This window comes from Oncorhynchus keta, chromosome 32, assembly GCF_023373465.1.
Source record: "Oncorhynchus keta strain PuntledgeMale-10-30-2019 chromosome 32, Oket_V2, whole genome shotgun sequence".
Classification (NCBI taxonomy): Eukaryota; Metazoa; Chordata; class Actinopteri; order Salmoniformes; family Salmonidae; genus Oncorhynchus; species Oncorhynchus keta.
In genome coordinates, this window is record NC_068452.1 from 5,153,233 (window position 1) to 5,275,128 (window position 121,896).

At 42.2% G+C, this 121,896-nt stretch overlaps 9 protein-coding genes and 1 long non-coding RNA gene across 13 annotated transcripts in view; 3 read left to right on the forward strand and 7 right to left on the reverse strand.

Moving 5' to 3' along the window:
* LOC118364881 (protein FAM83B-like) overlaps positions 1 to 456 on the forward strand; it is a 6,873-nt gene extending 6,417 nt beyond the window's left edge. For both annotated transcript variants that reach the window (XM_035746667.2, XM_052490440.1), the window contains exon 5: positions 1 to 456. This exon is cut by the window's left edge and continues 2,476 nt beyond it. The gene's annotated coding sequence lies outside the window, so the exon portion shown is untranslated.
* On the reverse strand, positions 386 to 3,521 carry LOC118364882 (lengsin-like). The gene is made up of 4 exons (XM_035746672.2): positions 3,323 to 3,521; positions 2,207 to 2,954; positions 1,901 to 2,064; positions 386 to 1,736 (listed from the first exon to the last, which is right to left on the reverse strand). Exons 1-4 carry the CDS (start codon positions 3,365 to 3,367, stop codon positions 522 to 524), a joined length of 2,172 nt encoding a protein of 723 aa, XP_035602565.1. The 5' UTR covers positions 3,368 to 3,521; the 3' UTR covers positions 386 to 521.
* Positions 3,522 to 9,902: 6,381 nt separating this feature from the next.
* Positions 9,903 to 14,109, forward strand: LOC118364884 (protein tyrosine phosphatase type IVA 1). 2 transcript variants are annotated; one of them, XM_035746675.2, is made up of 7 exons: positions 9,903 to 10,067; positions 11,190 to 11,399; positions 11,649 to 11,791; positions 12,004 to 12,096; positions 12,223 to 12,353; positions 12,609 to 12,683; positions 12,981 to 14,109. In XM_035746675.2, exons 3-7 carry the CDS (start codon positions 11,687 to 11,689, stop codon positions 13,096 to 13,098), a joined length of 522 nt encoding a protein of 173 aa, XP_035602568.1. In that variant the 5' UTR covers positions 9,903 to 10,067; positions 11,190 to 11,399; positions 11,649 to 11,686; the 3' UTR covers positions 13,099 to 14,109. The 2 variants fall into 2 exon arrangements, with proteins under 2 accessions (XP_035602568.1, XP_052346401.1); XM_052490441.1 differs by having other exon boundaries at positions 11,190 to 11,791.
* An 844-nt stretch (positions 14,110 to 14,953) lies between these two features.
* LOC118364883 (collagen alpha-1(IX) chain-like) lies at positions 14,954 to 29,854 on the reverse strand. Its single transcript, XM_035746674.2, has 32 exons — positions 29,583 to 29,854; positions 28,916 to 28,990; positions 28,693 to 28,731; positions 28,540 to 28,602; positions 27,030 to 27,083; positions 26,769 to 26,804; positions 24,393 to 24,416; positions 24,230 to 24,283; positions 24,018 to 24,071; positions 23,713 to 23,745; positions 23,514 to 23,570; positions 23,339 to 23,392; positions 23,190 to 23,243; positions 22,958 to 23,011; positions 22,671 to 22,724; positions 22,475 to 22,528; positions 22,208 to 22,261; positions 21,960 to 22,013; positions 21,803 to 21,856; positions 21,646 to 21,690; positions 21,490 to 21,543; positions 21,288 to 21,341; positions 20,843 to 20,896; positions 18,873 to 18,944; positions 18,750 to 18,785; positions 18,453 to 18,497; positions 18,340 to 18,372; positions 17,616 to 17,762; positions 16,890 to 16,944; positions 16,563 to 16,751; positions 16,264 to 16,341; positions 14,954 to 16,079 (listed from the first exon to the last, which is right to left on the reverse strand). Exons 1-32 carry the CDS (start codon positions 29,655 to 29,657, stop codon positions 15,874 to 15,876), a joined length of 2,064 nt encoding a protein of 687 aa, XP_035602567.1. The 5' UTR covers positions 29,658 to 29,854; the 3' UTR covers positions 14,954 to 15,873.
* A 995-nt stretch (positions 29,855 to 30,849) lies between these two features.
* Positions 30,850 to 37,580, forward strand: LOC118364885 (centriolar and ciliogenesis-associated protein HYLS1-like). The gene is made up of 12 exons (XM_035746676.2): positions 30,850 to 31,027; positions 31,477 to 31,579; positions 31,733 to 31,849; positions 32,111 to 32,181; positions 32,315 to 32,556; positions 32,720 to 32,775; positions 35,843 to 36,000; positions 36,400 to 36,445; positions 36,547 to 36,610; positions 36,717 to 36,798; positions 36,941 to 36,967; positions 37,328 to 37,580. The coding sequence occupies exons 2-12, from the start codon at positions 31,480 to 31,482 to the stop codon at positions 37,457 to 37,459; spliced, it is 1,095 nt and encodes a 364-aa protein (XP_035602569.2). The 5' UTR covers positions 30,850 to 31,027; positions 31,477 to 31,479; the 3' UTR covers positions 37,460 to 37,580.
* On the reverse strand, positions 37,534 to 40,632 carry LOC118364886 (39S ribosomal protein L4, mitochondrial). The gene is made up of 9 exons (XM_035746677.2): positions 40,420 to 40,632; positions 40,212 to 40,293; positions 39,790 to 39,961; positions 39,606 to 39,657; positions 38,704 to 38,821; positions 38,378 to 38,484; positions 38,136 to 38,245; positions 37,981 to 38,054; positions 37,534 to 37,775 (listed from the first exon to the last, which is right to left on the reverse strand). The coding sequence occupies exons 1-9, from the start codon at positions 40,465 to 40,467 to the stop codon at positions 37,630 to 37,632; spliced, it is 909 nt and encodes a 302-aa protein (XP_035602570.1). The 5' UTR covers positions 40,468 to 40,632; the 3' UTR covers positions 37,534 to 37,629.
* Positions 40,633 to 45,156: 4,524 nt separating this feature from the next.
* On the reverse strand, positions 45,157 to 84,355 carry LOC118365709 (neuroblast differentiation-associated protein AHNAK-like). Its single transcript, XM_052490158.1, has 11 exons — positions 84,206 to 84,355; positions 82,435 to 82,468; positions 81,989 to 82,109; positions 81,597 to 81,769; positions 76,309 to 81,480; positions 68,270 to 68,486; positions 67,971 to 68,139; positions 53,155 to 53,185; positions 52,756 to 52,876; positions 52,374 to 52,546; positions 45,157 to 51,962 (listed from the first exon to the last, which is right to left on the reverse strand). The coding sequence occupies exons 2-11, from the start codon at positions 82,435 to 82,437 to the stop codon at positions 45,474 to 45,476; spliced, it is 12,669 nt and encodes a 4,222-aa protein (XP_052346118.1). The 5' UTR covers positions 82,438 to 82,468; positions 84,206 to 84,355; the 3' UTR covers positions 45,157 to 45,473.
* Positions 60,868 to 62,275, reverse strand: LOC127914448 (uncharacterized). The gene is made up of 2 exons (XR_008088383.1): positions 62,105 to 62,275; positions 60,868 to 61,948 (listed from the first exon to the last, which is right to left on the reverse strand). It is a non-coding gene; the product is annotated as an uncharacterized LOC127914448 (long non-coding RNA).
* Positions 84,356 to 85,008: 653 nt separating the features above from the next.
* Positions 85,009 to 100,316, reverse strand: LOC118364887 (ATP-binding cassette sub-family C member 10-like). The gene is given in 23 exon segments (XM_035746680.2): positions 85,009 to 86,189; positions 86,354 to 86,466; positions 86,622 to 86,719; positions 90,567 to 90,712; positions 90,922 to 91,175; positions 91,468 to 91,628; positions 92,351 to 92,520; positions 92,761 to 93,104; positions 93,774 to 93,966; positions 94,696 to 94,828; positions 94,924 to 95,109; positions 95,302 to 95,379; positions 95,493 to 95,682; positions 95,869 to 95,967; positions 96,212 to 96,383; positions 96,497 to 96,576; positions 96,683 to 96,834; positions 96,991 to 97,147; positions 97,446 to 97,673; positions 97,919 to 98,915; positions 98,917 to 99,285; positions 99,528 to 99,729; positions 100,242 to 100,316. Coding segments are annotated over 22 exon segments (4,647 nt in total). The 5' UTR covers positions 99,719 to 99,729; positions 100,242 to 100,316; the 3' UTR covers positions 85,009 to 86,053.
* A 6,645-nt stretch (positions 100,317 to 106,961) lies between these two features.
* LOC118364889 (transcription factor Sp2-like) lies at positions 106,962 to 121,318 on the reverse strand. Of its 2 annotated transcripts, none has more exons than XM_035746682.2 (8): positions 121,207 to 121,318; positions 119,989 to 120,065; positions 113,390 to 114,091; positions 112,894 to 113,091; positions 111,879 to 112,164; positions 111,435 to 111,615; positions 109,853 to 110,046; positions 106,962 to 109,357 (listed from the first exon to the last, which is right to left on the reverse strand). In XM_035746682.2, exons 1-8 carry the CDS (start codon positions 121,274 to 121,276, stop codon positions 109,257 to 109,259), a joined length of 1,809 nt encoding a protein of 602 aa, XP_035602575.2. In that variant the 5' UTR covers positions 121,277 to 121,318; the 3' UTR covers positions 106,962 to 109,256. The 2 variants fall into 2 exon arrangements, with proteins under 2 accessions (XP_035602575.2, XP_035602576.2); XM_035746683.2 differs by having other exon boundaries at positions 121,185 to 121,244.
* Positions 121,319 to 121,896: the final 578 nt, after the last annotated feature.

Sequence of the window (121,896 nt, forward strand, 5' to 3'; positions counted from 1 at the left end):
TTAGTTGTCAATTGAATACCCCAAATATTACTGTCCTTTGTTTTGAGTTCATAGTAGACATTTCATTTTAAAAAGTGCATACATGCATATGAAAATAATTGCTTCAATATAAGGTACCCTCTGTTGTGTGTTCGGCTATACATGTAAAATAAGTTTCAATGTCAGTATTCAGCGTGAAGTGGGCAGTTTCCTTTCATACGTTTTCCCATGGCACTGTAATAGGTTGAGAATATTATTTATGTTTGCGTACCATACTGACAGCTATCTACTGTAAGGCATAATAATTCAAGACCCAAAACTCCATATGTTTCCTACTCTCTTTTTAAAGAAATCTGATTAAATGTGATAATTCATTTTCAATTCATTTGGGCCCTGCACACAGATGTTGATATTTCAATCATGTTTTTATTGTTTTCTGTCAAATATGGAATAAAAAAAGATATATGTTGAAAGAAAGCATTGTGTGAATTCGATCAATCCATTTGTTTAACAGGAAACCGACTGTACAACATTGAGTACTTCTATATGAAATATTCCAGACATTTGTTCCTCTCTGCATCCAGTTCTTCAGTCTCAATCTCAAATTGCTTCAGAGCAATAAAATACTGCACAAATGGTTCTCCCAGCGCTCCGCGAATCACATGGTCTTCGCTCAAAGCCACCAGAGCGTCTTCCAGCTTCACAGGGATGGAAAACTGCTGTTTCCCCAGCTGGGTGTGGGTGGAGGCCCTGGTCAGACCCGTCTCAGCCGCCAGGTTGCGTTTGATACCATCCAGTCCTGCCGCCACGGTGGCCGCCAGCACCACGTATGGGTTAGCCATGGCCGAGCCCAGCTTGTTGTCGATATGCATCTCCCGCCCGCCATGGCATTTTACATTGAAGGCGCTGCTGTTGTCGTTGTAGCCGTAGGTGGCGTAGAGCACGTTGTGCTTGGGGTCTTTAACCTTCTTGGCGATGTGGCTGCGGCAGCTCAACCCAGGAGAGAGCAGGCAGCTCAGGGCGGCCGAGTGGCTCAGGAGCCCCGCAAGCCACTTCCTGCCAATCTCCGACAGCTCCCCTCCGCCATGGTCCCCGGTGTGGAAGAGACTACGGCGGCCGTTGGCGTCCCAGAGAGAGTGGGAAAGCACCCCGGCATTGTACAGGCTGTCGTCGGTGAAGAAGCTGGCGATGTAGCTGTGTTTCCTCGCCATCTCTTTGATGCCGGTACGGAACGTGAAGGCGGTGTCGGCGGCCGCGATGCCAAACTCCGGCCTCAGGTTGATCTCCATCTGGCCGGGCACCATGGCTGAGGCCAAACTGTCCACGTCGGCTCCCATGCAGTACATCCCATTCACCAGCTGCTGGAAGAAGGGCAGGTCGTGGTTGCTGGCCAGGGTGGTGGCGGGGAACAGAATGGTCTTGGGGCCCACCCTGTCGGGCGCTCCCAGGACACAGCACTCGTAGGTGAAGGAGGAGTACAGGGAGAAACCCATGCTCTGGAGCTGCCCCATCAGCTGCTTGGCAATGAGGCGGGGTGCGGTGCGCAGGGGGCTGCCGGTTATCATGCAGGGGTCACAGATGACCCGGGCCGTCTGCTCAGCCCAGGGCAGCACCCTGAAGGTCGACAGGTCTGGGATAAGCAGCACGTCGCTGCTGAAGTTGGCAGGGTTTTTGGCGTGGTCCACCTCACAGCTCTTAGGGCTCAGGGTCAGCTCTAGGTAGCTTCTTGGCATCGGCACCCCGTACATTGCTTTCTCCTGTAAAGATTTAAGATAAATTTACATCATGGGATTTTTCCTATAGCCAAGCATAACCAATGAGCAACCATTTAAACAAATAGCATTATAACATTGTGAGTTGTCTCAATACACTATAGCTAGTATGTTTCAGGATGTTTGTGTACTGTGTGTGAGATGATTACATGAAAGAAGCGGACTGGCACTGTCTTAGACCTGGACACCCCATGGAGATCCGTGGCCTCGAAGCGGACAAAGTTGATATTCTCCCGGACAATCTGCTGCTTGATGTGCTCCATGGCTGAGAAGCTCTGAGTCCCAGACTTATCCATGTTGTCTTTACTGTTATCTATGAGAACAAGAGCCAAAAGCAACTATCATGTCTGTAAAAAAAGATGTTTGCCCGAGATGGAACTACTGTATTAGCTACAAGTTTATAAAAAAAATGTAATAAAAGCTTTTTGATAAAACTAATCCCAAACCAGACTGACCTGTTTGTGAGTTCCAGGTCTCTCCACAGTTGGCACTACTGTTCTCGAACGTGGACGACCAAACTCCGGATTGCCTGTTTGCTCCAGTCACATCTGACGAGTCCATCCCGGAGCCAAGCTGGAGGGAGCTGCTGTCCCTGGACCTGGCGGACACCCTCTTGGAAGCATCAGAGTGGGGCTTGAAAGTGGTGAAGGAGGACTGGGACTCCGGACGTCCATCTCCTCTGTTGGACCCATGCAGGTTGGTCCCATGCAGGTTGGTCCCATGCAGGTTGGTCCCATGCAGGTTGGTCCCATGCAGGTAGGTGTAAGGGGCTGGGCTTCCAGGACGCCTCCCCTCCTCCTTCCCCCGGGCACCAAGCATGGAACTATCCTTCAGGATACTCTTCAACTCATCCATGGTCTGTCGGGAGACCCCCACCTCGCTGTTGGACGCCCTTTGGCTGTAGGTGCAACCCTCTCTGGACCACTCCACCCTGGAGGGAGGGCCCTCATCCTGCCTGGGCCGGTCCCTCTCTTGAGAACCAGAGGGCCTGTGGGAGTGGGTAGAGGGGCTGATAGAGATGATGGTGGGGTTGTTTTCTGAGGGTCTGGGGCTGCTCACGTAGTCGGAGTGGTGGACTATGGACGGCCCCCCTCTGTCCCAGTCCACTGGGGCCACGTGTTTCCCACTCACCTTCACTCCCTTCTTCTTGCCCAGGCTCATTCCACTGCCATCTACCTGGTCTCTGAGCTTACTTGAGCCCTCCTGGAAACACCACCCAACCACCAAAAATATACAGTATTTTAAGTACTTTTTAAAATATAGTTATTATATAGTTATTAATAAACATATAATGTATTAATATATATATAAATATATATACACATTTTAATACTTACAACAAATAGATTACAATGAAATGAACCATGCATTTGTTACACCATATTAAAACAAAAGGAATGGAAAGGAACACTTTTTTTTACCATTTTCTTTTTCAATAGTGATGTTCTTTAAGATTATTCAATTCAGTTACCATTCATGAGCAAAAAAAACAGAACAACGTCGTGTCCAAATTCAAAACACCATACTGGGATTTACAGGTCTAAAAAATATAAAAGAGCTAGAGATGTTACCTCGAGAACGAGATCCTCTGAGTCATGTATTCCTTTCATACTCATTTGTGAGTTTTGACCTGAGATTTGAGTGCCTTCATTTGAAACCAGAGCTATGCTCGCACATTTCCTTTATGGACAATTGGCACAATGGTGATGGATTGGAAAATTCTCTCACCACACCCATGAGCACTCCTGTTGGACACTGGTATCCACTGACAACTGGTAGAGACTGAAACACGTCTGCTTTCACCCCAGTGGCTATTAACATCGACAATTCAATATCCCTCTTTGTGTCAATGCAAAGGGAGGTGGAGACAAAAACACACAGCTCAGCTATTTTGTTTGTGCCTCCAATCATGACACTCAGGCAGTTTCTAGAAAGATGCATTTTGTTCAAAAGTACTTTTTCTAGAATAATGAGAAACATTAACATATTTATCAGGCATCTATAATTGATGTTGTAACTCTAACTTTTTGCTGATATTAACTCTTTGATGGTAAAGAATTAGGCTACTGGCTGTATTAAATAAAACTAGATTTGATATGGCTTCACAAAACCTTTATATCAAGACTGGGACCAAATATGTTCTCTTTTCTATAATAATTTCTATAGTGAGATTCATTTATATTTAGATTAACTTGCGCAACATTGGCATAGGACCTAGATTGAATTTAGTGCTCATCCAGGACACTGTATCAACTTGATAACATCTTAATTACAATATTATTAAGAACAACTATACTACTATATTATATCCAAAAATACTTTTCACTGAAATACCTAATAAGATAAATGTTTTAGTAATATAGACCGCAGTACAGCATAGCCTAGCTATAGCCTACTTATAAATATCTACAAAATAGTGCATTTTACCTGCTAAGATGTGTACATCATGATGTTTACAATTCCGGTTACTCAACTTTTGAAAGAATAGCCTATTTGTTGCCACATAGGCCTAACAGAGCCTAAATTAAGGTTGTCACTAGCTTCTATGAGAAGGACGCTATTCCAGCCCGCAAATTGGATGTGAGCATTCCTGCATCTGCAGGAAGCTCTCTTTATACTTCTATTCGTCAATTTTTAAACTATAGTCTCAGTCGGTATTCAAGTAATAATAAGGAATTCCCCTCGACCACGCTCACAAATTGAGATAAACCAACATTATGTCCTATTGACACCCATTGTAAAAGAACCAACATCCCCCCACAAAAAATGCACTGTCATGTTAACAAGCAACATGTCCCAAAAACAGGACATGTCAAAGTAAAATGGACAATATGGAATGGACAATGTGTTGTCCTGGAGTTCCACCCCATTGTCATGATCAGAGGTTTCAAGTTTGTATCCGTAAACTGTCCGGACCAGACGTCTTTTTTGGTGTTTTACAAATGGTAGGCTTGCCACATATTTTATTTTATTATTATTATTTATTTCACCTTTATTTAACCAGGTAGGCAAGTTGAGAACAAGTTCTCATTTACAATTGCGACCTGGCCAAGATAAAGCAAAGCAGGTCGACACATACAACAACACAGTTACACATGGAGTAAAACAAACATACAGTCAATAATACAGTAGAAACAAGTCTATATACGATGTGAGCAAGTGAGGTGAGATAAGGGAGGTAAAGGCAAAAAAAAGGGCAATGGTGGCAAAGTAAATACAATATAGCAAGTAAAACACTGGAATGGTAGATTTGCAGTGGAAGAATGTGCAAAGTAGAAATAAAAATAATGGGGTGCAAAGGAGCAAAATAAATAAATATATAAAATAAATACAGTAGAAAGAAAGAGGTAGTTGTTTGGGCTAAATTATAGATGGGCTATGTACAGGTGCAGTAATCTGTGAGCTGCTCTGTCAGTTGGTGCTTAAAGCTAGTGAGGGAGATTAGTGTTTCCAGTTTCAGAGATTTTTGTAGTTTGTTCCAGTCATTGGCAGCAGAGAACTGGAAGGAGAGGCGGCCAAAGAAAGAATTGGTTTTGGGGGTGAGGGCGTGCTACAGGTGGGTGATGCTATGTTGACCAGCGAGCTGAGATAAGGGGGGACTTTATCTAGCAGGGTCTTGTAGATGACCTGGAGCCAGTGGGTTTGGCAATAAGTATGAAGCGAGGGCCAGCCAACGAGAGCATACAGGTCGCAATGGTGGGTAGTATATGGGGCTTTGGTGACCAAACAGATGGCACTGTGATAGACTGCATCCAATTTGTTGAGTAGGGTATTGGAGGCTATTTTGTAAATGACATCGCCGAAGTCGAGGATTGGTAGGATGGTCAGTTTTACAAGGGTATGTTTGGCAGCATGAGTGAAGGATGCTTTGTTGCAAAATAGGAAGCCAATTCTAGATTTCATTTTGGATTGGAGATGTTTGATGTGGGTCTGGAAGGAGAGTTTACAGTCTAACCAGACACCTAGGTATTTGTAGTTGTCCACGTATTCTAAGTTAGAGCCGTCCAGAGTAGTGATCTTAGACAGGCGGGCAGGTGCAGGCAGCGATCGGTTGAAGAGCATGCATTTAGTTTTACTTGTATTTAAGAGCAATTGGAGGCCACGGAAGGAGAGTTGTATGGCATTGAAGCTTGCCTGGAGGGTTGTTTACACAGAGTCCAAAGAAGGGCCAGAAGTATACAGAATGGTGTCGTCTGCGTAGAGGTGGATCAAAGACTCACCAGCAGCAAGAGCGACATCATTGATGTATACAGAGAAGAGAGTTGGTCCAAGAATTGAACCCTGTGACACCCCCATAGAGACTGCTAGAGGTCCGGACAACAGACCCTCCGATTTGACACACTGAACTCTATCAGAGAAGTAGTTGGTGAACCAGGCGAGGCATTTGAGAAACCAAGGCTGTCGAGTCTGCCGATGAGGATGTGGTGATTGACAGAGTCGAAAGCCTTGGCCAGCTCAATGAATACGGCTGCACAGTAATATTTCTTATCGATGGCGGTTAAGATATCTTTTAGGACCTTGAGCGTGGCTGAGTTGCCCCCATGACCAGCTCTGAAACCAGATTGCATAGCAGAGAGGGTATGGTGAGATTCGAAATGGTCGGTAATCTGTTTGTTGACTTGGCTTTCGCAGACCTTAAAAAGGCAGGGTAGGATAGATATAGGTCTGTAGCAGTTTGGGTCAAGAGTGTCCCGGCCTTTGAAGAGGGGGATGACCGCAGCTGCTTTCCAATCTTTGGGAATCTCAGATGACACGAAAGAGAGGTTGAATAGGGGTGGCAACAATTTCGGCAGATAATTTTAGAAAGAAAGATTGTCTAGCCCGGCTGATTTGTAGGGGTCCAGATTTTGCCGCTCTTTCAGAACATCAGCTGACTGGATTTGTGAGAAGGAGAAATGGGGAAGGCTTGGGCGAGATGCTGTGGGGGGTGCAGTGCTGTTGACCGGGGTAGGGGTAGCCAGGTGGAAAGCATGGCCAGCCGTAGAAAAATGCTTATTGAAATTCCCAATTATAGTGGATTTATCGGTGGTGACAGTGTTTCCTATCTTCAGTGCAGTGGGCAGCTGGGAGGAGGTGTTCTTATTCTCCATGGACTTTACAGTATCCAAACTTTTTTGAGTTAGTGTTGCAGGAAGCACATTTCTGCTTGAAAAAGCTAGCCTTGGCTTTTCTAACTGCCTGTGTATATTGGTTTCTAGCTTCCCTGAAAAGCTGCATATCACGGGGGCTGTTCGATGCTAATGCAGAACACCATAGGATGTTTTTGTGTTGGTTGAGGGCATTCAGGTCTGGGGAGAACCAAGGGCTATATCTGTTCCTGGTTCTAATTTTCTTGAATGGGGCATGCTTATTTAAGATGGTTAGGAAGGCATTTTAAAATAAAAACAGGCATCCTCTACTGACGGGATGAGATCAATATCCTTCCAGGATACCCCGGCCAGGTCGATTAGAAAGGCCTGCTCGCTGAAGTGTTTCAGGGAGCGTTTGACAGTAATGAGTGGAGGTTGTTTGACCGCTGACCCATTACGGATGCAAGCAATGAGGCAGTGATCGCTGAGATCTTGGTTGAAGACAGCAGAGGTGTATTTAGAGGGCAAGTTGGTTAGGATGATATCTATGAGGGTGCCCGTGTTTACGGCTTTGGGGAGGTACCTGGTAGGTTCATTGATAATTTGTGTGAGATTGAGGGCATCAAGCTTAGATTGTAGGCATGTTCCAGTTTATGTCGCCTAGCAGCACGAGCTCTGAAGATAGATGGGGGGCAATCAGTTCACATATGGTGTCCAGAGCACAGCTGGGGGCAGAGAGTGGTCTATAGCAGGCGGCAACGGTGAGAGACTTGTTTTTAGAGAGGTGGATTTTTTAAAGTAGAAGTTCAAATTGTTTGGGTACAGACCTGGATATTAGGACAGAACTCTGCAGGCTATCTATGCAGTAGATTGCAACACCGCCCCCTTTAGCAGTTCTATCTTGTCTGAAAATGTTGTAGTTAGGGATGAAAATTTCTGAATTTTTGGTGGTCTTCCTAAACCAGGATTCAGACACAGCTAGAACATCCGGGTTGGCAGAGTGTGCTAAAGCAGTGAATTAAACAAACTTAGGGAGGAGGCTTCTAAATGTTAACATGCATGAAACCAAGGCTATTACGGCTACAGAAGTCATCAAAAGAGAGCGCCTGGGGAATAGGAGTGGAGCTAGGCACTGCAGGGCCTGGATTAACCTCTACATCACCAGAGGAAAAGAGGAGGAGTAGGATAAGGGTACGGCTAAAAGCAATGAGAATTGGTCGTCTAGAACGTCTGGAACAGCGAGTAAAAGGAGGTTTCTGGAGGCGATGAAATAGCTTCAAGGTATAATGTACAGACAAAGGTATGGTAGGATGTGAATACAGTGGAGGTAAACCTAGGTATTGAGTGATGATGAGAGAGATATTGTCTCTAGAAACATCATTGAAACCAGGGGATGTCACCGCATGTGAGGGTGGTGGAACTAATAGGTTGGATAAGGTATAATGAGCAGGACTAGAGGCTCTACAGTGAAATAAGCCAATAAACACTAACCAGAACAGCAATGGACAAGGCATATTGACATTAAGGAGACGCATGCTTCGTCGAGTGATCAAAAGGGTCCAGTGAGTAGTGAGGTTGGTTGGGGTCACGGCGATTCAGACAGCTAGCCGGGCCATCGGTAGCAAGCTAGCATAGGATGGAGGTACACTATTCATTACTAAGAAGAAAAGGTGACATCACCTTAACTCTCATTTTAGTACATCAACGGTAACATGATATTCTCTTACCTAATTTAAACAAGTACCGCTTGTAACCAACGATGGAGAAGGCGTGTTTGCAGAGGAGCATGGTTTATATAGCTAGATAGCTACTCTACTCGTGCCAAAGTATGACTGTAGGGTATCAGCAAATATAATTAAAAGTTTACCCTATTCATCTATGGCACAGATACTTATGCACTGAACAGAAATATAAACGCAACAATTTCAACGATTTTACTGAACAACAGTTCATATGATTAAATCAGTCAATTGAGATAAATTCATTACGCCTTAATCTATGGATTTCACATGACTGGGCAGGGGTGCAGTCATCGGTGGGCCTGGGAGGGCAAAGGCCCACCCACATGGGAGCCAGGCCAAGTCAATTAGAATGAGTTTTTCCCCACAAAAGGGCTTTATTACAGACAGAAATACTCCTCAGTTTCATCAGGTGTCACCCGTCCAATGATCATGCTGTTTAATCAGCTTGTCGATATGCCATACCTGTCAGGTGGATGGATTATTCTTGGCAAAGAGAAATGCTCACTAACAGGGATACAGACAAATATGTGCACAAATTTGGAGAGAAATAAGATTTTTGTGCGTATGGAACATTTCTGGGATCTTTTATTTCAGCTCCCCTTTCATCTGTGCCAGGTGTTAGCTAGTTCCTGGCTAGCTAGGTCTTCAGCCAGCATGGAACAAAAGGGGTGAGGGTTGTTTAAAACTCTGACGCAGTTGTCAAGTCAAGACATCTGTCAGTGCTGCTGTGAACCGCATCACAAGAGACATGCCAAATGGGATAATAAAAATAGATATCTTTGATACAATTTCAATGTTGTTGCAATTTCAATGTTGTTGCTTTGTGTATCACCAAATTTGCTTGAGATGATTTTACTGCAACTCCTGCTCAATGCATCCAAGTTGCTTGACATAGGCGTTTCAAAGAGCTGTCAGTCAAGGCGAGCTCATGAATATAAATCCACCCCACAGCCTGTCTTTTCAAACTTCATGGTAGTTAGTCTTGAGATAAAAAAAATACTTTTCCTAGGCTGTCATTGAAAAATAAGAATTTGTACTTAACTGACTTTCCTAGTTAAATAAAGGTAAAATAAAAAATAAATCCCTTAAATCCTTAAATTAAGACCAAAAAGCAACAAACAAAATAGCTTATTTTGACTTTGTGGCTGTGAAAGCTATTGGAAACCCTAAATGATAAGCACTTTATAGTCAATAATCAGTAATCCTTATTAAGTATTCCAACAGAGGTGAATAAAACTGAATAGTTGTCTTCTTTTGCGCAGGACTACAACTTGATCCCAGAGAACATGCACAGTTTGTAGGCTTTCTAGGGTGGGGTTTCAAGAGAGCTAGAGCTCTGAATAGTGATTGTCCATTTTCCTTGCGTCGTACTAGTCGAGTAGACGCCGGCTCCGCACGGAGGAATTGCCTTGACTGTATGGTGCAAAACCATTTAATATATTTACTTATTTTTAGGGACCGGCTGTATGATTAAGCTACAATCTTCAATGAGTAAGCATATCCCAGTAAGTGGCAATTTTTATTTAGCAATATTTTGTTACATTTTAGCTACTCGTGTTGTAATTCTGTATTAACTGCTCTTCAATTTGTCAAATGTTAAATCTCGGGCCTCTTCGACACATGCTTTGTTGTCTTTGTGAAATTGATACATCTGAGTTTTTCCTATGATTAACGGTATGTCAAAGGTGTATACGAAATTAAATAGGCTTTGCCGTTAGATTGCCATTTTATTCGAGTAAAACGAGGTGGTGGGTTGTCTTTGAGATCCATTTTCGACGTAGCTATTACCGTCGTATAAAATTTACGCATTTTTCTTATGAACTTGTCAGCAATATCATTGACAGTTTCTATAATCATTCTTACCATAATTAACTCTAGTTTACTTAAACGAGGCGCTAAATACCTCCACTATTGAGGCGCAAAATACCTCACTATTCAACATTTCGTTTCTCTTATCTCAATGGACATTTACAAGCGCTCGGCTATGAGGCCTCTATACCGGTGATGGCGCCGTCTGCCCTCACAAAGGACAGTTTATCGAAATCCTCTTTCGTCATACTTATGTCAATTTCGGTTTGTTTGGGGTTTTGTCGTTGGACTGACGTCTAGGTTTGACGTCATTGTATTGTCTCTTAATTAAAGGTCCCATTTCGCTCTAATGTTCAGAACAAAACATTATTTTACAGCCGGAGAATATCGGATTAACTATCCATACTCCAAACTTCAGCACCAGCCAGAGAAAAACATATATGCAATGCTTAGGACTTGTGGCAATTTTTTTTAGCTTTGCTGAAATTCTAACAAATCTTTCCTTCTGTCAAGGAGGCATATAGTAGGCTTAATATGTAGATATATCTACTTTTTGTATGCAATTATAAAGATAAATAATATGTAGAGAGTTGAACTGTGACCTACGTAGGCTTTAGTAAGCTACATCCATCCTTCACACATTGGCAGTCATGTTAGACCCATAAATTTAGACCTATGGTTAGACCAGATCTGGGCTGAACAAGAGCAGCAATTATGTGTTTCCATAACCTTTGCTTTTTCAATTGTTTTAGCCATTTCCCCCTTGAGTTTAGAGGCCTTGTATCTTACTCCCTCCTCCTCCCCCTCATCTCTTGCAGCAGTTCTGTGGTGTTCTGGGTCACACATTTATGGAGTTTCTGAAGGGCAGTGGGGACTACTGCCAGGCACAGCACGCAGCTGCCTATGCAGACGAGTGAACAGCAGAACTCACCTCCTCTCCGAACACATTGGACCCACAGGAGGAGGATCTGAAACGTTGGCAGGATCAGGACACCTCCTAACCTACCAGCAGAACGAGCCTGGATGGGGTAACTCTACCTGCTGCACACTGCCCTCGTTGGCTTCTGCCTGGTCAGAATCAAGGGGGAACCTGTCTTGTTTTCCCAAAGGAGAAGGGTTTGATTTTGGTTGTCCACACCCTTTTTTCTGTCAAATCTGACCTCCTTTCGCCCCATATTCTTCTTCAGCCCCACTGGTCACGGTGTATTTTTATTGCGGGAATATAGTTTGACATTTTGTTGATATTACCTCTCCCTCTAAATAAGTGTTTTTGTTAGATTGTTTTGTGGAAGATCTCGTTTTTCCGTCTGTCACCATGGCGCGTATGAACCGACCTGCCCCTGTGGAGATCACCTACAAAAACATGAGGTTCCTCATTACCCACAATCCAACCAATGCCACTTTGAATAAATTCATTGAGGTGAGCCCTCACATCATTAACACAGTGACGATATCAGAAATGAATTTTGTTATAAAACGTAATGAATGTTCTGGATTCTCATAGTTAGTCCCTCTCTTCCATAGTATAAAGGGTCTGTTTAGAAAATATTAATGTTTTCCCTGTGTAGTGTGTCAAATGTACAATGGCATACGTTGCAGGTCATATGAATATAAACGTACGTTCTTCTACAGGAACTGAAGAAATATGGAGTGACCACCGTTGTGAGAGTATGTGAGGCCACCTATGATTCCACCTTAGTGGGGAAAGAGGGAATACAGGTTCTGGTAAGCTTCAACATCACTGTTTACATCTCCAATGCAGTACTCATTTACTACTATATTACTACCGTCTTTGTTTTGGTTTCTGAGAAAGAGGGCAGATGAACTGATTTCCCTCTCCTCCACCAATAGGATTGGGCATTTGATGATGGAGCTCCTCCCTCTAACCAGATTGTTGATGATTGGTTGAACCTCCTAAAGACGAAGTTTAGGGAGGAGCCGGGTTGCTGCATTGCTGTCCACTGTGTAGCTGGCCTTGGGAGGTAAACTAGTCTTTTTTTATTTCCCCTCTTAGTATAGAAACATATATAATCATGTAACAAGGATTTTAAAACGTGTAATAAGTATTTATTTTCAGAATTGTGTTAGATTGATCATGCTAGTTCTTTGGTAAGAATGCCAAAACAACGATTAGCCATAATACACCGTATTAAAAAGTCCCATAGTACCCTAACTGCCTTTGTCAACTTTTCTTCTGAGTATTTACCCATGTGTTTTGTGTGTGTTGTACTTACTAGAGCCCCTGTCATGGTTGCCCTGGCTTTGATTGAATGTGGGATGAAATATGAAGACGCTGTCCAGTTCATCCGGCAGTAAGTCTGACGCAAATACACTTTCATGTAGATCTCTATATACTGGTAGCTGCAGCATCTTAAAATGGAGGCTAAAACACATTGTTTTGAAATAATCGGACTAAGCTACAATTGAGAAGTTGACAGTTGAAATTGCGCTACATGTGCCTCAACCCTTTGTACAGTGTAAGTACATTGTAACAGTCATCTTTCATTCAAAAGGGGAGGCTAGTCTATAAAAGCCACTGTTTTGAATGAATATCACTGGCCTGTAAATGTAGATGACGTGAGACGGCGATGTATTTTCTCTCGTAACAGGAAGCGTCGCGGAGCGTTCAACAGCAAGCAGCTTTTCTACCTGGAGAAGTATCGTCCAAAGATGCGCCTGCGCTTCAAAGACTCCAACGGCCACCGCAACAACTGCTGCATCCAGTAGTAAAGCCAACTAACTCATAGTCCATGCCAACAATGCCCCTATAAAAATACATTCATTTCTTTATCTTAGCTACCTGGCAGGCTTGTTTTTTTTTGTTTGTAAATCCATTGTGTTAAAGTATTTCCACCGGAAATTCATTCGTAAATAATTCAAGTTTTCCCTTCGAAATTAAAAAAATGTCAAGTGTCAAAAAAAAAGAAGAAGAGGTTAGTTAGTGAACAAGTGACAGTGAGTGAGTGTTCTCTATGTGTGCCCTTGGAATTGGAAAGGAGCACAGCCAGTGAAGTAATTTTGTGAACATCCAGATGTTGATTTATACATGTTGAACACAACCCAAGGTTTTAATTGGCAAGGGTGCTTATTACTTAAAAAAATAACATTAAAAAAAAAAGTACTGTAACAATGATTTAACATGAGTAGTTAGGTATCCCTTTAAATTTTATGATTCAGTTCGATACTGAAAAGAAAGATGTATGCCTTCCTCCACATGGTTAAAACTTGAAATGCCTTACAATTAAAATGGAACAAAAAAGGCAATCGAGTGGGTTTGTCATCCACTACATTAGAAAAGGTGTTTCTTTTTTTACTTGGAACAAAAGAATGTTGCCTTTGTCTTGTGCAGGACGTCTACACACTTAAGTCCTTTCAGTAACTATTTTTAATATGAAATGCTTAATTGTTGCAATATTTGTTTATTGAAAGTCTGGGACCTTTTATTTTTTTATTTTCTCTTATCAAATCTCGTTGATTAATTACTGCCATGTCCAAAATGTGATTTGTGTTTTTTCGCTTTGAAACTGGACTTCAACGTCTGCGATATTTTGTATGCCTTTTTATTTTGATGTGCATAACTTAATACTTGGATACTTGATGATTTATGTATTTGAAAACGTGTATTATTAGGTTGGCTATTTATACTATCAATGGATGTGTGTTTTAGTACTGTGAGCAACAAATTGTAACTGTTCACCAACTTGTAAGAGTACATTAAAATGATACACTGAAAACAAAGTTTTGAATGGCATTTAATGCACTTTAATATAAAATTGTACTCCCATTAGTGAAGGCCTTTAATGCCTTACTTGTTTTACATTGGCCTTGTTTGGTTTAATGGATTGTCTCCCAGTGGGCTTGTTCTGCCTGTAGTACCAGCATTGGCACTAACACAGATTTAGATCTGTCTATGGGACTGCTGACTGGAACTGTGGCAGAGAAGGAAGCAGATTACATACTGTTTCATAGAAGATCATGAGAAACCAATTCAGCTAATGAAAGAATTATACTAGAATATTTCCAAAAAACATGACTTAACTGTACAAAAATAAGCTGTGAGCAGTCACAGTAGAGGTTTTCCCATGGTAAACGGCTTTAAACTGATAATGTACATTTAATTCATTTAGTGACACATAACTTGCCATAATTAAGGTATACTTAAGTGCTTTTGGTTTTAATGAGAAGCGTGGGCTCAATTACAGGAGAGTCATTTATTGATTCAACCCTCCCCTACCTCGTTACATGTCCCTCAAGGCATACTTAATAACAATCATCTTCTTCTGCATAGGAAAACTACAGTCTAATGCACAAAGACACACGGCATTTTCAGCAAATGAATCAAATACTTTTATGGAGATATTTCTTAAATGGCTGTTGGTAACACCCTAGATATGGGGACAGTCAAGCTTTCTAGTGTCCCCTTGTGGCTATCTTTGTACCACAGGCCATCCAATGATTTGAGTCTGTAGAACTCTGCATGCCTCAGAAAATGTCTCAATAAGGCCCACTGGAGATGTGTGAAATTAGCTGAAAAACATGTTGCGGGATTTTCGTTGGAGTCTTTCATACAAAACATGCAGGACTTTATCAAAATGTTTTTATTTTCTCATTTGTACAACCTTTGATGTCACCTCCTCTGACTTTTATAATAAATAAGAATGGCATATACAATTTCTACATATGTCTTCGAACAACACTGCCCTCCTAGTTCTCCCATCACAAAAACAGTCATCATGACAAAGCAAATCCTACATCAGGAAGACGATAAAGCATAGGGGTTGGTGAGTGTATATGCAACAAAGATACTCGCAAACAAATACCAAACAGTATACCGGTAATTTGTATGAAAGCTCGGTGTTGACACTAATACATAAACATACAGAATTCAGTGAATTAAAAATGTTTGGCACATTGTCGCTTAAAGCACAGTTAGTCTGGTCTGTTGGGTTTTTAACTTGGTTCATATTTAACAAAAAAACAAAGCCTACAGTCCCCAATAATATCACAATTAGTTTGCCCCAAAGAAATGCCATGCTCTTTTTATGTTACAGTACAAAGATAGCAAAAGCTAGATCTGAGGTAAAAGGAAAAAAACTTGCTAAACTTTGTCAGAGGGATAGGGGTGTTCCAACAGCTAAAGAATATTGAAATGCATTTTAGAGGGGTGTAACAAAACAATAAAACAATACACAAACAAACAGTCAAAACACATCAAACAAAGTAATGTTTTTTCCACAGGGTTGGGGGTACATTTTCATCTCATTTCAATTTGAATTAATTCAAATCAGGAAGTTAACTGAAATTCCAATTCTATTCCATTTCCTGCTTTTCAATGAGAAACATTTGAATTTCATTTTACTTCCTGAATTGACTGAATTTAAATGGAATTGACCCCAACCCTGATCTTCCGTGGCACATTAGTTAGTTCCTCCATTAGTCTCTTAATAGTTTGGCTCCTGTGGCACCTCAGTTCAGGGACCCGTTGGGTCTCCAACTCACATCTTATTCCTCATTTGGCCCTTTCATGCTGGAATCTTTCGCAGATATCGGTGATGCCACCATAGGAAGGATGCACTGTGACGACTCGCAGTAGCCGTTGAGGCCAGGACGACCAGGAGACCCTGGAACGCCGGGAATACCGGGAACGCCGTGTGGCCCTCTCTCGCCGTCGCGGCCGTCTGTGCCATAGGCGGCTCTACCGTGATCACCTGTAGATAGAGTGGTCGGTTGAGACTTGTAAATTAATGTGGAACTTCGAAAAAGCTAGCGAGACATGTCTGTATGCTGAGCATATAGAGAGACTTGGCGCATATTGAGTTAGCACAGTAGTTATGGCTATAGCCTTCATTATTATGGTGTGGGTGTGAAGCCTCTTGTGACTGGTATCTTTACCTGGTAGACCGGGTGCTCCAGGTGCTCCTTTCACCCCTCTCGCTGTGGGTCCTCTGTCTCCTCTGTCGCCCGTGTCACCTACGCAGAACGTATACATGATCATCAATTCAAGTGACGTTTAGGGATGAAGGATGGCTGTAGTGAACTTCACTTGTGATGGCACAAACAATCCTAATTATTCAAATGGAGATCATGACACTACTGCTACCAGCCTGCTTCAGCCAACTTGTCATTGTCTTAACAAACTAGGCCATAATATTACATTTCGGATATATTTCCACCCTCTTTTAGAGACCAACCTTTGGGTCCTTTGCGACCTAGTAGTCCTGGAGGTCCTTTGAGACCTGGTAGTCCTCTGGCCCCGTCCAGTCCTGGGTAGCCGTTCTCTCCGGAGGGGCCTGTAGGACCAGGGGGGCCAGGGGGACCTGGCAGTCCAGAGATGCCTGTCTCAGGCCTCCTCAGGCTGGCTGCTAGCTGGGCTAGCTGCTCTATGGCACAGGAAGGGAAAAGGATGGGGGGGGGTCAGTTCAATGAAACATATGGACCCGCCTTATCAGATGTGATGGGTTCAGTAATGGCCAATATCAAATGGATAAGAGTTTGATATGAAAATGATCTTGACTTACCTTGCATTACCCTCATGCAAACTTGTGTGATGTGTGTATCGCTTGGTTTTTTCCCCTGGGAAAACAGGTGGTTGTTGAGAGAATTGTGGTGTTAACCGGTAACTAACGCTATTCATAGCTAGCCACACAGGCTTTTTTCGTGAAATGTCTTAGCCCAGGGACATACTTAAAGAGATTCTCTGGTACTTTTGCAAACTCTTTAGCCAGTAGTTCTGAATGTAGCGCTCATGAGCCAAAAGTGGTCCACGAAAATTGCCTACTATGTCACGTGTGCAGATAGGTGCAACACGTCATTGATCTCTCTCGCTCTGCTTTGTGTGCCTCTTGCTAGCTGTCACTCAAATGGCGAGGGGCTGAAGCTCATTGGCTAGAACTCAAATTGCTAGCCGTCCCACATGGGGGAATGTGTAGGGAAAATGGAGCAGCACAGCTTCCAGAAAAACAGTCGCTTTCAAAACGAGGTAAGATTGAGGTAAGACAGTCATTTTCATAGATTATGCATGTATGAACTACACATTGACACATACAGCCCAAAACGGGAGGTTCAAAAAAGACTTAGTAGACGCCAAAGTTCGGGAGCATGTCTTTAACACAGGGCAAAGTCATCATGTGAATTCTGCTGTCTCCTCCAGTCTAGTCCATATGAGTGCAGTACTAAGAAACAGCTCTCTTTGACTCCTGCTCTGTTTCAGGCCCCCAGATCTGGTTAATTGTTAAAGGGCCTACCGCTGGCCCCTGTGTCCCTGGCAGTCCTGGCACCCCTCTGTCTCCCTGCATGCCACGTGGTCCAGGTTGGCCCGGCTTGCCCTCTGCGCCTGGTATGCCCCGGCCGCCCTCCGGCCCTTTGTTTCCAGTCTCTCCTGGTCTGCCCGTCTGAAAACAGCGACAGAGCGCGACACAATGGCATTCAGCATTCATTCAAAACAAAAGGTACAATTGGATTACACAGACTGGACCATTGGGAGGATAGACAATGCTGTCTGTCTAGGTCTAGGATCATGTGTTTCAGGCATGTAATCCTACAGTGTGCAAGGCTTTCTTTTGGCATGGCGCAAACACTGTGCAGTGATTCAGTAATGAGAAATGATAATTTTTTTTATTTTTAAATTTTACCTTTATTTAACCAGGCAAGTCAGTTAAGAACATATTCTTATTTTCAATGACGGCCTGGGAACAGTGGGTTAACTGCCTGTTCAGCTCGGGGGTTTGAACTCGCAACCTTCCGGTTACTAGTCCAACGCTCTAACCACTAGGCTACGCTGCCGCATGATGCTCACGTATACGTGACTTCTAGCATTAGACAGCTCTATGAAGCTGTGGCATCTAATCATGATGGGTCCCCTATGATTTTGGGACAAACAGGTATCACATTATGTGTACTGGACATAATTGGCCGAGTCCATGCCAACAGAGAGCTGTAGCAGTAAGCGATGCTATAAACTGGACTCACCGATCCTTTCTCTCCTGGCTCCCCTTCGTCACCCTATAGTGAAACAGAATCAGTACTCTTTCACTTTCAAACAAATGTTGGGCACAGCAACGTTTTTTTCTTTATTTACTCACAAAGTCCCCTCTGTCTCCCGCGGTGCCCTCTGAACCTGCGTCTCCCTAAATCAATGAGTAGAAATGTCTTTGTTTGAGAAAACACATGTCTTACAGGATCATTAACATGTATCCATCCCAAGTAGGCCTTGGTGGGGCCTTCTGTACTCTTCTGGTAGCTCCTAGTGCTTGATGTTACTCATCTGAATTCACTCCATTCATCGTCTTCCATCATTTGATGGCTACATAGAATATGGTCACCTCCCTTATGTAGGAATGCACTATTCGGTTGGTTGAGATGGTATTGATAGAACTTACTTGTTCTCCTTGAGCACCGGTCAAACCGACTGCACCCTGGAGAGATAGGAATAGGACAATTATATTTTGCTTTTACACATGAACTTCTGCTTCTGCTTTTGTGGCACCTTTTCTATTCCTTACCCTGTCTCCATTCTGTCCAACCAGGCCGGCAGGGCCAGGCAAACCAAGAAGCCCGAGATCCCCTTTACCTCCCTGTAAAAAATAAATAAATATATATACACACACACTTCAAAAACTCTTAACACAGTGGATTGCCTGTGCAACACTCCAACCCCCTCAACTTCAGCTGACTACATTTGCACCAAAACATTTTTTTGTTGTTGCTGGAAATAAACATGTCTAAACGGGTCAGCTGGAAAGGGTATTGGGGGCACACTCCATGAGATGTTTTTGGAAGTGTGGGTACTGATTGTGGCATACTCTCGGCCGACTGGTTTAAGGAATGCCTGGGAAACAGAGGGTTCTTTCAGGCTTTTTCAGCCTATTTTCCTGGCCTGAATCCTCCTCTCTGGAGAAATACCCATGGGCCCATTGACCAGTGTAACAAGACTCCATTCATGCCCCCTCATCGGCGGATTACAGTATTACTGCAGTCTGGAGGCTTATAAAGGGCTGCCACTTTCAATATGAGAGAGCATACGGCTCCACTTCCTTGGAGTGGGTTTGCTCTTAGGCACTGGCAGTCAGCTTGGTTGATCTGAATGGTTACTATGGTAACTATGCCCATGTTAAATGGTATATGTAGATGGAATGATAGCAGATAATAGCGACACACATTGAGTGTACAAAACATTAAGAACATTCCTAATATTGAATTGCACCCCCTGTTTTGCCTTCAGAACAGCCTCAATTAATCTAGGGCATGGACTCTACAAGGTGTCGAAAGCATTCCACAGGGATGCTGGCCCATGTTGACTCCAATGCTTCCCACAGTTGTGTCAAGTTCGCTGGATGTCCTTTGGATGGTGAACCATTCTTGATACACACAGGAAACTGTTGAGCGTAAAAACTCACACCGGTGCGCCTGGCACCTACTACCATACCCTGTTCAGAGGCACTCAAATCTTGTCTTGCCCATTCACCCTCTGAACGGCACACATACACAGTCCATGTCTCGAGTGTCTCAAGGCTTAAAAATCCTTCTTTAGTCTGTCACCTCCCCTTCATCTACACTGATTGAAGTGGATTTAACAAGTGACATCAATAAGGGATCGTAGCTTTCACCTGGATTCCCCTGGTCAGTCTAAGTCACGTGAAGAGCAGGTGATTCTAATGTTTTTGTACACTCAGTGCATTGTTTACACTGATGGCATGTCATATATAAATAGCAAAAGATTGTTGGTGTGGATAGGTGCGGCTTGTGTTATTTGCACTCTGCGGTGTCCTAGTTCCAAGAAAGGCCGGCAGGAAAGGCAGTGTAATGAAAATAACATGTGAGGAAAGTAAGCATGAATAATTACATATCCAATTATATCAACACCATTTTAATGTTGAGAGACCAACATCGACTTTGTTCCCGCCACACAGCGCACAATCCAAAAAAAGGTACTCTTTGTTTTCTTCCTCCGCTTTCACACCATCTTCATCCTGTTCTTGTCTTCCTCTTCTTTCCCCACCACAGTATCATCATAATCCATCACATTGCAAACCACAAAATCCTGTTCTGTATTCTGAATTGAACTGGCTTCACTCCGATATTTCCTTGTCTGCATCTTACCTTACCAATCCTTGCATTTTCTCACAACAAAGTCTGATGACTGGAGCACCACAGGGTTCTGTGCTTGGCCACTTGGTCATTACTTCCCATGGCTTTTCCCATCATTCTTGTGCAGAAGATGCTCAACTCCTTCTATTCTTCCACCTGTTTACTACCCAAGTTACAGATTTCACCAGCATCTTAGCCTAGTTCATTTGTATGCTTCAAGTTCATTGGTCAGTTTGATAATCATGGTTCATACTGTGGTAATTGTATGGATGTTTGCGACAAATTGTCAAATGCTTTATTCATTGTGGTTCATGATACATATAATGGGCTTGTTTTGGGGCTATGAGTATGTCAGTTATATGGGACTGTTGGGCTGTTGACTTACCCTGGGTCCAGGTGCCCCTGCAGGTCCGTCTGGGCCACGCACTCCTCTTTCACCCTACAGCGAAATAAGAGAAGAATAGTAGGGAGTTATAGAGCAGAAATTGGGCTGCAATCACAGATTTATTATAGTCTAGTGGTCCAAGACCTTCCCAAATGAATCACATGAAGTCCTGAGCTTGTTGAACAATGTTTATAGTACTATAGAGCAAAGGTTGAGCGTGGCAAGAGTTCAAATGCTTTGTGCTGATCTTGTTCATTCTATTGTTCAGTTATTTAGCTTACACCTTGATCCCTAATTCCCTAACCCTAAAAGGGTTGCTAAATCACACAGCTCCAAATTATTTATTCAAACGGCTGAAGTTCATACGAGGCCTTGAAAAGAGCAATCCAACTTGATAGTGTTTTATGGCTTTTTCTGAATCACATAAACTATAGAACATACTCACTGGTCCACCTCTTGCTCCGACAGGTCCCACCTCTCCCTGCTCGCCACGTTCCCCCTGTAAACAAAGCAAGTCACCATGAGATCTCTCATGCTACTGGTGCAAGTATGAGAGGGACTTATGTAATACTGTGTCAGAGTATTTGGTTTCATCACTGTCAATCCATGTGATTTAATATTCATCATTAGACTTTCTCTTGACTTACGGATTTCCCAGGAGACCCCATTAGTCCTACAGAACCGGGGTCGCCAGAGTTACCCTAGTAACAAAGAGAGGAAAACATAAGATTCTCCACAATAGAGATTCATATACTGTATGGTCAATAACTGGTTTTATTCATACATTTATAATGTTCCCCTACCATCTCGCCACTTTTTCCTTTAGGACCATAAGCGCCTGGCAAACCCTATGGCGAGAATCACATCAAAACAAATGAACAGCCAAACAAACCCGAACAAATACAAATGTAGAATGGATATGATGAATCAGAGATGCAAGGGGTCAGAGGTCACACTTACAGGGAGTCCTTGGAGCCCAGCATCACCTGGACTGCCAACTTTCCCAGTAATACCCTTAAAATTATAGAAAGAAAAACAACAGCATGTCAATCTTACTTATTTCCTGTATGTACATCCTCATTTAGCCTATGTCTTTGAACAGCAGTTTGAGCTGTACCTTAGATGCTGGCAATCCGGGGATTCCTTCACGTCCATCGGGCCCAGCAAGACCCTGTCCATGGGAGAAAGAACAGGGGAGTTGAGCGTTAAAAAAGAAGATTAGCTTCATGGCATGTGTATTGAGTCAGCTGTATGGAGTCCCATGAACATAAGCTCGTGCTGTGTGTAACGTCATAGATGTCACGGATGAGATGTTAGTCGATAATAAATCCGATTTGGTAAGGCTGTGGTGTGTACAATACTTACAGGCTCCCCTTTGCCCCCTGGAAGGCCCCTTATTCCTTGTGGCCCTCGGGCCCCCTGCAAAACAACACACAGTGAGTAAAAGTCTTTATGCTGTACATTATTTGATAGATAGAGTGCACCTGTATGAATCGGCGGCAGGTTTTTGCTTTTGAAAGTGAATGACCATGTGCTCTGTTGTTCTGCAGTGATTATATAACAGTAATAATAATAATGATGATATAACAGTGATAATATATTTGTATGACGGTGTGATGTTTTAGTACTTACTTGACCCCCGTTTGGTCCATTCTCTCCCACTAATCCTCTTTGGCCCACGTCACCCTAAAAAAAAAGAAAAAACACATTTCTTAAACCAAAATAGTAGAAAATAAGTCGAGATGTTACTGTAATGTGAGTGGTGGCAAAGAGGTCATGGTGAAAAAGAGGTGAACGTCACGGTGTTAAAAACAAGACAGGCACTTACTGAGCCACCCTGAATTCCCTGGGGACCGAGGTCTCCAAACGTTCCACGTGGTCCCTGTTATCAAACACATTTCAGATGTCAAATATACATTTTTTTAATGCATTTACTAGCGTGCTCAAACATAAGTTGTGGGATGTTGAAGTTTGGCAGTGCTGAAACAGGCCAAGCTGAAGTCATTTTTTACAGCAATTTTGCACCCGCTGAGGATGGCAGTAATATACAGTACATAGCATATCTTGGGCATTAATCCGATGATGTCAATCAATGTGTGACCTCATGACCCTTACCCTGTCACCTTTGAGGCCCATCATGCCTGTTATTCCCCTGGGTCCCCCTTGGCCCTAAAATCACTCAGCAGAGAGATAATAGTGTGAGAGAGAGAGATAGAGAGAGAGAGAAAAAGAGAGAGAGGAAGAAGCCATTTTCATTTTTTTTTTAAATACATGTCTCATAGCCACATTGTGAATGGCACATTCATATTGATACGAATTTGTGAAAGAATATATTCAAATATTTTACTGGTAGTCCTTGAGCTCCCATCTCGCCCTCTCCTGCCTGGTCTCCTTCTTCTCCCTGTAGAGAACATCAAACAAATATCACAATCATTATTATTGACCTTTAGTGTATTTGTTGATATTCTATTGGGATGAAAAAGGGAGAGAGGTTACCTTGTGTCCTTGCTTTCCAGGCTCACCAGACTCTCCTTTTACCCCTTTGTGGCCCTAAAGAGAAACCATACAATGTTACAGCTATATGCAAGCTAGTTTCACTGACAAGATACAGCATCAACATCTATAGTATATTAGTATCAACGACCAACCGTAGTATTTGTTATATAGTCACCTTCATGCCTGGGAGGCCAGAATATCCGTTAAGACCAGAAGGACAGGCATTGGGACACTGAAAAACACAAGTAAAGCCTATTTGAGGTCATCTAAGAGCGCTGCCACAGGGGGGCTCCGCTGAAAAGTTCCCCATCATCAGCATCAGGGTACACACGCATAACTGTGGTGCCCTTAAAGGAAACTTGTGAACGCCTTACCAGGTCTTCCCCCTTATACACTCCAGGAAGACCCTGGGGAGAAAAAGAGAAAAACACCATTTGAATGACATTTCTGTCTTTGAAGTTGTTGTCGGCGAAACTGGGGCTGGTTGTCATACAGGTTGGTTGCTGCAGCGCTCTTAAAAATGTACAGGATGCTGTAAATTGGCTCCCCTTTAATGCATGTCATGGCACACAGAACTATGCAGCTATTACATCACATGGGACTCACGTGGGTTTTCAACTGTACTAAGGATGACAACACTAATATGGAAATAAATGATCATGAAAATAAATATATTTACCCTGGGCCCTGCAGGTCCAGGAAGCCCCACTGGCCCCCTCCTTCCCAGTGATCCCTATAAATAATAATAACACATTTTACAAGTAAATTAATGCAATAATTTAACAAGTTAGAAGTATTGACTGCAATATAATAAGATATTGAAAAAGTTGGAAGCCCTGTGTATCTAGCCATCGTTTTTCTAAATGATAAAAAAAAGCAGACAGTACTCACTGGGGTTCCGACTTTGCCAAGCTCGCCCACCAACCCTTGTGCACCAGCTGCTCCCTGTCAGCAAAACAAAATGGACATGACACAGTACTAATGTACTGTATTCTCTTGTATTTAAATACATTCTTCCTCATTCAGGTGTGGGACCAATAGTAAAAGCACTCACATTAGGCCCATCAGGTCCCTCGCCCTGTGGGAGACAAGATTGAATTCATGGAGAGGCTTGAAGGTGTAAAACTGAGGTAAAGTTTAATTTGTCTGTATCAACAAGTTCATCAATGCAGTAACAAGGGTACAGTAATAAAAGGCACCATTTTAAACAATTCCATTTCAGTAAATCCATCCTTATAATATGTCATGCCGTTATAATTGTCATATCCTAGGTGGGCGTATTCATTTCATATATGATTTCAGATCAACTAATGGGTGTGTGTGTACAATTCTTAGACAATGCTGAGTTCAGAACATCTCAGAATTTTGCAAATACCAGCATACAACTGTGGAAAATCCACTGGTAATTACTAATGGGAAACTCATCTATCATCCCCGTGCTCCGAGGTTTTCACTTGCACCTCTCTGGTGTCATTTGTCAACAAACAAGACAGCAAGCATTGCGGCATCTTCAGCAATTGTTGTTTATGGTAAGAAAAAAAAATACACATTGTTGATAGAAAATGTATTCTATTTACCTTCCTTTTGATTTAGAAAGTGAAAGCAGCTCAATATATATTTTTTTATGGGCAGAAATTTGCTAAACAATCACAAGCCTTCTATTGATCTCCATGTTTGATAATATTTCCCAAAACATGAATGCACCCAACTCGTATTTATAAATCCACAACTGGTAATTACCACCTTCCCACTTGGTTATGAACGCAGCATTAGATCATTTTATGGGTGTGTCCTATCTTTATATGGTCCTTGAGAGGGAGTAGCCTATTCCAGATGTCCAGTCATTTCAGTTGATGGGTAATACAAGTCCTTGGAGGGGATGGTCCCATCCTTATGGTAGTATAACAATCCACGGAAACAAGTGAGGTCGATCCCTTTCCAGATTATGTTTGGTCATTTCTGCATGATTACCGTAGAGGCTACAGTTGAAGTCGAAAGTTTACATACACTTAGGTTGAAGTCATTAAAACTCGTTTTTCAACCACTCCACAAATTTCTTGTTAACAAACTATAGTTTTGGCAAGTCAGTTAGGACATCTACTATGTGCATGACATAAGTAATTTTTCCAACTGTTGTTTACAGACTGATTATTTCACTTAATAATTCACTGTATCACAATTCCAGTGAGTCAGAAGTTTACATACACTAAGTTGACTGTACCTTTAAACAGCTTGGAAAATTCCAGAAGATGATGCCATGGCTTTCGAAGCTTCTGATAGGCTAATTGACATAATTTGAGTCAATTGGAGGTGTACCTGTGGATGTATTTCAAGGCCTACCTTCAAACTCAGTTCCTCTTTGCTTGACATTGAGGGAAAATCAAAAGAAATCAGCCAAGAACTCCGAAAAAAATTGTAGACCTATAACAAGTCCTATATCGACATAACCTGAAAGGCCGCTCAGCAAGGAAAAAGCCACTGCTCCAAAACCGCCATAAAAAAGCCAGACTACGGTTTGCAACTGCACATGGGGACAAAGATCGTACTTTTTGGAGAAATGTCCTCTGGTCTGATGAAACAAAAATAGAACTGTTTGGCCATAATGACCATCGTTATGTTTGGAGGAAAAGGGGGGAGTCTTGCAAGCCGAAGAACATCATCCCAACTGTGAAGCACGGGGGTGGCAGCATCATGTTGTGGGGGTGCTTTACTGCAGGGGGGACTGGTGCACTTCACAAAATAGATGGCTTCATGATGAAGAAAAATTATGTGGATATATTGAATAACATCTCAAGATATCAGTCAGGAAGTTCAGGTCTTCCAAATGGACAATGACCCCAAGCATACTTCCAAAGTTGTGGCAAAATGGCTTAAGGACAACAAAGTCAAGGTATTGGAGTGGCCATCACAAAGCCCTGACCTCAATACCATAGCAAATTTGTGGGGAGAACTGAAAAATCGTTTGCGAGCAAGGAGGCCTACAAACCTGACTCAGTTACACCAGCTCTGTCAAGAGGAATGGGCAAAAATTCACCCAACCTATTGTGGGAAGCTTGTGGAAGGCTACCTGAGACGTTTGACCCAAGTTAAACAATTTAAAGGCACTGCTACCAAATACTAATTGAGTGTATGTAAACTTATGATCCACTGGGAATGTGATGAAAGAAATAAAAGTTGAAATAAATAATTATCTCTACTAATATTCTGACATTTCACATTCTTAAAATAAAGTGGTGATCCTAACTGACCTAAGACAGGGAATTTTTACTAGGATTAAATGTCAGGAATTGTGAAAATCTGAGTATATATATTTGGCTAAGGTGTATGTAAACTTCCGACTTCAACTGTATCTCATAATGGACAATATCCCTACTACATCCCTATTATACATTCATTCTGTTAACACATTTAGTTAACCACGCTTACTTACAATCTCCCCGACTTCCCCAGCCTCTCCGGGTTCACCCTGATAGAGAAGCAGACACGATGATTGGTGATGACAATAACATGGCAGCGAAATAATCTCAACCTTTCATTGCTTTGAAGCATACAGATTGTCTCATTCATACTCTTCTGACCAGCCTCCACACACCGAGTACTGAGAGTGTACATGCATTATATTTCGGCAATATAGATATTAGACAGATAGGGAGGTTATGGATACATTTGATTTCAAATAAAGAAAACGTACTTTTGGTCCAGGAGGCCCATCTGAGCCGAGACCCCCAACAGGTCCAGTGGCACCCTATAGAGGAAACAAAGTTTATATCAACCACACAGAAATATGAATGTCCATGAGTAAACTATATAAAAACGTCAATACGTGTCTTATACCCTCCAGGGAAAGAAGTCATTTCATGCTTGTCCCCATTAGTGGGATATTTTATATTTTGTTCTTTACCAGTATTCAATGGGACTCCTGGGAAATTATAGAAGGACATGATTGTGAAAGTATTCATTAGAAACAATCCATCCATTCCTCAATTCCTGAAATAAATTGATTTCAAATAGAACTGTTCCAACACTGAGTTGCTGACACAGTACTCTCTGAGATCGCCATCATTAACAGGGTTGCCTTACTTCAAGGCAATATTACTGTAAATCTGATTTCCATAATAACATTTGCATTTGATAAACACAAAGGAAGGTTTGTAAATCAAATTATGGAAGGCATCTCAATTGAGACTACTCTTATATTCTGTGTTTGTATCTGGAAGATAATATATGACACAGTATGTGATCAATGCACTAACTAAAAAATGGACTAACTAAACCATTGCATATTTAGTCTACATAAAAGTACATTTCATCATTGACATTTCATGGATGACCTTGTTTCCTGTACAGTAATTTAGCAATTATAAGACTAAAAATGGGTGTGTCTTCTCTCACACTGTTTAGCCCCTCCTCTTCCACCAGCTACATAAACCATAGGAGGTCACTTAACCAGGCTAACTAGTCCTCCACCAAGCTTGAATCAATGGATTGAAAAGAGAAGATGCTCTGAACTATCCTCTCAAGATCAAGGAACTACTCCCACTCTCTAACTAGTCAATAGCTTTGGCAGGCAACAAAAGAACAGAAATCAGGAATCATTCAAATCAGGAACAGAAAATATTTATTATAGTTCACTACTTGAAGTCAGTGTTATCAAGGTATTTGCTATTCCTAAAAATATGATCACTATTCACTAAACAAAAGAGAATAGAGAGCTACCCAGCCAAAACTAGTGCATACCTCAACACACCTGGACACCCCCTACTCTGCCAGACACCGTATTCAGCATTATGGCCCAAACGGACAGCACACACATTGTGGCCCTTCTGTTCCACCTTTCCCAGCATACAGTTCTTTCCTGTCAGCCATCACTGGGCGGCCGAATCCCCTGCACCCCCCGACTCACACAAAAGGACCTCTGTTTCCCTGTTTCAGTCAGGAAGCTATTTGAAGCATTCCCCTTTTCTCTTCTCTAAATACCCAGGTTGATGTATCCCACTGACAACCCCCCCCCAAAAAAACTTTTGCTCAGGAGCCAATATAAATGACTGACACAGCAGTAGACCCACAGCCCCTTGAGCTTCAGAAGTTACAGATGTTCAATAGACTCAATGAAGTCTGTTATCTGATTTGCACTAAGCTTTCCTGCTTTGGGAGTATGAATAACAAACTGGTGGTAAATGTGTGTATTCTGTGTAACTTACGTCTGCCCCTGGTAGGCCGGGTGTTCCGGGAGTTCCTGGTTTTCCGTCTTCCCCATCAGGGCCCTCGGAACAGAGTGCCCATTTCAATACCATGCTAAAATGTATCAACCATTTATTGGTAGGTTATGACAAAGGAAATGATAGTCTACTCACAGGGTCGCCTTCTGTGAAGTTATCGTCCCCTCTGTCTCCCTGAAATGAAATAGAAAAAGGAATATTTATTTAATAACCATGTAAAAATCCACATTAGGTTTAAAATGATAGAATAACACAATTAATTCTGGTCTATACCAGGTGACGTGCTGTACAAAAGATGAGTCTAAAGCCTGAAATGACACAAATAAAGAATAAAATATGGAATCAAAAGATATCTCACATCAATGCCGTCAACTCCAGGCACTCCTGCTATTCCAGGGGGTCCTGCGGGGCCTCTGGGACCGACCAGGCCCCTCTGTGGATAAATATACAATACATAAATACACTAAATGAAATGTAGCTCCAAATCATAGCTGTTGGCGGTCCGTTGGTCAACTCACACAAAAAGATCCATTGTGTGAAATCAGTCATTTTGTGGGAAGTAAGGTCATGAAAAGAAAACCACAAGCCTTTATCCACTATACAAGGGACCACTCTTTAAGTAATTGCATATGTTGAGAATATTTTTGTTGAGATTCCCAACCTATTGGTTCCATATGTCGGCACAGATAGTTATTTGTCCTACACACGTCTAAATCATGCAGCTATTTACAAAATAAAGAAATAGTCCACTAATCAATAGGCATATTATAGTAGGTCTAATGTATATGTAAACTATACGATTCAACGAATCTGTAAATGCATAGAAAGTGTTTCAAATCATTTGGGAGTCTGAGCATCCCAGGCTATCCCATCCATGGGAAATTCCATCCCAATAACACAGGACAATATAATATGAAGAAAAGCAGTCATACATGCCTGTCATTACAAACCAGTCATACATTGTGGCTGGCAAACAAATCTATGTGAACCACTTGAGAAGAAAATAGCCGTACTTTGTGACTTACCTGAGCGGAGCAAATAAGGATGATTTGCAATAAAATCACCAGTAATGACCCCCGATATATCCTGGCGCGAGTCATGGTCGTCCCAAAGACAAGGAAGTCGCAAAAAGTCCCTTTTCCCGGATTAGTTGGAATTTACGGACCACCTGTCAATATTCCCCAACTGAACCCCACAGTAGACTGAAAGGTACCATGTACTATTAAAATTAATGTTTATTCATGATGGACTGGAGAGCTGGAAAGTGGTTGGAGGAGGGATGGAAGGTGCGCACAAGGCGAGGGTTTCTCTGTGAGACAAGGGTGGGATTTATAATGTTCTCTCAAGATGTATAAATACCTGCAACTTTCGCTTACTTGTAGTTTGTCAACTAAACGCTTGTTTATTACATATTGTAAAAATTTAAAATAAATAACAAATAAATAAATAACAAATCCAACCTAGCTTACTTCTGCACATGTATAACATACAACATCAATGATGTTGCTGTTGCTGTTGCATTCATCGATTCAATATTTCTTCAACATAGAGTTTGTAAATGAGCAAAATGAATTTAAATCTTTTAGCCTGATTTGATTTTAGACATTGTTGGCGGCCTACAATAAATGAACGTGAGTGAGATCTATTATTCAACAAACACATATCCCCACTGATTACATTGTCAATTTTGATTGACTTCCTTTAATACTTATTTTTTATATAGCCATCTCATAGAGAGAAATACAGTAGTAATGTCGTCTTTTTTTGTAGGCGCTAACTCCGCCATGGTTCATTGGACAAAGCCTTTGAGGAAAATGAATGGCGTTTTTGGATAAACGCCTAAAATATGATCTGTGGTAAACAGGCTTAAGAAAGTGTATGCGTTTTGTTCTATGAGATAATCATCATAAACTAACATCACTTTTTGTGATTTTTGAATAATTTCTGCAATAATAATAATAATACAAAATACATATATCACATAAAGGCTTCATAATTCACAAAGGTCATGTTAACTGACTGCTATTATCTCAGAACAAAATGCATACAAGCTCCTAATCATGTTGACTTCAGACCATATTTTCGGAGTTTTTTCCAAAACCCTATTCTTTCCCCATTCATTTTCCACATGGGGATGGCTAAGGACCGCAAACTGGCGAGCACACAAACATTTCAGACAAAATATTGTAAAGGCATCATCATTTTAGGCACTGACTGCATTGCCAGGGTATCCACACGGTCTTCCTTGCACAAGGCGGCGATATTTCTGGACAACGTTAAATCCACCGGAGAAAATTCAGGAAGGGCGTCGTTTTTAAAGCACGTCGTTTTTTTCGAACAACGGCTGTGTTGTTGTCTTGGTACTGAAAATACAAGCAGTAACTAGCCAACTGTTTCAGTTCAATAATTGTGTTGCAAAATAGACATGACTAACGTTACGCATTTATACTAAGAAGCTCACACTGTACAGGTAAAACACATTTGATCAATCAATGTTAGCAGAGGCAAAATGGCCCGTTGTGTTGAACTGCTGTCTTTGTCATCCTGCTAGCGTGCTAAGTTAGCTAGCTAGTTCTATTAGAACGTAGCTTACTTAACGTTAACTGGCCATTTAACGAGTATTTGAAGCTAACGTTAGTTGCTAGCGTGCATCCGTTTTGTGGATTTGGGCTAGCTAGATAAGGGAGAGATCATGAACGTTGGATTGATTGTAGCGAGAGTTTGGTTGGTGGTTGTCTAGCCTGAAGTTAACTGACAACTTGTTGCTGGTTTTAGTCGATCACTTCCATCAGTATTCTCTGCTATCCATCATTTCTCATGTACCTATCTATCTAGCAGTATCACGCTATCCATCTAACTATCCACCTACTAACTACTTACGTTTGCTTATATTACATTTATGGGACAATTATTTTTCAGGAAATGGAAAGGTTGGATTTCTCAGAAGATGAAATACAACACCAATTGGAGGCACTTGGTTACAACAACATACCAAGACACAGACTACATGAATTCAAAAGAGGTGGGTTGATAGAATTAGCAAATATAGGCCTTCATTTTAATGACCAAATGCTGACTAAATCTGAAATAACTGTGATGTTTTGTGACGTTCACACTGCAAGTTAGCTGTCAGATTGGTGGAGAAGCAACTTTGTGTGTGTGTGTACGTATATAGATCTAGATGAACTGATCCGACATGAAAAATCTAAGAGCCACTCATCCAGTGAATTGAACTCTACAAGATCTCAAAGCACCATCTTCAAAAGTCCCCCTGCAGTCACCAAGGTTAAAGGTGAGATCACTGTACGTGTTCTCATGTCCACTACATAATCAAATATAACTGGGCCCGGTTTCCCTCCCAAATGCTTCTTAAGGCTAAGTTCATCTTAGAGCCATGGGATCCTATGGTTCCTATGGGTTTTAACAATGAACTTAGCCATATGATGCTTTTGGGAAACTGGGCCTTGGTCAGTAAGTGTTGGTTGCACCTTTTGATGAGCGGTGTGGTTCCGCTTGAGTCTCTTGATTGTAATTTCCTTGTCCCCCCTGACAGTACATCAGGATAACACCGCAGCCTTCAGAAATGTGTTTGCGCAGGCTGGTCCATCACACCATGAAAGACGGGTATATATTCACTTATTCTTTTCCCAGATCATTCGTCCCCCTTCATCCAGCAGATAAGCTAGCTGTATTCTATTTATATGTAAATAATAATAATACTAGAATGGCATGTTACTTCGTTCTGTGCTCCACCCAGGTGCTAACCTCCACATACAGCAGAGATAACAGTAATTATGATGCCAGACAGGAGTATGACTCCTACACTCAGCACTCTGTAGCACCCAAGTACCAGCGCCCCTCAACAGCCCCTAATAGGCTGGAAGTGGATCCAGACCAAACTGACCTCCAGCAGTTATCGTTCTCTGCCAGTCAGTCGTCTACACCAGACCGAGACACAGGAGCGCATGGGAGACCCTTTATTAAGAGGAAAGTCCTTAGGTACGGTAAGTTTACACTAGGCGGCTTTGTTAAGACTATAATGGTCACATGTATGGCTTTGTAAAGACTATAATGATCACGTGTGTTCCTTTTGTAAAGACTATAATGATCACGTGTGCTATTGAGGATACTTGAGTCAACCTCACTCTGTTTCTTCCTATAGGAAACATCAAGGCCAAGTTCACGTCTGCGATGAATCAACACATAGTGAAGATTCAGGTAATTCAATAATGTTATGCATGATATTATTTATGAAAAAAGGCGTAGGAGTACTATATTTAAAATATAAGGCCTGAGGGGGTGTGGTATGTTGGTCATTATAAACTGGGCTGTTTGGGTCCTGGATGCTGATTGGCTGACAGCCGTGTTATATCCGACCGTATACCACGGGTATGACAAAACAATTACTTTTACTGCTCTAATTATGTTGGTAACCATTGTATAGTAGCAGTAAGGCATCTCGGGGGTTTGATATATGGCCAATATGCCATGTTTACATGCTGTGTCCAGGCATGCCACGTTGCATTGTGCCTAAGAACAGCCCTTAGCAGTGGTATATTGGCCATGTACCACACCTCCCCGGGCATTATTGCTTAAATATACCACGGGTATGACACAGCTACTTGTTTACTGTTATATTTCTGTTGGAAACCGGTTTGTGTCGTTTCTAAAAACAACCCTTAGGTGTGGTATATTGGCCACAACTCTTTATTGCTTAAATATACCACGGCTAAAGGCTGTTCTTAGGCACGACGTGGAGTGCCTGGATACATCCCTTAGCCATGATGTATTGGCCATACACCACAAACCCACAAGGTATATTATTGCTATTATAAACTGGTTACCAACATAAATAGAACAGTAAACAAGTATATTGTCTGATATACACATGGCTGAAATGCTGTTTCAGCCAATCAGCACCCAGGATCCAAACTACAGGGTATATAATTGTATTTCGTTTTCAGATGCCTGTTGTTGGAGCCAGTTTCTATTTTCTTTGGTTATGCAAATATTTGTTTATTAGGTCATATTGTTCCATTTAGAATAACTTCATTTAATTTCTATATAAGTTGTGTATATATTAATTTGGTTATGTGGTCTTATGATTTGAATGAGAATAGGTCAATTATGCCAGAATTCAAGTATGGACAGGCCCGCCCAGATAGGTTCATTGGTATTTAGAGACAAGAAGTAGGGCCTGCTAGTTATGGCAAATGTTTGGGTTACTGGGACCCACATACGTCTTACCTTGATATTTTAATTTAAATGGAATATTGGAACCTTTGTTTACCTTGCACTTATCATTTTGGATTCTACATATAGAACATTTAAAGTTTAAAGCCATTGGATTCTTGACTTTCTATGGGATTTTGGATTTGTGGCTCAAATCTTGCAACTGGTTTTCCCTTGGCTATTCGAAAGCCACTACATTTAAAGTAAAAAGTTCCACACGTTATGGATTTATCAAGACTCTTGGAGCAAAGCAGCTCTGCTGTCAAAAGAGACCGTGAGTACAATATCGGTTTAATGTGCAAGCTAAGCCTGTCTTTTATGATTGTTGGTTTGGAAATGTTTGACGTGTCTGTTTTGGAAACAAATGTCACAAGATTTTCAACTGTGAATATGTTCATTAGGCGCTATTGGAAATGTACTGTTGATATTGACAAACAAAGCCCAGTGCTAAACTACACATGGACTTTTTTTGACAAGCTGTTGAGAGGGAAAACACCACACAGCATTGTGGAGTTGCAGTTCCTCAGGCGACCAGCCTTCAATAGGTGGCAGTGTAGAGCAACTTTGAGACCACAGGGTGTAATCCTCTTAGCACTACTCTTTAGCCATCTGCCTCTGCAGATCACCACACACTCCCCACAGCAGCAGCATAAGGAGGCTTCTTACCCTTCGCTACCATGTATAAAATGTACGACAGTCAGTGGGACGAAGAGAGTGAGGATGGGAATAGCTCCCTAAACTCCGCTTTCTGGTCTGACGGAGAGGAGAAGGTTGAGCAATACAACCAGGAATATACAGAGCACAACAGCACCACTGAACACACACAAGAGGAGCCACCTGTCGCGGGGGATTCAAAGGAAACAGAACAGGAGGAGCGTAGAGGAGAAAGGGCTAAGCCGGGCGAAAAGGGAAAATATTGATGAGGAGGGTTACAGCACTTGTACTGGGAGCCCGGTCCTGAGCTTACTGACATCTGGTTATGGCACCTGCAGGCCAGACTCTTCAGCTAAGGATGACCCGGAGGGAGAAGACTATAGAGACGACTGTACCATAGCTGAGTTTGACAGAGAAAACCAGGGCCTTTCTGAGATGCGATATGACAATGAGGATGACCAGTCGCTAGCCAATTTTATAGGTGACAGTAAGGAGGATACCACTGATCTACAGAGCCGTGAGGACACCGGATTGAGGACGAAGTTGGAAGACAGTCAAAGCCTCTCTAATATGGCATATTGTGAAGATCATCCTCCTGTTGAATTGGAGAGCAAAGACCACACTGATGTGAACTACTTTGAAGATAACTATACATTGGCTCAGACTAAAAATGACAAGGCAGTATTAGATGGGATATGTCCCGAAGAAAGTTCTCTCATTGAGTGCAAAGACAATGAGAGGCCCAATGGAGAAGGATATAGTGAGGAAGGCAGGAAAGAAGAGAAAGGAGCGGAGGATGAGCAGGAGTGGGAGGATTTGGTGTCGCTGGCGAGCAATAAAGATTTTAAGTTCATTGATTCCAAGTCTACTAAGACTTATGAAGAGTGGGAGGATAACAGAAGACACAAAAGGGGTAAACCGCATATCCGGTCTATTCTCCCTAATATAGTATGAAAATACAATTTCCATAGGTAACATCCCCTCAGTCCAAGTAGGTGCCAAATGGACTGACACCCTGTACATGAAAAAAAAGCGAAAGACCTTGCCTGAAATTTTATTTGCAGTGGTTCTCAACCTTTTTCGGTTACTGTACCACCAATTGAATTTTGTCCCTGAAGTACCCCCTTGTGCATTTTACCAGTAAGCCTATGGTCTCATGAGTCCTATCCCCCTGTGGATAGGCCAAGTACCCCTAGGGGGACAAGTTCCCCGGTTGGGAACCACTGATCCAGTGCATAGTACTATAATCCCTCTTGCAGCACTTGTATAACTAAAATGTGAGATGTACTGGGCCTGTCCAGCTCAGTGATCATACAACACCTGCCTAGAGCTTACTAGCATTGCTTATGGCCTTACACAGTGGTAACTAAAGCTAATGTGTTAATTGTTTCCCGTTCAGGTGCAGTGAGTGGGCTGGGGGAGCGTCTGGGAGGGATTCATGTGTCCATGTCCACCCACCAGGAGTCGGAGCTGGAGAGTGAGGATGCAGGCAGTCTGAGTGACAGGTCTGAATCAGACTTTCTCCCAAGTGCCTTCAAAGCTTACATCAGAGGCATGGTGGGTACTCTTGCCTTTTTGAGAGCTAACTTTGGTTTTGTTTATTAATCTTAGAAGATTAAATTTGGGTACATTTGAGTCATTTAGCAGACGCTCTCATCCAGAGCGACTTAAGTTAGTGCATTCATCTTAAGATAGCTAGGTGGGACAACCACATCACAGTCATAGTAAGTACATTTTTCCTCAAAGTAGCTATCAGCAAAGTCTGAGCTAGTAAGAGGGGAGATAGTGTTAGTTCACAAGGGGGGTGCTGTGGGATTATTTAGGATACTCTTTGAAGAGGTAGGGAGTGATGTTTTTGGAATAAATATAATTTGTCCAGGATCTTTTTAAAGAATTTTTGTAAAGGGTATACATGTATGTTTGTTGAAAACAAATGTAGTTTTAAATCTCTTACAGGCCAGATCTCAGAGTGAGAGTGACATCAGACCCCGGCCCAAGTCGTGTAAGTACCCACACTGCTGTTACACGTCATCGTGCTCACTGCACACTGTCCTGTTGCAATGTGCCACCGTTAAACGTAGTCACTCGTGTCTGCTCTTTCAGTTATCCGCCCAGTGATGGATCACCCTCACACCAGAAGCCTGAAGAAGACAGACCCAGTGGCAAAGTAAGAGGATAATTACCGAAATGTCTAAATAATCAGTATACATCTTTTGAAAGATTACTGCTGTGGATCTGTGCTACATTTTCATATTGTTCCCCATCTTCCAAAGGTATTTCCAGTACAAGCAGGACTGGGAAATGTTCAAGGCGCCAGGAGAGAAGGATAGGAAAGCACTGCACTGGGAAATCAGGGTATTAAACACCTTCTCCATAACAAACTCTTGGCTTACATACTTTATTTGAAGACCACTTTTTGCATGTAGTGGACAAATCATGATGAATTGTAATGATGCATGACCATAATGTCTGAATGAATCACTCTTTGTATTTTCAGGAACAGCTTGCGTACCAACCTCTACCAGTGAGTATGCTTCATTTATAATCTTGTAACCATCCAGTCATTCATTATTTCAGGTCAGAAAATTCCTTAAATGGACCCCCCCCTAAAAAACAATGTAATTCATCCATGCCATGTTGGACACAGTCCCACATAAATTATGCATGTCAACGTTCAATATTTCAAGAAATGTATTTTAGTATCCTGATGCCCAGTGTGTGTTAAGACACATTTCTGTGGACTGTAAGGCAAATGGACCAAGTACCACAGACATGGGTTATACATGGCCTAACGAAAAAAATATATAAACAATGTTTTTCTGGGGTGGGGTGTGAATACCTTGCGATGACTGAAAACATTGACATCTTGTATGGTTTCCCCCAGCCAAAGCCTCGAAGAGTATTTGTGCCCAACACCTACGTGGTGCCTACAGAGAAGAAACGCTCCGCCCTGAGATGGGAAATACGACATGACTTGGCCAATGGACTCCTACCGCCAAACAACTATCGACTCTAGGCCTTATGTACTTTACGCCTTAAATACGCTCTCTTTTAATGACCAGTTTGCATATATTTTATCATTGACATTCATTTAATTCACAAGTTTTTATTGAACATATTAAAAGGCATGACAAACATTTGTATCATTGAATATGTTACACGACGGTATTCCTTCACCCAGTGCCTTCAAGGCAGGTCAGTGTAGGGGTGTTTGAAGGGGTACAGCGGTGTGAAGCGTTCGTCGTGCCAAAGCAGCTTGTTTTCCAGAAACTTCACTGCTTCCAGGGTGAGGACCAGGACCTCGTGTTTTAGCATGCTATGAACGTTCAGGCCTGTAGAAGAAAAGTCATCAGGAAACATTTTAACTTTACATTAATTAATTTGCCCTCGCCTGTGTAGTAACAGTAAATGCAGTTTACATGGTACTATGTAACAATGTTGCTCATAGGTCAATTATACACTGTGTACAAAACATTAAGAACACTTTAATAGAGTTACGTGTGTACCCCCCGATTTTCTAAATCAGTGTCAACTTACCTATGGCTGGAATGACATTCACAGTCTTCAAACTCTCAGTGGCCTGAAGGATGTTCTCAGGAAGCTCTTCGCCGCTGTAAAATATCGAAGACTCAATCTTCAGCTAGGATGTCCACAGAACTGAGTTTTTTTGTTTGTTCACTGCTGATACTTACGCATCCACTATCAAAACAGACTCCCCCCAGTGTCGGTATCTGATGAGGTCCATGAGGTACTGTGGGTCAGGTGTGGGGATGTTTAGAGTGTCAACCACATGGAGATAATCCTGAAAAACACCCAACATCAATACAGTAGGAATGTAGATGGCATAATTGAAAAGCATTCATTACAAGAGAGGACGTTTTTAAGATGCGAATGTACTTGTGAAAAGTGTTTTCACAAATATAATGGTACATACCTGGGCCAGTTTGGAGCTGAGGGCAATTTTTAGTCCTTGAACACGTACTTTCATGGGCAACATGTAGTAAAAACTAGTTGGTCCTCTGGGTCCATGAGAAACACCACCTGCAAAACAGAAATGTCATTCTAATTGTTTTAAATCTCTCCAATGACTTTGGCTCTTAGCTGGGACTGTTCCTTCTTTTGGGCTGACTGATTTGTCTATGTTCATTCTTGGAACTGGCATCTGAAAATGTAATGTTTGCTTTGTCACTGTGCGTTGAACTGCTGTCCTCCACTTATCACAATACTACTGACTTGGCCCATACAGACTGAGACCCTCACCTCCTCTCCATATAGGCGACCTAATGCTTCCATGTCGTGCTTTGCCACTTCCCTTCTGTCTCCAGGGTTTCCTTCCTCCACCGCTCACCTCCGATCTGACCTTAGTGTGGGCATGGCTCTAAGGGAGACTTTCAGTTATTATAGTAGGAGCAGATGCATTTCGTCAAATCTAGCTCAATTCATAAGTACAGAGTAGAGGTCGCCGATTAATCGGAATGGCCGATTAATTAGGGCCGATTTCAACTTTTCATAACAATCGGAAATCTGTATTTTTGGGCGCCGATTTGCCATTCTTTTTCCTTCCATATACCTTTATTTAACTAGGCAAGTCGGTTAAGAACACATTCTTATTTTCAATGACGGCCTAGGAACGGTGGGTTTTCACCTCGTCCGCTCGGGGGATCCAAATAGTCCTATAATTCCTATACTAACTTCAACCTAAAACTTCTTACCTGGGAATATTGAAGACATGTAAAAAGGAACCACCAGCTTTCATATGTTCTCATGTTCTGAGCAAGGAACTGAAACGTTAGCTTTCTTACATAGCACATATTTCCCTTTTACTTCTCCAACACTGTTTTTGCATTATTTAAACCAAATTGAACATGTTTCATTATTTACTTGAGGCTAAATTTATTTTATTGATGTATTATATTAAGTGTTCATTCAGTATTGTAATTGTCATTACAAGTAAATAAATCAGCCGATTAATCTGTATCGGCTTTTTTGGTCCTCCAAATAATCGGTATCGGCGTTGAAAAATCATAATGGTCGACCTCTCGTACAGAGCTTTGGGTATAAACCTACAGAAATATGCCTGTACTTCTCATCACCTCATTTTTATAATATGGCCATAACAGCAGTCTGAGAAAGTTCATTATTGGTTTGCTACTGCTACTTACAATTCTCTTGAAATTTCTCTGCCAGAGTTCAACTTCATGGAGTATGTCAATCCTGGTGGGAACAAAATAATTTGTCACTGTTCCCACCAAACGATAAAGCAATGAATATGTAAGTCTCTCTGGATAAGAGCCTCTGCTGAATTACTTAAATGTTAATATAATGGCTAGACATTGACAGTTTTACCTGGTAGGGACTGCAAAGACATCGGGATGGAGGTCAACCAAACCCAAAAGTTTACTGTCCCGCCTCTCCAACGTCTCCACCCATGTCTGTACTGGGCTCAGGTGTACAGGGACGGCAGCATCACACCTCCTCAACACAGGAAGACTGGAGTCAGATGGAGGAGGGGGCCTCTCTGGAAAGCGATCATAAAACATCAATAGCTTTCTTACATCTGACCTAGTTGGAAATTAATGCTCTGAAATGACAGACCAACATTGCATTCAACAATGGGGGAATAAATCTTTGTCTGGGGTCTGTGCAGGGTCTTGCAGTCTACATGCATCTGTATAGAACTAGCTAAACTTGATTCTTGAAATTCGCACCATCAGTTCAATTATCCATAGTGCATGATAGAAGGCAGTGAATGAAAAAGCAGACCTTACTTGCTCTTGCACGGTCCACGAGATTGGAAGGGATGCGTAAATTTGAGGGTAGAGCGTTCTCACCAGAGAAAGATGAAGTGAACTAAAAAAGGGACATCTGACAATGAGCTTTTATATGTGCCAGCAGTAATTTCAGCCACTACATCTTTATATATCTTCAATAAAGTGACAGCTAGCTAAGTTAGCATTAGCCTAGTTTAACGCTCACCATTTTAGAAATGCCTCTACCACACACTGCAACTGATATACGAAACATTTCTGTAAACCTAATTAAGACAACCAAATACGTGCGATTTCTTGAAAACAGTTTTTGAAGAGATCATATTCTGAAACAAACATGCATTTTCTAGATATTTCCAAATAAGAAAGGTCATTCGGCAATGCTGGTGTGTTGACGCATACTGATGACGTTTATGTTGCGTAAACGCAAGCGTAATAAGACTGCCAACTAGCGGTGCGGAGGTAAACATCTCTAATAGGTGAAGCCATACTATAATTGTTTTTTGAGTAAAAAATATATATATAATAATTCTCAGCTTGAAATTTTGAATTTGCCAAACATCATTTCAATGTTAAAAAGTAAGGGAAAGGAGACACGTGATGCCGCGGAGCTGAGCAGACGTTGACAAACCGAGTTCTTCAAAGTTATTATATTTTTACCTAAATAACAACGTTGAAACAATATTCTAACATCGGCTGATAAATTGTCAAGTACTTACCTTCCCAAAGAGCCATGGACCTCCGACCGAGAGGCAAGAAGGACGACCAAAACGTTGTTGATTCCCAAGATAACGATAACGCTACAGCTAGCAAGATTAGCATTAGCCCTCATAACTCAGACGACAGTCCCAGACTGTTGCTCTCAGCAGCCTCTTGCGAGCCTGCCGACATGCTGGCTACTCTCCTCCGGGAAATTCAGGATGGTAACAGAGGTCTTTCTCTGAAAATCGATAAGAAATCGGCTGAACTCCATTCTTCCATTGACGACCTGAAATCCTCCATGAATGATCTCCTTTTGAGAACGACTGAGGCAGAGCTGCGCATTAGCACAGTTGAAGATACCATCGCTAGACATGACCAGGTCTTGACACAACTGCAAGAGGACAATGCCTACCTCAAAAACAAAGTAGATCAGATGGAGAACCAGAGTAGACGTAGTAATATCCGTGTGGTGGGTTTGAAAGAGGACAGCGAGGACCGTGACCCAGTCCGTTTCTTCACTCAATGGATCCCGGAGGTCCTAGGCATAACCAACTTCACCAAGCCGCTGGAAATCGAACGCGCCCACAGAACATCAGCGCCGAAACCCTGGCCAGATGAGCCCCCACAAGCCGTCCTGATCAGGTTCCTCCGTTTCCAAGACAGAGAGAAGATACTGCAACTCGCAAGAGCCAAAGGGGACATCGCCATCGATGGGAAGAGGGTCAGCCTTTTCCCAGATATGAGCGCGGACCTCGCCAGACGCCGCAAGCAGTTCAGACCTGCCGCCAAAGCACTGAAGGAGAAGAACATCACCGGCTACCTCATCCACCCTGCGCGGATGAAAGTTCAGTACAAAGGCCGAAGCCATTTCTTCAACACACCGGGAGAAGTGCACACTTTTCTCAAAGAACTGAGCAACGTCTGAGTCTGAGCCAGGACGGTCTCTCTGGGGGATAAAATGCAGTTCGTTTGTTTTCTCTTATCCGGATTGAACTGCTGGTATCTCCCGGTCACTTTAATTGATTTGTACATTTTCAACTAACCGTATCTTCCCGGGGTGAGTTCTATTACATTTACAGGAGAGTATATTTTGGTTTAGTCCATATCTACTGGGCGAAGCAATAAGTGGGTTTAGGCCCACTGCTTTCCCCCTCATTTATGTTAATCTTTCGTAAAGAGACTCAAGCAGCCCTTACCGTGGGCAGTAAATATTCAGCCATAAATATCTATTCACAACGTTTGTTTTCAATTTAGAGAGCTCGCAGGTTTTAGTTTACGCCAAGGTTTAGCTAGTAAGAGCAAGATGGAAAGCGAGCAGCAACGTATCTCTACAAGTGTATTCATGTTTGATTGTTGGGACTGTTGTTCTAGTCTGACAATCGGGGTGGGTTGGATTTTTATTATTATACTTTTTTCTTCCTTTTTTCTATGTTTATTGTTTCCTTCTTAAAGAGACACACAGGTCACTTTTGTGCTCAAACCAAAGTTGAAACATTTCCTAATTATCTGCATATGATAGATTTCTATTCAGTTACATATTTGAAACCCAACCTATGCTTAATCCACTAAAATATGTCACATTCAACGTAAAAGGTCTTAACAGCCCGATTAAAAGGAAAAGAGTCTATACATACCTTAAGAAATTAAAAGCTGACATTGTGTTTTTACAAGAAACACATCTTACAGCCAGTGAACACAAGAAATTGAAGAGGGAATGGGTAGGACAAGTTTTTGCATCCTCTTTTAACTCCAAAGCAAGAGGAACTGCAATTTTGATAAGTAGACACATCCCCTTCTGCGTCAGCAACACCATCTCTGATCCCTCACGCAGGTTTGTTTTGGTGCAGGGCCATATGTTTTCAGAGTCTTGGACCCTATTGAATATTTATGCTCCTAACTTCGATGACCATATGTTTATTCAGAATGTCTTCCTTCAGGTTGCTCAAGCACCACCAGGATGGCTACTGCTTGGAGGAGATTTTAATTTTTGCTTAGATACAGTTCTTGATAAGGTCTTCTGATAAACCCTCACTTCTTACCAAACCCGGCAAGCTCACCATGTCATTCATGAAAGATCTCCATTTACTAGACATCTGGAGACAGTTGCACCCACAGGATAGGGACTACTCTTTTTATTCACACCCACACAAGACACACACATGTATAGGTAACTTTTTACTTTCGACACAACTGTTTCATAGAGTGTTAGATGTCGAGTATCTCCCCAGATTGCTTAGTGACCATTCTCCTCTGGTATTATCAATCTCCATTCCTACCAAGGTAAATGGAGCATATAGATGGAGACTAAATTCTACACTTCTAAAGCAACCTGAATTTTGTGCATTCATCAAAGAGCAGATCAATATTTTTACTTTGACAAACAAACCCTCTGCTCCTGACAGCTTCATTCTTTGGGACACATTGAAGACCTACCTGAGGGGACAGATTATTTCCTATACTAAAGGGCTGAAGAAAAAACACGGTGCGGGCCCGACTAAAGATCTATACAGGCTTTTGGTAAATAAAAAACTTAAATATAATATTCTGAACACATATCCACATATCAAGCTGAGAGGGCCATCACTAAATCAAAACAGCGTTATTATGAGCTTGGAGAGAAAGCTCACAAAGTATTGGCATGGCAACTGAAAGCAGAGGAAAGTAAGAGGACAATTAATGCCATAGAAACTCTCACCAAAGAGATATCTTTCGACCCTACTGAAATTAATAATACTTTTAAGAAATACTATGAAGACCTCTACACTTCCCAATCAAGCGATGATCTATCAGAGATAGACTCCTTTCTCTCCTCTCTCAACCTCCCATGCCTGTCGGGGGAAGACAGCGAGCGCCTGAGTGAACACTTCTCAGTCCCTGAATTGTTGGAGGCCATTAAATCCTTACCTTCTAATAAATCTCCTGGGGAGGATGGCTTCCCTCCAGAGTTCTATAAATGGAACAATAGATTGATCCCTATGTTTTTCCAGAATAGTAACTTTAGACCATGATCTGATAAGGGGATCACTCTTCTGGAACATTGTTACGAGGAGGGAGTTCTTATGTCTTTTGATCAGCTGAAACAGAAATACCACTTGCCTAACAGGGACTTCTTTAGCTACCTACAACTACGAAACTTCATTAGGTTGACTCTCAAGGGACAATGGAACCTACCTAAGATGTCACCTATTGAACAACTCTGCCACGCAGACCAACCACTGTTCAAGACCATTTCCCCTGTTTACAATGCTCTTATGTCAGGACTAACACTGCCTGGGCTAGATAAACCCCGACTTAGATGGGAGAGAGATCTGGGTATTGATCTTGATGAGGATCTATGGAGTGACCTATGCAGGGATGGGGTTACATCCACATTGAACTCCAGACACAGACTGATCCAGTTTAATTTCCTCCATCATATAGGTTCAGGTTCAACCCAGATATCTCCTCCCTATGTTTTAGATGTGGCTCAGATGAAGGAACATTCCTCCATTCCACTTGGCAGTGTTCAAAACTACACGGTTTCTGGCAGCGGGTATGCGATACCATATCCTCAATTCACAGGGTTGCATTCCCTTTAGACCTGGACGTCTGTCTACTGGGCAACTTTACTAACACCAATCTTAGGGAAAGCCATACTATAAAGCTAACAGAAATATTGCTAGCGATTGCCAAGAAATGTATTGCCTTGAAATGGAAATTGGATTCCTCCCTGCCAGTTGCAATGTGGCTTTCGGAAGTTAATAGTTGTATCCCTTTGGAGAAAATCACTTACTGCTTGAGGAATAAGTTAAAGACATTTTACAGAATTTGGCAACCTTTTATTGACTATATGGAGAATCTCCCCCCACATCTCATTGATTGAATCTATATATAATCCTCACATAATGTTTCACACGTAATGTATATCATGTAGCCTACGGCAGGTGACCCAAAGTCTCGTTATTTTTAAAAATATTTTTTATATTTTTAATATTTTTTATTATTGTATGTTTGTTTATATAACTATAATTATAATTTATTTTTGTTACGTTCGTCTGTTACTGTCACTTTGTCCTATCGTTGTCTAATATCGTTTCACTTTTGTTTTGAATGTTCTTAATTGGAAAATGCAAAAATAAAATATTAAAAAAAATAAAAATAAAAAAGTAAGGGAAATAATAAATGAAGCCTAGGCTAATGCATTTTGAAGTTGTTTTGAATGAATTATTTTGTTGAATTCATGTAAAGAAAGATAAAACAAAGATTTTATAAAAGTTACTAAATCCCATTTTATTTTATTACAATGTAGCAAGTGTAGAGTAAAAATACCATTCAAATAGCTTATCAGCAGAACATAAACCGTTCATACATTTTTTAAATCACTTGACAAAAGAAAGCTTTACACATTCGTTCTCAACATGTTCATAACAAATGCCAAACAATTTACATTAAAAAAAGTACAAATATGTGAAAATAATCTGATGCTTGTTTTATACGTAACAGACGTTTTCTGCATTATGTTTCAACAGAAGATTGTGATTCAAACAAGCCTAAAATTACATTTAGTCAGTTGTCTGAATGCTATATAAGCTTTGAAAGCCAGAATGTTGACCCTTTTAAGTTCTCATCTTCTGGAACTTCAAGGTCCACATTTGGTGCACTGAAATCGAGACTTCTGAGTGTTTGAGATTGACGGTTTGACTCTTCCTTGTGCCGATTTTTCAGGCTCCCAGTTCCGTCTGGTACATCCCCTTTGACATGTTTGGGAAACGCAGTGACAAAATATCCTTCTTGATCTTCAGACATTTTGGGGTTTGAACCATGAGTACAATTTGGCATAGAAATGACAATTTCAGACTGTTTTGGACTTCTCCTTTTTGTTCTGCCAGTTTCACCAGCTGGGGCTTTTCTATGATGTTTATTGCCCTTGAGGTCAGTTCTGCTCAAATTTAAATCTGTCTGTGAAACCTCTACTCCATACCCTGGATGTGGGAGTTTAGGGACTGAGGCATAAATACTGGCAAGACTTGAGTCTACATCAAGGTCTGGTATTCTTGTATGACTACCCAATTTAGTCTTAGATTTGGGAATTTTTAATTTCCCTGTGGGATCGTTAAGGTCTGAACCTCGCAGCTCCAAACCAGATGCTTTGTACTCAACTTTTGGCAAGTCAATATCTGCAATGGGATAACTGGCCCTTCCTTTGACCTTCCTAGACTTCCTATCAGTGTGTGGCAGTGTCTCTTCGGTATCTATGTCCATCGCTTGCAATTTTAAATGCGCTCCACCTGGGATATCAGATCTGCGTTTACTATGAGATGACACTTTGTATTCTGGGCCTCTGATATCAGCTTTGGGTAAGCTCAGGCTGACATCTGGGTGACTAACTTTCAAGTCTGGTGCTTTTAGATCCACTTTAGCCTTTGGAGGAGAAATGTCATGTGTTTTCATAAAGTCCATATCTGTACCTGCCCTTAGATTTGGACTTCCAAACTGAGGCAATTTAAAGGATTGCAGTTTGAATTTTCGAGATTGTATAGCAATGTCACTGTCTGGCAAATTGAGATCAGCTTGGGGGCCGTTGAGATTTCCAGAGGGAACATTTATGTCTAAATCTGGACTACCGATCCCTGTGTTTACTTTCGGGGCTGACAAGCTCAGGTCCGGTCCATCAATGTCTCCATCTATTCCAGCATCTGGACCATTCAGACCAGAAAGGCTGAATTTAGGCATTTTGAGGTGGGGCATTTTGAAATTCCCAGAGGGGGAATCAATGTTCATATCTGGAGTGTCTACATCTATCTTAGGGGCTTCTAGGTCAACTGTAGGTAGGTCCAGGTCCGGTGAACCAATCCCACCTTTCATCTTTGACAATTTCAAACCTATGTCAGCACTTATGTCTTGATCTGGTCTTTTTGGTCTAGACAACATAAATTTAGGCATTCCGGGCATTTTGAATGTAGGAGTGCTGATGTCAAAACCAGGGGTTTTGATGCTACCATTTTGCCTCTCTATGGTTGGAACTCTGAATCTACCTGAGGGCATATCTGGATCATTGAGGTCTAGTTTGGGCCCATTGAGATGCTCCTTAGGTAGTCTCAAATCTGGGGGGCTGATTCCCCCTTTTAGGTTTGGGGCTGAGAGATCAATATCAGGTAAGTCATAATCAGGTGCATCTACATTTGGCCCAGATAGCCCGAAATCAGGCATCTTCAAATCAGGCATTTTTAGACCTGTTTTGGGTCCTTTGAGATTAGCTGTGGGGGCATTGATATCTTTTTCTGGGCCGTCTAAGTCTCCATCAATGTCAACATCTGGTCTCTTTAGGCCCCTGAATTTAGGCATTTTAAATTTGGGCATTTTGAATTTCCCAGAAGGTGCATTTATGTAAAGATCTGGGCTATTCACATCTAGTTTAGGGGCTTTGAGGTCAGCATCTGGTAAATTCATGTCTGGTGAATCAATTCCCCCCTTTAGCTTTGGTGCTTTGAGATTAAGTTTGGTGGATTTTGGCATTTTACCAGACAGCCCAAATTTGGGCATTTTCAGGTGACCAGAGGGGCCATCAATGTCCAGATCAGGAGCATTCAGATCAACCTTTGGTTTCTTCAATGTAGGTACTTTGACTTTACCGGAAGGCATATTAAAGTTTACATCTGGTGCATTGAGGTCTAATTTGGGGCCTTTGAGGTCAACATCTGGCAGATCCAAATCTGGGTGACTAATTCCCCCTTTAAACTTGGGGGCTGAAAGATCCAAGTCAGGCCCCTTAACTTTTGGTCCAGATAAACCTAAATCTGGCATCTTGAAAGTTGGCATTTTGAATTTTCCTGATGGACTGTCAATATCAGCATCTGGAATGTTGAGGTCTGCTTTGGGACCCTTGAGTTTGGGAGATGACAAGTTCATATCTGGTCCCTCTATAGCACCATTAATGTCAACATTTGGTCCCTTCAGGCCTCTGAATTTAGGCATTTTGAATTTCCCTGAGGGTGCATTGATGTCAAGATCTGGAGCAGTCATGTCTAGTTTAGCGGCTTTGAGGTCAGCATCTGGTAAATTCAGGTCTGGAAAATCTATTCCCCCCTTCATCTTTGAAGCTTTGAGATTCAATTTGGGAGATTTTGGCATTTTACCAGACAGCCCAAATTTGGGCATTTTCAGGTGACCAGAGGGGCCATCAATGTCCAGATCAGGAGCATTAAGATCAACCTTTGGTTTCTTCAATGTAGGTACCTTGACTTTACCTGAGGGCATATTAAAGTTTACATCTGGTGCATTGAGGTCTATTTTGGGGCCTTTGAGGTCAACATCTGGCAGATCCAAATCTGGGTGACTAATTCCCCCTTTAAACTTGGGGGCTGAAAGATCCATGTCAGGCCCCTTAACCTTTGGTCCAGATAAACCTAAATCTGGCATCTTGAAAGTTGGCATTTTGAATTTTCCTGATGGACTGTCAATATCAGCATCTGGAATGTTGAGGTCTGCTTTGGGACCCTTGAGTTTGGGAGATGACAAGTTCATATCTGGTCCCTCTATAGCACCATTAATGTCAACATTTGGTCCCTTCAGGCCTCTGAATTTAGGCATTTTGAATTTCCCTGAGGGTGCATTGATGTCAAGATCTGGAGCAGTCATGTCTAGTTTAGCGGCTTTGAGGTCAGCATCTGGTAAATTCAGGTCTGGAAAATCAATTCCCCCCTTCATCTTTGAAGCTTTGAGATTCAATTTGGGAGATTTTGGCATTTTACCAGACAGACCAAATTTGGGCATTTTCAGGTGACCAGAGGGGCCATCAATGTCCAGATCAGGAGCATTAAGATCAACCTTTGGTTTCTTCAATGTAGGTACCTTGACTTTACCTGAGGGCATATTAAAGTTTACATCTGGTGCATTGAGGTCTATTTTGGGGCCTTTGAGGTCAACATCTGGCAGATCCAAATCTGGGTGACTAATTCCCCCTTTAAACTTGGGGGCTGAAAGATCCATGTCCGGCCCCTTAACTTTTGGTCCAGATAAACCTAAATCTGGCATCTTGAAAGTTGGCATTTTGAATTTTCCTGATGGACTGTCAATATCAGCATCTGGAATGTTGAGGTCTGCTTTGGGACCCTTGAGTTTGGCAGATGACAAGTTCATATCTGGTCCCTCTATAGCGCCATTAATGTCAACATTTGGTCCCTTCAGGCCTCTGAATTTAGGCATTTTGAATTTCCCTGAGGGTGCATTGATGTGAAGATCTGGAGCAGTCATGTCTAGTTTAGCGGCTTTGAGGTCAGCATCTGGTAAATTCAGGTCTGGAAAATCAATTCCCCCCTTCATCTTTGAAGCTTTGAGATTCAATTTGGGAGATTTTGGCATTTTACCAGACAGCCCAAATTTGGGCATTTTCAGGTGACCAGAGGGGCCATCAATGCCCAGATCAGGAGCATTAAGATCAATCTTTGGTTTCTTCAATGTAGGTACTTTGACTTTACCTGAGGGCATATTAAAGTTTACATCTGGTGCATTGAGGTCTAGTTTGGGGCCTTTGAGGTCAACATCTGGCAGATCCAAATCTGGGTGACTAATTCCCCCTTTAAACTTGGGGGCTGAAAGATCCAAGTCAGGCCCCTTAACCTTTGGTCCAGATAAACCTAAATGTGGCATCTTGAAAGTTGGCATTTTGAATTTTCCCGATGGACTGTCAATATCAACATCTGGAATGTTGAGGTCTGCTTTGGGACCCTTGAGTTTGGGAGATGACAAGTTCAGATCTGGTCCCTCTATAGCGCCATTAATGTCAACATTTGGTCCTTTCAGGCCTCGGAATTTAGGCATTTTGAATTTCCCTGAGGGTGCATTGATGTCAAGATCTGGAGCAGTCATGTCTAGTTTAGCGGCTTTGAGGTCAGCATCTGGTAAATTCAGGTCTGGAAAATTAATTCCCCCCTTCATCTTTGGAGCTTTGAGATTCAATTTGGGAGATTTTGGCATTTTACCAGACAGCCCAAATTTGGGCATTTTCAGGTTACCAGAGGGGCCGTCCAGATCAGGAGCATTCAGATCAACCTTTGGTTTCTTCAATGTAGGTACTTTGACTTTACCTGAGGGCATATTAAAGTTTACATCTGGTGCATTGAGGTCTAATTTGGGGCATTTGAGGTCTACATCTGTCAGATCCAAATCTGGGTGACTAATTCCCCCTTTAAACTTGGGGGCTGAAAGATTCAAGTTTGGATTCTTTACCTCAAAGTCAGGCCCTTGAACATCTGGGCCTGAGAAGCCAAAGTCTGGCATTTTAAATATTGGCATCTTGAATTTTCCAGATGGACTACCAACATCCACATCTGGCTGTTTTAATTTGGAAGATGATAAGCTCAGGTCTGGTCCATCCAACTCTCCATCAATGCCAACCTCTGGCCCTCTAGGGCCCGAAAGGGTACATTTAGGCATCTTAAATGTTGGCACTTTGAATTTTCCTGAATGTGCATCAATGTCAATATCTGGAGTGTTTGCATCCATTTTAGGTGATTTCAGGTCGACTTTGGGTAAGTCCAAGTCAGGTGCATCAAGTCCACCTTTTATCCTGGGAGCTTTGAGACTTAGCGTTGGTGTTTTTACATCAGCATCAATGCCCAGATCTGGTCTTTTTAGGCCAGAGAAGCCAAATTTGGGCATCTTCAGTTTACCAGAGGGGGCATCCACGTTGAAATCAGGAGCTTTGAGTTCTGCATGTGGTTTCGTTAGTTTGAATTTACCTGAGGTTATGCCGATATCGGGAGTACTGAGGTCAGGCAAATAGACATCTGATAGACACATCTCATCCGCTGAGGGGTCCAGGTCTGGAGTCCTAACTCTTGGTCCAGATATATCAAAGTCAGGCATATCAAGACTTGGTGTTTTGATCTTCCCAGATGGGATACCAATGTTTGCATCTGGCAACTCTAGATCTATTTTGGAACCTTTAATGTCTACTGAAGGTAAATCTACATCAGGGACATTCAGGTCAGGGGCACCAATCAAAGAGGTTTTAAGATGCATGTCTTGGGTCTTTAAAACGGAATCAATGTCTAAATCTGGCCCTTTTGGTACTCTGCGAGAGAGCCTAACCTTAGGCAATTCAAAATAACCAGAGGGATCATCCACATCAAGGTTTGGGTTTTTCAGTTTCTTGGAGGACCGGACTCTGATTTTACTTGAAGGCATATTCATCATGCTGACATCTGGGGCTTGCAGGTCTAGATTAGGACCTTTGAGATTAACATCTGGTGCTTGTAGGTCTAGTTGGGGACCTTTAAGATTAACTCCTGGCATATCTTTATCTGGGATCCTCATATTTGGTGTACCAACCTCAAGGCTGGGTACATTTACACTGGGTCCAGAGAGACCCAAGTCAGGCATCTTAAATTTGGGCATTTTGAACATTTTGCCTGTTCTTTCATTATCAAGCGTTGGGGCATTGATATTTAAAGTAGGTCCAGTGACAACCCCCTCTGGTAGATTGAGCTCTGCTTCCGGGACATTGATATCTCCTCTAACTTTGGGAAGTGGATCTATAACTTTCAGGTCAAGATCAGGGCCTTTGAGGTCATCTTTGGGCAAAGACATATCAAATTCTGGAGCATCGATAGCATCTATATCAGTTTCAAGATATGGCCTTTCCAGGTTAACTGGTGGAGCATCAATGTTTAGTGACCCATTCAAATGAGGCAGGGAGAGATCTGATGTACTAATGTTGGCATTAGGCAATGAAAGTTCTCCACCGCGAGCATCAGGTACCGCTCCTTTGACATCAAGTTTAGGAACCTTTAACTTTGGAGCAGAGAATTTGAGGTCTGGAGACTCTAGGTAGGTAGGAGCATCTACTTTGTGTGGTGTCTCCACAACTGGGTAATCCATGGTGAGGACAGGGGGTTTGAGGTCACCTTTAACTTTAGGTTTGCCCCAGAGAGGTCTCGGCCCCTTGCCCTTCACCTGTCCATTATGGGAGCCTCTTTCCCCAGCACCTGCAGGTTGTCCAGGGCTGTCATCCTTCATGAACCTATTTATTTTGGCATTGTAGAGTCTATTATATGAATCCTTCAGCATCTGTAAAGAGAAACCAATCCTTAATGGGATAGTTCGAGATGTTGGCAATGAAGCCCTTTATTTACTTCCCCAGAGTCAGATGAACTTGTGGAAACCATTTTTATGTCTTTGTGTCCAGTATGAAGGAAGTTGGAGGTAGTTGGAGGTACGAGCCAATGCTAACTAGCATCAGGAACAGCTAGCATGCAAGCTTACAGTCATTGAGCTAACGCTAGTTAGCAACTTCCTTCAAACTTCACATAGAGACATAAAAAGGGTATCCACAAGGTTATCTGACTCTGGGAAGTAAATAAAGGGCTTCATTGCCAACATATCGAATTGTCCCTTTAAAAAACAACATATTTTATCCAGCAACCTTTCTGAAATAATACCCCCCCTGCTTATTCTATTTACTAACTATATTCCACAAACCTCCTCTGGTGCTTTGATGCTGTCCAAGGTCCCCATACTCTTGCTCAAATTATTTTTTGTCAGAACTTGAACCTTCTCATCAAATCCATTATCATCCATCAGCTTCAGTATTTTCAACACATCGTCTTTCGACAGTTGGTCAAAGTTGATTGTGGCACCCACAATTTCATCTCCTGAAAAAACAGTTCAAAGTATAGTGACTGAACATTTCAATTATTCTAAACGTGTCTATGTATTTTATGTCATTTTTTCTTCACTGTTACACTGTGTTTTACTATTCAACGAAATTCAGACAACAACCCAAAATGTGAAACCTTACATTTTCTCAAAGAAACATAAGTACCTCAACAAAAATGGTATACATTACATAAAAGAGTCATACCTTCTTTGAGACCCTGATTGCCAGAGGAGCCACCGATAACGCTGGAGACGACCAATCCTCCCTTTTCTGATTCCTCCAGCATCAGCCCCTCAGAGAGGCTCCTTCCCCTACGGTGACCAGGCTAAAAGCAGATATACAAAGGTAGTTACAAGAAATGTGTGTGGCCTCAGCATTGGTCATGTTCCAATAACCCAAACATCAAACAGAATTTCCACAATGAACTTAAAAATACATGTAATTTACAATCATTTTAAAATAGATTTTAAAAATGGAATTCACTTCTATAAAGTCATGTTGGGGCATAGGTGTTTTTTCAAAAAGTACATTTCCTTTTGCTTAGCTTCTTGTGTTGTAATATGCTTGTTATTACTATCATCATGGCTGAATGATCTCACATACCATGATCCTTCTGATGTTTTCACAGCAGAGCCTTTAATGAAAAGTGATTCTGTTTAAACCTGTTGAAGAGGAAAGAATCAATTCAAAATAAATGCTCCGCTTGGTTTCATTCTATAATTATCAAATCATATAGGAATATATACTGCAGCCTACTTTAATCGCCTTCAAGAGTATCACATGCAAAAAATATATATTTACACTCTAGAATAAAAAATACAAAACAAATACAATAATGGCACAGCTCAGTCTACCATAAAGACCAAAATCATCTGAAATCACCACTAAAGAGGGGCTATGGAGAGGTAACCTGTTTACATAAGCAAATAGGCACATGGTTGACACCCAGGTAGCTGCACCTTTGAGGTATTCGAGGTGTGGCCTTGGGAGATGGAGGGAACAACAGGAACAAGTTTGCCCAGGGAAATAGAGACAAGTGCACTATAGTGGGGTGTACACTCAGAAGTGACCACACCCACCACTTTCTATTATGAAAAGCTTGCTGGGGCAGGTGTTCAAATAAAGTGATTTGTAAACAATCGTTAAGAGTATAAGTCGTGTAAGTGATTTGTGTCACATGCTTAGTGAGACGGCTGCTCTATGAGCAACCAATTCCACAATGATCAGAATAATCAGAATTTACTTCATCATAAAATGCCTCCAAAAGATGACTATGTGAAAAATATTCATCACTCAGACTTACTAAACTACACTGAGTATACCAAACATTAGGAACACCTAATGCTCTCCACCTTTTGCCCTCAGACAGACTCAACTGGTCGGGGCATGGACTCTACAAGGTTTCGAAAGCGTTCCACAGGAATGTTGGCCCATGTTGATTCCAATGCTTCCCACAGTTGTGTCAAGTTGGCTGGATGTCCTTTGGGTGGTGAACCATTCTTGATACACACGGGAAACTATTGAGCGTGAAAAACCCAGCAGCGTTGCAGTTCTTGACACAACTGGTGCGCCTGGCACCTACTACCATAGCCCATTCAATGGCACTTCAATATTTTGTCTTGCCCATTCACCCCTCTGTATGGCACACATACCCAATCCATGTCTCAATTGTCTCAAGGCTTAAAAATCCGTCTTTAACCTATCTCCTCCCCTTCATCTACACTGATTGAAGTGGATTTACCAAGTGACATCAATAAGGCATCATAGCTTTCAGCTGGATTCACCTGGTCAGCAATGTTCCCTCTAGACTGCACGCTCGTAGCTCCCCCGGGAGAAATATCAGCCCATGGAGAGACGTTCAAGAGCAGTGGTCACCAACTGGTCAATCTATTTTTTTTTTTGTCTCGGGCTGTTGACAGTAGGTGCACCCAATTCAGCTGCCCTGCACACCTGGTAGGTGAACTGTTGTGATTTTGAACCATTTCATGTGTCTGAAGGTACAACTCTGCCTTCCAGGCTGGCCCGAAGAGAAAATCAAGTGCACTATATACCTACTGCTGGCCAATCCGAGGGCTCAGATTACCGTGTCCGCAGTAACGTAGCAGGCATAAAAGAAAGCTAACAGCAAAGTTGATACTGTGATATTTCAAACCGTTGAAAACCATGACTAGAGAGACTGTCAAGGAATTTTTATGAGTGAGTTCATGTGTAAGTTCTTATTCAGCACTGTTAAGGCTTTGTATTCAACACTTATAAACCAGAAACCAGTGCATTCTTCCTATTTTCACTCAGCGTTACAACCAGCACTGGAGCCGTAATGAATGTAAAGTGTAAAGTGTAAAGTGTAAAGTACTTCAGCAAAAATACTTGAAAGTACTACTTAAGTTGTTTTTTGGGTTATCTGTACTTTACTATTTATATTTTTGACAACTTTTTATTTTACTTCACTACATTCCTAAAAAAGATGATGTACTTTTTACTCCATACATTTCCCCTGACACTCAAAAAAGTACTCATTACATTTGAAATGCTTAGCAGGACAGGAAAATGGTCTAATTCACACACTTATCAAAAGAACATCCCTGTCATCCCTATTGCCTCTGATCTGACGGACTCACTAAACACATGCTTTGTTTGTAAATGATATCTGAGAGTTGGAGCGTGGCCCTGGCTATACGTAACATAAGGAATTTGAAATTATTTATACTTTTACTTTTGATACTTAAGTATATTTTAGCAATTACATTTACTTTTGATACTTAAGTATATTTAAAACCAAATACTTCCAGACTTTTTCTCAAGTAGTATTTTATTGGGTGACTTTCACTTTTACTTGAGTCATTTTCTATTAAGGTATCTTTACTTTTACTCAAATATAACATAGGAGTAACAGCATGAATTTGTGCATGAGGCAGAAATAATGCGGTGCGACTCAAGTTTTTCCATCAGCTGAAAGACAGTGACCCTTTTTGGCCAGTGTCAAAAAAGGGAGAGAGGAGGGATGGAAAGGGAGAGAGGAGGGATGTAATCAGGGCTGTAGCAGTCCTATATGCAAATAGACCATTGCCGTATATGGATCTGTGCCATTTACTTTGAATTGGACTTTGTTTACAGCTGTGGTCTTGAGTAGATGTACTGTTTTGAGATCAAAGCAAGAGCTGCATGTAGCTGTCATGCCCTGCATGTAGCTGTCATGATCTGCTTCACCTGTTCCTGTGATTGTCTCCACCCCCTCCAGGTGTCACTTATTTTTCCCAGTGTATTTATCCCTGTGTTTCCTGTCTCTCTGTGCCAGTTTGTCTTGTATGTTAGTCAAGTCAACCAAGGAGTTTTCCCGTACTCCTTTGCTATTCTCTTATTGATCGTCTTCCCTGTTCTGACCCCTGCCTGACTCTGGACTACTTCCCCGCCTGCCTGCCCTGACCTTGATTCTGCCTGCCCATTTGTACCTTTTGGACTCTGAACTGGTTTTGACCCTTTTGCCTGTCCACAACCATTCTCTTACCTTACCCTATTGGATGAATAAACATTTTAAGACTCCAACCATCTGTCTCCCGTGTCTGCATCTGGGTCTCGCCTTGTGTCATGATAGTAGCCATGTGTGCACATTTTGTTCATTTCCTTTGCTAGTTAGTGAGTTATTAGCCCAGTTATAGATCATTTGTAGTCAACAATAAGGGAGTATATTTTTAGACATCTTTGAAAAGCAGTCAGGAAAATCGTTTTTTTTGTCTTAAAAGGTGAATGTTGTATTTTGTGACAGGCTTTAATAAGCTCAGTAGCAAATAGGCAGAGGGTAGCAATAATTTGTCTGGTATGAAAATAATAATCAATTTTATTTTGTAAAGCGGTTTCTTGCATCAAACAACACAACAACATTTTTGTCACCTCCCTTGTCTGAAGGACAAGTGGATAAACAGGGTTATGTCGAGCCCTGCATGTTTTTTTCAAAAGTTTAATGGAATGTTGGTCTACGTTGAACAACACACATCGGCTGCTACTGTAGGCTCAATGATAAAACAGGTTCTTTCATGTTCAAATGTTATGGGATGCATTTTCTCAATTTCTTTAATGGTAGGCCACTCTGGTAGAAGTGGAGGCTCGTCAGAGGAGGAAGGAGAGGACCAGTTTCTTAAAATAAGCATGAAAAAAGGTATGTTTTTTTATATAAAGCTATACTAAAATAAAAACACATCACCAAGTAATTCATTAAAACATACTATTTGGAAATGAAGGCCGACAGCAGCCTCAACAGCACTCTGTAGAGTAGCACCATGGTATAGCCGGAGGACAGTTAGCTTTCATCCTCCTCTGGGTACATTGACTTCAATACAAAACCTAGGAGGCTCATGGTTCCCACCCCATTCCATAGGCTTAAACAGTAATTATGACAACTTCCGGAGGATGTTGTCCAAAGTATCAGAACTTTTGCAGCCCGAACTGACATGTCCACCCAATCAAAGGATCAGAGAATGAATCTAGTACTGAAAGCATAAGCTACAGCTAACTAGCACTGCAGTGCATAACATTTTGTGAGTAGTTTACTCTAAGAGAGAAAGACAATATTTTAAGTTTTGAACAAATTAATTTCTTCCAAAATGGAGAAGCGAGAGAGAGATTTCATATTTTTTTCCACTTTCAGTTTCACTTACTTAGCTCGCAAATGCAGCTAGCTAGTTCAGCCTACTCAAACACCCTGCTCAAACAGAGGAATGCTATGTTAGCTAGCTACTGTAGCTATGACTATCCAACACAACATTGGAACTCTTCCAAGTCAAGGTACGCGTTTGGTTTTACTAATTTTTTGCCACCGGGGACTGCCAGTGTAAGTGCTAAACTGCTTACTCACTGCACACTAACGTTACTACATGATTGTAGCGTGTTTACTAAGGCGTTAGTTCTATTAGCTATGTTGACTATGACATTGCTTTAGCTAATATGGTGACAAGGATGTAGGCTGTGTGTTATGATATGGTTTGGCTTGGAAATATTTTTTCACCTTGGTTGTGCATTGAAGTCCACAAGCGAAGGGAAGAGGTGAGAGCCGGAGAGTGCATAGATGCGAGAAGGAATACAACAAGGCTGCTATGAAAGTGAACTGTGTTAAAGCGTGATCAGGGGTGAATTCATTCTGCAGATTCTGTTGAAAAAAGTTTATTAAACTGAAGAAAACTGATCAAACAGGGATAAACATACCTGAATTTGTCCAATAGAAACTCTCGTTTGCAACTGTTGGACTAATAATTACACCCTATATCAGCTAGACGCAGGCAAGAAGTGTGCAAGGCAGTATTGAATATGTCACTGTCTGTCATCTCACATTTTTCTCTCGACCTGTGTGCACCTACGTTGTAAACTTTCATTCATAGGCTAGGTTGTAGCAACCTCATGATGGGTATAGGGAGTATCATGTAGTAAGTAGCCTAAACCTATCGCAGTTACAACCAACTGGGTGAATTGAATATGACCGACAGTCATCAAATATGCTGTAATAGAAATAAGGCCTACTAATGAATAGGGAAAAAAATCCCTCATCTTAAATGGCACTGACCGCCACTGTCTGGTAGGCCAGACTGTGGCCACTGTTAAAACTAACTTAAAGCGGGAAAGCCTCAGTGTTTACAGTAAATGCGCACAGCAAATTTCACAATGCTGAAATTTTCTCAGTGATGCAAAACAATTGAGGGAACATTGCTGGTCAGTCTATGTCATGGAAAGAACAGGTGTCCTTAATGTTTTGTATGCTCATTGTATGTGTTGCTTGAAATTTTCCCCTATTGAATTTACGTCAGCCAACTCATCAATCTGGTGCATTGTGAATTATAAGGACAGACGAGAAGCAAGTACAGGGAGTGAACATGTAATAAAACCGACAATAAACAAACAAGGACAGCGTCTGGACAGGGAAAACATAATGACAATAATGCTGACACGGGGAACAAACTGAGGTGAGTCCAATATTGCGCTGATGCGCGTAATGATGAGCAGCCTGGCGCCCTTGAGCGCCTGGGAGGGGGAGCAGGAGCAGGAGCAGGCGTGACAGTGAATGGAATAACTTTCATTCAGGAGCAGAGATTGAATGTAATTATCCCACACCCCCAACAACGGCTTATGAAAGATGCATTTAGGAAAGGTAACTACAGATAACAGCCAAAATAACGGAAAAGCTTGAGTAAATGAGTAATGCAAAGTATATTGAAAGCAGATGTTTCCACACAGGTGTGGTTCCAAAGTTAATTAAGCAATTAACATACCATCATGTATAAAAAAAATACTGGGCAGGCTATTATTTTGGCTACCATGGCTATGCCCCCATAGGATGACAGTGCCCTCATTCACAGGGCACGAGTGGTCACTGAATGGTTTGATGAGCATGAAAATTATGTAAACAAAATGCCATGGCAGTCTCAGTCACCAGATCTCAACCCAATTGAACACTTATGGGAGATTCCGGACTGGCGCCCGAGACAGCGTTTTCCACCACTATCAAGAAAACATCAAATGACAGAATTTCTTGAGGAAGAATGGTGTCGCATCCCTCCAACAGAGTTCCAGACACTTGTAGAATCTATGCCAAGGTGCATTGAAGCTGATGTGGCTCATGGTGGCCCAACGCCCTATTAAGACACTTTGTTGGTGTTTCCTTTATTTTGTCAGTTACCTGTATATTTACTCATAAAGACGAGTGCACTGACAGTAAGCTAAATGCTGCAATCATATTTCATGAAACATGGCACGTTATTAACATTTACTCTGTTCAAATAATTCCTATTATTTGAAATTCATTCACATTGTGCAGAGCTGTAAGAGATTAGAGGCCGACTGAGATTCTCCAAATCTAAGGTTGCTTTTTTATGAGCTCTCTATTGACTCAAGACAAACTGTATGCTTGTGAATATTTAACATGTACTGTACTCTACATACAGTGCCTTGCGAAAGTATTCGGCCCCCTTGAACTTTGCGACCTTTTGCCACATTTCAGGCTTCAAACATAAAGATATAAAACTGTATTTTTTTGTGAAGAATCAACAACAAGTGGGACACAATCATGACGTGGAACGACATGACTCCTTTTTTAACAAATCAAAAACTGAAAAATTGGGCGTGCAAAATGATTTAGCCCCTTTACTTTCAGTGCAGCAAACTCTCCAGAAGTTCAGTGAGGATTTCTGAATTATCCAATGTTGACCTAAATGACTAATGACGATAAATACAATGTGTGTAATCAAGTCTCCGTATCAATGCACCTGCCCTGTGATAGTCTCAGAGGTCCGTTAAAAGCGCAGAGAGCATCATGTACCACTGTACAAAAATATGCCAATTCAGAGTGTCTCTTCAAAATGTATGGTTTCACCTACTCTATATGCATCCTTGATATCTTTTTCAGGTATTAAATGTTTCACATCAGCATATTAAAACATCATCCATGCCAGTAGTTAGTGTAGACAAACCTCACCCTGACTTGACATACTCATCTAGCTCCTACAACGTTGACATCATTGTGGACTTCTTAAACAACAACAATAGTACCTGGCACCATATAGTCTGGATGGAGTACTTCAGCAAAAGTTGACAACTCTTACCTTAGGTTCCATTGGGCTATTTTGACTGTGTTTGTTCTTGTTAGTCAGCCATTGAAGAGTTTAACCGCCAATGTGAGACAGCTGCGAAACAATGTTATCGGTCCCTGCTGTTTACTCCTGTAGGACTGCCTACACCGTGCCTCAGTCAGCGAAAGCATACTCTCCCCAAAGCAGACAAACTGGTTCCACCTTCGGCATGTCTTCCCAGCCACACACCGTCACACACAACTTCCCCAGTCCAGGTAGGCACCGTGAGCACTGAAACCTGGCCTCTCAAAACTGGAACTGTGAGACAGGGGGGACAAACAGAGCACTATCCACGAAAAGATAGGAGGAAAACAAATAGACTGGTCATAGAAAAAAAAATGCAGAGGTGTGCCAAAAGAGTTGTCTTGTTTCAAGGGAGGGGCTGCTAGGCGTTCATTCATGACTCATGGTAATTATAAGGCACAACAATGAAGGTGTGGCATGATCTAGGGATGACGACTTGAATAGAACTGATTTATGAGACATCATAACATTCTTACTGTGTAACCATACCTTTAAGGTGGGGCTACTCCTTCCAATTACCATTAAATGACAATTATGTAATCGCACTGACATTTTGATGAACCCAAACTCAACAAAACAATAACATGAGATGTGTAAATCATAGAAATATAGTGACTAATTATGACGATTGTCATAATGATGTTCAAGCAAACTCAATAAATCTAAAAAGTGACCAGACGTGTAAAACCAGTGCAGCCACTTTATTTTGAAAATGTTACACCTTCATATTACTGTACATGAGAGTACTGACCACTACTGAAAACACTGCATGTAAAGGCAATTCTCCCTGAGATGTTCTCTCTTACAGTATATTACAAAACAGAAACATTCTTAAATGACTGATATACAGTAGTTCTGCTACAGAATGGCTTGAAATCCTCAGACGTAACAATACTATATTCCAAACAAATGTGCTCTGTGTGAATGGTAAACAAATGGAGAAATAGCAACTTTAAAGTCTTCATCTCAGTCTATTTGTCAGCAACATGTCCATACAGCAAACAATGTGTAAACATGCATTTTATCTATGTGAAGAATGTCCATTATTGTGCACTCTAGCTATACAGATCATTCTGTCAACAGACCAGGTGCAAAAGGAATCTCAGACATTCACAAATGATTGACGGTGCTGCAAAGTGAATGACTGACTTGTCTAGGAAGACAACTTTTCAGTCCAAATCATTATAGCGCTATAAAATACTCACATCATATAAAAGCAATTCAAGTACTTATTGTTTCTTCATTACCTCTGTGCCATTGACACATCGACAGTTCTTTCGTACCGCATTAACGCGTTTCATGAATAAAAAGCTAGAAAATTAACCCGTCTTCCTAAGAGATAATAAAATAATAATCTTGCTTGGGTTGGATTATTCATACCTTACTCTGAGGTCAAAGGTTAAATGTCAGTCGGTGGGCCTCGAGGAAAAAGTCTCTGCACTTAACCACAGATCTAGGATCAGATTTCCCTACCCCAATCCTAACCTTAACGCTCATGGGGATTTAAAAAATCTAACCCTGGACCAGTAATTTTTATAGGGCCAACTTCTACCACCACCACTGGTCTCCTGTGGGGAAACAGAGAGAGATCCCCATTGACATTTCCCATTTGCATTAGTCCTCTGATGGCTTCTACTCTCCCTCCCACCAACCAGCTTGAAGAAAATGGAGTCGTCTCTTTGACACAGATCAGTAGGGCTGTCAAACTCCACCACCTTCCCAGAATGCATCACCAGCACTCTGTCTGAGTACATGGTGTTGATCTTGTTGACAGAGAGAGAGAAGCAAGGTCTTTATGAGTCACTATTCCCACCAAACGATCAAGCACTGAATACGTACGTCGCTATGGATAACAGCCTCTGCTAAATGATTTAAAGGAGTCGCTTACTGTTTTACAGTTATGTTAGATGGTTCCTCACCCTGAAAGTAGTCTATGGGTGTAACGGGATCGGACCAATCTGCAGCGTGGTACGTGTTCTTCATGTTTTAATGAACAAAAACACTAAACACGGAAATACAAAATAACAAATTGAAAGACAGAAAGGAAAACCGAAACAGTTCCGCGTGGAACACACCGACACAGAAAACAATCACCCATGAAACACTGGTGGGAAAAGGCTACCTAAGTATGATTCTCAATCAGAGACAACTAACGACACCTGCCTCTGATTGAGAACCATACCAGGCCAATCACAAAATACAACATAGAAAAACAAACATAGACTGCCCACCCCAACTCATGCCCTGACCATACTAAAACAAAGACAAAACAAAGGAACTAAGGTCAGAACGTGACAATGGACAAGAGAAACTGTAATCCATGGTTCAGCTTAGTTTAAACATCCACTACAACCTTCAGCTAACTTTAGCCACCACAACCTAACATTTAATGGAAGTGATGGTGGCATATGAGTATGTTTTTTTTAAATGGCCAAAACACCTTTAAAAAAGTTACATCAAACCAAATATGGAATTGATTTTAATTGATTTCAGGTAATAATTCCTATTATTTGACATTCATTCACATTGTGCAGAGCTGAAAGAGATTAGAGGCCGACTGAGATTTTCTCCAAATCTAAGGTTGTTTTTTTATGAGCTCTCTATTGACTCAAGACAAACTGTATGCTTGTGAATATTAAACTTTTAATATGTACTGTACTCTACATACCACTGTACAAAAATATGTCAATTCAGAGTGTCTCTTCAAAATGTATGGTTTCACCTACTCTATATGCATCCTTGATATCTTTTTCAGGTATTAAATGTTTCACATCAGCATATTAAAACATCATCCATGCCAGTAGTTAGTGTAGACAAACCTCACCCTGACTTGACATACTCATCTAGCTCCTACAACGATGACATCATTGATTTCAGGTGATATGGACATTTCTTTCTTTCTTTTTTTTCAACATGCTCACATGCCCCCATCATTTCCATTGAGTGTTAGTGTGGTGGCTAGTGTATGTGTGTGGGGAATTGTTTTAAGAAAGTCACACCAAGGATAATTGAACTATTTGACTTTGAATTTTAAGACCATTGAAGTGTCAACAAAATATATTGTGAGAGAAAAATGACAAGATGATGTTAATACCATTTATGCATCGAATAGCTATGATGAGTACTCTCTCATCTGTGTCTGTGGGACTGGGTTGGGCCTCTAGGGCTTGAGCTGACAACTGACCTACAGCTGGCGTTCCATAGATAAGATGTGGTGTGTGTGACCCGAGATAGAGATAGCCTGGAGGAGTAGAACAATTCAATTCAAGAGGCTTTATTGGCATTGGTATGTTAACATTGCCAAAGCAAGTGGAATAGATAATATACAAAAGTGGATTTAACAATAAAAAAATTAACAGTAAACATTACACTCACAGAAGTTCCAAAAGAATAAAGACATTGCACATGTCATATTATGTATATATACAGTGTTGTAACAATGTACTAATGGTTAAAGTACAAAAGGGAAAATAAATAAGCATAAATGTGGATTGTATTTACAATGGTGTTTGTTCTTAACTGGTTGCCCTTTTCTTGTGGCAACAGGTCACACATTTTGCTGCTGTGATGGCACACTGTGGAATTTCACCCAGTAGATATGGGAGTTTAACAAATTCGGGTTTGTTTTCTAATTCTTTGTGGATCTGTGTAATCTGAGGGAAATATGTGTCTCTAATGTGGTCATACATTGGAGAGGAGGTTAGGAAGTGCAGCTCAGTTTCCACCTCATTTTGTGGGCAGTGTGCACATAGCCTGTCTTCTCTTGAGAGCCAGGTCTGCCTACGGCGGCCTTTCTCAATTAATGATGGGCATTCCGACTCTTTTCAGTGAGCCGGCACGTTAGGCTCAGCTCACCAAAAAGAGACGGCTTTTTTGGCTCTCAAACGGCTCTTCAAAAAAAAACATGTTTCGTATTTTTTCAAGTCTAACAGTTTGCGATAGTTTGACTATGATTGGTGTTAAAACAATTCTAATTAAATTATTACATGAAATCATACTCTACCTGAACCACAATGTATTTAAAAATGCATTGGTTTGTTATGAAAAAGAAAGCTATTAAGCATTTGCATTTAAAGTAGAACTTTTTTATGTATATAAACAAAGTGCATATAAATCTAATCATTCAAAATTAATACAATCTGAACAGCATAATAGAATATTGCACCATATCAACAACAAAAAATAACAATGTGCAAAACTGCAGCATCCAACTTAAAACATTAAACTGGTCCCTCTTTTCTCTCTCTTCTTTATTGCCATTTTATAACCAGCAGCACACAGCAATGCTGACCATATTTTGCTCTTATGAGAGATTTGCATTCAGCAATGCAAGCTGCCTCACTTTCGAGTGGCTGATGCGGTTTCTTCTCTCAGTAATTATTTGTCCCGTTTTCGAGAAGACCCTCTCAGAGGGAACGGATGTGGCCAGTATGCAGAGTCTCTCTGTCATGACTTTAGTAAGCCGTGGGTAGACAAAGGCCTTGTTCTTCCACCAGCTCAGAGGATCTGCAGATCTTTCAGAACGAATGTGTGTGTGCTTGAGCATGTAGGCCTGCCTATATTATCTTATTTCTTTTTTCATTCTTTGAATTAGTTAATTCTATTCATTTAAATATTTAGATTATTCATATCTTGATTTTTTAAATATTTTTATAAATAGATTCGGCTCTTCTGATATGCGAGCCGGCTCCCAACGTTCACCTACAAGAGCCGGATCTTTGAGCTGACTCGTTCGCTAACGACCCATCACTATTCTCAATAGCAAGGCTATGCTCACTGAGTCTGTACATAGTCAAATCTTTCCTTAAGTTTGGGTCAGTCACAGTGGTTAGGTATTCTGCCACTGTGTACTCTCTGTTTAGGGCCAAATAGCATTCTAGTTTGATCTGTTTTTTTGTTAATTCTTTCCAATGTGTCAAGTAATTATATTTTTGTTTTCTCATGATTTGGTTGGGTATAATTGTGTTGCTGTCCTGGGGCTCTGTGGGGTGTGTTTGTGTTTGTGAACAGAGCCCCAGGACCAGCTTGCTTAGGGAACTCTTCTCCAGGTTCATCTCTGTAGATGATGTCTTTGTTTCGGAAGGTTTGGGAATCACTTCCTTTTCGGTGGTTGTAGAATTTAACGGCTCAATTTGACATTTTGAGGGTTATGGTGTAGGGGTTACCGACCGATCATCATCAACTTCGCTGACTTTGGAGTCAAGCGAAAGCGACTGAACGGAGGAGGCGACGCCAGTCAATGCATTGATGTAACGTTAACCGGTCATGACTGTTGTTGACTAGGCTAGCGTTAGATACTGGATAACTTTGTTGCAACTCTAGTTGAAGGTAGCTAGCTAATTGTGTCTGAAGTGTTTTGTGTAACACCTTCCAGCAAATAACGTTAGCAAGCAACTCAACTGCAATGAAAATTGCAACATAGTTTCTCTGTGTACTCCTGTTATTAGATAGTTACTGTAGCTCGCTTCCACCTCAGTTAGTCAAGTACTGGAATACATTTTGTTGACAGATTTGTTTTTGTAATGTTTCGTTAGCTCCACCTCATTTGGCTAGACTGAAGTTGACATAGCTAATGTTTTCTGAAAAATAAATGTCTCTGTATTTGCTGTGTGTGTGTGTGTGTTGACAAAGCCTACAAGACCGGGAGCTTGTTAATGCCAACTGATATATTTGGGTTCAGTTGTCTTAACAAAACGTTTGTTTGTGTCAGGATGACATCTTCATCCCTGAAAATGTTTTCATCCTGGAGGAGACTGTGCAGGAGGCAGAGGAGGTACATGCAAATGTTATTTCTAAGACTATTGTTTATTTCAAGTATATGCAGTGTTTCTTGAATATAACTATAGCCTAATAGATGCAAGGACTGACCATCCATGACATCAACATTGTAATCCTGTTTCTATGATCTGTTTAGACTACCATGTACCCAGATAAAGGCGCCTGCTAAATAGCATATATTATTTAAGTCTACTTTGACTCAGTGTAGTTACCATTTCTTTCCAATATACGGCAGCCAAAGCTATTTGAATTCACTACTCTAGCTACAGGGACATGGAATTAGTGTGCGTTGAAAGTAGTTTTATCTTCCAAGCAAGGTTATCTGATTACGCTTGAACCTGTTTTTATAGTTGACAAGCTAACTAAGACTATTTTTACACAAGCGCAGGCATTAGGTCTATGTCTTGAAAAGATTATAGCAGGCTAGATTTACCAAATGAACTGGTTTTATTCAAACTCAAACTCTATGTAAATGACTTTGCTTCTGGGTATGTGCGCAGTGTTGCCAAGTTAGCGACTTAGTCGCTATATTTAGCGAGTATTCAGACCCCTCTAGCGCCACATTTAAAAAAAAATTGACAAGTGACAAATCTAGTGACTTTTTCTGGTGTTATTGGAGACTTTTGGAGACTGACGTGAAAGCACGTATCGTTCTTACTGTTCTCAACGAGCAGTGGGTGCTGCCGGGGGCCCCACCCCCATCCCAAAGCACTCACAGGCGGCACAGTCCTCACGCAGCAGTCCCTCCCAGCTGCAGTCAGAGCAGGAGGTGTTCACCCCTCCGAGACCAGACTGTAAATGAATCGCGCATGCGGGAAGCCGCCACTGGCTGATTCCGCCCTGGCTTACATTCAGGGCGGGATGTAAATGTAAAATGTTCTTTGTCTAAAGTAAATCACTGCACAAAAATAAATCACTGCATTTGACTCACACAGCATCAGTCACTTACTCACCTTGTCCACTGTGTGTGTGCCTCTCCGTGACATAAACTAAACATCTAGCTGGCTAGCTCATCGTGTCTCAGTCTAAACTGTACACTCAAAAATACAGAAAGGAGTGGGAATCAAACCCTGAATTCAAAGGCTGGTTGAATCCGTTTATTGGAGATGATACACGGACATACTGCCTGTATTGTAAGGCTGATTTCCACACCAAACTTAGTGATGTAAAAATAAAAAACTTTAGAGATGTAAAAAAAAGAACTTGCAAACCTGCCCCATTAATTCTGGTCATACCAGCCACCACATATCTACAATAAAGTGACAGCTAGCTAAGTTAGCATTAGCCTGTTTTAATACTCAAACTTTTAGTAATGCCTCTACCACACACTGTAACTGTCACGACTTCCGACGTCGGCTCCTCTCCTTGTTCTGGCGGTGTTCGGGCGGTCGACTTCACCGGCTTTCTAGCCATCGACGCTCCATTTTTTATGTATCCACTTGTTTTGTCTTGTTCCCCACACACCTGGTTTTGATTCCCCAATCAATTCATATGTGTTTATTCCTCTATACTCTGTTCCCCATCATGTCTTTGTGTAGGATTGTTTGTGTTATCTGTATTTTTATATTGTGGATATTGTTACGCGCATTACTTTTTGTCTATGTTCCGTGTTTTGGGCACATTTTATGTTACTGTGTTCTGTCATTTTGACCGGAATAAAAAGTGTGCCTGTTCACTACACTCTGCTCTCCTGCACCTGATTTCGCCTCCAATACACAATCCTAACAGAATCCTACAGCAGGAGCAAGTACCCCGGTAGAGGAGTTGAGGAATGCGTCCAGGAACACGCAGCTATGCTACATCATCTTGGTGCCATGATGGATCGAAATGTCCAGACCATGAACCGCTGGGAGAGGCAGGAGGTCTCAACCGGGTTATCTCTACCCGTCCCGCCCGGATCCAGCTCCAGTGGAATACTTCTCTCCCTTCCCAGGGAGTAGGATGGGACGGCCGCACAGTGCCAGGGGTTCCTTTTTCCAACTGGACCTATACCTGGCCACTGTTCACCCAGCTCCCTCAGGAAGGGAGAGAGTATCCGCCCTCGTCTCATGCCTGTCGGGGAGAGCTCTGGAGTGGGCAAACGCCGCGTGGGGAGAGGAAGACTCGGCGTTGGACCACTTCGAGGAGTTTACCCGCCGTTTCTGGGCCGTCTTTGACCAACCGCCCGAAGGTAGAGCTGCGGGTGAATGCCGCAAAGAGGCAGGGGACGAGGAGCGCACAGGATTTCGCGCTGGAGTTCCGGACCTTGGCCGCTGGAGCAGGATGGAACGACAGGGCCCTCATCGACCACTATCGATGCAGCTTACGTGAGGACGTCCGACGGGAGTTGGCCTGCAGGGATGCCACCACTACCTTTGACCAACTGGTGGATATGTCCATCAGGTTGGATAACCTGCTGGTCATCCGTGGACGTCCTGAGGGGGCTCTGTCAGTTCCACCTCCCAGCACTTCCGCTCCGGTGCTCATGGTGTTGGGAAGGGCTGCGCGTAGGGAGGCTGGAGGAGGGGCCTTCACATGCATCATCTGTGGCCGCAGAGGGCACACTGCTGGTCGGTGCCGGGTTGGTCCCTCTGGTAGTCGAGGCAGCAGGCAGGACACTCTGACGTCACCCCAGGTGTGTATGCACCACTCTCATCCAGAGTCCTCTGTTGTCCACCTGTTTGTACCTGTTTGTTTCCCTGAGTTCTCCCCACATTCCCAGCATATGGCGCTCGTCGATTCAGGCGCAGCTGGGAATTTTATTGACAGAGCGTTAGCACTTAGTTTAGGGATCCCCATTATTCCTATGGATAGACCTTTTCTGGTTCACGCTCTGGATAGTCGACCATTAGGGTCCGGGCTAATCAGGGAGGCCACGGACATGGAGACACAGGGGGGTCAGAATGAGAAAATCAGTCTCTTTCTCATTGACTCTCCTGCGTTTCCAGTGGTACTAGGCCTTCCCTGGTTGGCTCGTCATGACCCCACCATTTCCTGGCAACAGAGGGCTCTCACGGGGTGGTCGCGAATGTGCTCAGGGAGGTGTGTAGGGGTTTCGATTGGTGCTACCACGGTGGAAAGTCCAGACCAGGTCTCCACCGTGCACATTCCCCCAGAATATGCCGATTTGGTTCTCGCCTTCTGTAAGAAGGATTGTGGGATAAATCTCCTGGTAGACGCTGCACTTCCCAGGAGTCATGTGTACCCCCTGTCGCAAACGGAGACGGTGGCTATGGAGACATATGTCTCAGAATCCCTGCGTCAGGGGTACATTCGGTCCTCCACTTCCCCCCCTCCTCTGGTTTTTTTTTGTGAAGAAGAAGGATGGAGGTCTGCCCCCGTGCATTGATTATGGAGGTCTCAATCAAATCACGGTGAGGTACAGTTATCTTGTCGCCACGGCGATTGAGTCAATGCACGGGGTGCGCTTCTTCACTAAACTGGATCTCAGGAGTGCGTACAATCTGGTGCGTATCCGAGAGGGAGACGTGTGGAAGACAGCGTTTAGTACCACCTTAGGGCATCGTCATGCCGTACGGGTTGATGAATTCTCCATCAGTCTTCTAATCCTTCGTAGACAGGATTTTCAGGGACCTGCATGGGCAGGGTGTAGTGGTGTATATCGATGACATTCTGATATACTCCGCTACACGTGCCGACTGTTGGAACATGACCTGTACATCAAGGCTGAGAAATGCCTGTCCGTCTCCTTCCTAGGGTATTGCATTTCCACATCAGGGGTGGAGATGGAGAGTGACCGCATAGCAGCCGTGAGTAATTGGCCGACTCCCACCACGGTAAAGGAGGTGCAGCGATTTTCAGGGTTGGCCAATTACTACCGGAGATTTATCCAGGGTTTTGGCCAGGTGGCTGCTCCCATTAACTCACTGCTGAAGGGGGGTCCTGTACGTCTGCAGTGGTCGGTTGAGGCGGACAGGGCTTTTGGGCAGCTGAGAGCTCTGTTTACCTCGGCTCCCGTGCTGGCCCATCCGGATCCCTCTTTGGTATTCATAGTGGAGGTGGACGCGTCAGAGGCTAGGATAGGAGCTGTGCTCTCTCAGTGCTCGGGCACGCCACCAAAGCTCCGCCCCTGTGCTTTCTTCTCGAAGAAGCTCAGCCCGGCGGAGCGGAACTATGATGTGGGGGACCGGGAGCTGTTGACTGTAGTTAAGGCTTTGAAGGCGTGGAGACATTGGCTTGAGGGGCTAAACACCCTTTCCTCATCTGGATTGACCACCGCAACCTGGAGTACAACTGGCCAGCTAGGAGACTGAATCCTCGTCAGGCAAGGTGTGTGGATATTGTGGATATTGTTACGCACGTTACTTTTTGTCTATGTTCTGTGTTTTGGGCACATTTTATGTTACTGTGTGCTGTCATTTTGACCGGAAATAAAAAAAAAGTGTGGCTGTTCACTACACTCTGCTCTCCTGCACCTAATTTTCCTCCAATACACAATCCTAACAGCAACGTTAACTGATATAGCAACAACACATTTCTGTAAGCGCAATTAAGACAATCAAATACGTGCAATTTCTTTAAAACCGCATTACACAGATCATATTTCTAAACAAACATGTATTTTCCAGTTTCAAAATCAGAAAGGTCGTGTGTCTTTTTAAAAAAATGTGTTTTTAAATATTTTTTCTTTTTGTTTATTTATTCATAATAAAAAATGATCATTAACTTTCATCCCTACATCAATCATGTCAAAGAAAAAAAAACAGATATTAACAAGAAATTACTAAATACATACAAAAAAATAATATATATACAAAATAATTGTAAAAAAGAACGACAATTCTAGTGCAATTGTATTCACTCTGAAAAAATCTCATTATAATGATTCAGGAAGATTTTATGATTTTTGTTATTCACTAGGGTTAATGTCTTAACAAGATGATTTAATTCAATCAAAAATATTTTGGCATAGAATTCTGGAATTTTTGTTTACGTATGAAGTATTTGGCAACAAGAATTTAAAAAATCACAATCATTTCAAGGGTCTTGTTATCATTGCAATAGTAACATATTATATCCTTCATGACAAAAACATAAGTCATGTTCAAAAAGGTAAATAAGTATTCTGCAAGGTTTCCCCCAAAAATCTATCACAGATATACATTCATAGAACAAGTGAATCAGATTTTCACCTTTTTCACAGAAAACGCAGATATCATCAACAGCCACACATTTGGACAACATAGAATTACATGGATATATATTATGTAGAATCTTAAAGTGCACTTCCTTACATTTGTTTGGTATACAATATTGGTAAGGCATCAACCAAGCTTTTTTCCAGGCAATGTCAGGAATAAGCATGTTCCCACCAAAAATATTCCTCTAGGCGTAAGTTGATTCCGTGAATGGAAAATTTAACTTATGTCTTTGTTACAACAAGATTTTTCAAGTAAGCCCACACCTTCCAAACTAAGTCCTGGATAAGCTCTGTGATCATCACCAAAGCTAAGATGAGTTTTCATTAGTGTAGTTAGATCACAGAAATAAACTCTCTCTGGGAATGGCTTTGATCACAGAAATAAACTCTCTCTGGGAATGGCTTTGATCACAGAAATAAACTCTCTCTGGGAATGGCTTTTATCACAGAAATAAACTCTCTCTGGGAATGGCTTTGATCACAGAAATAAACTCTCTCTCTGGGAATGGCTTTGATCACAGAAATAAACTCTCTCTGGGAATGGCTTTGATCACAGAAATAAATTATCTCGGAATGGCTTTGATCACAGAAATAAACTCTCTCTGGGAATAGCTTTGATCACAGAAATAAACTCTCTCTGGGAATGGCTTTGATCACAGAAATAAACTCTCTCTGGGAATGGCTTTGATCACAGAAATAAATTCTCTCGGAATGGCTTTGATCACAGAAATAAACTCTCTCAGGGAATGGCTTTGATCACAGAAATAAACTCTCTCAGGGAATGGCTTTGATCACAGAAATAAACTCTCTCAGGGAATGGCTTTGATCACAGAAATAAACTCTCTCTGGGAATGGCTTTGATCACAGAAATAAATTCTCTCGGAATGGCTTTGATCACAGAAATAAACTCTCTCTGGGAATGGCTTTTATCACAGAAATAAACTCTCTCTGGGAATGGCTTCGATCACAGAAATAAACTCTCTCTCTGGGAATGGCTTTGATCACAGAAATAAACTCTCTCTGGGAATGGCTTTGATCACAGAAATAAATTATCTCGGAATGGCTTTGATCACAGAAATAAACTCTCTCTGGGAATAGCTTTGATCACAGAAATAAACTCTCTCTGGGAATGGCTTTGATCACAGAAATAAACTCTCTCAGGGAATGGCTTTGATCACAGAAATAAACTCTCTGGGAATGGCTTTTATCACAGAAATAAACTCTCTCTGGGAATGGCTTTGATCACAAAAATAAACTCTCGGAATGGCTTTGATCACAGAAATAAACTCTCTGGGAATGGCTTTGATCACAAAGCAGAAGCAGAGCAGAAGTGACAACATTAAGATGGCGCGGAAGAGGATGGCTGACGTTTTACATACTCCTAACCAATTGTGCTATTTTGTTAGTTTGTTTGCGTTATTTGTAACTTTTTTATTTTTTTATTTCACCTTTATTTAACCAGGTAAGCAAGTTGAGAACAAGTTCTCCATTACAATTGCGACCTGGCCAAGATAAAGCCAAGCAGTTCGACACATACAACAACACAGAGTTACACATGGAGTAAAACATACAGTCAATAATACAGTAGAAAAATATATACAAATATATATACAATGTGAGCAAGTGAGGTGAGATAAGGGAGGTAAAGTTATTTTGTACGTAACGTTGCTGCTACCATCTCTTTTGACCGAAAATAACTTCTGGACATCAGAACAGCGATTACTCACCACGAATGGGAAGAACCTTTTTCCTTTAACAAGTCCGTCTCTCCCGGGAACAGGCCCAAATCCCCATAATTTGCTTGAAGAAAAGACGGAGGAAAAGAGGACGCTGATCGGGCTACCTTCTGAGAATCCGTAGGCAAGCGAGTAAACTCCCAGTGCCATCCATTCTACTTGCTAATATGCAATCATTGGAAAATAAAATTGATGACCTACAATTACGATTATCCTACCAACGGGACATGAAGAACTGTAATATCTTATGTTTCACGAGTCGTGGCTGAGCGACGACATGGATAATATAGAGCTGGTGGGATTTTCCATGCTCCGGCAGAACAGAGAAGCTACGTCTGGTAAGACGAGGGGTGGGAGTGTGTGTCTTTTTGTCAATAACAGCTGGTGCGCGTTGTCTAATATTAAAGAAGTCTCAAGGTATTGCTCGCCTGAGGTAGAGTACCTTATGATAAGCTGTAGACCACACTTTCTACCAAGAGAGTTCTCATCTATATTATTCGTCTATTTCCCACCACAGACCGAATCTGGCAGTAAGACCGCACTCAACCAACTCTATAAGGCCATAAGCAAACAAGAAAATGCTCACCCAGAAGCGGTTCTCCTAGTGGCCGGGGACTTTAATGCAGGCAAACAAATCAGTTTTACCAAATTTTTACCAGCATGTCACATGTGCAACCAGAGGAAAAACAACTCTAGACCACATTTACTCCACACACAGAGATGCATACAAAGCTCTTCCGCACCCTCCATTTGGCAAATCTGACCAGAATTATATCCTCATGATTCCTGCTTTCAAGCAAAAACTAAAGCAGGAAGTACCAGTTTACGATTAGCCTCGTTATTTTTATGTTAATGTGTTACTTTTTTACTTTAGTTTATTTGGTAAATATTTTCTTAACTCTTCTTGAACTGCACTGTTGGTTAAGGGCTTGTAAAGTAAGCATTTCACGGTAATGTCTACACTTGTTGTATTCGGCGCTTATGACAAATAAAGTTTGATTTGATTTGATTAAGCTTGTTGGGGAAACCTAGCCAATTTAGCGGGTAATCTTTCAGGAATATAATTACATTTCAGTACAAATTGAAGACCTCCCAATTTATTAAACACATTATTTGGAATGAAATACCAGAAAGGTTGTGAGGTGGTGCAAAAGATACTGTACTGATGACGTTTATATTGTGTAAAGTCAAGCGTGATAAGACTACCACCGAGCGGTGCGGAGGTGAAGATCTCTAATAGGTGAAGCAATACTATAATTTTTTTAAATCAAACGAATAAAGAAATAGTTCTACAAAAATAGCAGTTGAGTTAAATGTTTTATCATACTTGACAGAATTCATTTTCCAGAGGTTATTTCAAATGCAAAAATATGGAAAATAAGGCCTACTGTTAATACATTAATATAAAGATAAAACAAATGATTGTAAAACAGCAAGTGTACAGTAAAAACACATTTTCAAATAGCTTTTCATCCATTTTGTAAAACCAAAGACAAAATGAGAACCCTTTACACATACATTTTCAACATGTTCATAACAAACACCAATCAATTTACATAAAAAGTACAAATAAGTGCTAGTAACAGAAGTTTTCTGCATTATGTTTCAACAGAAGATTGTGATTCAAAGAAGCCTAAAATTAAATTTAGTCGGTTGTCTGAATGCTATTTAAGCTTTGTAAGCTTTGACCCTTTTAAGTTCTCATCTTCTGGAACTTCAAGGTCCACATTTGATGCACTGAAATCGAGACATCTGAGTGTTTGAGATCTATGGTTTGACTCTTCCTTGTGCCGATTTCTCAGGCTCCCAGTTCCGTCTGGTACATCCCCTTTGACATGTTTGGGAAATACTGTACAGCGATTAAATATGATTGATCTTCAGAAATTTGGGGGTTTGAACCATGAGTCAAATTGGTCACAAACTACAATTTTAAACTGTTTCGGACTTTTCTTTTTATCTGCCGGTTTCACCAGTTGGGGCTTTCAGATTGCTTATTGCCCTTGAGGTCAGTTCTTCTCAAATTAAAATCTGTCTGTGAAACCACTAATCCACACTTTGGGGTGGGAATATAGGGATTGAGGTGTTAATACTGGAAAGACTTGAGTCTATATCTGGTATTCTTGTATAACTACCCAATTTAGAAGTCTTGGATTTGGGAATTTAGAATTTCACTGTGAGGTCGTCAAGGTTAAGGTCTGAACCTTTGAGATCCACACCAAACACTTGGTAATCAACTTTTGGCAAGTCAATATCTGCAATGGGATAACTAGCCATACCTTTGACCTTCCTAGACTTCCCAACAGGGACTTTTATATATACTCCACCTGGCATTCAAAATCTTTTATATGCGCTCTACCTGGGATATCAGATCTGCGTTTACTATGGGATGACACTTTGTATTCTGGGCCTCTGATATCAGCTTTGGGTAAGCTCAGGCTGACATCTGGGTGACTAACTTTCAAGTCTGGTGCTTTTAAATCCACTTTAGCTTTTGGAGGAGAAATGTCATTTGTTTTCATAAAGTCAATAGCTGATACTGCTCTTCAATTGGGACTTCCAAACTGAGGCAATTTTAACAACGGCAGTTTGAATTTTCGAGATTGTATAGCAACGTTACTGTCTGGCAAATTGAGATCAGCTTGGGGGCCTTTGAGGTTACCAGAGGGAACATTTATGTCTAAATCTGGACTACCAATCCCTGTGTTTACCTTCAGGGTTGACAAGCTCAGGTCCGGTCCCTCAATGTCTCCATCTATTCCAGCATCTGGACCTTTCAGACCAGAAAGGCCCGCATTTAGGCATTTGAGGTGAGGAATTTTGAATTTCCAAGACGGTGAGCCAATGTTAATATCTGGAGTGTTTAAATCTATGTTAGGGGCTTTTAAGTTAATTGTAGGTAGGTCCAGATCTGGTGAACCAATCCCACCTTTCATCTTTGACAATTTAACCTAGGTCAGCACTGATATCATGAGCTGGTCATTTTGGTGTAGACAACCCAAATGTAGGCATTTTGAATGTAGGAGTGTTTATGTCAAAATCTGGGGCTTTGATGCTACCATTTGGCCTCTCTATGGTTGGAACTCTGAATCTACCTGAGGGCATATCTGGAGCATTGAGGTCTAGTTTGGGCTTTTGAGATGACCCTTAGATATTCTCAAATCCGGGGGACTGATTCCCCCTTTTAGCTTTGGGGCTGAGAGGTCAATATCAGGTAAGTCATAGTCAGATTCATCTACATTTGGCCCAGATAGCCCAAAATCAGGCATCTTCAAATCTGGAATTTTTAGACCTGTTTTGGGACCTTTGAGGTTAGCTGTGGGGGAATTTATATCTATATCTGGGCCGTCTAAGTTTCCAACAATGTCAACATCTGGTCTCTTTAGGTCTCTGAATTTAAGCATTTTATATTTGGGCATTTTGAATTTCCCAGAGGGTTCATTGATGTCAAGATCTGGGGCATTCACATCTAGTTCAGGGGCTTTGAGGTCAGCATCTGGTAAATGCATGTCTGGAACATCAATTCCCCCTTAATGTTTGAAGCTTTGAGCCTCAAGACTGGGGATTTTGACATTGTACCAGGCAGCAAGAATGTGGGCATTTTCAGGTGACCAGAGGGGCCATCGATGTCCATATCAGGAGCATTCAGATCAACCTTTGTATTCTTCAATGTAGGTACTTTGACTTTACCTGAGGGCATATTAAAGTTCACATCTGGTGCATTGAGGTCTAGTTTGGGACCTTTGAGGGCAACATCTGGCAGATCCAAATCTGGGTGACTAATTCCCCCTTTAAACGTGGGGGCTGAAAGATCTAAGTCGGGCCCCTTAAACTTTGGTCCAGATAAACCTAAATCTGGCATCTTGAAAGTTGGCATTTTGAATTTTCCTGATGGACTGTCAATATCAGCATCTGGAATGTTGAGGTCTGCTTTGGGACCCTTGAGTTTGGGAGATGACAAATTCAAGTCTGGTCCCTCTATATCTCCATCTAGATCAATATTTGGTCCTTTCATTCCAAATTTAGGCATTTTCAGATTGGGCATTTTGAATTTCCCTGTGGGCGAATGAATGTCTATATCTGGAGTGTTTACATCTAATTTAGGGGCTTTGAGGTCAATGTCTGGTAGATCCACACCAGGGGCATCAATCCCACCTTTATTCTTTGGCATTTGTAGACTGAACTTTGGTGATTTCGCACCTGCATTTATGTCCACATTTGGTCCTTTTGGCATTGTACTTGAAAGCCCAAATTTGGGCATTTTCAGTTTACCAGATGGAGCATCAACATCAAAATCTTGAGCATTGAGATCTAATTTGGGCCCTTTGAGATGACCCTTAGGTAGTCTCAAATCTGGGGGATTGATGCCCCCTTTTAGCTTTGGGGCTGAGAAGTCAATATCAGGTAAATCATGGTCAGGTTTATCTACATAAGGGCCAGATAGCCTGAAATCAGGCATCTTCAAATCAGGCATTTTTAGACCTGTTTTGGGATCTTTGAGGTTAGCTGTGGGGGAATTGATATCTATATCTGGGCCCTCTAAGTCTCCATCTATGTCAACATCTGGTCCCTTTAGGCCTCTGAATTTATGCATTTTCAATTTGGGCATTTGCAATTTCCCAGAAGGTGCATTGATGTCAAAATCGGGGGCATTTCCATCTAGTTTAGGGGCTTTGAGGTCAGCATCTGGTAAATTCATGTCTGGGGAATCAATTCCCCCCTTTATCTTTGGGGCTTTGAGATTAAGTTTTGTGGATTTTGGCATTTTACCAGACAGCCCAAATTTGGGCATTTTCAGTTTACCAGAGGGGCCATCAATGTCCAGATCAGGAGCATTCAGATCAACCTTTGGTTTCTTCAATGTAGGAACTTTGATTTTACCTGAGGGCATATTACAGTTTACATCTGGTGCATTTAGGCCTAGTTTGGGGCCTTTGAGATCTGGCAGATTCAGATCTAGGGGACTGATTCCCCCTTTCAACTTGGGGGCTGAAAGATCCAAGTCAGTCCCCTTAACCTTTGGTCCAGAGGAACCTAAATCTGGCATCTTGAAAGTTGGCATTTTGAACTTTCCTGATGGACTGCCAATATCAGCATCTGGAATGTTGAGGTCTGCTTTGGGACCCTTGAGTTTGGGAGATGACAACTTCAGGTCTGGTCCCTCTATATCTCCAACTTTGTCAATGTGTGGCCCCTTCATTCCAAATGTAGGCATTTTCAAATTCGGCATTTTGAATTTCCCTGTGGGTGAATCAATGTCAATATCTGGAGTGTTTACATCTAATTTAGAGGCTTTGAGGTCCATGTCTGGTAAATCCATGTCAGGTGCATCAATCCCAGCTTTTATCTTTGGCATATTTAGACTGAACTTTGGTGATTTTGCACCTGCATTTATGTCCACATTTGGTCCTTTTGGCATAGTGCCTGAGTGTCCAAATTTGGGCATTTTCAGTTTTCCTGAGGGAGCGTCAACATCCAAATCTGGATCATTGAGGTCTAGTTTTAGTCCTTTGATTTTACCTTTAGGTAGTTTCAAATCTGGGGGATTGATACCTCCCTTTAGCTTTGGGGCTGAGAGATCAATATCAGGTAAGTCATAGTTCGGTTTATCTACATTGTGCCCAGATAGCCTGAAATCAGGCATCTTCAAATCTGGCATTTTTAGACCTGTTTTGGGACCTTTGAGGTTAGCTGTGGGGGCATTGATATCTATATCTGCACCCTCTAAGTCTCCATCAATGTCAACATCTGGTCTTTTTAGGCCTCTGAATTTAGACATTTTGAATTTGGGCATTTTGAATTTCCCAGAGGATGCATTGATGTCAAGATCGGGGGAATTTCTATCTAGTTTAGGGGCTTTGAGGTCAGCATCTGGTAAATTCAAGTCTGGGGAATCAATTCCCCCCTTTAGCTTTGGGGCTTTGAGATTAAGTTTTGTGGATTTTGGCATTTTACCAGACAGCCCAAATTTGGGCATTTTCAGTTTACCAGAGGGGCCATCAATGTCCAGATCAGGAGCATTCAGATCAACCTTTGGTTTCTTCAATGTAGGAACTTTGATTTTACCTGAGGGCATATTACAGTTTACATCTGGTGCATTTAGGCCTAGTTTGGGGCCTTTGAGATCTGGCAGATTCAGATCTAGGGGACTGATTCCCCCTTTCAACTTGGGGGCTGAAAGATCCAAGTCAGGCCCCTTAACTTTTGGTCCAGAGAAACCTAAATCTAGCATCTTGAAAGTTGGCATTTTGAATTTTCCTGATGGGCGGCCAATATCAGCATCTGGAATGTTGAGGTCTAATTTGGAACCCTTGAGTTGGGGAGATGACAAGTTCAGGTCTGGTCCTTCTATGCCTCCATATTTGTCAATATGTGGCCCCTTCATTCCAAATGTTGACATTTTCAGTTTGGGCATTTTCAATTTCCCTGTGGGTGAATCAATGTCAATATCTGGAGTGTTTACATCTAATTTAGGGGCTTTGAGGTCCATGTCTGGTAAATCCATGTTAGGGGCATCAATCCCAGCTTTAAACTTGGGGGCTGAAAGATCAAAGTCAGGCCCCTTAACCTTTGGTCCAGAGGAACCTAAATGTGGCATCTTGAAAGTTGGCATTTTGAATTTTCCTGATGGATGGCCAATATCAGCATCTGGAATGTTGAGGTCTAATTTGGAACCCTTGAGTTTGGGAGATGACAAGTTCAGGTCTGGTCCCTCTATATCTCCATGTTTGTCAATATGTGGCCCCTTCATTCCAAATGTTGACATTTTCAATTTGGGAATTTTCAATTTCCCTGTGGGTGAATCAATGTCAATATCTGGAGTGATTACATCTAAGTTAGGGGCTTTGAGGTCCATGTCTGGTAAATCCATGTCAGGGGCATCAATCCCAGCTTTAAACTTGGGGGCTGAAAGATCCAAGCCAGACCCCTTAACCTTTGGTCCAGAGGAACCTAAATGTGGCATCTTGAAAGTTGGCATTTTGAATTTTCCTGATGGGCGGCCAATATCAGCATCTGGAATGTTGAGTTCTGCTTTGGGACCCTTGAGTTTGGGAGATGACAAGTTCAGGTCTGGTCCCTCTATATCTCCATGTTTGTCAATATGTGGCCCCTTCATTCCAAATGTTGACATTTTCAATTTGGGAATTTTCAATTTCCCTGTGGGTGAATCAATGTCAATATCTGGAGTGTTTAAATCTAATTTAGGGGCTTTGAGGTCCATGTCTGGTAAATCCATGTCAGGGGCATCAATCCCAGCTTTAAACTTGGGGGCTGAAAGATCAAAGCCAGGCCCCTTAACCTTTGGTCCAGAGGAACCTAAATGTGGCATCTTGATAGTTGCCATTTTGAATTTTCCTGATGGGTGGCCAATATCAGCATCTGGAATGTTGAGGTCTAATTTGGAACCCTTGAGTTGGGGAGATGACAAGTTCAGGTCTGGTCCTTCAATGTCTCCATCTTTGTCAATATGTGGCCCCTTCATTCCAAATGTTGACATTTTCAATTTGGGCATTTTCAATTTCCCTGTGGGTGAATCAATGTCAATATCTGGAGTGTTTACATCTAATTTAGGGGCTTTGAGGTCCATGTCTGGTAAATCCATGTTAGGGGAATCAATCCCAGCTTTAAACTTGGGGGCTGAAAGATCAAAGTCAGACCCCTTAACCTTTGGTCCAGAGGAACCTAAATCTGGCATCTTGAAAGTTGGCATTTTGAATTTTCCTGATGGGCGGCCAATATCAGCATCTGGAATGTTGAGGTCTGCTTTGGGACCCTTGAGTTGGGGAGATGACAAGTTCAGGTTTGGTCCCTCTATATCTCCATGTTTGTCAATATGTGGTCCCTTCATTCCAAATGTTGACATTTTCAAGTTGGGCATTTTCAATTTCCCTGTGGGTGAATCAATGTCAATATCTGGAGTGTTTACATTTAATTTAGGTGATTTCAGGTCGACTTTGGGTAAGTCCAAGTCAGGTGCATCAAGTCCACCTTTTATCTTGGGAGCTTTGAGAAGTAGCTTTGGTGTTTTTACATCATTATCAAATTTGGGCATCTTCAGTTTACCAGAGGGGGCATTCACATCAAAATCAGAAGCTTTGAGTTCTGCATGTGGTTTCGTTAGTTTGAATTTACCTGGGGGTATGTCAATATCTGGACTATTGAGGTCAGGCAAACTGATATCTGATACACACATCTCATCCACTGAGAGGTCCAGGTCTGGATTCCTAAATCTTGGTCCAGATATAGCAAAGTCAGGCATACCAAGACTTGGTGTTTTGATCTTCCCAGATGGGATGCCAATGTCTGAATTTGGCAATTCTAGATCTATTTTGGAACCTTTAAGGTCTACTGAAGGTAAATTGGAGATATTGACATCAGGATCAGCCTCTATAGACCCATTCAATTGAGCTAGGAAGAGATCCCTTGTATTCATGTTGGTATTAGGCAACGAAAGTTCTCCACCAGGATTATTGAGAGTCACTGTAGAGTCTGTTCCTCTGACATCAGGCTTGGCCCAGAGAGGTCTAGGTACCTGCGCGTTAGGAGAGCATCTTTCCCCAGAAGCTGTAGGTTGTCCAGAGCTGTCCTCCTTCATGAACCTCTTTATTTTGGCATTGAGTCTGTTATAGGAATCCTTCAACATCTGCAAAGAGAAAGCTATCCAATAACAATAGATATAATTGATCTAACAACCTTTTGAAAATTGACTTAATTTGTTATTCAGCTAATTCTGTTTGACTGTAAATGTATTCCACAAACCTCCTCTGGTGCTTTGATGCTGTCCAAGGTCCCCATACTCTTGCGCAAATTATTTTTTGTCAGAACTTGAACCTTCTCATCAAATCCATTATCATCCATCAACCTCAGTATTTTCAACACATCGTCTTTCGACAGTTGGTCAAAGTTGATTGTGGCACCCACAATTTCATCTCCTGAAAAAAAAAAAACATTTCTCAAAGTGAAACACAGTTATGGTGACTGAATATGTCAATGATTCCAAATGTGTCCTTAAAAACAGCTATGTATTTTACTTATGCACAAATGCCTGAGAAAAATTCCAAGAGTGAAATCTCTAGTTTTTTTGTTTTTTTTGGGAGCTTTGAGACTCAACAACATTTTTATGTATTAAATAAGAGACTCAAAAGTCATACCTTCTTTCAGCCCCTGATTGGCCAAGGAGCCATCGACAACACTGGAAACGACCAATTGTCCTTTCTCTGATTGCTCCAGCAACAGCCCATTAGAGAGCCTCCTCCCGCTGCGGACACCAGGCTAAAAGCAGACATACAAACATAGTTATAAGAAATGTGCAGACAGGCGTGTGGCCTCAGCATTGGTCATGTTTCAATAACCCGAACATCAAATGCCAACAATGAACAATAAACATAAAAATACATGTTATTTACATTAACTTACAGCTAGCTCTATAATACAATCACCTTTCTAAATAGACGTTTTAAATGGCATACACTTCTAGAAAGTAATGCTGAGGCATAGGTGTTTTTCAAAAAGTACATTTCCTGTTGCTTAGCTTATTGTGCTGGAATATGCTTGTTATTACTATCATCATGGCTGATGGATGAATGATCTCACATACCATGATCCTTTATGAAAAGCTCTTCTGTCTAAATCTGTTGAGGAGGACAGAATTAGTTGAAAAGAAATGCTCAACTTGTTGTCATGCTATAATAATCAAATAATGTAGGCCTAAATACTGCAGCATACTTTCATAGCCTTCAAGAGTATCAAATGTAAAGAAAGAACATAATTAGACAATAATGCCACAGCTCATTTTACCCATTTGAACATAAAACACTAAATCAGCTGATACCATAACTAAAGGGGGGCTATGGGGGATAACTTGTTTACATATGTAAATTGGCAGATGGTTGACACCCAGGTAGCTGCCCATTTGAGGTATTCGAGGTATGGCCTTGGGACATGGAGGGAACAACAGGTTTGTCCAGATATATATATATATATATATATATGTGCACTACAGTCGGGTGTAAACTCAGAAATGACCACACCCATCAGTTTCTATTATGAAAAGCTTGCCGTGGCAGGGGCTCAAATAAAGAGATTTGTAAACAATCGCTTCCAGTATGTTCTTTCAAGTCCTGTAAGTGATTTGTGTCACATGCTTAGCGAGACTGCTGCTCTAAGAACAATAATTTGTTCCACAATTATCATAATCATCATCATTAACTTCATCATCAAATACTGTACATCCAAAACATGAATATGTACAAATATGAATCACTCAGACTTATTAAACGGCAGGGTAGCCTAGTGGTTAGAGCGTTGGACTGTCGTTCTGCCCCTGAACAGGCAGTTAACCCACTGTTCCTAGGCCGTCATTGAAAATAAGAATTTGTTCTTAACTGACTTGCCTAGTAAAATAAAGGTAAAAAAAAAAAACTATGTGTTTCAGTATTCCCCTATTGCTTTTAAGTCCGCCATAATGTTTTGAATTAAATAACTTAATTCAGGAGCAGAGATTGAATGTAATTATGCCACACGCCCAACAATAACTACAGGTAACTGCCAAAATAATTGAAACACTTGAATAAATAAGGGTATATTGATACAAAGTATGCTTTGTAGGCCATTAGTTTGCCCATTATTTTGGCTACCATGGCTATGCCCCCATTTTGGCTACGCTCCCATAAGATGACAATGCCCCCATCCACAAGATGACAATGCCCCCATCCACAGGGCATGAGTGGTCACTCAATGGTTTGATGAGCATGAAAACAATGAAAACCAAATGCCATGGAGTGGCGCCTGAGACAGCATTTTACACCAACATCAACAAAACCCCAAATTATGGCATTTCCAGTGGAAAACTGGTGTCGCATCCCTCCAACAGAGTTCCAGACACTTGTAGAATCTATGCCAAGGTGCATTGAAGCTGATGTGGCTCATGGTGGCCCAACGCCCTATTAAGACACTTTATGTTGGTGTTTCCTTTATTTTGTCAGTTACCTGTATATTCACTCATAAAGACGAGTGCACTGACAGTAAGCTAAATGCTGCAATCATATTTCATGAAACATGGCACGTTATTAACATTTACTCTCTTCAAATAATTCCTATTGTTTGACATTCATTCACATTGTGCAGAGCTGTAAGAGATTAGAGGCCGACTGAGATTTTCCCCAAGTCAGCCCCCTGAACCTCTCTGATTCAGAGGCGTTAGGTAACAAGCGGAAGACACATTCCAGTTGAATGCATTCAGTTGACCCTTACAATGACATCATTGTGGACTTTGTAAACACTACAATAGTACCTGACACCATATAGTCTGGATGGAGTACTTCAGCAAAGGGTTCAAAATGTAAATAGACAACAAATCAAAATCTTACCTTAGTCTCCATTGGGTTGTTTTGATCATGCAGTTTCTTGTTACTCCGCCACCGAGGAGTTTTGCCAGCGATGTGAGAAAGTTGTGACAGTGTTAGCAGTCCATGCTGTTCCGTACTCCTGTAGGACTGCCTACCCCTTGCCTCACTCAGCGAAAGCATACCCTCCCCAAAGCAAACAAACTGGTTCCACCTTCGGCATGCCTTCCAGGTGCCTCACTCAGTGAAACCAAACCCTCCCCAAAACAGACAAACTGGTTCCATCTTCAGCATCCCTTCCCAGCAACAAACCGTCACACACATTCTCCAGTCCAGGTAGGCAGGGCGATCACTGAAACCTGGCCTCCCAAGATTGGAACTGTGAGATGGAGAGTGCTCTGTTTTTCTCTGACATACCAAGACAGGTGGAAAATAATAATTGTCTGTTGATACAACAAAAATGCAGGTGTGCCAAAGAGTTGTCTTGTTTCAAGGGAGGGGCTGCTAGGCGTTCATTCATGACTCATGGTAATTATAAGGCACAACAATGAAGGTGTGGCATGATCTAGGGATGACGACTTGAATAGAACTGATTTATGAGACATCATAACATTCTTACTGTGTAACCATACCTTTAAGGTGGGGCTACTCCTTCCAATTACCATTAAATGACAATTATGTAATCGTACTGACATTTTGATGAACCCAAACTCAACAAAACAATAACGAGATGTGTAAATCATAGAAATATAGTGACTAATTATGACGATTGTCATAATGATGTTCAAGCAAACTCAATAAATCTAAAAAGTGACCAGACGTGTAAAACCAGTGCAGCCATTTTATTTTGAAAATGTTACACCTTCATATTACTGTACATGAGAGTACTGACCACTACTGAAAACACTGCATGTAAAGGCAATTCTCCCTGAGATGTTCTCTCTTACAGTATATTACAAAACAGAAACATTCTCAAATGACTGATATACAGTAGTTCTGCTACAGAATGGCTTGAAATCCTCAGACATAACAATACTATATTCCAAACAAATGTGCTCTGTGAGAATGGTAAACAAATAGAGAAATAGCAACTTTAAATTGTCTTTATTTATCACAAATTATATTTGTCTGGAGCATGTCCGTGCAGAAAACAGTGTGTAAACATGTGTTTTATCTATGTGAAGAATGTCCATTATTGTGCACTCTAGCTATACAGATCATTCTGTCAACAGACCAGGTGCAAAAGGAATCTCAGACATTCATAAATGATTGACGGTGCTGCAAAGCGAATGACTGACTTGTCTAGGAAGATAACTTTTCAGTCCAAATCATTATAGCGCTATAAAATACTCACTTCATACAAAAGCAATTCAAGTACTTTTTCATTGTTTCTTCATTACCTCTGTGCTATTGACACATCGACAGTTCTTTCATACCACATTAACGTGTTTCATGAATAAAAAGCAGAGAAATTCCACATGACGCCCAGGTTAGAAAATTAACCTGACTTCCTAAAATGTAGTAAAAGAATAATCTCGCTCGGGTTGGACTATTCAGACCTTACTCTCTGAGGTCAAATGTCAGGCGGTGAGCCTCAAGGCAGAAGTCGCCGCCCTTAACTACAGATCTAGGATCAAATTACCCTACACCAAATCCTAACCTTAACGATCATGGGCATAAAAAAATATATAATCTGACCTTGGACCAGTAATTATTATAGTGCCAACTTCTACCACCTCCATTGGACGGGTGGTTGGTTGGTCCACAGAGTCTGACCACCACTGGCCTCCTGTGGGGAAACAGAGAGAGATCTCCATTGACATTTCCCATTGTCATTTCCCATTGTCATTAGTCCTCTGATAGCTTCTCTTCTCACTCTCCCCTCCCACCAACCAGCTTGCAGAAAATGGAGTCGTCTCTTTGGCACAGATCAGCAGGGGTATCAAACTCCACCACCTTCCCAGAATGCATCACCAGCACCCTGTCTGAGTCCATGATGGTGTTGATTCTGGTGACAGAGAAAGAGAAAATCAAGGTGTCACTTTATTAAACTAGGACATCAAATTACATTAAAAATGTACCATAAAAACTCAAGTTATGTATAATTCAGTATAAATGTCTACTAAAGCACTTAAGATCATTATGTAAAGTTGTGTTCACTGAATAATTTACCTATGGGCAATGGTGAGGACGGTCTTGTCTTGAAACTTCTCTCTGATTGTCTGCTGTAGCAGTTTGTCAGTCTTTTGGTCAACGCTGGCTGTAGCTTCGTCAATACACAGTATCTATAGAGAGGAAACAATGGTTGAGAAATAAAGCCATGCTAGTAATTGATACGGATGGTTGAGAATTCAAAGCCATGTTAGTAATTGGTATGGATGGATGAATTCAAAGCCATGTTAGCAATCGATATGGATGGATGGTGTGGGCTGGTTCTTACATTAGCTTCAGTCAGCAGAGCCCTGGCCAGACACAGCAGCTGTCTCTGTCCCAGAGAGAGAGACTTGCCCCGCTCTCCCACCTCAGCACCTAGACCACCTAAGATACACAAATACACTCACAGAGGTTAGTGAGGCCACCTGACCCAACTCTTACAGACACAAACATGAACTAATTACTACCTTCACTCTCTTCCTTTCCTCACTCTCCTTTACTTCCTTGTTCTTTCACTCTCACTTGGTTTGATACCAGGAGTGAAATTAGAATTAATTTCTTACCGCACAGGACATGCCACGTTTTTAACATTTTTAAATGGGTCTAATCTAGGGCTGTGGCGGTCATGATATTTTGTGATTTTAAAGCAAATAACTGCCTGTCTCACAGTAATTGACCGTTATTAAAACACATTTGGCATCTCCTGGCTTCCACACCGATGCAGACCTTTGGAACCTCTACATGTTCTAATAAGTCTATGTAATATAACCTACACCATCACAATAAATCCATTATTTATTTTAGACAGGTCTAAAGAGACAATGGTATTAAGAAAATGTAGTCTGTTTCAGAAGAACAGAATAGCATACTCTGAGTTGTCATTATGTTAGGCGATGCCATATGGCTGTGGGCTACACTAGTTCATTTAGCAGACAAGATTTGCTTAGAATTCCGTGGCAGTATTTTATAGTATGAAGAATTCAATTGAACATAGCTGAATAACATAGAAAGGATGCTTTCTCCAAACGATTTCTAAAGGGAGTACACGGCAGTAGGCTATAAGCACGAATGTTCCAAAATGCAATCAATTAGCGGGAAAACGCCATTCTCAAAAGGGACCATAATGCGATTATGCATGTAATTAATTTAATTAATTTAAAAGGTTCATTTTTATGGTGAAAATTATTTTCCCCAAATGTGTAACTCACGCACTGCCTGTGTATGTACGTTAGCCTCTACACCGGTTGTAAAAACGGATTAATGAGCTTAAATTTTAAGAAGTTATTTGGCCACTTTAGTTGTGATTCAAACCTTATCAAAACATATAGGCCTATGGGCTTAGGCTACAGGAGTTGTTTCTTGCCTTAATGCACACAAGTGGGATCATTCACAAGTGAAGGGCTAATAATGTCACCCATTAGACTATTCTTGATTTAATCTTGCCTTTACATATACTAAATAATATGTGTCAAATTAGTTTTCATTTATAATGGACCATTATCATGGACCTGTCTCGGAACAGGGGCAGGGGGAAAAATACATGTAATCTATGCGCTTAAATAGCGAATGGAGTTTTCCCGTGGTTAATTTTAATACCAGCCAGGTAGGCTATACTTCTGTTTTAAAGCAAAGCTATGTGTTTAATATTAGGAAAGCCTAGCCTATAGAAAGCTGATGGCCTCTATTAAAAAGAAGATCCCATCAAAACACTTTTCCCCCACAATTGCATAGCCTATAGAAATGTTGCGCAACATGAGCTCATCATGAGCTCATCGATTACGTTTGCATCAGAGTGACAATAGAGTGCTGAGTACCAGGCAGTTAGCTAGTTTGGTAGGCTACTAGTGATCAGCAGCAGCATCAGAGCTTGGAGAAGCATAGTTACCATGACTAAACGGTTACGTGGAATTTGACTGCGTTCCTGGCTCGTGACTGCCGGCGTGGCGGTAATATGTTTCACCCTAACAGCACTAGTCTAATCATAGAATGACAAACTCAGCAAAAAAATAAACGTCCTCTCACTGGCAACTGCGTTTATTTTCAGCAAACTTAACATGTGTAAATATTTGTATGAACATAAGATTCAACAACAGACATAAACTGAACAAGTTCCACGGACATGTGACTAACAGAAATTGAATAATGTGTCCCTGAACAAAGGGGGGTTCCAAATCAAAAGTAATAGTCAATGCAGCTGGTGGCCACACCAGATACTAAGTACTGCAGTCCATCTCCTCTTCGTGGACTGCACCAGATTTGCCAGTTCTTGCTGTGAGATGTTACACCCCTCTTCCACCAAAGGCACCTGCAAGTTCCCGGACATTTCTGGGGGGAATGGCCCTAGCCCTCACCCTCCGATCCAACAGGCCCCAGACGTGCTCAATGGGATTGAGATCTGGGCTCTTCGCTGGCCATGGCAGAACACTCCTGTCTCCTGTCAGACATTCCTGTCTTGCAGGAAATCAGCCACCCTGCTCGTTCTGTGCGTGGTGGCATTGTCATGCTGGAGGGTCATGTCAGGATGAGCCTGCAAGAAGGGTACCACATGAGGGAGGAGGATGTCTTCCCTGTAACACACAGTGTTGAGATTACCTGCAATTACAACAAGCTCAGTCCAATGATCCTGTGACACACCGCTCCAGACCATGACGGACCCTCCACCTCCAAATCGATCCCGCTCCAGAGTACAGGCCTCGGTGTAACGCTCATTCCTTCAACCATAAACACGAATCCGACCATCACCCCTGGTGAGACAAAACGTGACTCGTCAGTGAAGAGCACTTTTTGCCAGTCCTGTCTGGTCAACCGATGGTGGGTTTGTGCCCATAGGCGACGTTGTTGTCTGGTGAGGACCTGCCTTACAACAGGCCTTACAAGCCATCAGTCCAGCCTCTCTCAGCCTACTGCGGACAGTCTGAGCACTGATGAAGGGATTGTGAGTTCCTGGTGTAACTCGGGAAGTTGTTGTTGCCATCCTGTACCTGTCCCGTACCTGTCCCGCAGGTGTGATGTTCGGATGTACCGATCCTGTGCAGGTGTTCTTACACGTGGTCTGCCACGGTCTCTCCTGACTCCCTGTAGCAGTCTTAGGCGTCTCACAGTACGAACATTGCACTTTATTGCCCTGGACACATCTGCAGTCCTCATGCCTCCTTGCAGCATGCCTAAGGCACATTCACACAGATGAGCAGGGACCCTGTGCATCTTTCTTTTGGTGTTTTTCAGAGTCAGTAGAAAGGCCTCTTTAGTGTCCTAATTTTTCATAACTGTGACCTTAATTGCCTACCGTCTGTAAGCTGTTAGTGTCTTAACGACCGTTCCACAGGTGCATGCTCATTAATTGTTTATGGTTCTTCATGGTTCATTGAACAAGCAAGGGAAACAGTGTTTAAACTTTTTACAATGAAGATCTGTGAAGTTATTTGGATTTTTACAAATTATCTTTGAAAGACAGGGTCCTGAAAAAGGGACGTTTCTTTTTTGCTGAGTTTAGATGCATAGATTACATATAGAATCCCTATTAACTTTATTAACCAGTCATGAGGTTTTCATTTGATTGTGAAACAATCACTTCAAAAGGCACTCCTGTTGGTTACCCACGCACGTTTGGCCACTCACAATATAATTCCAGCATCCACAGTGCACCTGCAATTTGCTGAATGGAAAGACAAATCTGTTACAAAAAAACTAAATGTGTAATGACATTCGGCGATTGTCATTAGAGCCACTACACTTGTATCCCGAAATTATGCATCCAATGCTGTATGCACGCATCTCGGTCACTTATCTCCATCTTTCCAACATTTTAGTGTTTTCTTCGAACCACAGGTATACGGACCGATTTCAAGTCAACTCGCTCATTTTCATGCAGCCGACATGCGGTAATGTTAAATAATGTTGTAATTCAATATAGTTTTTTCTGCATTTCCTTTAAATTATTGCGATGGGTCACGTTTTACTGGTACGGCGTACCACCACTATTTATTTTGTTGGTACCGGAATGTACCGGCTTACTTTCACCTCTGTTTGATACCCCTCTTCTCTCCATTGGGCTCTCATTCAGTTTGTCTGTTTAATTCAACTACTCCTCCTATTTGTCATCTGCTAGATCACCCTCTCATTTGCATGATTTTTCATCATCTCCCTTCTATCACCATCACAATCTCCCTACTCTACTGTCCTCAATCCTCTCTTCCCCCTCTCTTTCTCTCCCACCCTCACTCTCTCTCACCGATGTGGTTGATGACAGGGCTGAGGTGACAGTGTTCCAGGGCCTCCAGTAGCCGGGGGTCAGGGTGACGTCCACATGGGTCCAGGTTCTCTCGCACTGTCCCGCTGAACAGGAAAGGGTCCTGGGGGATGATGGCCAGTTTGGACCTGAAGGGGGAGCCACAAATACAGTGGAAATGGATCCGTCAACTACTCTAGAGTCATCGATTTTTTTGTAGTTCAAAATAAGCAGACATGCTTGATGAATGTCATCAGCTATAAAGAGCTTTTATTACAGATGCACAGATCCCCATCATCATCAGTTTAAAAAACAAAATTAAAATCATATCACCACCATCATCTCTTAATCCTCTCACCTGAGCTGGGCCAGTCCCACCTGGCTGGTGTCCACTCCATCCAGTAAGATCTGACCCTGGTTCAGCTCCACCATGCGGAAGAGGGCCAGGAACAGGGTCGACTTGCCTGAGCCCGTCCGGCCTACCACCCCCACCTTCTCCCCAGGCCGGACCACCAGGCTCACCCCGTCCAGGGCGTTGGGCAGCCCCTCTCTGTAGGACAGCACGGCCCCACGGAACTCCACCCAACCCTGCTCCGGCCACGAGGTGGGCACCTATGGTAAAGACGGAAGTAGATGGGTCCTCAGTCATGTAACAAACGTACTTGTTTTCTATTCCCCTGAATGGCCACTTCAGTAAGAAGTAACTGACCAGGCTAAAATACCCAAAGAACTTGAACAAATAGATTTAGTAATTTTAGAAATAACACCTATCCAACACCTCATAAAGACAACCACTGAAAACCTGGCGTACACTTCTGACATTGAAACAAAGGAATTATGAAGCCTCAATGGAGTGCAACTGAGTAGCATGCTATAAGACACACGTCCTCACAGGACTCCTCACCTGTGGGTTGCTGTGTTGTGGCTCAGTGGGCAGGGTGGTGGAGTACTCCTCGGTGCGCTCCACACTCACCAGCTGCATCTCTGTCTGGGTAAAGTTGAAGATGAGGCCTGACAGCAGGCCTGTGATGGACAGAGCATAGGACAGGGACAGACCCACCAGACCTGGCAGGGAGAGCAACCATAGGACAAACAGTTGTTATTAAGGCCTAGGCACAGCAAACAAGACATACACTGAGTATACTCTATACAAAACAATATTGCCCTCAGAACCGCCTCAATTCGTCGGGGCATGGACTCTACAAGGTGTCGATAGCATTCCACAGGGATGCTGGCCCATGTTGACTCCAATGCTTTCCACAGTTGTGTCAAGTTGGCTGGATGTCCTTTGGGTGGTGAACCATTCTTGATACACACAGGAAACTGTTGCGCGTAGAAAAACCCAGCAGCGTTGCAATTCTTGACACAAACGGAGCACCTGGCACCTACTACAGTACCCTGTTCAAAAGGCACTTAAATATTTTGTCTTGCCCATTCATCCTCTGAATGGCACACATACACAATCCATGTCTCAATTTTCTCAAGGCTTAAAAATCATTCTTTAACCTGTCTCCTCCCCTTCATCAACACTGATTGAAGTTGATTTAACAAGTGACATTAATAAGGGATCATAGCTAACACCTGGATTCACCTGGTGAGTCTACGTCATGGAAAGAGGTGTTCTTAATGTTTTGTATACTCAGAGTACATGTACTGATACTACTTCTAGATTCTCCTCTACAGCAGCCTCAACAACTAGTAGACATCAACCGTGTAATCGAGGCCTGTGTTGTGCTAAACCTGTGCTGACTATGGGACACATGCTAACATGCTAGCTGGGTGCTCACCCGGGTCGATGGATTTGAACTGGTGCTGGACGACGGCGATCACGCTGATGCCCGTCACCACGACAACGCCGATCATCTGCAGGCGGATGTCCAGCCACTGCATGGCGGCGTTGCTAAGGAACAGACAGCGCTGGTTCTGCTCCAGACGCCTCTCGTTCTCCTCCTCAAATCTAGAGCCACAACAGACAGACGGAGAACATAAACCTCCTTCCAAAAAAAAATATATATATATATGTTTTGGCTTGGACCTTGGACTGGTCCTAGAGCGGTACAAGTTGAGCCGGCTTTTGTGCAAGCTCAGATCTAACCGCTAACACCCCTGATTCAACTAGCCAAATCAAGGTTGGTAACCACCAGATCTAGAGTGGGTCCAAAATATAAATTCCTCATTCTAACTTTACCGTCCTCACCTGGAGGCACTGGAACTTGCTCGGATGGTACCGAGGCCACTCAGCGTCTCAGAGAAATGTGAATACACCGGCGAGAGGGTGAGGCTGCACAGACGCTTCAGGTCTCTGGATGTGTGTCGGTAGAAGCGCTGTGTGAGGTGGTAGAGCAGGCCCAGGGGAAGCAGGGCCACTAGGAACCAGGGCAGGCCGTAGCTCATCACTACCAGCATGCCCAGCAGGCCGAAGATGCTAGCCAGCAGGATGTTGAGGAAGAAAGGGAGAGTGTCGTCCACGCTGTACAGGTCGGAGGAGAAGCGGTTAAGGATGCGGCCCAGCGGTGTAGTGTCGAAGAAGGTAACTGTAGCCTGGATTGATATAGAGAGAGGCGGGTCAGGGTTAGTTAGGTGTGTTTGTACTCCATCATGGCAATGTAAACAGTAAACACTACAAATACTACGTGTATTAAGGTAGTCTAGCAGTCTGAACCACTGCCTTCAGATCATATATATGGCTGCAGCAAGATCAATGCCTTTTCAGCCTAAAACTATCTTTCCCACTGTCTCACCTCTATCCAATAAAGCATTTTTGTTTATGTACAAAAAAAATATACCTTTAAAATAAATACTACAAAGTGTATAAAACATATAAATTTGTTTTTTTACAAACAGTACCCAACACTAGGAATGTTTGGACAAAACAAGTACACTGTAAATTATCTACAGAACATCAACTCTCACACAGTAGAGGCTGGAATGGATAATGGTTGGAATGGAGTGTTATCAACCACATGGAAACCACGTCTTTGAGATGTTTTATACCATTCCATTGACACCATTCCAGCCATTACTATGAGCCATCCTCCCCTCAGCAGCCCCCACTGCTCTCACAGCATGAGTTGAACCGTGATCATTTTTCCGAATAAATCATAATTATGCTATAAAATGTAAAATACATCTTTTACATGATTGAAACCATGACCATGGTCATGACTAAACCAGTTTCCCGAGGGGTCAACTGAACAGAAGACGCTCAACCTTGAGGACTGTGTCAAGCAGCCTGTTATGGATGACCAATGCTGCACGGATGCCTCCAAAGGCGAAGAGGAAGGCTCGGAAGGCGGTGAAGACCGTGTTGGCACCCGCAATGGAAGAGTAAACTGTCAGATAGAACTTCACCTCCGAGCTCATGTTGGCGAAAGCTGTCGTTTCCATAATATTGACAGGGAACCTGGGGATAAAACACACATTTGAATCAATCTTGTCATGCGTGTGTGCTGCATCATGGAAGTCTCTGCGATTTGACACCTAATCCTTTTACTGCACAATCTAAAGGATTTAGATTTAGAGGCTCTGTAATATCAATGGAGAGTACCTAAGTATGACTTAAAGCAGTGTGGAGTCATAAGTGGTGATGAGTTCTGACTCCTAAACTTGAAATATGGAGTGTTATAGTCTGGTTTCTACACCAGAAGTAAATGGTTATCTGTAGCAGGAATGTATATGGTGGAGGCAATTAAGCTTGGAATGTACTGAGTAAAGGAAAGGAAATCACATCGTTGCAGTCACTGATAAGGGTGGAGAGCTGTGGTTTAGTGAGGAATGTGGGGCAGAGGTCAGGTCAGATTAAGGGAGAAGGAACTGTTTATTGCCCGCATCACTTAACTTCCTGTCTAGCAATAAAGATCATGTCATGTTTAGAGAAGAGGAGGAGGATACTTCACCCAAATTGGGGTATATATACTCGTGCTGGGGGAAACTCGTGCTGTTTTTGTCTGCTCAGCTGTCCGACCCTTTGGGTGAATAAACTTGGTTTGAGCTTTTATAGTTGTCCATCAGTTTTTGCCATGTTATTTAGAACCTAACAGTGGATTATATAAGAGGAATGACACTGCACATTCTGAGTAATTGAATCTAATCCAGTGTATCAGTCTCAACGTTGTAATAACCTCTAACTTACATTAGTCCTCCAGGAGAGAATAGCAGCAGGTGTGGTGAGCTGTAGGCAGGCATGAGAACACTCTGGGCGGAACCATTGTTCTTCAGGTTAGAGATCCAGTGGGACAGCCACCAGTCAGACACATTCTTAGAGGCTGAGACAGAGACAGCAAAATGTAAAATTCATAAACAATCCAGCAAAGCCAACAGAAGTGTGATGTCATATTAAGGCGCTAGGTGGTAGCTGTACCTTGCATGAGGAGTAGGGACAGCAAGATGGAGACAGCCAAGGGCCCTCCTACCGCTCTCCAGTAGGTGTGGTAAACCTTCCAGGCCAGCCCGCCCACCGCCTTCTGCTCCTCCCTTGATAGTGTAGACTCCTCCTCCGCAAACAGCTCATTGGATGGACCCTGCTTCTCCTCTCGCTCAATGACATCTGTTTCAAGTTAGAACGCAAATAAAAACACCTGCCAATTTTTCCATGGAGTAGTCCATCACTCAATTCAACAACAAGGTGTAGAAAATAATCAAATGGACTTTCATTCCTCTGCATCAGTGATATTAGCACTGTGTTGCAAGCAATATATTCCAAAACACAACGCTAAGAGACATAAATGACTACTGGTACCTTTCTCCTTTGCATTACTGTCATTCTTCCGGTTCTTGGGCACTGCTTCGACCAAAGGAAGGACCTCTTCAGGTGTACCTATTTAAAACGAATGAGAAGGACAGAGAGTTTATTCAGACATATGCATTTACACAGAAATGTAATTCATTATTCCATTATCAATTGAGGAACGTAAGGCCAGAGTTCACTACCCGTTTTAATAATTGTTCCATTGTCCATGAGAATCACCACATCAGCTTTGTCCACAAACTCTATGCGGTGGGTGCATAGGATTCTGGTCTTGCTCCTGAGGATCCCCATGATGCATCTCTCCATGAGGTGATGGGCCACGTCAGAGTCTACTGCTGCCAGTGGATCGTCCAGGAGGAAAATGTCTTTCTCCTTGTTCGTTTAAAAGAGAGATTGACATTCAATACAAAAAGCAAATGATGTAATGTTTTCTGCCATCCATTCTTCTAACCTGGCAAAAGCTTGCTTGTTAAATAAAGTTGGAGAGTCACTGATACACAGTCTCTGTCTTTTCTAGATGGCTGTTGTGTTACCATGGATTCTGGTGAGGACTCTTACCATGTAAACAGCTCTGGCCAAGGCCAGGCGAGCTTTCTGTCCTCCACTCAGAGTCACTCCGTTCTCTCCCACCTCGGTCCTGTCCCCATTAGGCAGAATCTGGACAAACAAGACAATTCAGTCAAATATTTTCAAATGCACCGAGTTTGGATTTTGTCTTTATTAACATTCGTTGGATATATAACAAATATATTAGAGGTTGGTCAAGTAAAGTTTGGACTTGGCCAAAATAAAAATGGAACAAGGGATAAAGCTAGCATTGAGGTTGTCTATGAGGATAAGAGAGATTGAAGCAGAGAGAGAGAAACAAATAAAGAAAGTGAAAAAGAGAGGCGAGTCTCACATTGAGGTCGTCCGTGAGCGCACAGGCCTCCACCACAGCCTGGTAGAAAGAACTGTTGTAGTCCTTGCCAAACAGGATGTTGTCCCGAACTGTTGCATGCTGGATCCACGGCTCCTGAGCGGCGAGACCAAACCCATCCTCCCTGCCCTGGACGTATACATCACCTCCACGCCTACAGAGGGAAGTAACAACTCAACGATAGATCCAAAAAGGTCATTGAAATAAACCAACAAAACAAATTTACTTGAGCTTTGTAAGCTTAGTAAATGAGGCGGTGAGCACTACCGGTTGAGTTCTCCAGTGATGGCTGCCAGTAAGGAGCTCTTCCCACAGCCCACCTTGCCCACCACAACAACTAGGGATCCCTGGCAGACAAGAAAAATAAATACTACATCTTTGCTGTGATAAGATGGTTGACCCCATGATTTCCAAGCTGTATAGGTTACATAGTTTGTGATGCAGGGTACACACCTTAGTGATGGATAGGTTGAGGCTATGGAGCATCAGACTTCCTTTGGGGGATTCAGTATCAGAGCTTGTGGGGTGATCTGGCCCCCCAGGCCCCTGCCATGAGAATATGCCCTGACTCATCACAATGGTGTCCTGGGGGTCCCCAGGGGCCACTGTAAGTTGGAGCCACAAAGTCAATGAAAAACATTTCATGCACATATTTGCATATCTCACTTTCATAGACACAGTTATTGCACATGTATTAATTAATAATGTATGTACAAGCAAAATGTACTTTATTTATGCTGAGCACGCACACACACACCTACCGAGACTGAAATATGCATCGAGGTCCTGGTTGGGCAGCTTGAGGAAGCGTTGGATGCGGTCCAGGGACACCTTGGCCTCCAGGATGCCGTTGAGGACCCAGGGGAAGCTGTTGAGGGGGACGATCAGCATGCCCACTAGGGCCAGAGTGGTGAACACCTGCAATGGTGGAGGGAAAGTGTCCCTATTCGAATTAGTCTCATGCAGCCACATCATCATTGTGTTCCTGGTTATCAGTTAGTAGATCGTTCAATCGCTAGTATGTCTGTTCCAATGTCCATTCTAGCATAGCTACCACTTGGAATGTTCTATCCGAAACATTACTTCATACAAGGTGGTATTGCTAGTGAGGACATTGGAACAGATTGATTGCAAAATATTTTGCTCACTTTTATATGGTAACTACTATCGGATGAAGCACTCTAGTTTCACAAAATGAAATATGGACCGTGCCTACCGTGGCTGCAGTGAGCTCATGGCCGAGCAGCACGTATGTGACAAAGGTGATGATAGATATGACTATGGGTAGAGATCCCCAGGTGTACACGCACACAGCGTCCAGGTACTTAATGGCCTTGAGGTGGGACAGCTCTTGCCTCCGAAAATCTGCTATCTTCTGGGCAAAGTAGGCCTCCCAGTTGTAGAACTTGATGACTCGTATTCCAAAGAGGACCTCTGTCATTAGCTGGAAGGCAAGGACAGGGCAGACAGACGACATTGTTGAGCTCACATCTTTAGGTGAAACGTCTGCAAGCAGTTTCGCAGCTTGACATCAAAGACTTCTAAAGTTGTATGTTGTAATTACTACTTCATTACTACTTAATAGCACTGCTCTAAACAATAAAAATAATAGCATTCATATAGGTGTTGCTATGGTTGGAGTGTTAAGATAAAAGTAAAAGATAGTCAAAGTCATAGAGAATTTCTCACCTTGACACGACTATCCTTATGTGTGAGCATGTGCTTGTTATTCTCCATGATCTTCGAGGCCAGCACCTTATTGAGCGGCACCAGCAGCAGAGCCACACCCAGTCCTCCTAGGAAGGCCACACCCACCTGCAGGTAGAGCAGGTAGAGGGCAATGGAGAACTGGAAGGGCAGACTCCACACTTCGTGGAAATTGTTGAAGAAGTTGATCACGTGGTCCGTGTCCGTGCTCATGAAGTTGACCACCTCGCCCAGGGTGAACCGCGCTGCCAGGCTGCCGCCGCTGACCCGCAGTGCTTTCCCGTAGATGGCTGAGATGAGGGCGGCGCGCGCTGAGAGTGAGACCTTCGAGACTTCGAAGGAAAAGATGTTCCGGATGAGGGCAGAGAAGAAGGTGCTGAAGAAGAGGCCCGTGGCACACCAGGCCCCCTGGCTGACGGGGGCCCCCTCCTCTTCCATGTAGTGCACCAGGCTGCTGAGGAGCAGGGGTCCTGCGAAGCTCAGCATGTTGCCCGCTAGCTTCAGCACACCAAGCAGGTAGTAGCGTAGCCCGAAGGCTTTGTGCAACACTTTTAACAGTCCTACCTCCTCCACTGCTATACCCTCCTGGAGGGGTGAAGACCATGTTCTGTTCTGTAGGCTCTTGTTTGCAGGCCTGGGTGTAGTGTTCCTTCTCTGTGTTGCTGCCCTCTGTTGGCAGTCCTCCCAGCAGCGGAGGAAGTGTCGGCGCACTGCACTGGTGCGGAGCCTCCGGGGAAGGAGATAGACATTGCATGGCCTCTCCAGCTCCCCACGCCGGCCGAGCCTCAGTAGAGGGTTCAACCACAGGTACATCAGGCGGGAGATGATGCTACTGCCATCCTCTGCCACCACCTCTCCCGTGTCCTGGTAGGAACTCTCTGGGATGAGGAGAGAGCTGTCTGCATCATTGACGGACATGGAGGTGTAACTCCCTTCACCGACACAGGGAGCAGCGAAGGCCAGGAGGTAGACAAGGAGAGAGTCCCCGGGTGACTGCAAGCACCAGCCGTACCACTCTAAAGGGCTCCGCCAGGTCCAGGAAGGTGGCCTCATGGGCGTAAGCCAGCAGGGTGACCACCAGGTTAGGGATAGGCAACAGGACCAGCAGTAGTAACACAGAGGGACCCCTGGTTCTTCTATAGATGGACCTCTGGAGGACAAGCAGGGCCCCAAAGTGGACCAGCCATGCCAGGATGGCACATCCATCAGCCAGGATGTCCAGGTACATGTCCCCCCGGTGGAGGAGGACCACCAGGACCAAGTCCACCACGAAGAGCAGGGTCACCAGCAGGGCTGAGGCCACCCTGAGGCCCCAACCACACGGGGGAGAGGACCGGAGGAGGCTGCATCTGTGTAATGCAAAAGGATAAAATGGTCGATGAACTGTCTGAAATATGGCCTGGCTAGATATAATAGATATAATAAAGATGCGACTACAGAAAGGGATCTAGTACAGACATGAACTTACTGTTCTGAAGGTAGAAATCAAACATCTTTATTTTACCTAGGTACACGTAGGTACAATATGTGGGTCTGTATCGCATATGCCTTGTGATTTTGTGAGGGGCCTGACTGTGTGACCTCACGTTACCTCTGAGCACTCAGGTAGATGGCACTGAAGACGGCCACTACAGCGTGAGCCAGGGCTCCCAGAACCAGCTGGTTAAAACAGGGGCTGATGGCTCCATCCCGCCACACTGGGAACGGGTCAAGGGTGTCCGTGTGGCAGAGGCCAGAGAACAACTCACTGGGGCCAAAAACAGCCACCACACCTCTCCCCATTCTCCAAGCATCTAGGGAAACGTTTATAAACATCGCAGATATCTATACTACTTCTGTAATTCGTTTTTCAACCTGTCTGATCAAATCTGTCAGCAACACTTGCAGTTGACTACAACCAGGCCTACCGGTGTTTAGCTCGTCAAACAGGTTGGGCTTTTAAGGGTGAGTTCACATAGGCTACAACACAGTTATGTACTAGCTAATTACAGTACATATGTAGCTAAATGTTTTCTTTTGGCTGGTCATAAGAAATGTGTTTGTGTCTCTATAAACAGTCTACATCTATGATTCAGTTGCACATGGTGTAGCTAGCCAGCTGTCACTGTCACTAGTCAGCCACACTCGCTTAGGGGGACATTTGTAAACATTGGAATGAGTGGCTGGCAAATCTCCCACCAGCGGCGTGTGTTATTGTTCGTCAAGTTAATGAAACATTTCCTTTTGCATGATATAAAGCGTATATATATAGCAAGACTCTCTCTGCAATTTGGGGTAACACAATTGTCAAGATAAATTGAAATACCTGTTCACAGCTTTGGATTCAAGGGGGAACGTAGCATCAGCAGTGTTACAACTTCCGGTCACGCGCAACATGTATGTTTTCTCCAAAGCACAGGGCGCATTGAATTCAATGCACTAAATATTGTATCTCTAAATGACAGGGGTTTACGAACCATAACTAAAAGAAAACCACTTTATTTATTTTGTAAACACTCTAATGCAGATTTCCTTCTACTCCAGAAGACTCGCTCCTGCGATTCAGATTCTAGTTTTTGGAAATCACAATGGGGAAATAATGTTTATTATAGTCACGGGTCTTACCACTCAGCTGGTACTATGATATTGCCTCATAAATTTAGAGGTGATATTTCAGAGTCTTGTATGTCCAAAGATGGGAGATGGGTTATATTGATCTCCAAACAAGATACGTGTTTTTTTATTATATGCAATGTGTATAGGTACAACTCTTACCTCAAATAAGACTGATAAGCTTACTGAGCTGCAAAACAAGTACACAAATGCATGGCTTATAATAGCTGGAGACTTTAATGAAACACCTTATAACTCTTTAGATATATTTCCACCTAGAATAGTGCAAAGATCTCCGAATAGTGACATCATAACATACTTTTGCAATAAACTGACAGTGATTGATGCATGGCGCTTCTTTAATACACACTTAAACGAATACTAGGTAAACGATGGTCAAACCCACAATCTCATTTCTCCCCCACTTTTACAGTATGTACAAGAAGTAAGCCATAAAACCTGCTCCTTTGACTGATCATAAAATTATAGTATTTAAGTTAGAATGTTCAGAAAATCCAGTGGCGTTCGAGGATACTGGAAATGTAATAATTCACTCCTAAATTATCCAGTCTTGAACAAGAGCTTAAAGAACTTGATCATAGACTCGTTTAATTTGAATGATTTTAGAACCAAAGCATGGAAGTAGCGGGGAAATATTTAAATTCAAAGTAAGATCTATCGCCATTACACGCAGTAAGGAATTCAAGTAGCAAAAATGTTTGAAAGAATATGAGTATATTAATAAATTGAATGTTCTTTTAGAAAAGCGTATCCCTTCAGAAAAGGAAGAAACAGATCTGAATACATCTCGAATAGAACTAGATAAAATGTAAACTGATTTAGCTAAACCCGACTTCATTAGATCAAGCGCAAAATGGGTTAGAGGGTGAAAAAAAAGTAACTTTAAGAGAAAATATCTTTCTGCCTTAAATATTGACAATACCTTGTGTAAAAACCCCAAGTATAAGGTCCTGTATTTATTTTCTTAGTCAACCGTGTGTTCTGTTTCTTTGTATTCTTGAAGGTAGCCCCGTCTTTAATTTGTGTTGATTGATTTCACCTGTGTTCGTTACTCACCTGGTCTCATCAGCTCCTTATTTAGTTCAGTTGATTCTGTTTGTGCCTTTGTGAGGTATTGTTCGTTTTTGACCCTACTAAGACATTTCCTAGCGCGTGTGTGAGAACCAGTTATAGCCTTCAGTCCTACTTTTGATTCACCTACCTGTTTGCCTACCTGTGTATGAACATTGCCTGCCTGTGACCACGATTCCTGCCTTCTGCAAGGGCGAAATATAAATTGATAATTTTAACATATGCTAATAGGCTTAAAATGGGCCTAAACCGGGGTATTATTGAAACCCAAACTGGTTTCATGAAAGTTCGCCACATCAGCTGTGACATTGGGTTAGTTTTAGACTTGATTGATTCAGTTGACACCGAGGCTATTATTTTATTCCTCGACTTTTGTGAAGCATTTGATACAATTCAACACAATGCTAATACTTTCGATGTGCACTTTTGGCTTCGGGACTAGTTTTGTCTCTATCAATATGTTTTATAAAGATATGAAGTTATGATTCATCGTAACACATCTCAAATATTTCATTCACCGCAGCCATGGTTGCCCTATTTCAGCTTTCTTATTCATTTTAGTTGTAGAATTACTATCTATTAGCATTTTAAACAACCCTGAATTAAAGGGTATTTCAATATTTGGAAAATAAATACATATCTCAATTAGCAGACGATACTGCTCTGTTTCTAAAAGACAAGGGTCAAATTGCTTTTGCACTTAATATTATCAAATCATTTCATTTTGCTTCTGGTCTGGAATTTAAATAATTGCAAAATATTGTCCCTGCATAACTCAAATGACCAATCGAATGAGAATATTCCAGTGAAAGATGCACATGGCGAAAAACCATATTGTCTGTCAACATCTCAATTTATTTCAGAGATTAAAGAAAACGAAATCCATCTTTAATAACTGGCTCCAACATGACCTCTCTATTATTGGAAGGGTTTTATTGTTCAAAGCAGAGGGTATGTCACGTTTTGTCTACCTGCTGTATCCCTATTTGTAGCTGATCAAACCAGTAAGGATATCAAGGAAACTTCATATGGAAAAATAAACAACACAACCTTAAGAAGTCTGTAATATCAAACCAAAGAGCTGATGGTGGGTTTGAAGTACTAGATTGAATTGATATCAACAATATCTTCAAAGTAAACTGGGTAAAAAGAGGTATGCTTAGCTCTGAATCTATATGGTACTTAATTCCCTGTCATATTTTTATGAAATTGGGTGGTCTTTAATTGTTTTGGAAGTGCAACTATTCTCCAGCAAAATTACCCATCAAACTGTCCAAATTTCATAAACAAGCCCCTTTAGCCTGTCCACAACTTCTCCCCACACAAGACACTTCTGTGGAACAACAAAGATATTGTTGTTAAAAACAAGTATTTGTTCTTTCCTAAGTGGTTTGAAATAAATATTAGATCTGTGCTTGATTTATTTGATAGAGAAGGAAATATACTCTCGTATAGAAAGTTATTACAAACATTTAACTTCCCAATACATTATAAATCATGTAATGCTATATGCAAAGCAATACCTTCAGGACTTACTCAATTAATTCAATGTAATTTATGTTTTGGAGAACATGTCAAGATAGATACACAACTAATGTTCGAGGTTGCCCCCTGCTGGAAAATCAATGTAACATTCATAAAATAACTTTTTAACTCCAAGGACAAGATCTCTCCAAGAGCGAAATTCTTCTTCTTCCACTTAAAAATCTTGCACAAAATATACCCTTGCAATAACTTGTCTAAATTCAAGGACTTAGAGGACTATGCCTTTTCTAAAGGGAAAACTTCTTTATATGTGTGACTGTGAAATTATTTTGGAGCGAGTTAAGTATTTACATTTTTTATTTAATCAATAAGACCCATGTATTTACAATTAATTATATAATATGTTATTATTCAAATGAAAACAAAACTACTGAGTAAGTCGTTAATTTCTTCATTCTCTCTGGTAAATTGTATATACACAAAAACAAATATTTTAAATCTGTCCCCAAATGCAATATATTTTTACTTGAAATTCAATATTTAATAAATCTCTAGAATTAGTCAATAACAAAAAAAAACACTGTATTCTTACAACTCTGTCATAGGTTTGTACAACTGTAACCCCTGACCTTCTTACAACTCTATCATAGGTTTGTACAACTGTAACCCCTGACCTTCTTACAACTCTATCATAGGTTTGTACAACTGGTAACCCCTGACATTCTTACAACTCTATCATAGGTTTGTACAACTGTAACCCCTGACCTTCTTACAACTCTATCATAAGTTTGTACAACTGTAACCCCTGACCTTCTTACAGCTCTATCATAGGTTTGTACAACTGTAACCCCTGACCTTCTTACAACTCTATCATAGGTTTGTACAACTGTAACCCCTGACCTTCTTACAGCTCTATCATAGGTTTGTACAACTGTAACCCCTGACCTTCTTACAACTCTATCATAGGTTTGTACAACTGTAACCCCTGACCTTCTTACAGCTCTATCATAGGTTTGTACAACTGTAACCCCTGACCTTCTTACAACTCTATCATAGGTTTGTACAACTGTAACCCCTGACCTTCTTACAGCTCTATCATAGGTTTGTACAACTGTAACCCCTGACCTTCTTACAGCGCTATCATAGGTTTGTACAACTGTAACCCCTGACCTTCTTATTTTATTTAAGGTACTTTTAACTTTTGAAAGTCAATTGTTGTGATTTAATTGTTTTACTTTTAATGTTATTTTATGTTTCTTCCGAGAAAATATACGTGTAGTGATGTCCTATGTTTTTTTTGTTGTTATTGTATTGTAATTAGAAATGTTATGATACGATTTTTTTAAATACCCCAAAAAGTATATATTTATTTACAAAAAAACAGGGAGCGTTCGCAATTGTATGCAGTTGGTGAAGTCTTCTTCTTTGGTGGGGTTTATAGGCGGTTGGCATCCAACGTTATGGTGCATTACCGCCGTTTACTGTACTGGAGTGTGGGCCAGGTACAGGAAGAAACTAAATCCTACCTGCCAGCTCCGTTGCTCTTGAAAAAAATAACATATTTGAGACTATATCTAATGATGTTCTACTCAATATACTCTTTAAACTAATTTCCTGTATCCCCTTCTACCTCATACTAGATCTCAGCCTCTTTCCCTCTGATAATACCCACACTGTGGCAAAACATGCTCCGCTGTCTGTTTCCTGGCAATAACCACACGTTCCTGTTGGATGCTTTCCTATCACATTTAAGGATTTTTTCGAACCTGCTGTGTCCCAGCCTCTCTTCAGTCGGTGAAGTCGATATTGTTGTAATGAATTAAATCTTTGTTTATATTGTTGTAAATTCATTAACTAATTAATCTGAATCATCTATTGTGTACTGGCTTCGTGAGATTATTGCAAAATTGCTAATTTTTTTAAAGATTAGAATGAAGTTACAATATCTTTCTAGATTAGAAATCAAAATGAAAAACATATTTTCAGCAAATCAATTAACAAATGTAATCAAAAACAACATCTTAAAACGCTTAGACTTTTCAGGCTACACCAAATCAAATCCAATTGTATTTGTCACATGCCAAATACAACAGGTGTAGTAGACCTTACAGTGAAATGCTTACTTACAAGCCCTTAACCAACAACTCAGTTTTAAGATAAAAAAAATAAATACAAATAAATAAATAAAAGTAACAAATAATTAAAGATCAGCAGCAAAATAACAATACCGAGGCTATATACAGGGGGTACCAGTGGAGTCAATGTGCGGGGACACCGGTTAGTCGAGGTAATTGAGGTAATATGTACATATAGGTAGAGTTATTAAAGTGACTATGCATAGATAATAACAGAGAGTAGCAGCAGCGTAAAAGAGGGGGCAGTGGGGCAATGAAAATAGTCTGGGTAGCCATTTGATTACAGTGGTTCTTCCTGTAAAAGTTGCGTCATACTGCAGCACACCTTGCCGGCTGACGCAGAATTCTATGGCAAGTTATTTAACTGTCAGCCATTGTTGCCATTAATGCTAGTTAGTGCTAGTTTGACCACCAGAGGGCATCTTTGAGAAGCATTTGACAGTCTTCAAAATTGTCTGTACTAGAGAATTTAAAACCTTTTTTGTAAGAACATACTATATAGGATTAATTTTAAGTTTAGCTTAATTAAATTTATTAATATTATGGTGTTTCTATTCCAGGAATAACAAAACCCTCAGGGTTTCCATTAGGAAAATATGGCTCTGTACAGCGTGACCGGTCGGGAGTAGGCTACAGTACTAAGACCATAACATTTCCACACCCTAATTGTAGTCTAACCAATACCCAAACGGAGATTCAGTGATCATAAAAATCTCATTGATTTAAGACCTGTCCCCATGCTTGTCTCAGAGCAGCACAAAATGGTGCTGAAATAGTTGACCACACGCAGGTAGGCTATTGTTTAAAATCCTATTACTTCTAACTTCAATATGCTTTAAATGCCACAAATAATTGAGCATAAACAATTCTTAAAACTCTAATGCTTTACTATTTAATTATTTCTGCCCTCCAAATTGATATTCATTATTTAAACACTGAATCCCCTAAGCAACGGGACTGGAATTGGTCAAACTTTCAGTTTAATACATGTCAAAATGATCCTCTTTCCCTAAAAGCATAATGGTCATAACTTTTTTTTTTTTTTACATGAATGGGGGAGGTTAACTTGGCCCCGCAGACAATCAATCTGAACTAGACTTAAGTTTCCTTTAACCCTAAAGAACATTATGTAGCAAACACACTTTTTTTCTGAAATCAACTGTCCAGACATCAAGCCATTGAAGGGGATACAGCACTGAGACCCTATAGCTCAGAATCACTCAATCTCTTCAATAAATTATTTCATTTCCTCATTAACCATGTACATTTGGCATAGGGTTTCCCAAGCTCGGCCAAAGTTTTTGTTTTTGCCCTAGCACTACACAGCTGATTCAAATAATCAAAGCTTGATGACGACTTGGATATTTGAAATCCGCTGTGTCGTCCTGCACTCAGGGCCGGGCCCCAGGGCCGAGTTTGGGAAACCCTGATTTAGCGGACCCTCTTATCCAGAGCAACTTACAGGAGCAATTAGGCTTAAGTGCCTTGCTCAAGGGCACATCAGATTTTTTCACCTGTCAGCTCAGGGATTCTAACCAGCAACCGTTCAGTTACTGGCCCAACGATCTAGGCTTCCTATTGCCCTATGTAAAACAAATGACAGCCAGGTAAATACTTGTACACAAACACACCTTTTTCAAAAAAATTCATCCTATGGTTCTCAGTGAGGGCAATCTCTTGTGAAGGCTGATGGGACCTGGACGAAGAAGGACAACCCAGAATACAGTTTGAATGCTTTATTGGAGGGTTGGGTGACTGTAAAAAAGGAGCAAGCACCTGTAGTAAGTGCCTTAATACAAGTTATAAAAGATGGGCAATAGCTGGATATCTGAGGACTCCTGTTAAACAAAGGAAGTCTAAAATGGCACCCTATTTCCTATATAGTGCACTACTTCTTACCAGAGACCATAGAGCTGTAGTGCACAATATAGGAATTAGGGTGCCATTTCAGACACACACAGGATCTGAATCTATTACTGTGGTAGATCAGGTTTAGAGAGGGAAAAGCACCTGTTTCACTGAGACCAACATTAGGACCTTTTCAGTTTAGGTAAAAACTCATCCACTGATCATTACTTAAAAATCAAATAAAAATCACACATTTTCAACCTGGGCTCAAGTCAGTGCACATAAACATCGGCATTGTGTAACATAAGTTAGATAAAAATAAAAGGAATTCTACAAATGCCATTCCCTGGAAATTAGACAGAAATCTCTTTAAATACTGGGTGCAACTGTCTAAGGCAACTTTAAATTCGATAGAAAAGGGATCATCGAGAAGTAATAGTGTACAAAGCAGGAATGAAGCTATACAACGTCACATTACGCATTTTCCTTTCACACTGTACAGTCCACTTCCTTCAGCTCTGACCAGGCCGGCCAAAATACAAGGCAGTGTAACTTTTTTATCCTACATTTTACTGTGTCTCCCAGACACATTGTATATACACATTCAGGACATACAATACAAACATAAATATGAGCAGGACTTTATTTCCGTCCCCAAGGCCCAGTTTAAGGCATCCAGACATACTGGACACAATTTTTCTATTGGCTATTCAATTAAATGTTGATCTCATTTTAAAATGCATGAGGACAATTTATTTTATTTTTTTTTGGGGGGGGGGGACATTTATAAATCTTTCCGATTAGTTATGCAGTTAGCTACATAAACAGTCAATATGTATTAATTGAACAGAACTTATTGTAATACTACGAGTAAAGGTTTAGCTCTGGTGTCCTTCCTTGAGTGTTCAAGGAATCGAAACACCAGAAACCTTAGATAAATAATAGTAGATAGCGTGTCACACGAATCAGAAATGTTCTATCAAACATATTTGCCTCAGACGGATCTTAATGTAGATCATAATAAACAAGTTATGACAGGCCCGAGAAAGCATTTTAATGTTGATTATGTGCATCTTGTGGCATGATTGTCATGCCAGACCAATATTTGGAACATATTTAGTTAATATCATAATGATATACACATACCAATGCACTACATTTAAACTCATTAGGATGGGGTGTGTATTCAAAATAAATGTGCAACTCTTCACTCAAACAAAAACAATGCCAAAACCTAATTTACATTTTCATCTTTGATATAAAAAAAACCTCCCGAAAAGGGTATTATGTCTGAACACCATAAATATCTATATTTGCCCATGTATGTGTGAATGTATGTTTGTACGCACATACACAAACTCTTTTGCCAACTTGGGTTTTCAGAGTCTGGAACTGTGTAAGGTTTCAAAGTGGTCACCAAGGCCTCACAGATATGTAGGTTCATTCCAAACCAAATAATTTATTTGTTGAAAAAAATCCATAATAGTACTTTGATATTGAATAAGAATAGAATTACAAATACCATTCAAACCATGTAACATGATATGCATGTAGTGCAATTTACTGAATAGGATTTGTTTTGACTGAAAAAAAGTACCTTGGATACTCGTGGGGCTTGAGGATCAACTTTGAAATAAAACTTATTCTGGTGCTTCAACAACAATAATATTTGTTATTATTAACATTGAAAAGAATAAAACATGGAAAAACAAGAAGGGGCAAGAGTGGCTGGAGTCTCCTTTGGGCTCGGGTACTTTGGTAGACTAAATCTATCCGTTTCGCTCTCATTCCTCCCTCAGGCCTGATGACTGGATATGGTGCTCAGAGCGTGAGGTCATCAGAACACAGCAGCCACGCTTGCCTATCTTTCTGGGAGACCGCCTTTCGCTGTTCTACGCATTCTGCCTACGTAGGTAAGCCTGCTGTCCGTAATTATATATATATATATATATATTTTTATCATTAATAAATTGACTGGAACAGTTGAGTCTGTGGGGGGAGGATTGGTATGTACACCAGGCTACGAAGCCCCTGAGGGGTGAGTAAGGAGAACAGGGCGTATGGGGCCTTTTTGGGGTACCCATCATGAGACTACTCTCTTGGTATCCTCTCCTGCGGCCCTCTATGGGGTTTAGTTCATCAGGACATGTCTGTGTATACAGCACAGCTCACAAGTTCTTGGTGTTTATGTGGGTTTTGTAATGCTTCGTGAGATGGTCGCTCCTCATGAACCGTTTCTGACACTGGTTGCACTCGAAGCGCTTGTCTCCTACAAGGAAAAGACAGAATAAAATCAGTGGTTTAATTTTCCTGCATAACACAAAACTATGAAAGAGCAATTACCATCCTTCTCTGCTGCAAGGGAATCTCTGCTACAAATCTGAGTGCCTGCTTGAGTCCTGGAAACTTCAGCAAAACTTAACATACTGTATGTTAATGTACTGTTCGAGTCCTGACATATGGTGAACACAATGGTGTATCAGAATGTTTTGGCATATGGAGTATTGTCGACTGACTTGTGCTAACCTTGCTGTGTACGTACCTCCTGTGTGTGTGTCCTGGGGTGTGTTCAGTAGTTGGAAAACATTTTGAAAACAGGGGCGGTACTATCTGAACTTGTCCAATAAGAACACAGGATTGTCATTATCCATTGCAAAACGTTTTGCTACTGTGCTCCTTACTGAGCATGACTCAGTGTGTGTTCGCAGACTGACCTACATTCACCCTACAGTGTGTATCAGCATGTCTCCTGCGGTGGACAGACCTGTGTGTGTCCTGGCGTGCCGCTGCAGCTCGTCGCTGCGCGTGAAGCGTTTGCCGCAGAAGACCCAGTTGCAGACGAAGGGCCGCTCGCCAGTGTGCAGGCGCACGTGGGCCCGGAGGAGGGACGTTTTCCGGAACGTCTTCTCGCAGCCTGGGATGTGACAGATGTGCTTCCTCTTCCCTACCTCGCCGGGCCTGCACAACACAGAAAACACAAACTTAACTACACTATATACACACAAATGTATGTGGTCACCCGTTCAAATGAGTAGATTTGGCCATTTCAGCCACACCTTTTATTGACAGATATATAAAAATCAAGCACACCGCCACGCAATCTCCATAGACAAACACTGGCAGTAGAATGACCTTACTGAAGAGCGCTGCGACTTTCAACGTACCACTGTCATAGAATGCCACCTTTCCAACAAGTCAGTTCGTCAAATTTCTGCCCTGCAAGAGCTTCCACGGTCAACTGTAAGTGCTGTTATTGTGAAGTGGAAACATCTAGGAGCAACAACGGCTCAGCCGGGTAGTGGTAGGCTTCACAAGCTCACAGAACGGGACCACCAAGTGCTGAAGTGCGTAAAAAAATCGTCTGTCCTCGTTTGCAACACTCACTAACAAGTTCCTCTGGAAGCAACGTCAACACAAGAACTGTTAGTCGAGAGCTTCATGAAATGGGTTTCCATGGCCGAGCAGCCGCACACAAGCCTAAGATCACCATGCGCATTGCCAAGCGTTGACAGGAGTGGTGTAAAGCTCACCGCCATTGGACAATGGAAATGCATTCTCTGGAGTGATGAATCATGTTTTCCATCTGGCAGTCCAACGGACGAATCTGGGTTTGGCAGATGCCAGGAGAACGTTACCTAACCCAATGCATAGTGCCAACTGTAAAGTTTGGTGGAGGAGGAATAATGTTCCGGGACTGTTTTTCATGGTTCAGGCTAGGCCCCTTAGTTCCAGTGAAGGGAAATCTTAACACTAGAGCATACAATGACATTCTAGACGATTCTGTGCTTCTAACTTTGTGGCAAAAGTTTGGGAAAGGCCCTTTCCTGTTTCAGGATGACAATGTCCCCATGCACAAAGCGAGGTCCATGTAGAAATGGTTTGTCGAGATAGGTGTGGAAGAACTTGAGCCCTGATCTCAATCCCATCAAACACCCTGGGGATAAATAGTTACTCCGAATGCGAGTCAGGGCTTATCGCCCAACATCAGAGCCCGACCTAACTAATAATCGTGGGTGAATGGAAGTAAGTCCCCGCAGCAATGTTCTAACATCTTGTAGAAAGCCTTCTGAGAAGAGTGGAGGCTGTTATATGAGAATGCCCATAATTTTTGAATGGGATGTTTGACGAACAGGTGTCCACATACTTTTGGTCATGTAGGTAGTGTATTCGCTTATATTTCTGCTTGGTGCACAGATATTAATAGCAGGAGGATGGAAAGTCGTTGCTTGCAATCGTGGTTGTTTCTCTGCCCCAATTTCACAAACGGGTACACTTTTGCCATACAGGTATCAGTTTGTATCAACCAAGACTTTCCATTCTGGCAACAAAATATATTTAATACTTGCCTCTTCTCGGAGTCCTTACAGTTGGGGCAGGTGCAGGCCATGCGACGTTTCTTCTCCCCAGGCTGGCCCTGCAGCTCCAGAGCCAGAGTCTGCTCCATCTGCACCTGGTGGCCCTGGGAGGTCACGCCGCCCAACTGGAGGGCCCCGCCCTGCACCGTCTGCACTGTCAGGTGCTGCTGCCCTGAAAGAACAGTAGAGACATTTTAACATCTTGCACATGTATAATAAACATATATTGTACATATATAAAGCTACTTTACACAGACATGCACACCCCAATCCACACACACAAACTGACACATGACCACTGACACACACATGCAGGCCTCCATTAGCTTGCTAAAAGTCCATTGAAATTAAAAACGTTTTTAAAGGAAGACAGTGTGGAAATAGAATGGATATGGTCAAGCACTTTTTATATTTGTCACGAACACACACACACACCTCCTGCATTGGTGATGGTGACGGGCACTCCTTGCACCTGGACCCCGTTAATGTTTATAGTCTGCACGGCCTGGCCCGCCGAGGAGAGCTGGGCCGCGTTCAACGCTATCATCCCCCCCGCCGGAGCTATTTTTGGTAGTGTCCTCTCCTTCCTGCCCCCCGCCAGTGTTCTCTTGGTGGCCCCCACGGACGACAGGGTGGTGGTGACCATGCTGGAGGGCGTGGAAACTGTGGTTTCCTGGAGCTGCACAGTCTGCCATTCGCCTGATGCGGTTTTGATCAGCAGCTGAGAGGAGCACAGGGGTGTCAGACTAACATGGAACAAGTCTGTCAGATTAGGACACATTTCTGTATTAAAAGGCACTTTTATGGTTTCATTACATTTCAGCTGTTTGGAAAGCGCATGTGCAATCAATCAAGACTCAATCATGGACACTCTTACTGACAGCTGTGGCTGCTTCACGTGATGTACTGTTGTCTCTAACTTCTTGCCCTTTGTGCTGTTGTCTGTGCCCAATAATGTTTGTACCATGTTTTGTGCTGCTACTATGTTGTGATGCTACCATGCTGTTGTCATGTGATGTTGCTACCATGCTGTGTTGTTGTCTTAGGTCTTTCTTTATGTAGTGTTGTCTCATGTCGGGTTGTGCGTTTTGTCCTTTACTTTTATTTTTAATCCCAGCCCCCGTCCCCGCAGGAGGCCTTTTGCCTTTTGGTTGGCCGTCATTGTAAATAAGAATTTGTTCTTAACTGACTTGCCTATTTAACAAGGTTACATACACAAAAATAAAAATAATAAACATGTGGGTAGCCTGGAGTGAGTGTAGAGGTGGTGTGCATGCAGAATCTGTAAGAGTACTGTGTATGTGGCCTGTGTGCATGACGACATAAGTCAGTCTGAAGTTGCCAATCTATAAATCACCTCGCATCCTAACTAACTACTCTGAGTAACCCCTATATCTGTCAGTTTGCTGAGAGAGCTACATTGATGATCTACAACAACTTGTGTGTGTACCTGAGTGGGCTCTGGTTGCAGGCTGGGTGCAGGCTGTCTCTGGGGGACCTGAGGCAGGGTGGCGGAGGCGGCCTGCACCACCTTCAGGGCCTGCTGGGGAATCTGGACCACCTGCTGCTCCTGTTTCTGCTGCACCAACTGCACCAGCTGCTGCTGGCCTGACCCGGTGTTCTGCACGATTAGGAGCTGGTTACCCGCCTGGGGAGAACACCGGGAGAGCAGCAATGAGACACAGACCTAAATCTGTCCAACACTTACTCATACAGGGACCCCAATACTGGAGGTTGAAGGGTTGATAGAGTAGGATAACTCTCATGTAAAGCATAGCACTTTGAGTTTGAGAAATACAGATTAAATCATTACTCATTTACACTCACTCACAAGCATTGTAGACATATTCAGTCATTAGTACCCATTTGTAGCCCAATCAAGCAAGTGAACTAGTCCACAAGTCATGGTTGACCCCACACCAAATGCAGCAGAACAACAAACATACCTGAATAATATTCTCCCCGGCTTCTAACAATATCGTCTCCATCTGCTCGGGGGGCGGAGAGGTGGTCTGTGGTGGAGGGGCTGCTGCCACCAGCTTCTTCCTTCCTCGTCTGCCCTTCGTTGGAGGGGGAGGAGCTGCCGCTGGCTCCTCTCCGGTGGCTACGTTGAGGGGCAGCGTGAGCCCGCTGGGCAGCCGCACCACGTTGGCTGCGTTGGGTTTCCGCCCCCTGGGGGACGGCTTGATGGCCACAGTCTTCTGCGGGGTGATGGGCGCGGTAGCGGGCTGCGGCTGGGGGACCGTCATGGGCGTGGTGATGATGGCCTGGTTGGTACCCGGGATGAGCTGGATCTGTCCGCCCTGCTGCATCATCTGGATGGTCTGTGTGCCTCCCAGCTGCGGCATCACCTGGTACTGGATGTTGGATGTTTGATTCGAGCGGCCAGGGCTCTGCTGGATGGTGAGAACGATGGGGGTGCCGGGGCTGTTGGAGCCCAGGCCCGCTGGCAGCTGGATCACATTTCCTTTAGCGGACAGGAAGCCCAGGTTTTTGGGAGGGGCGGGGGCGATGGGTGCGGGCTTGATGGGGAGGAGACGGCGAGGTTGGGGTTGGGCAGGAGGGGCGCTGACAGGGGCCTGAGCAGCAGGGGGGCCGATCTTACTGCAGGTGGCGGCCAGGAGGGCCAGTGGGGAGGGCTGGGAGTCCTGTACAGGATGAGAGAGAGAGAGAGAGAGACAAATGGTTCAGGGTGGAACAAGTTGGACACTAAGGATTTACTGTTGATACCAGACCCGGGCGAAATCCCCGTCATTTGCATGAAGAAGCGACGCCGATACAGGGGACGCAGGTCCAGGTGCCTTGTGAGAATTCGCCGGTGAGTGGGTAACCCGCCTCTACCATCCGTCCTATTGGCCAACGTCCAGTCATTGAAGAATAAACTGGATGAGCTCAGGTCAAGACTATCCTACCAACGGGACATAAAAAACGGTAATATCTTATGTTTCATATGAGTCGTGGTAGATCGACGACATGGATAATATACAGCTGGCTGGGTTCTGTGCATCGGCAAGACTTAACAGCTGCCTCCGGTAAGACAAGGGGTGGCGGTCTATGTCTATTTGTCAATAACAGCTGGTGCGCAAAATCTAATATTAAGGAAGACTTGAGGTTTTGCTCACTTGAGGGTAGAGCATCTCATGATAAGCTGTAGACCACACTATTTACCAAGAGTTTTCATCTATATTTTTCGTAGATGTCGATTTACCACAACAAACCGATGATGGCACGAAGACCGCACTTAACGAGCTGTATAAAGGCCATAAGCAAACAGGACAATGCTAATCGAGAGGCGGTACTCCCAGTGGCCGGGGACTTTAATGCAGGGAAACAAATCATTTTTACCTAATTTCTACCAGCATGTTACATGTGCAATCAGAGGGGGGAAAAAATCTAGACCACCTTGACTACAGACACAGAGACGCGTACGAAGCTCTCCTTCGCCCTTCATTTGAAAAAATGAAGAAAACTAAAGCAGGAAGGACCAGCGACTCGTCCAATATGGAAGTAGTCAGATGACGCAAATTCTAAGCTACAGGACTATTTTGCTAGCAGGCTGGAATATGTTCCGGGATTCATCCCATGGCATTGAGGAGTATACCACCTCGGTAATCGGCTTCATCAATATGTGCATTGATGACGTCGTCCCCACAGTAACCGTACGTACCTAGCCCAACCAGAAGCCATGGATTACAGGAAACATCCGCACTGAGCTAAAGGGTAGAGCTGCCGCTTTAAAGGGAGTGGGACTCTAACTCGGATGCTTATAAGACATCCCGCTATGCCCTCCAACAAACCATCAAACAGGCAAAGCGTCAATACAGGACTAAGATTGAATCCTACTACACCGGCTCCGACGCTCGTTGGATGTGGCAGGGCTTGCAAACTATTACGGACTACAAAGGGAGGCCCAGCCGCGAGCTGCCCAGTGACACGAGCCTACTAGACAAGCTAAATTATTTCTATGTGCACTTAGACACTGAAGCATGCATGAGAGCAACAACTGTTCCGGACGACTGTGATAGCCAATGTGAATAAGTCCTTTAAACAGGTCAACATTCACATGGCTGCAAGGCCCGACGGATTACCAGGACGTGTACTACAAGCATGCGCTGCGCTGACCAACTGGCAATTGTATTCACTGACATTTTCAACCTCTCCCTGACCGAGTCTGTAATACCTACATGTTTCAAGCAGACCACCATAGTCCGTGCCCAAGAACACCAAGGTAACCTGCCTAAATGACTACCAACCCGTAGCACTCACGTATGTAGCCATGAAGGGCAGTGAAAGGCTGGTCATGGCTCACATCAACACCATCATCCCAGAAACCCTAGACCCACTCCAATTTGCATACCACCCCAACCGATCCACAGGTGACGCAATCTATATTGCACTCCATACTGCCCTTTCCCACCTGGACAAAAGGAACACCTACGTGAGAATGCTGTTCATTGATTACAGGTCAGCGTTCAACGCCATAGTGCCCTCAAAGCTCATCACTAAGCTAAAGACCCTGGGACTAAACACCTCTCTCTGCAACTCGATCCTGGACTTCCTGACAGGCCTTCCCCAGGTGGCAAGGGTAGGCAACAGCACATCTGCCACGCTGATCCTCAACACGGCGGCCCGTCGGGGGTGCGTGCTTAGTCCCCTCCTGTACTCCCCATTTACCCACTACTGCGTGGCTAAGCATGACTCCAACATCATCATTTTCCGAGGACACAACAGTGGTAGGTCTGATCACTGACAACAATGAGACAGCCTATAGGGAGGAGGTCAAAGACCTGGCAGTGTGGTTCCAGGACAACAATCTCTCCCTCAAGGTGATAAAGAAAAAGAAGATGATCGTGGACTACAGGAAAAGGAGGGCTGAGCACACCTCCATTCTCATCGACAGGGCTGTAGTGGAGCAGGTTGAGAGCTTCAAGTTGCTTGGTGTCCACATCAACAACAAACTAACATGGTCCAGTCACACCAAGACAGTCGTGAAGAGGGCACAACAAAACCCATTCCCCCTCAAGAGACTGAAAAGATTTGGCATGGGTCCTCAGAAGGTTCTACAGCTGCAACATCGAGAGCATCCTGATTGGTTGCATCACTGCCTGGTATGACAACTGCTCGACCTCCGACCGCAAGGCACAAGGCGTGTAGTGCGAACGGCCCAGTACATCACTGGGGCCAAGCTTCCTGCCATCCAGGACCTCTATACCAGGCGTGTCAGAGGAACGCCCTAAAAATTGTCAAAGACTCCAGCCACCCTAGTCATAGACTGTTCTCTCTGCTATCGCACGGCAAGCGGTCTAGGACCAAGAGGCTTCTAAACAGCTTCTACCCCCAAGCCATAAGACTCCTGACCATCTAGTCAAATGGCTACCCAGACTAATTGCAGTGCACCCCCCACCCCCTCTTTACACCACTGCTACTCTCTGTTGTCATCTATGCATAGTCACTTTAATAACTCTACCTACATGTACATACTACCTCAACTATCCGGTGCCCCCACACATCAACTCTGTATTGGTACTCCCCGGTATATAGTCTCACTATTATTATTTTACTGCTGCTCTTTAATTACTTGTTACTTTTACCTCTTATAGTTATCCATATTTTTTTTTTCAAACCGCATTGTTGGTTAGGGGCTTGTGAGTAAGCATTTTACCCTAAGGTTTACCTACGCCTGTTGTATTCGGCGCATGTGACTAATAACATTTGATTTGAAACACAACAGACCAGCAAAATTGATAAAAGGTTGTGGTGGCAGTAGAAGGAACTGTGGCAACAGGACAAACCTTGGTACTTTCACACTAATAGATGGTAAAGAATGCAAGCGACTTCAATGGCTAATTTCTCTGAACATAGGAAAAAAAACATCACCTGATTCTCACACACACACACACACACACACCTCCCACTCCTCTTTCTACTCAACTAGTCTAAAGGCCAGTTTTATTGCTTCTTTAAATCACAAGTTTTCAGCTGTGCTAACATAATTGCAAAAGGGGTTGCTAATGATCAATTAGCCCTTTAAAATGATAAACTTGGATTCGCTAAACACAACGTGCCATTGGAACACAGGTGTGATGGTTGCTGTTAATGGGACTCTGTATGCCTATGTAGATATTCCATAAAAATACAAATCAGCCGTTTTCAGCTACAATACAGTTGTGGCAAAACGTTTTGAGAATGACACAAATTTTCACAAAGTCTGCTGCCTCAGTTTGTATGATGGCAATTTGCATATACTCCAGAATGTTATGAAGAGTGATCAGATAAATTGCAAAGTCCCTATTTGCCATGCAAATTAACTGAAACTCCAAAAAACATTTCCACTGCATTTCAGCTCTGCCACAAAAGGACCAGCTGACATCATGTCAGTGATTCTCTCGTTAACACATGTGAGTGTTGACGAGGACAAGGCTGAAGATCACTCTGTCATGCTGATTGAGTTCGAATAACAGACTGGAAGCTTCAAAATGAGGGTGGTGCTTGGAATCATTGTTCTTCCTCTGTCAAACATGGTCACCTGCAAGGAAACACGTGCTTTGCACAAAAAGGGCTTCACAGGCAAGGATATTGCTGCTAGTAAGATTGCACCAAAATCAACCATTTATCAGATCATCAAGAACTTCAAGGAGAGCGGTTAAATTGTTGTGAAGAAGGCTTCAGGGCGCCCAAGAAAGTCCAGCAAGCACTAGGACCGTCTCCTAAAGTTGATTCAGCTGCAGGATCAGGGCACCACCAGTAGAGAGCTTGCTCAGTAATGGCAGCAGGCAGGTGTGAGTGCATCTGCACGCATAGTGAGGCAAAGACATTTGGAGGATAGCCTGGTGTCAAGAAGGGCAGCAAAGAAGCCACTTCTCTCCAGGATAAACATCAGGGACAGACTGATATTCTACAAAATGTACAGGGATTGGACTGCTGAGGACTGGGGTAAAGTCATTTCCTCTGATGAATCCCCTTTCCGATTGTTTGGGGCATCCGGAAAAAAGCTTGTCCGGAGAAGACAAGGTGAGCGCTACCATCAGTCCCGTGTCATGCCAAGAGTAAAGCATCCTGAGACCATTCATGTGTGGGGTTGCTTCTCAGCCAAGGGAGTGGGCTCACTCACAATTTTGCCTAAGAACACAGCCATGAATAAAGAATGGTACCAATACATCCTCCGAGAGCAACTTCTCCCAACCATCCAGGAACAGTTTGATGATGAACAATGCCTTTTCCAGCATGATGGAGCACCTTGCCATAAGGTAAAAGTGATAACTAAGTGGCTCGGGGAACAATACATCGATATTTTGGGTCCATGGCCAGGAAACTCGCCAGACCTTAATCCCATTGAGAACTTGTGGTCAATCCTCAAGTAGCGGGTGGACAAACAAAAACCCACAAATTCTGACCACCTCCAAGCATTGATTATGCAAGAGTGGGCTGCCATCAGTCAGGATGTGGCCCAAAAGTTAATTGACAGCGTGCCAGGGCAGATTGCAGAGGTCTTGAAAGGGAAGGGTCAACACTGCAAATATTGACTCTTTGCATCAACTTCATGTAATTGTCAATAAAAGCCTTTGACACTTATGAAATACTTGTAATTATACTTCAGTATTCCATCTGGCAAAAATATCTAAAGACACTGAAGCAGCAAACTTTGTGGAAATTAATTTGTCATTCTCAAAACATTTCCCCACGACTGTATTCATTTACAACATTAACAATGTCTACACTGTATTTCTGATCAATTTGATGTCATTTTAATGGGGTAAAAAAATGTGTTTCTTCCAAAAACAAGGACATTTCTAAGTGACCCCAAACTTTTGAACGGTAATATTATATATTAGAAACGTTGAAGAAACCATACTCCAAGCAGCAGCTCCATACTACTTGTTAGAGATAGAGAACTGATACCGTATACTGGTTGTTGGGGTGGGCTTGGCGTGGGGGGGGGTCTGTGGGTGGCTTTTGATAATTTTAATGGATTCCTCATGTCTTACTCATTGTTAGGTAGAATTAAGGTCCAAATTCGATGTTAGGTACTATAATTATTGAAGATATGAATATTATAGATTAAAATGCCCAATTTGGTTGCCATCAATCGGCTTTACTTATCAGATATCAAATTATATTGCACCAAAACTTTTCAGGAATGCTAATCTTATCCGTTTCTAACTACAGAAATTATTTCTGAACAATCAGAGATGGTGGGTTTCAATGCTCTTTCTTGTGCTTTTTGAAGTGGAGTGACTCTTGTGCAACAAAGCTTGGAGAAAAGTTCTCTTTTTTTTAACAAATAGAAAGTTATCATGAATTTCACACAGCCCTAGGTGGAACACAGTTTACATACAGGAGGTTAAGCTACATCTCACCATTGGCAACCAATAAAATACATAAACTGCAAACTTCAAAATTCACAATAGGATGGCATTGCTGGACTCAGTATTCACGCTTTAGTCAAATAATGAAACCCTTGGTTACTTTTAAGACACCACTGGGTGATATTTACACATCCGAGAACCACCGAGGACAAGCAGGAAGTAGTCTAACTGTGACTCACTTGAGAGGAAGTGGCAGAGGGTTGGAGATACTCGCTGGGACTGACAGCAACAGTGGTGGCCATACTGTCCTGTTGATCTGCAACATACATGGAAACACACATTGCATATACTGTAAATAGTCTAACACATTTCAAGTAGCAAAAATAATGCAGGTCACTGTCAATACGTCTGCTGCAGAGATTCAGGACATTATTAAATCCGAGGGAGCCGTTTTGCCCTAAACGCATGCAAAGTCATTCAAATAAGACACAGTACACAAAGGAAAATGGACACTGCAACTCTAATAGATTAGTTGTGGCTGGCTAGCTACCACCCCGTGAATGCCAGTCACATCAGACTTTGGTGTAAATTGCGTGACCTTTAATCCGTACTAAAAGTGCGGGTCTGTGCCAATAAAAGATAGTCAGACTCATGCATTGCTAGCTACAACTCCTAGTCTACAGAATTAAAAGGCCCTAAAAAAAATACACTATGCTAGCTAGCAAATGGGCACAGCAGAGAGCTACTACTTGTGTACAGTGAGTTTGGTGGCTACTGTACCTGGCTGAATTCTCACGCAATCTCACAAATAGCTCAAGCATGATACTGTATCGCGAGAGTATTAATACAACAATTGGACTGTACAAATAATATGCACTGTGGATTATTGGGGTCAGTTGCAATCATGACCAATGTGACTGTCTCTTTAAAATCGGATATTTCATACTTAGAATATTTTTGGAGCGCGGCCTGAAAATAGCGCCGCCATCAAACGTACACAGATAGCTTCTTGCAAGCGAAATGGTTTGCTGGCTAACTGGAAGTCAAAAATGAAACAATTAGCTGGCATTGCAAATACTTTCTCGTGCAGCTGACTTTTCAAAGTGAGTGGAACAAACAGCCCATTGCGATACATGCATGTGGAATTTGTTTTAATGTGAACTATAGAAAATGATTATCATCAATGTATAGCTAACAGTAGCTGGAATTACAAACAGGATTCAGCTTTACTGGCTAGTATGCTAAGCTAGATACGCGTAGCAAATCAAACTCTTTGATACTGAAAAAAAGGCAGCCCTTTTCCGGAAGTGCATAGCTGGCTTGCACAATGCTCCTACTCAACAACAAACATAAGGAATTTCCAGCACAAACTGTTCGATGTGTTTTCTTTAACATAGACCAAATTGTTTTACGAAGTACAATGTAATATAAATACCAATGTTTTAATTCCTACCCACCGCTCATGACGACACTCGCTCTCCGTGAGCCTTCAAGAGCAAGCCCCTGGAAGATTCCGCCCACGCTCATGGACCAATCCACGCGCTATTGTTGAATGAAGGATGCCCAGGCCAGCCAATAGACACGAGCTCTCAATGTGATTGAAATTCAATTTTGCCAATGAAAAACATGAAACCTCACACAACCGTCGATGGACGCTATTTTAACCAATGGAGTATATAGATTATGGTCAATGGGGTGGGTTTTAAGGGAAAAGGTGGACCAGGCAAAGGGCCTATTATACTGGTTTTACATTTAAATGACGTCTATAATGTCCAATAAGAGCTCTATGGGACAAATCGGTCAAACTCAGAATGACATCCATTTTGATCAATGAGCTTGTTGTAAACCATTTGAATCAGATACCACCTACGACAAATACACAGATACAGTATGTTATTAGAATGGATAGGCTATACTTAATCTGTCATAGTCAACACACAATAAGGCTTACGGATGACGAGGTATGAAGGCAGTGCTGATAAGGGCACAGGGCAAGCTGTTACAAACTCGTTTCTGTCACTCAAACTAAATTACAGCTGATCTGTAGTGATGTAGATCCTCAGGTAATCTATAGTAATAACATGTTTTCTAAATACTCACCTACACCTATGTGAATATCCCAGTCATTAGTCATCTTTTACAGGTGT

Bases quoted from the DNA above. Each gene is read 5' to 3' on its own strand.
- LOC118364883 (XM_035746674.2), bottom strand. From the start codon at position 29,657: ATGACTCGCGCCAGGATATATCGGGGGTCATTACTGGTGATTTTATTG. The intron at 21,544-21,645 runs GTAGGGGAACAT...CTTTGTTACTAG, and splicing joins AAGGAAAAAGTGGCGAGATG to GGTAACTCTGGCGACCCCGG. The intron at 18,945-20,842 runs GTAAGTCAACAG...TATTTTTTACAG, and splicing joins CAGGGGCACCTGGACCCAGG to GGAGGTAAAGGGGATCTCGG.
- LOC118364886 (XM_035746677.2), bottom strand. From the start codon at position 40,467: ATGTTTCGTATATCAGTTGCAGTGTGTGGTAGAGGCATTTCTAAAATG. The intron at 40,294-40,419 runs GTGAGCGTTAAA...TCCCTTTTTTAG, and splicing joins GTAGAGGCATTTCTAAAATG to TTCACTTCATCTTTCTCTGG. The intron at 39,658-39,789 runs GTAAAACTGTCA...TGTTCCCACCAG, and splicing joins GTCTTTGCAGTCCCTACCAG to GATTGACATACTCCATGAAG.
- LOC118364882 (XM_035746672.2), bottom strand. From the start codon at position 3,367: ATGAGTATGAAAGGAATACATGACTCAGAGGATCTCGTTCTCGAG. The intron at 2,955-3,322 runs GTAACATCTCTA...TGGTGTTTCCAG, and splicing joins CAGAGGATCTCGTTCTCGAG to GAGGGCTCAAGTAAGCTCAG. The intron at 1,737-1,900 runs GTAATCATCTCA...AAATCTTTACAG, and splicing joins TGCCAGTCCGCTTCTTTCAT to GAGAAAGCAATGTACGGGGT.
- LOC118364889 (XM_035746682.2), bottom strand. From the start codon at position 121,276: ATGAGCGTGGGCGGAATCTTCCAGGGGCTTGCTCTTGAAGGCTCACGG. The intron at 110,047-111,434 runs GCAAGTATTAAA...TGTGTTGTGCAG, and splicing joins TGTAAGGACTCCGAGAAGAG to GCCCGGCGAGGTAGGGAAGA. The intron at 109,358-109,852 runs GTCTGTCCACCG...TTTTCCTTGTAG, and splicing joins GCACGCCAGGACACACACAG to GAGACAAGCGCTTCGAGTGC.
- LOC118364885 (XM_035746676.2), top strand. From the start codon at position 31,480: ATGGAAAGGTTGGATTTCTCAGAAGATGAAATACAACACCAATTGGAG. The intron at 36,001-36,399 runs GTGGGTACTCTT...AATCTCTTACAG, and splicing joins AAGCTTACATCAGAGGCATG to GCCAGATCTCAGAGTGAGAG. The intron at 36,968-37,327 runs GTGAGTATGCTT...GGTTTCCCCCAG, and splicing joins TTGCGTACCAACCTCTACCA to CCAAAGCCTCGAAGAGTATT.
- LOC118365709 (XM_052490158.1), bottom strand. The intron at 53,186-67,970 runs GTGAACAGTGGC...TTTTCATTAAAG, and splicing joins TCCCTTCCTGAGGGAGCTGG to GCTCTGCTGTGAAAACATCA. The intron at 51,963-52,373 runs GTTTGTGGAATA...TTCTCTTTACAG, and splicing joins GCATCAAAGCACCAGAGGAG to ATGCTGAAGGATTCATATAA.
- LOC118364884 (XM_052490441.1), top strand. From the start codon at position 11,687: ATGGCGCGTATGAACCGACCTGCCCCTGTGGAGATCACCTACAAAAAC. The intron at 12,097-12,222 runs GTAAGCTTCAAC...CTCCACCAATAG, and splicing joins AAGAGGGAATACAGGTTCTG to GATTGGGCATTTGATGATGG. The intron at 12,684-12,980 runs GTAAGTCTGACG...CTCTCGTAACAG, and splicing joins GCTGTCCAGTTCATCCGGCA to GAAGCGTCGCGGAGCGTTCA.